This window comes from Elgaria multicarinata, chromosome 7 (assembly GCF_023053635.1).
Source record: "Elgaria multicarinata webbii isolate HBS135686 ecotype San Diego chromosome 7, rElgMul1.1.pri, whole genome shotgun sequence".
Taxonomy (NCBI): Eukaryota; Metazoa; Chordata; class Lepidosauria; order Squamata; family Anguidae; genus Elgaria; species Elgaria multicarinata.
In genome coordinates, this window is record NC_086177.1 from 78,281,455 (window position 1) to 78,416,044 (window position 134,590).

Genomic DNA, 134,590 nt, shown 5'->3' on the forward strand with positions numbered 1-134,590 from the left:
ATCTACACCTGCAGGCATTTCGGCATGGAAGAGGATGCTTCTGAATGTTCCCCACTTCTATGATTGGCACTCATGGGGCACATGACACTGATGTGTACCGCAATTTCAGGAGTGTTGTTGCCGCTTGCGCGTGTGGATTGGCAAAAGTGGGCGGTGCTTGGCAGATGTTGTGGCTACAGGACAGAGATTTTTTTAATGTCTCATGAGGCATGAGGCAGATGCGCAGCAACACATGGTAGAGATAGGAACTCTGTCAATTATGCGCTCATGCGCAGAGATATGGTTGTATTTTTTTAAAAAAAATTAAAAGCGCACACACACACACACACACACGGCAGTAAAACACACCAATACACATCCAAAATGTGTGGCAATGGCAGACAGGCCCACTCCCACACACCTCCGATACCCATGCACACACCTCTCACAGCTGATTGGATGTTTGCTGAGCCCGGAACTCACGGCAAACAGCAATGACCTCGCAAAGGGGGAGGGGCACACCACAAACGTTCTTCAGAATGGAAGCGATAGAGATGGAAAAGCCATGACAAAAGCAGTCAAGGATATTCCAGGAAAACGGAGAGGTGAAGCCGAGATCACTGCAGAAGCAGGTGAACGTCTTGTGCCCTGTTAGTGATGACTGCGATACAGTCCTGCAATAAATGGCTGGTGTAGACTCCTCCACTCTCCAACAAGTGGGAGGGACAAAAGAACGGTTGTTAGGAATTTTGGAAGGATGGGAGATGGAGAGGTGTCTTTGGCTAGACTGGAAATAGAGTACATTTCCAGTGCTCCCTTTACTACACACACACACACTCACAAAACACCCCTAAACTTTCCCCTGTATTGTATACGTTAAGCACTATCCCACTTTTCCAAACAGTTCTGATGACTGTTTAGAGAAGTGGGATAGTGCTTAACAATGCAATACAGATTCCGGCCCTAACAGTTAAAGCAGGGGAGGAAGACTTTAGGCTTAAATTTTAATAAACAATTATTAATGATCTACCACTATTTACCCACATTATGTTTCTGTTAGAAGTTTAACAGACGGGGAAATGCAAGATCAATCAATTAACAGTTGCATGTGCAGGGCACAAGTTCCTTGAAAAGCTCTAGAAATATTCACAGTACATGGGCTGTAGCCCTTCTCACATTTTCTTATGCATTGGGCAAAAGGCAGAATACAAATAAAGATCCTCATCATCATCATCATCATCATCATCATCATCATCATCATCATCCCATTGAGGACAGAGTGGGATCAAGTTCACTTCCTTGGTCCCAGGCTTCCTGGTTTTCATTGTTCCTTTGCCAACAAAACCTATTTGTGTACACATTCATGCATCCATTCAGGATTTTGCATTTTTCTGGGTTCCAATTCATGCATACAACTTGTACATGCCTAGGCACAGATCACAAAGGAACAATGAGTATGGGGTCAGGGGTTTGGACAGCAGGTATGGCTAGGGGTAGAGGCAGTGGGAATGATCCTACAGCACCGTGCATTACTTCCACCATGCATTCTTTTAAAAATAAGTGAAAATAGTGTCTTTGCATGTGAACTGCCTATAAAACAGATTAAATCAGAAGTATAAGACAGTTGGCACAGAAATAAAACATTTCCCTGCAGATTTGCACGGAGCAAGATACGCAAACCCACTAGCTCACATTTTGGACTTTGGACTTGTCAGACAAAATGACATCACTTACTTTAACGATATTGCAAATGCAGCTATATACATTTGCCATTAATTGGATGGGACACATCTGGTAATTTTGTATACTTCAGAGGCAGATCAATAGCACGGTAATGAATAGCAAATGATCGCGAAATCAGCAATCAGCATTCATTTTTGACATAGAAAATCAGAATTACCAATAGTGGCGCTATAAAACTCATGGCTGTTATTACCTTTCAGCAAAGAGTGTTCATATTGTCATGGTCCCAAAGAATGAGAGGTGTAAAGCAGGTAATGAGATACCTTTTATTGAAGTCACATCTGTTGGTTACAGCATGTGAGCTTTCTTAGCTTTAAAAGCTGCCTGATAGACCCCGCCTGACTTACTGATGTGCAACAAACCAGACTGATAACTGTCTTGGATCCACTGGCTCGTCTAGTTGAGCTAACACATTTCTGACACTCAGACCCAAGGGTGATATTTAAAACACACAATAGCAGGAATCAACTAACTAGTTTTATAATAATACCATAACCACAAAGCAGAGAAACCAAGTGGATTGAGGCTGATCTGGATTTAGCCCAGAGTTCTTCACCACAAAACCCAGAGCAAAACACATCTTAGAAGAAAAAAGGTGGTTCCCAAACACACACACACCCAAAAAAGGATATAAAAGCAGACCTACAAGAAAATAAACACAAAAGCAAAATGGTAAATGAATTGAGTCACTAATGGGAAATACAAATTAGAACATAACATTGGTCTATTGCTACTACATTTGTATTAGCTATAGGGCAGGGTGTCATTCATTTTATTCTCACAACAATCCTGTGTGGTAGTTTAGGAGTAGAGATGGTGACGGGACCAAGATCAGCCAGTAAATCTTCTAGCCAAGCAGGGAGTTGAACCCAGGGCCAGATCTACACCAAGCAGAATATAACACTTTGAAAGTGGTTTGAAGACGGTATATGGAATGTATCTTGAGCCCCAATAGTTGCTATAAGCTGTTATAATGCAGTAGTGTAGATCCTGCCCAGGACTCCATAATCCAAGTCTAACACTCTGTCCACTATTTCACTACAGTAGATTGTCTAGAAGGCCAAATAAGATTTACAGTGCAACCGTATACATGCCTACTAAAGAGTAAGCCCCACTAAATTCAAGTGAGACTTACACCCGAGTAAATGTGTACTGGATTGCAGCTTCAATCCATTTTCTTTCTTTCCGTCATCATTGGTGGAATTGGATTTTTTTTTTCTTAGCAGAATTTTGTTCTACTTGCTCTCTCTCTCTCTCTCTCTCTCTCTCTCTCTCTCTCTCTCTCTCTCATAGTTTACATTGTATAGAGTTCCTTTCTTCCCTACATCATCCAGCTGCTTGCTGTTCTTGAAGCGTCGTTCATGACATGCACCACTTGAGGGCAGTGAAGCTTAATTAAACTTTAATAACAAGAGGAGCTAAAAGGGACTAGGGATAATCGTACAGCAATAAAAGAAGTTAAAATAATTTTAATAATGATGTTTTTGACTAATTAGGTCAGAAGTTATGTGTACAAAGCCCCGAGGTTTCATGATACATTTGGCGGCCGGCTTCTACGCTCAGGAGAGAGTTAGTAGAGCTGTTGTAAGCCATGCCGTCCGTTGCTTACAAATTAGGTCCTGCAGAATCCAATCACTGGTAAAATAAAATGCAGTAATGGTAGTTTTTCATGATTCAGTGGACAAGGAGCCCATTATCAGCCACAGAATTTATTCCTTCCTCCCTGCTCTATGCTAAGTTGTAAAAAGCAGTACAAGCAGGAAAATAAGGAAACATCACATGAAAAATATTCTCCTCAAACCAAAACCACAAGTCTTGATGCTATTGAACAGAGCTGTGGTTTCCCTTTATGCCCAAAAGAAAAGGAGAGGGGGAATACAAAACAAACACATTTAATAAATATGTTTAATAAATACATGGCCTGCTCTGCATAAAATAAAAGGAACATTCTCTCTCTCTCTCTCTCTCTCCATTCGGGATATAAATGATTCCCTTTGCTGTCTCAGTTTTATAGGCTGGGCTCTAACATCAGCCGCATTATAATTGCGCACCAACGGTATTATTCTGGCAGGATGTACTATATAAATAAAAGATTACCAGTCAAGAGAGAACAAAAGGGCAGCTGGTTTTTATAATCCTGTTAAAATAATATTGTTAAAAATAATATTGCTATAATTCTCTACAAAAATACCACTCAAGAAAGGAGGGAAAGAAAATGGAAAAGGGAGTTTCTGGAATAAATGATGAACTGCCTTCATGCAAATCAGTCTAAATATGAGCTAGGGTCTGATGCTACCCTCTCCCAGCCTCTCCCAACTTGGTTACCCTCCCAAGGCATGGTGGGAATTGTAGTCCAACACATCCGGAGGGTACCAGGATGCAGACTCCTGCCCTATACTCAGGGCAACAGAGAGGAAAGACAATGACCTGCCAAGTGGTGGGGCAGGAAAACATGTGACTGGTTTTAGGCATCTGAGAAACCTCTTGGTAGAACTTCATTTTTAGTTCCCTTTCTTCTAGTAGTGGATTTCCATGGCAGATTTGTCTGTTGATCCAATTTTCAACCAGTTCAATTTGCATTACCATTCCATTAATACTTCCAGTTGCTTCACTTCATCTAAACACCCTGGGTATTTATGCACAGACATGCTTGTCTTACAGTCATACCCAGTGGAGTTTGGGTAGTGTTAAAACAGCATCAATGCTCACAGATCCATTCGAACCAATGGGAGTTTGTTGACTTCCAGTAGGCCATGGATTACACATTGTTTCTTTCTAAATATCACAACAAATTTCCATGGGGATGTTATTGGGCTGTTACACAGAAAGCTGCCTTATACTAGTCAGTAGGAGGGCCCCTTATGCATCACCAAAGAAAAGGAAATGCATTTCTAAAACAACAACAACAACAACAACAACAGGACAGAGGTTTGCATAACATTTTATTATGCTCAAATATATGTATGGATGCAAATGTAGAAATAGTGACTCTGATTTAAATAGAAATACAAGACATCTCCCCGTAGTGGAGCTGACTGTAACCAAGTGACCCATGTGCCTGCTGCTCAGTCTGGTGTCCAGGTGCTAAATGTTGACGGGCAACTTCTAGCCCCCTGCTGCTCTCCTTTCTTACAGTTCTTCACTTTAAACTGGACTTGGGCTGGACAGCCCTCAAACAGAGGATGCCTTTAAACAGAGGAATGACCCCTGATTGCCCTTCAAGGGGAGGACTGTCTTCTGTAAAGTACATGGCAGTCTTATGAGTCAGACCACTGGTCCACCTGTCTCAGTATTGTCTACACTGCCCAGCTGTGACTCTCCATGCTTCCAAACAGCCCTAAATGGGGATGCTGGGGATTGAACCCGGGACTTTTTGCATGCAAAGAATGTGCTCCATCACTGAAATAGAACACGTGCACACCTGCACAGATCCTTTAAATGCTTCATCTTTTTGTTTCTGTATACTAGAAACTAAACTGGGACAAAGAAAAAGGGCAATGTAGCATAGAAGATGACCGGGGTGGTGGTGAGACCGAGGGGGGGGGGGCAAGGGGATCAAAACAATGTATTTGTAACCAGATTCACCAATTTGCTGTTTCAAATAGAAGTTAGGGTGCCTACCTGCAAACAGGTGTGGGTGTGGGTGAGTTCCAGGTCCTGCTTGGATCCATGCAGGATTTAAGACAGGCACGGTGGCTTGCTGTAGCCAACGGTCAAGGTAAACCACAGTTTTTGTGATGTCTGTCCAGATACTGGGAGGACCATTGCAGGAAAGTGTTTACCTCTTCAATTAGGCCCTAACTTTCCCATGACACAACTCATAAGCAAAGTACATGCAAGGGATGTCTCCTGTGTTGAAATTGAATGGCACAAGCTGGTTCCAATATGTGCTGTGAAGTCTATCAGGAAAAGCAGCAGATGTAACCCACCCACCCACCCTAAATGCTATAGCAAACCTGGGCACTTTAAAATGTAATACCCCAGTTGTGACAGTAGCCAGCTACCTTGGCTCAAGCAGTAGTAGAAGTGAGAGTGAAAAAGGTCACCAATAAATAAATAAAAAAATCTCAGCATCAACATCTGGGAAACCATTGTTATTATCTACAACACTGCAGGAAAAATTCATTCCAGAGAATAATGTTTGGGTTCTTCTTTGCAATGAAACAAGTGATTACACTAAATTGTTTCCTAATATCATAGTCTTTGTGTAAATGAAATTCAATGCTAGAATGTCACCTATCTGGGAAAAATGACTGTATGTTAGAGAAGCACTAAGGCTGAATCATATTTCTTGTCAGATACTCAAAAGCATTTTTATGTTCTTATGGAATTATATTATATCCAAAAGAAAATAAATAGGCAATTTATGCTGGAGAAAGATCTTGAACAACACAGAGGGAGGGGGAAAAATCCCTGATGAGTTGCATTTGTATCTGCCTACATGTTCCCTTTCCTAACTCCACCCTACTGCCACAGACTCCCCACTGATAGGATGGTTTTTCAGGTCTAAGCACCTCTTGTTAGAAGATGCTGAGCGAGAGAACAAGGAAATAATATGTAACATGACTGAGAGAGGCAGTGTGGTACAATGGTTGGAATGTCAAATTTGGGTTGGTAAAACCTGGTTCAAATCCCCTTCGGCCATGGAACGCCTTGGGTATCCCTGGGCCAATCCCCGTCTCACAAACTAATGTACCTCAAAAAAGTACTGTGAGGATAAAGGGGGGGGGGAGAGAATGTTGTGCACTGACAAGATCCCCTGGTCCTGGTCCTCCTCTTCATTGCAACCTGCTTGTTCACTCTCCTCCCATTCTGGCCCAGATAATGGTGGCATTGTGAAGGAGGAGTAGAAGGAGCCATGGCCTCTTCACGCACTGCTCTCTGCCTGACAGGCAAGCAGGTGGAAGCAATGAATGATGAGGAAGAGAAACAGCAGTTTCTGCTAAGAAGCTCAACTCATTGAGTGGGAGTAGCACTGAGGGTGTCCTGCCCATGTGCCCTCCAAAAGCTGGAGCCAGCACTGTTTGAAATAAGAAGTAATTACACAGAGAATATGCAAATGGAGAGGGGCAGTGGTTTCCCCTTCATGAAACTAAAAGTGGTTGACACCGCTGCAGTGCGCTCCCCCATAAGGACCTCTGAAGAAGGAAGGGATGATGGGTGTGTTTTTGGGGGGAGCAATCCTACAGCACTCCCTAATCTGGGGTCCCCCCCAAGAAAAAATTGGAGCCTAACTTGAGAAGAATTACCACAGGCTACTGGAATAGTATGTGTTGATATTTTTGTCATTTGAGATTTTGAAGGACAAGTTGGCCAGTGGTCATGAATGGCCTCAGTCTAATCCAGAAATAGCTCTGCAAGGTTGAACTTTATGATCATTAAGGTTCCTTTCAGGCATAAACCTCAGAACAGAGTCTATTTCAGGATGCCTCCAGATGTTGTTGGTCTCCAATGCCTATCAACCCCAGCCAGCCTGGATGATGGCCAGGGATAATGGATTTGGGAGTTGAAGAACCTCTGGAGGGCCATGCGCCCCACCTCCCTGCTCTATTGTCTTATGTGCCTGCCACCCTGAATCCACGTCTATTAACAAGATGAGCTGTAAAAATTAATAATGGAAGCTTCTTGCTTTGCTGGATTTCATGAAGCACAGCTAAGTAAGCACTGAAGGTTCAAAAACAAAACTTTTTGCAAGAGAATCAGGGCAGAAGCACCTCATGCAGAAACGTCCTCTTTCCAAACTGGGATTTAAAATGCAATTTCTGTTTTGCTTCAATCAGCAAGCAATAAAATAGAATTACTGAATCCGCCAAAACAGATCAATGGCCTAACCTTATTTAATAAACTATGTGCGCTTTTAAAGTCCCAAACATCTACTGCAGCATACATGCACAACTTGCATTCCTAAATGTTAACAATCACCCAGGCCAATTGTGCAGATGATTTAGTCATTATGAATAAACATGGCTTTCTGATCCATTTTGAGTCAGTGAGATTAGGGTATGTTCAGACTCCTGCAGATCACTGAGAACCACGGGGAAATAGCATTCATATTTTCAAGTCTTGTACGTTCAACAAAAATCCATAATTAACTCCTCCCCCCGCCCCTGAAAAATGGGGAAAGGTCAAAAGGAGCTATATGATAGTAAAAACAAGTAGAAACAAGGACACTCCTCTGTTATAACCAGCACATGTGTATTTTTTTTTCTGAATAATTTTTTTCTGAGTTAAGGAGAGAAGGTATCGTTCCATTGTATAGTGTGTGCTTTGCACATATAAAGATAGAACTTCCTTCCATCTCAGGTTGCAAGGACAGGAAACATCTCTGCTGGAGAGCTTGGGCAGCTAGGCTGATCACTGTTTGATTCATTCCCATGATATACCTCTTTGTTGCTGCCACGAAACTTCCCCTGTACATAGAACCATAGAATAGTAGAGTTGGAAGGGAACTATAAGGCCATCGAGTCCAACCCCCTGCTCAATGCAGGAATCCACCCTAAAGCATCCCTGACAGATGGTTGTCCATCTGTTCTTGTTATGGTTTGAGTCTCATGCTACATCAGGAAAATAAGGACATTTCAGATGATGAGGATAACCCAAATCACATAAATATTTTCTGTGCCTCTGGCAGTCATCCTCATTTATTTATTTATTTGATTGGTACCCCCACCGTTTGACCAAAAATGGCACTCAAGCCAGCTTGCTATCACTGAAAAAAACATCAAGCAAATATATTAAGGGTGCAAGATTGTAAGCCCCTGAACTTGGAGACTTGTGATCATCCTATGCAGGCTGGGAGGAGCAGCGGAGGCCAGTGCTACCTGCGAGGGGGAGAGAGGTTGGAGTTCTGATTCCCAGCTCTGAGGTCGGAAGTGGGGAATCCGCACTATCTGATGGCCTCCCAGATGCTGTCTAGAAGCCACAGGATTGTCCCCTATAACACAATTAAAAAAACAATGTAAAACACAACAACAAAAGAGTAAAAACAGCTTTCAGCTCAACAGATCCCCTTGCAGGCCCTGCCGGCAGAAGGACAGTAGAGTTCCACAGCTAGGGAGCAACCACTGAGAAGGCCCTCTTTTGCATTGCCTTTGAAGATGACAGCCTCGAAAGGAGGGACTCTCCCGCAAATCTTAAGAACTGGGTGGCTCATAAGGGAGAAGGGGGTCTTTCAGGTGTTTCATGGAAGAGGGAAGCTCATGTGAACTGGTCATGTGATCAAATCATCTGTACATTATTGGTTTGGTGTGGGAGCTGACTATGGTAAATCAGTGTGATGTGGGCCTCAGTAAAGCATTGTTTGTATCTTATATAAGATTTGCCCCGACCCACAAAGTGTAACAGTAGTGGTCCCAACCTAGGTGGAAGAAACTGGCAGGGGGCTTTTGTCTTGTTTCAACCAAGCTCTGCCTTCATGTCACAAGTGGGAAACATGTGACCTTCCTACAACTCCCATCAGCCATCATTGTCAATGGTGAGGGGTTATGGGAGTTGGTGACCAAAACATCTAGAGGAAGTTTACCAACCCTGGACTCAATGGTTGATCATTTAATGCTCACTCAGATGGTGGCTTTTTAAGCTCTGAAGAAGAAATGCTGACCCAGGATATTCTTGAAGTAGGTGTGGTAAGTCAGCTGTGAGAAATGGCCAACCTGAGTAGGACTTACACCCATTCACATCAGTCAGCTCTGAGATTTTTCTTATCTTATCTCCCACATCCTAGAAATAAAATGCCACTACAGAATCATCTCCAAACTTTCTCCACCTCTTTTTTTGGGTGGTGCTGGTGGTGCTGGTGGTGATTGCCTTCTGTCTCCCCCACTCCCCACAATGCCCCAGAACAAAGCTAAGTATGGGTTGTGGTGGAGGATACAAAATATGGACGAAGATGCTAATAAATTGCTGCTGTTGTCACTTGCAGTGAAAATGCAAAATAAATAAATAAACCCTTAACAGATAAGGAAGAAACTTTGCTACAGCCATGCTAGTGGTGAATCCTACTATGAGAAACAATTGAGGAATTTCTACTTCTCCTGGAGAAATTCAGTGAAATTGTCCCCCGAATTTCTCTGCCCATGAATAGGATGGAGAATTTAGAGAGGCCATTTGTCCACAGTTCTATTTGTGTGTCTGGGGGTCTGCCTTCAACGCACCGCTTTGGCATGGTGCTGCCACTAAACTCCACGCTTTCGCTGCTGTGGGGTGGTAGCAGATAATCCCGATGAAGAAGGCAGTGTGGGATTTCCAGTGGTCATGCAGCTCACCAGGCCTGCCCCTTGCCCAGCTTCTGGCAGAGGTTGCCTTCCTCCCAAGAATGTCCCCTAACTTGACACTGGAGCGGGATCAGATGGCAGAAGAGGTGTAGTGACTTCGCTTCAATGGGAAAAATCAGGGTAAGTCCTGACTTTTTCAAATCACAGCTGCGTCTATTGGCCACACTGTGGCTGCAAATCGATGGCTGCATCATATAACCAACGCAGCCCTGATTTGCAGCCACTGCGGGGCAAAGATGATGTTCAGACAGCCCCCAGCAGTTGCATCTTGTTCTCATTTTTGCTATTTTGCATTTTTGCTTTTAAGATCTGGATCAGGGCCCCTGCAACTACTCTAGAGTAAAACAATTCACACACAAAAATACATAACTGCTAGACACATTTAAAGGAATGCCTATTTTGGTGCTTTGTTGTTGGCATTTGCTTCCTAAGCCCTGCTGTGCTAGAATGCCAAGTCTTAGGATCAGTTAGAAATATATTTTTCTCCAGTCCACCCAGCTTAGAGATAACCAAGAGAGAAAGTGACTGGCTGTTCCCCCAATCACATTGTGGTTGACTTCCTTGGTATGGAAATGTGTGGCTAACTTTGCATTTTGTTTTCTTTTCTCAACATTGTCTTATTGTTCTCTATCTATTTACTTCCAGCTATCAAATTCTAAAGAAAGAAAGAGACCATTTCCCTATAGGAATAAGGCTGGGGCTGCCATGAAGAGAATTATTCATAGCAGAGGTTTAGATTTCATCTACAGCTTTTTAAAAGCCCATCTGTAAAACAGCAACAGCAACCAACTCATAACATCGTTGCATGCTTATAACTTCCTTTCTTAATGAAGCCATTATTTGTAGCTACTCAGCATATTTGCCTTTTAAATATTGACATCAGGCTCTCCTCCATCCTTTCATAGATACCCATTTAGCCAGCTCAAAAGGCTCAGTTGATATAAATGTGTGGCCATTTCACCCCAAAGTTCTTTTCCAGCTTGGAATGCTTCCCTCTGTTCACGCACAGACCAGGAAATCAAATTTACTAGAAGTGTTCATTGTTAAACCTTGAGAAATGTAGTATATGTACTGAGGCCTAACATTACATAATGTAGGCTGACCATGTGGAAGGGAGGACAGGGCTCCTGTATCTTTAACAGTTTTAAAGAAAAGGAAACTTCAGCAGGTGTCATTTGTATGCATGCAGCACCTGGTGAAATTCCCTCTTCATCACAACAGTTAAAGCTGCAGGAGCGTTATACTGATGCTTGATTTTACTATGGTGTTTACTTTAGTTTTTTCTGCTATTTTAAAATTTCAATAGTTTATATTATATTTTATTTTTATGTTGTAAACCACCCAAAAGTTTTGGCTATGGGGCAGTCTATAAATGAAGATGATGATGATGAATTTTATGGTTCTAAAATTTGAGGATTCGGTAGTATAGAAATGTAATAAACAAACAAGAAAACTTCCCTGGAAAGGGAGGTCAAGCTGGCTCCTAACCCTCGACTTGACGACATCGGGAATGCAGTGCGGGGCAGGGCAGTACACCGTCACATTGACGCTCCTTCTGACCATCTATATCAGAAGGAGCACAGTTGCAGGCTTTCCAGGTGCCACAGCACCCGCCCACCTGAGCACACACACGGCAGGTCCAGGGTACCTGGGAGCATCCACACACCCTCTTCTAAGGTTAGGGTTGGTTTTTATTTTTTAAAAAAAATTGGATTGACTTGTTCTTTTTTTAAAAAAAAATGTAAATGCAAAGGATCACATTTACAGCTAAATGTGGGGGATAAGGGGGGAGAAATGGGGTGCTCCCTTCCTGGTAGAATATCCACACACACAAAAAAACTTTAATTTTAACTTTTTTTTCTTAACTAGGGTCCACAGAGGCCCGGTGCCTCACTCCAAGCTAAACAAGTCAGGGTAAGTGCCTGACATTTTTAGAGCGGAGCTTCGGGGCTTTGCCCCTGGATCGCTTCGGAGTAGCGGCTGCATCATGTAGATCACCTGCCACCACTCCGAAGCTACTGCGGGGGAAAGCACCCATCTAGACAAGCCCCTACTCTGTTATTCTTCCATTGGCAGGCAAAGACATTTTCCTTGATTTTAATTTAAGAGTTTCAATTGTGTTTTTAATCTGTTTTTATGTTTTAACCAAATTTCTGTCTTTATTTGAATTCTCCTGGGGCAAGCCACCTGTGGTGCTAATTTTGGCAGAGGGGTGGAAAATAAATCTAATAGATTAATAACTGTTGCAGACATTATGTCATGAGCATGCATGCGTGAACCAGCTTTAGGTTATGAAGCATCAATTGAGGAGTGATAAGATTTCAGCAATGGACATGAACAAGTATTTAGACTGTTCCTTTATTTAACTGGGAAAAGAAATGCTTCCAAAGAGCTCCCCAGATGATGATTTTTTAAAAAAAAGATCAAACCTTTTCAATGCATTTGGGTAGAATTTCGTTACACGGGTGACATTTTTTTGTGAACAAAGAGAAATTGCCTTCTTCCGCCATGAGAAAAACCAGCACAGCTATCTCAAAAAGATGACCTTTTTTAGTCAGGGAATACTGTTTTGGGGCCCACTGCTGTCATTAATTCCAAGGAACACCTTGATTGGTTTCTCTGCCCCCTTTCTATCAACTGCTTAGATGCAAGCATCTGCCTTCAGCAAGGGAAGTGAATCTAAAGACAATAAAATGCATACATTTTCCTTTGAATTGCAGGGTTAAAAACATTAGCGTAAATGGTGGCTGAAAATCTGAGATTAAAGCATGAATCTCATTCCAGTTCACTTGTGACTCTGAGTGGGGGGTGGAAATGAATTGAAGTCTCTAGACCACAGTGCCTTAATGCAATCATCCATACAGCAAATTACCTGGAATGATTAGATTGCTGAAGTGTACCCATGGGTCCCTACCCATTATGTATTGGGGTGCTGGAATCTCTGCTCTTTCAAAAGAGAAGCTAAAATTAGATGAGATATTACCATTCTGAAACAACCACTAGAAGCGGTGATCTATCTCCACCCCTGCTCTCATGCTCCTTTCCTTTCCTTTCTTTCTCTGATCCAACCCCAAATACAGCTCGGTGTCTGAAACCATTTTACTCATTCCTTGCACAGGAAAGAAAGTAAACACAGCTGTAAGATTTTAATGGCCTGAAGATAAGTGTACATATTTTTCTTGTTTTTGGTATCGCAGGCTGTTGACTGAATTTCAAAGTGAGCAATAAGAGCAGAACTGTGAGCAATTGTTCTGATGCAGGGTGCATATTAATACCCAGACACAGCATGCCAGTGGTGGAACGTTACTATTACCATCTTTCTGGGCAATAAAATCACCACAAATTGCTAAATTGTCTAAGAATTCTAGGGGGGCGGGGAAGAGAGAGAGAGAGAGAGAGAGAGAGAGAGAGAGAGAGAGAGAGAGAGAGAGAGAGAGAGAGAGAGAGAGGCTCCTGCCTTTTATATACCCCTTTCATAGTGCAATATCCTGCTTGGTGTAGATGAGGCCAAACTTCCCCTCCGTGCAGTCCTGATTAAAAAGCCTCCCCCGTTATCAAACTAACGAAAACGAACTGAAGTAATTCCCAAAATCAGTGCTTCTTAGTTGTTGTCATTCCTAACAACAGAGTGCTTCAGCTATTGGGCGATATAGACATGTAATAAACAAAAACAAACAAAACACATTTTGCGTCAGTTGTAGTTTGACCCTCAGTCTGACTGCCCAAATAATTATACATGCGAATGTTAAAGTTGGGTGATACATGGCCATCCTAAGCCCCACTGGCATACCAAGTGGCTTGGGCAATGCAGCAATAGCATTAGTATAATAGTGCAGGATAACTGCACAAGCCAGCCAGGCTGTTCAGCTTGCCATTTGCAATCCCATTGAACCGATTGAAACGTGCCGCATCAGGGAAGTAGGGGGTGTCCCAGCGTAGATGGCTCTATGCTGGCTACAGTGTACTTAACCCAGAGCATTTATTTATTTATTTATTACATTTTTATACCGCCCAATAGCCGAAGCTCTCTGGGCGGTTCACAAAAGCATATGGGTTAATTGTTCTGGTTCTGCCAACCCATACTGGCTAGGGAATGCTGGGAGTTGTAGGACTTTTTTCTGTCTGCACATGCATAGGATTGTGCTCTGAATGTGAAACATTTTATTTATCGTGTACAGAGCCGTTTAATTGGCCAAATGCTATACAAACGTCACTGCTTTCCCAGCAACCCAGCAAAGTAAACATTTTGATCATATTCATTTCATTTTACAGGTTGGGATTTGAGGCTCAGAGAGAGTAACATGCCCAAGGCCATAAAGTAAGACCATGGCAAAGGTGAAGGCTTGGATAGGATGGCTTCCATGAGAAATAAGAGCGCAGGGTTCCTGCCCTGACAATAGTTGGGCGGAAGGAGGGATTTTAGCATGTGCAGGTACTTGTGCAAGAAATTCCCTGTTCTACACAACTATTGTTCTGTGCATAAAGAAATTAGAGATGATGAAATACACTCCAAAAATCTCTAGAAAACAATAATAAATGTATGTGAGACTGTGGTTGAGTAACTTGGGGTAGGGATTTTGTACGTGAGAGAGCAACAGCTCTTGTGTTTTCCTAGAATCTTTATTCTCTGAAAATTAGGTCCAATTAAAATTGACTACTGTAGCTCTTTAGGTTTTGCCACCTATTGGCAGACAAGGAGGGCGTTCATCGACTGAGATTCTCTCCACTTCATCTACGTAATCCAACGTCCTTTCTATAATATTAATTTGGAGTCTTTGGTGGCTAGTCTGCAGATGGTCTCTGGTACCCTGGTCTTAAAAATATTATGTATCTGGTCCATGTTTGCCACCAGATAAGGGAAGGAAGCCAGGAGAAAATTATTCTTCCCTTATGAGAAGGTAGGGTTTGGTACATTGGGAGTTACTGCCACCTGCTGGAGAATTGAGCAAATTGCAAACTGTGACACTTCTTGTACTATCGAATCTATGGGAATTGATTTATACCTAGGCAGGATCTACACTGCTGCTTTAAAACAGTTTGTAACAGTAGTGACAACTGTTGGGGCCCAGGACACACTCCAGATAGAGTTTTTGAAGTGTCATATCCTGCTTGGTGTAGATCTGGGTGTGGCCTCCCTGACTTACAATTTGAGGCTGGGTCAGACATTAAGCCTACTTTGCACATTACGAAATTACTACATGGAAGTCATAGATAGAATTATAGAATAGTAGAGTTGGAAGCGGCCTGCAAGACCATTGAGTCCAAGCCCCTGTTCATTGCAGGAATCCACCTTAAAGCATCCCTGACAGATGGCTGTCCAGCTGCCTCTTGAAGGCCTCCAGTGTGGGAGAACCCACCACCTCCCTAGGTAATTGGTTCCATTGTCGTACTGCTCTAACAGCCAGGAAGTTTTTCCTGATGTCCAGCCGGAATCTGGCTTCCTGTAACTTGACCCAATTGTTCCATGTTCTGCTCTATGGGAAGATCAAGAAGAGATCTTATGCAATATTTTTACACATGTAAAATCACTATCTACAACTGTTAGGGTGGTAACATATTACAACCTAAATACTTGTTATGTGTTAATTCCTATAAAGAAATACCTCCCCCCTGTAACACCAAATGCAGTGTTGAATGTTAAGTCAATCACTAGACTTCAAAAGAAGAGCAGACTCTATCATGGATCCCCTGCCAATGCTTCAGGGATAAGAGGCTTTCGTTGAATAATGTCACCAAAGTTTGTAAATACCTCACTCATAATGCAAACCTGTCCAGCTCATAGGGTTCTACTGAATTATAAAATGAGCATCATGTCCCTTGTTTTTAATGTGACTGGGCGCTCACATTAAAACCAAGCCCAAGCACTTTCCTGCCTTGTGCCTTAAATAATATAATAGCATCCAAGTTGCCAGGACCCCTGGGACATGTGGTTTCCAGGGTACCTGACATTCATATTAAGGCACATTTCCCACAGTGCCTGGGTCATGACTGTTACAGCATTTGGAGAGACAAGGAGGGAGACAACAAGACTGCTGCTTTCAGGTAAGACAGAAGGAAAAGAAATGGCAGAGGCATACAAATTCTGCTGGTCTCCATGTGATGTCATAGGAAGCTCAGCACACTCTTCTAGGGTGGCCATATGGAAAGGAGGATAGGGCTCCTGTATCTTTAACAGTAGTATTGAAAGGGAATTTTGGCAGTGTCATTTGTATGCATGGTGAAATTCCCTCTTCATCACAACAGTTAAAGCTGCAGGAGCCCTGCCTTCTTTTGTATCTAGTCCTGCAGCTTTAACTGTTGTGATACAAATGACACCTGCTGAAAGTCCCTTTTCAATACCACTGTTAAAGATACAGGAGCCCTGTCCTCCTTTCCATATGGTCACCCTACGACTATTCCACATCACAATGCAGAATAAACATGGCATGGCTATGGAGGAATTAGATGCTCCCCGCCACCACCACCACACGTACATAGAATAATTTTTGGAAGTTTCCTTGGTATGAGGTCAACAGTGGTGCTGTCAGAGCAGGATTTTGAGGCAGAAAGCCTGGCAGGGTGGTCGTCATGTAAAGTGCTATCAGAGGACTGTCCTCTATTTGTAAGCACCTTCCTTTTGAAGGGCTGTGCAGTCCATGTCTGGATTAAATTTAAAGAACTGTAAAATGGGAGAATGCGGGCCTTAATATTGTCCATCAGCTGGTAGCCCCTAGACAGCAGATTGAGCAGGCAAAAGGTCACCTGGTCACCATCTTCTCCACTACGATGAGATGTATTGTATTTCAATTTTTGTTTACATTACTATTATTTCTAAATGTGCAGCTATAAATTAGCACATACATACCTGATGCAAATCCATGCCTTCTTTCACCCTCCTTTTGTGGTGTGTGTGTGCATTTCCTCTTCTTTTTTTGCAATGCCTAAGTGGCAGCCCTAAGTCCAGAGGCCGAGCAGGAGGGCTCCTAAATGCAGCAGGCCAGGTCCTGCCACATTTTGAAATACATTAAGGAAGGGCACAATCCTATCCAGATGACCATCAGCCAATCCTATCTGAACTGATGAGCATCCTATGCAGAGCAGGAGGAGCGTGGAGACAATCACTGCCTCTGTGCTTCTCTGGCCCTGCATTTTTGCTAGATGGGTGTTTTGCCCGTCTAGCTAGGGCTCTGCAGAGGGGGAGGGAAGGAGGCCAGGGAGGGCTGGCGATAGCTCATATCCCCACTTTCCAAGTCCCCTCCTCTCCCCTTCCCCTTTCTGTCCTCTTCGAAATTGCTTTTGTGAGCTCAGAGAGGCAGTCAATGCGGGGAGCTCAGATCCCTGGGTTGGAGTTCAGAGCAGGTCTCTAACTTCGGGTCCAGGAATCCAAGCTATCTTATGCTCCCCACCATTACCAATGCTGTCTAGGGGCCGTAGGATTGCTCTCTAATACACATCACCACTTAAGGAGGGGGGCCCTCTAAGGCTATTAGGTCAGAGTTCAAAATCACCAAACTACATTACTAGGGGCCAGAGATTTGGCATGCAGGGTTTTGTACATTTCTGAGATGTGTATGCTGCATTTATGGCTCTGCTTTGTTGCAGCACGCGCTAGTATGTTTGATACTCCTGTCGTTCCTTGTATTGGAAGATTTTCCAGATCTCAGTCGCTGTCTTTACTTTTCCCACTCCTGAACGCAAGACTGAGTCCTCAGTATGTATTTTACCTACACGGCGGTGCTGCTAGTGAGGAAGAATTGCTTTCCAAGTTGCCCTGTTGGTTTCTATTTAGATGTTTTTGGGTTGGGAGCTCATGCCAAGAATTAGATAAGAACACAGCCTGTACATCGTTTGTTTGGCTTTTTGGCAAAGGGCTTGTTTTGGCTCGAGTCAGTTCTTGATTCTGTATAGCTCGAGTTCAGCCTTCCAAATTTAAAGTTCACAGGGAAACCCTCAACGGGTGCACATCTGAATAGTTTCCTCTCAACTATTCCTTCCTCTTTGAGGAGGGAACTATCAGATTAGTGGGAATCTGATAATCACAGGAATTCACTGAATCACAGGAATTTATTGAATTAGTTCGCCGAACTGTAATATTTAGTATTCTGTAATTGCATCGCTATGTAGAATCTAAGATCTCTTGGCTCCATTGCTGTTTTAACAACTATAATATTTGAACCAAATGGACATTTTACAATGATTTTAAATCGAATAACATGGGATCAGAAAACTACAAAGGGCTAGATAAGGTTGTAGAAGATAAATATCAGTGACTATAACAGAAAGGATCAGGGTGTGTATGAATGTCTTTGTGCTGACTGCAGTCAGGGCTGCAAAACCTGCTTCCTGGGGATTGCACCCAAACATAAAGGCCTTGAGTTTGCTCCCCAAGGTTGCCCTGACTCTCCCATTGCTGCTGAACCCTGACCCCCACCCGCCAGTACTCCCTACTTCCTTCCCCAGAGATCCTCATACTGATCACTACTTTCTCTGCCACTGCTAACAACGCTGAACGAGGATTGATGGGGTGAGAGTGTGCGTACTTGTACATGTGCTTATGTGCGTATGTGCCTATGTTTTAGCATGCGCTCCTCAGCATTGAAGCCAGCATTACATGCGGCCCTCTAAGGGGATTTCCACCTGACGCAGTTTTCTAATGGTCACTGCCCTGCCCTCCCACCCAGGGAATTCACAGGGAATCCTCCTGTGTTCGCACCAGTGGCACGGTTGGACAGAATGAGTCAAACAGCTTCTTCTAAAACAATAATTTCACTGGGGGGGGGGGGCTGTCTTTACAGTGGCGCTTTGGCGCCCCGCGCCCACACTTGCTTTCCTTCCTGATATCTGCACGGGAAGGAACACAAGTGCAAACTTTCCCAGTTTTAAGAAGTAAAATACAGATACAGATAAAATAAAAAGAAATGAGGGGAGGGACGCAAGGAGAGGGGGCAGGGACTCGAGGCAAACCACCTCTCCTCTCCTCCCTCTGGCTGCCCATTCCTCACCCCTCATTGTTTTATTTTTATTATCTGTATCTGTGCAGATAATAATAAAAAAATAGAAGGTGGAGGAACGGCCCTGTTCCTCTCTCCCACCCACCCCCATTTTATTTTATTTTTTACTTTTTTTTACTTTTACAGGTGCAGGGCTGCCCATGGAAACCAATCAGGGGGTGCCATGGGCTCCGCTGCCGAAAAAGTCAGAGTACGCGCCTGACTTTTTTGGAGTGACGTTTCCAGGGTTTGCCCCCAAATGCGCAATGGCAGCTGTGTCATGTAGATGACATGCCACTACTGCAAAACTATCCTGGAGCAAACCCTTTGTGTAGACATGCCCCGGGTTGCTGCCATCTGCACTCAGGGTCAGGGACGACAACAGAACAACTTTGACTCAGTCGTTCTCTGAACAGTGGCATTCCTTTCTATGGCCCCTTTCCTTGCCTGCTGCCATGGTAAAACAATTGTACTTGGCAGACTCATGTGGCGAAATGTCAGAACTGCAGTGTGGAACATCCCGCATGCAGTGAAGCCTCTGGACTGGCCCTGCCCACACCAGCTGGCCATTAAGCCCTTCTGGACAGGAAAGACAATAAAATGCTTCCTGTCTGCGCTGGGACTTTGAGTGACAAGTATTTTGTATGGTGCTTGGCCCTGACTCCTTGGTTTGGTCCCTTGGCTCCTGGCTCACCTCTGAGAGCTGCATTGACAAGCAGGAAGTGAAAACAAGCCCTACAGCACTAGAAGATGTTTGTGGACACTACAGCATGGAGCATTTCCTGTTGTTTCTCCAAGGCATCTAGACCTGTTCATTGCCAGTGCTGTGTAGTGGGAGATCCAGCTTTTGTATCTGGTCAAGGGGCAGGGCTCCAGCAGCTTTCACTGTTGTGATGAAGAGGGATATTTCACCAGGTGCTGCATGTATACCAATGACTCCTGCTGAAATTCCCTTTTCTATACAACTGTTAAAAATACAGGAGCCTTGACCTCCTTTCCATATGGTCACCCTATTCTAGTATCCACTCAGCCATGAAGCTCTCTGGGTGACTTTGGACCAGTCTCTAGCCTTAGCTAGACCTCTTTTTTCTTAAAGGGATAGCAGCACACAAACGCTAGTGCGCAAAAGGTAAGTGATCTTTAAAAAATAATTACTTCCCCCACTCCTCCCACCCCACCCCCGATGGGCGCTGTGCTCCTGAGGAGCACTGTTCCCTATGTGCGGTTCCCGGCTCCTCATGAGGAATCGCGAGGAGCCAGGACAAACCGCGATGCCCGGGCTCAGCCCGAGACCGTGGAAAAAGCGGGCCTAAAGGGGAGGGTGATATCCTGGGGCAAGGGAGGGATCATCTCTCCCTGATCCCAGGATCCCATGTGTGTCATGTGAACACACAGGGGCGATCCCAGGGATCGCCCGGGGATAAAGCCCCATCTAGCTATGGCCTCTGACTCTCAGCCTGACTTACCTCACATGATTGTTGTGAAGATAATATCGAGAGGAGGTGGACTACATGAGCCCCCTTGGGCTCCTTGTGAGGGGAAAAAGGCAGGATATAAATGTCATAATTAAACATACAATAGAACATATAGTTAATTGTTAATTATAAAAAGGACAGCAAACATCTTCTCTACTCAGTTGCTTCTCCTTTCTATCTCCAACTGATGCATTGCCTCTGTTTTACTCCAGCTTCTGCTCCGAGTGACAGAAAAGGAATGGAGAAGTGGAAATGGCTGGGCTTCGGGCGCTTGATTAGAGGACCATCTGTAAAGGTTTTATTGGCCCTTTACCTGGAAGCAGAGAACTTTGAATGAAGCCATCAAGGTCCATACTGGGTGTGGGATTACATGAGAGGAAGGTGGGGCTGATGTTTGTGTGTATAATAAATCTCTCTGTATGTGAATTGAGTATATCAACCTGGTGTCCTCCAAACATTTTGGACTACAACTCTCGGGATTCCTGACCATTGGGCATGGTGGTTGGGTAATGAGAATTGAAGTCCAAAACACCTGGAGGACATCAGGTTGGTGAAGGCTGGTGAATTCTCTTTCTTGAATTGTGTGTTTATGTAAACTGAATGCTCTTCGACAAAGATTGTGACACTTCTGTGTTAAAGTACACAGAGTTCTTCCTAGTACACTGTTTGTACCTAATAACATAACTAGTGACTGTTCCCATTTTCACTCTGTAGGTGAAAAGAAGTGATGGAAGTAGGCCAGCCCACATAGTCATTTGGGATGGCAATGAAGAAATGTGGAATCCTTGATTTAGTTTCATAGGTTTATATATTTTCAAGGGGTCAGGATATGTAATCATTAGATTGGGCACTGGTGTATTTTGGAGTAGTAAAATATTCTGGTGGGCGATGTCTCTGCAGTGGGAAGTAGCCTCTACCAGCAATAGGATATAAAGGATGCAATCTTATGCATGTTTAGACAGAAAGAAGTCCTACATCTCCTAGCCTGCCTCAGCCTGCCATGGTGGCTGGGGCATGCTGGGATTTCTTGACATTTTCTGTTTAAACATGTATAGGATTGCACCCTAAACTAGATGTATCTTTGGACTAACTCAAGAAAAGTGTTCTTCACATTCTTATGATCCCCAGTTTACCACTGTGCCATTGCTTTACTTTGAAATCCAACACAATATTCCATGCCTTAGTATTTGATTACACATGAAACATTTATTTTAGTTTCAGCACAACAACAATTATACATGTTCTAAAACAGCACATTCAAGCTTAGCCAGTAAGAAAATCGCCTCATTGCAAAATAGCTTCTTGTGAACTAGTTTTTTTTTTAAAGAATCAAATATATTCAATGCATCCATTCTTGCATACAAAGAAGGCAGGCAACTTTAGGTTTAACATGTGAATCTCCCTCCCTCCCTCCCTCCCTCTCTCTTGCAAAACCAATTCCATTTATATTAATCTAGATGAAGTAATTTGCTGGAGGTAATTTTCACTGGAACCATTTGAGTAATCCTGCTTATTCTGAATGTTAACAGGTAAGTAAAAATCAGTTCTGGTGAATTTTATGGCTTCATAAAAAAGAAAAGGGGAAAAAAAGAGTCTTCTAAATAGACTTATTATTGCACATTATAAAAAAATTCGTTCAAACATGAGGGTGCACACAATCTCTACCTGGAGACTTCCCTCACTTAGCAGTTATCCAGCTTGAGGGACAAACTTAATAAAGGCAATTAAAGAGGGAAACGGCAGGGAAGCAGAGCACACCCGTCTGGTTACAATGGCATTCCTGCTGTTTGGACAACAGGAACACGGCAAACAAGGAGCAGTTCCATCAGGACAAGGAGCCTGCAAAAATAATGAGTTTTAAATTATCATAGAGACTGACAACAACCCTCTTCAAACAAAGGCCCCCCAAAAAAGAATATAGAAATTCAGCTATATAAGACAAGAAAGGAACATCTATAAACAAAACTGAAAGGCGGGGGGGGGTGCGAAATCAACCCTGGAAAAGTTATTATAGCATGGAGGCTGTTTGCTGCCTAGCTGTCAATGAAAATGTATTGCTACTCCATCGCCACCCACCCACCCCTTCAAAATTAAAATGCTCTGTCTGGGGACAGTTGTTGACTGATAAGGAGGGACTGCCTGGATTTCAGTGTGACATTATTTCCTTGCAATAGCACGAAGAAATTAATTTGGTTAAAGAAAAGGCACCGATGCAAAATTGAAATAGAATGAATTACAGGACGCTTTTCTTCTTGAAGCAGGAGGAGGTGGTTTTCTTTCCTCCCACCCTTACTTGTCCATTGTATCTTTACCTGCATTTTCCTTCTGATACTTAGACTGAAATGTGTGTTTTCCAGGGTGCTCCCTTCTGTTTTCAGATTCAAATAACGGAGAAGTAATGACTTGGGGAGGGGAGGGGATGCACATTAGAAGCAATACTCTATACATGTTTTGATTGAACATTTCACATTCGCTATCCTATTATGAAAGAGTTTTATACGTGTTGAGTGTATATCAGCCGATACAGTGTTGATATTCAAAGTTTGTATAAAAATGGACCAATAGACATGTCCTTTGCTGTCATTTGTGCATTAATGCCTAGGGATGTAATGGAACTGGATAGATAGATAGATAGATAGATAGATAGATAGATAGATAGATAGATAGATAAACACACACACACACACACACACACACACACACACACACACACATTTTACAATATAATGACATGGGACCTTTTGGCCACCTGGAATGAGAAAGCAAACGATAAAGAAAACAATTTATTTTATTACTTCTCATACAGGTCCTCACAAACCTAAATTTGGGTTATATCCCTCCTGCCAAGCAAGCAACATACGTTACATTTTTGTTTTATTTCACTGAAAGACAGCAACACTTGTTTGAAAGTTTCTTTTAATTAAATATTGCTGTAACATCACATTGGAACATGAATGTATTCCCAGAATCCCTGAATAAAGAATTAATTACACTGGCAAAATGAGCTAGATGTTGACTAGCTTATAATGCTTAGCAGTCCTCTAGATGAGAGCAATTCTATTCAATATGGTTAATTGCTCTGTTTTAAAATGAACCAACGCATACATATTGTGCACATCTAATAATGAACAAATAATGTGCAGTTTGCCCATTCAGGAACACAGCTGAGATAAATGGGGGCTGTGGTTTCCAATGGTCACTTCTTTGAAAAATTGTTGCTGTTATGCTATTACTGTGCACTTCATAATTATTATATCTTTATGTTTTTGTAACATTTTAATGAATGTCAGCTTTATTTTTATCATTTTGTTCCCATATCCCTCTTTGGTAGGTTATATTTTACAGATGGGAACTGAAGCCTGATTTTCCTGTTATTTCTGAAAAGGTAAGTCCATCATGAAGTCATTCACCATAATAATTTATTTATTTATTTATTTATTACATTTTTATACTGCCCATTAGCAGAGGCCCTCTGGGGAGTGCACAATTAAAACCATAAAATACAACAGTGTCAGATAAATTTAAAATATTAAAAGTTTAAAAACATGTATTTTTTTACAGTCACGATTTTTGTTCAGTTAATCAGGAAGTAATACAATAATCAAGTGTTGGGAGTGGGGGAGGAGGGAGGAGGAGAGGAATTTTACCAAAGGTTACAATGTACTAGATCTTGAAACTTGGGGCATGTCTAGACCAGTGTTTATGCTGATGCACAGGGGATCCCAGAAACAGTGAGGGATGATCACTCCATTTTCCCGTAATAACTGGGACCACTTGCAGCCCAAGGCTGCCTGTCCTGGCTTTGTCCCACCTCCTCATGAGTAAACGCGAGGAGGCGGAAACTGGACACAGCGCACGGGTGCTCCATGCCCATCAGGAATGAGGGTGGGAGTAGGGTGGGTGCGTTTTTTTTTAAAAAAAACACTTACTTTTTTGTTGGAGCGCACATATGCTCATCTTTTGGAAAAAAGAAAATGGCGAGACATTCCTTCTTCCTCCCGGGATATCGTGCTCACATGTGGACAAAGGGGAGGATCTTGAGAGCAGAATATTGCAAGGTCCTCCCCCTCCATCCCCTGGTCTAGACATGTCCTTGGTCACTCAACTCCAAAGCTAACATTGGGTGCTTCCACACTAACCACTCTCCTTGGGACTGACATATATTCTCTGACTTACTATGGAGAATCCAGATGACATCTTTGTCAAATCATTGTATCCTGGTGTTGTTTTTAATGTTGAGCTCTCCACTCACCAAAGCCCCTTGGAACAACAGGGTCCTTGCTAGGGTGGGTGGGCTTCCTTCCCCACACTGTCCAGATGTTTTTCAGCAACGCAGTTTCCCACCCCACCTCCCATGCAAATGTATTGAAAAAACTGTTACCAAATGTCCTCTCTGGACAGGTGTACAAGAATATATGTGTTCAGAGATAAGACCCATTAAGGGACCTTTTAACTGTAGCAATAGTGCATCATATAAGGAATAACCCAATGATTGATACACACATGAACACGGGTTTCTTAGAAAGATAGGGAGAATTTTATTAAGCATACAAGAATTTAAAAATGTACAATGATTTTTTAAGGAAAATCAGCTGGCAAAGGGATTGTTACAGAATTCTAAAATATTGGTGATCAGTTCATAGATTACATTAAAAATAAGCAGAATAGAACATTAAACACAAATGCAAAGTAAAGAGTGTGACGGTAGAGATGTCCGGATTTTGTGAAAACTGTTCCATCCATGTTTCATGGATTGTGCGGTGCCATTCATTCCACCATCCATTCACAGATGGATTCAAACTTTGTTTCTGTTATGCAGACAAATATGCAAATAATTCTGTGGGAAAGTACACAACTATTTACATAATTTAGGTTTGTTTGTAAGGTACATCTTACCTGCATTGCCCAAAGCCCTCTCTGTTTGGATCCATCACTGTTTGAGCCTCTGGAGGCACTCTGCAAATGGACTCTCTTAACTGGAACTTTGGATTGCTAAAGACTTGCCATGAAAATTACTGTGAGGCTTTTCATAGACTTGAACTCTTGTTTGCTGTGGGTTGTTTGTCTTTGTTTGTCATAAGCTCAGTGTACCAGCAGACTAGGTTTGTTCTGCGACTTTTGGACTTTCCTCTGCCTAGACTCAAGCAGTGTGGAGTTGCCAATGTGGAAGGTTTATACTGTTAGTTTTACCCTACCCAGTGCCTGTTTACCCTACCCTGTGCCTGTTTGCATTCTCTTCCCCTCCTTATTGTTTTATTATGATTTTATTACAATGTAAGCCTATGCGGCAGGGTCTTGCTATTTACTGTTTTACTCTGTACAGCACCATGTACATTGATGGTGCTATATAAATAATAATAATAATAATAATAATAATAATAATAATAATAATAAGGGGTGGCACTCCTTGCATCTGTGGGTTTACCCTTCCTTGATAAGGCTTGACCATGTAGCCTGGAGTTACCAACAAAAGATTCACACCTCTAAAAATTGGGAAATTCCGTGTCTGCAACTCAACCATGCCTGGGGGAGACCACCCTAGCACTGCAATATCCTTGCATATTGTAAATCCAATTACTGCCCACTCAAACAGGGGGCTCTGATTAAATGCTATGGGATTGGAATGGCTTTGTTGGATGAAGCTTTGCATACATGGCCTTTAGAAATGTGCTGCTACTGGTAAGATCTTTTGGCTCACTGTATTTTCCACCTCTGTGTGGCTGAGTTTCTTGAAGTGAAATGGCACTTTAAGGTTGTCAAATAGCCTGGGAGCTGGCTGTGCCTGCTGTGCTATCAAGCAGCTTGCTATTCACTGGCATAACAAAAATGTGGTGTGTGTCTTCTCTGTGTCAATTCATGTGTGTGTGTGAGAGAGAGAGAGGGGGGGGGGAACGGATGGACGGACACCCACAACATTTTGTGGCTGGCCCACCACATGGCAGCCATTATGTGAGTAGACATGCCTTCCCCCATAGCAGCCATTTTGTGTGCCATTTTCTTTAAAATGCCAGTGTGCTCTGAAAATGTTGGGAATGCCTGATTTAGTAGCTTACATAAATAATCTATACCTCCTAGTAGATTTCCTAGGTCTCAGTACTAGATTTTTGGCAGAAGTCTTACTCAGACCTTTGAGTAGAACTACTGAACACAAAATCTCGCACATACAAAGTACATACTCTGCTGCTGGCCTAAACTATGAAACATACAGACACACATTTATAATGTGATCCTAATGATGTTTGCTCAGGAGGATGTCTCATTAATTCCTAAGAATGTCTAGGATTGTAGCCAGATCCGAGTCATGTTACTTTTGTTTACACAGAGTTCAACTGGGCTTACTCCCAATTAAGTCAGCATAGGGTGCTGCCTTCATTTCATACAATAGAGCCAAAAGAAAAAAGAATCAATTTAAGTGCTTGCCTTTGACTTCAATAAGACAAGAATGTACTCATTTTCTTTTGGGCCAGGCCCATATTGAAGCTTGCAAGCTGAAATGAAATAGCTCTCAGTAAAAGGAACACTTTATGTATGTACCAGCTAACATATCAATCATCTAGCATGTCTCATGAATCAAATTCTTATATGGTAGAGAAGCAAAGCAGTTTCGGTTCTCTATATTTGGTTCAAACATCAACCTTTCCTTTCATTAGCTCCACCCAAAGCATAAGTTATCCCTGTCATGACCATTTCTTTGTAATAAAAAACAGAGCCAGTGAATTTACTTTGGTCAGGACATTTACTCTGTTATAAAAGCTAAAACCATCTCAAAACAAAACCAACAAATTCTGGAATATTTTCATGTATGCAAACAAAAGGGAAATTGGCAAGACTGCTAAGACTAGAGTAATTCTTGCCTCCTCCTTTCCTGTTTTATTTGAGATATCCATTTTGTACTAGGCTGAAATCCGATGCATACAGTAGTTACTTGGAAATAAGCACAGTGGGACTGACTTCTGAGTAAATGTGAATAGACAGCACTGTTAGCATAGTAAGAGCACAATATATCTGCATTCAGTTGAATGCTGGCTTTGGATCGGGAGCAATGGAAAGGCTCATTAAACTAGATTTACCTTTCCTACAACCAGCATGAGATACAATTTGCATGGGATGCCAATTTGCTGTTTCTTTAATGTATTTTCATCATTTAAAAAAAAAATTATTTGGTAATGTCAGATCATTTGGACAGATAGGGGCTGTTAGTGAAATTAGTTCACTTGAAATATCTATGCATCCTATTTAATTCTTCTAGGTAATTCTTGCCTGTCATTTTAAGTCTTTCCTAGTACTTGGCTCCGAAAACTCCACTTGGTCTGTGAAGATATCATACCAAGCAAGAAATAGCAAAATATATACTGTTTGTCCTCCAGTTGCTAAGAACATGACAGTGGTTCCCACCTTCTGCCCACCACGACTAAGTCCTCCTCCAGCATGTTCAAAAGTCTTAGTTCCTACTTGGCTCCTAATGCAATGAAGTAATCCAGGCACACCCGCTGATTGGTTTATCTAGAGTCCCAGAGAGGCTCTTGACAAGGTTGCACTGTACTGGACACCCATGGTGAGAAAACCAAGCCCCATCAGTGTCTTCTGCCCTCCCACTCTTTCTTTTGATATTAGGAAAAATACCTTCCCAAAACTAAAGTTTTAAAAAGAAATTATTCAAAGTTATAAATGAATTCGTCACTAGACACTTCCTATTTTTGCCATACATTTGATGAATTTACTTTCTTTGGAAGGTACAAGGAGCAGCCAGGTTTTTGTTTGTATTCCATACCATGTGGATCTCAAGCAAACATAACAGGGCACAGCCTGCCCTTGGGCGTGAGTGTCTCATTTAAGAGCTGTGGTGCACAGCTCTTTCCATAACTCCTAAAGAGCAATCCACGTAACCATGCTGCTCAGCTCCTGAAGACAAACTCCCCGAATACAATAGGAAGAACACCCCCTCTATCGTCTTGGTTAAAGAGTTTGGCTAGTGATGGGCAGACCAAACCCAAGTGAATTTGTTATTTCCTCAAGAAGCAATGAATTCATCTGGGTAATCTCGGATGACACCTTTCCTTTAATTCAAGAGCTCATTCTGAGTAAACGGGGGGGGGGGTTGTGTTGTGCAATATCAAACTGCATCTTGGGGGCTGTAGTTTGGAATTGTGTCATGTGTCACCATGTTACATATCCCTTCCTTGTTGGTTGTTTTCATATAGCCAACCAGCCTGCTCCATGGAGTACAGCCCTGTACTCCACCATGCCAACCAGCCTGCTCCATGGAGACCTCCCCCTTGGGTTCCCTTTCCAGTATCCCTCTCACAGACAGACTTCATGCCACTCAACAGCACCCACTAAAGTACAAAAAAAAAGGCCTATCACCAAAGGTTAAAATGACATCTTTAAGAAAGAAAAAGCTTCAACCAACCATCTCAGTTGGAAATAGTTTAGATGCAGCCTGCACACGCTGCGAACCTTACAATCAATTGTGAAATGAATAACAAATTTGTAAGATGGTGATCTAGCCTCACTACAAAGGTAAACATTCCAAATACATCCATTTCAACCAACAAACCAACTAATTATGAAATTCGGTGGCAACACTCATGTTGACATGCATCTGTCCAGGTATACATACATGAAAAACATGTGTAGACAAGGACACATAATAATAATAATTTATTTCTTACCTGTCTCTCCACTTGGATCGAGGCGGGGAACAACAGTGAATATAAAACACATTAAAAACTGATTAAAAACATAGTATACATGATTAAAACATCCTCAAAACATCTTAAAAACATTCTAAAATTTCACTGGATAGGCTTGCCAGAATAGATTAGTCTTTATTGCTTTTTTAAATGCTAAAAGACTGTCAAGTTGACGAATCTCCTCCGGCAGGCCATTCCACAGTCTGGGAGCAGCAGAAGAGAAGTCGAATTACGCAGTCGAGTTTCCTGTATTTGGGGAAATCACAGCACACCTGGAGTGCAATGGATGAGCCTCACCCTGTGAAAACCACCTTCGTGATCATGGTGTCTCCCCTGCCAGGTAAGTATAGTAACACCTTGATGATCATTTGTGCATCTAGATAAGCATCTATGTAGTGCTGTGCATGGTTTTCCACGGAAGATCTGTATTAGTGATGTTGTATTTCACCAATAAAGACAGAGTTGCTGACAATTCCTACAGCTTTCTCCCCACCCTCTCCACCTTTTTTTAGAGAATTGTTCTAAGCTACTATCTGCAAACTTTGGTCTCCACCTGAAATGCAGGGTGGCTGTAACCCAATATGGCGATGCTAAGAGTGGACTACGTTCCATTCCGTGACAGGGTTGTCATAAGTCTCTCAGACACATTCCTCCCCCTCCCAACCCACAATATGGGGATAATAACACTAGACAACAATTCAGGGACATCGTAAGCCACTTTCTCCCTGCCTTAGCTCATTACCCCATATAATACCGGCATAATATCATTCAGCCTAATCTCTCACCCATCTGTAACATGACGGCAATAAATACTGGACAATTTCTTTTTATCCTCCTAGCACAGGAAGCATTTTCACAGAGATTTTTTAAAACAACAACAAACATTTGCTTTTCCTGCATAACAATGCATGAGTATGAAAGAGTATAAAGTTCTGTCTTTGTTTCTACTTTTTGGTGCTGCTTCCAAATCACTGCAATAACAAATCCTTTGATTTCTCCATTGTTTCCCATGAAAAGCTGAAATTCACAGCATCAAAAAACAACAACAAAAAACAGGAAAGCTGAACTGCAGACAAAGGAACTGCCAGTAGAATACTTTCCTATGTCTGTCTCCTCACATGATGCATTTTGATATTCAGCCTTGAAGAACATGAACAATGTGAAATTGATATCTTAGCCTGCTCTGCCACCATGAGGCTAGACTCTAAAGTGCATAAGGATGTTCAGAGTATTTTTGTTGACTAATCCTGAATCTTTGACACATCTGTAAATGCGGTAAACAATGAAACATATGCAGAACAGATTTGGGGATCTGATACCCAAATAAGATTTCTCAGGGATTCCAGTCAGGGATATCATGGCCAACTGAGGCTTTTTTTCCTTCTTCACATTATAATAGTACTTTTCAATGTACTGAAGTGTTGAACTCCAAACTTTGTGTAACCTCACAAAATGCCTGTCAGTTTAGTGATACATGACACCCATCCTTAATTCTGTTTTTCTGTCCCAAAAACAAATCAACAACATGAATTAAAAATCAATGGATTCCATGGAAAGTTCTGTTTTTCACTCCCCCCCCAAAAAATTGTAATGTCTAATTCAAACAATGATTATATATACATGCATTTTAGACCAAAGTTGCAACTAAGTATGGGTTTTGTCATCTTAAAACTCCATTAACAAGTTGCAACCCTACACACGTCTACAAGTGCCAGTGAATTCAATGGGGCTTACTCCCAAGTAAATGGGTATAGGATTACAGACTGAGTCTACTTACTTGGAAGTAGCCCCCAGTGCCATCCAATAGATTTGCTGTCAAATAATTTGTGGCAGTTTTGTGACATTCACCCATTTCTTCATATTTTGGATGGAAAGAACTTGATGGGTTTTGTCTTTTTAATGAATACGGGAGAAACCGACAGGGACAGATTTGTCCATCCAGATCCAGGGCTTTGAGTTCTTAGCTCTTAAAAGTCAAGGTTTCTAGTCCCTGTGTATTCAGCAATGTTTGTGGTGCTGAACCAGGGTTGTCACTTCTGGTTTCTGACTGGCTCCTCATCTTTAACAGCTATATGGCAGGCAGATACAACATGGTACTCCCCATGCTGCAAATAGCTATGCCAATTGGATTTGGCTGGCATAGATGGGTGCGAATTTCAGTTAAGTTTTGGTGAGAATTTATCAAAATTCACACGTGTCTTCATATCTGGCATGGAGAAAAGTGTGTGTGTGTTTTAAATGGAATGCCAGGGAAAGTGAAACTGCTGGATTTATCCATCCCTAATCTGGAATGCTCAATTCATTTTCAAGGTGCTTACTCATCTCCAGGGGTCAGCCATTTTGGCTGGCCAAGTTAAAAGAGAGCAATTGCCAATTTCCCCACCCCCACCCAGCATCTCTTGACAGAAAGGCCAAGGGAACACATGTGTTGTTGGGCACCACTCCTAAAGCTGCATAGAATGCCTTCGTGCAGCAGCACTGAAAGTTTTCCCATCTGGTCTTTCCAGAGGGAAAGACTGTGTTGGGAGAAGTGTACACTGTTGCTGCCATTTCTTGAAGGTACAAAGGATTCCCTTCCTCTTCACCTCCCTTGTGCCAGAGCAGGGGCAAGCAGGGCTGGTGTAAAGGGTAGCCATGGTTGGGCTCCTGTCAAGGACCCATATTGAGCAAGAGGCCCACAGTCAAGAGCCCCCTGGGGTTTCTCCCCCTCTTGTTCACCTGCCTCTCACTCCTGTGCCAACAAAGATGGTGGTAAGAAGGAGGCGCCGTGATACCGCTGCCTATTTGCTTACTGGCTCCTTGCTTGTCAAACAAGCATGTGGTAGCAATTAGTGGGAAAAGGATGATGAGCAATAGCAGCTGGTGACGACAGCAGTGAGAAGGTAGTCTCTGGGGGAGGGGACCTATTGAAGTTGTCTTGTTGAAGAGTCCTCAAAAACTGGCATGGGGTGGGGGAAGGGTTGCCGATTAGATCCTCTGTGGCTTAAGCTCTTCAGGTACTTTCACCACACAACTGCCAAACAACCCCCAGCCTCTCTCTCAAATTTGGAACTGGGGAAAATGGCAGGACTTACCACACAATTGCTTGAATAATCCTGCCCACACTCCTTCAGCTTGTTGGGAGGATGGCTGGCACTCATCATACACTCACCCTGCCAAGTGTATTTGCTGAAGCCTGCCCATCTCTGAGGGACCGTATGCTCCCTTAGGAAACTTTCAGTTTATTAAGCCCTTCAACAGATGGTCTGCTCTGAGTATCCCCAAGTGAGGTTGGGGCATAACTGTGACAGGACCTTCTGAATGGTGGTATCCCATTTACAGAACTTCCTTCTGAAACTGACCCATCAAACATCTCTTTTACTGGTGGTTTGGCATCAGATAAAAACAATTTGATAAAACTCAGATTATTATTATTATTATTTTAAATTATCTGCTCACGCATTTATTTGCATTTGATTGAACTCTGGGAAATATCTAACTGTCATTCCACAAACACAAATAACATTGTGCTAGCTGAAACTAGTTCCTAACTATACACAAGAACAGAATCCAACAAAAGTTACATTTGTGCAAGTGGCTGTGTATTACGCTTGCATAATCCATTGTGCATGACACTTCAGCAACCAGCTGTTACTTCTTTTTCTTCTTTAGTTTTCTTTTTTAAAGGTCCTTATGTCTTGCTGCCTGATTTGAATGTATAGCCGTTTTTTAATGCTTTATGTGTGTATGTTCTGTGTTTTAAAATTTTAAATTTTGTATACTTGTTTTTATCTCAATTTTAGAATTTCTGTAAACCGCCCAGAGAGCTCTGGCTATGGGGGCGGTATATAAGTGTAATAAATAAATAAATAAATAAAAGGAAATGTTACATCTCTTGTCTATTTCAAATCAAGATGGTGCCAGGCATTTTTTTTTATCCCAGTCATTTTCATTTGTATAATCATAATTTATATTTTCTCCCTTTTATTAAGGTTGCCTGATGGTATTGTTTATTGTACTGTATTGTATGAGGTTTGTAAGAGGTTTTAAATAATATATCTACATGGTTCTATATACCATGTAGATAATGGAATCTGATTTGAGAAAGGGCAATATAGAGATGCAGACTGATGTAAAAATTGAACAGGATGGGCTTACAACTGAATATTTATGATATGGACCAGACAGTCTATCCCGAATTGTACCTGTCCAGATCTTAAGATCATCTACAGGAGCCCTTCTCCGTGAGCCCCTGCCAAAGGAAGTGAGTCAGGTGGCTACTAGGAGGAGGGTTTTCTCCGCTGTGGCACCCCGGTTGTGGAATGAGCTCCCCAGAGAGGTCCGCCTGGCGCCTACACTGTACTCTTTTCGTCACCAACTGAAGACCTTTTTATTCTCTCAGTATTTTAACACTTAATTTTAACTTAAATTTAAATTTTACTGTTCTAACTCTGTGTTTTAAACTTATATCAATTTTGCTGCATGGTTTTATCCTGGTTGTGCTTTTTATACCGTATTTTGTATTTGTGCTTTTAACCTGTTGGTTGTTTTATTATGGTTTTAATTTTTGTGAACCGCCCAAAGAGCTTCGGCTATTGGACGGTATAAAAATGTAATAAATAAATAAATAATTGTGCTGAAATGTGTAAGCAATAGCATGTAAATAAATAGCATCATAATTGCTTTCTTTAACATAGGGATGGGGTAGGGTTAGGGTTAGCAAATAAGCTGATAGGACTTACTGTTCCTACAAAGTGTGCACACTCCAATTCTGAATTAGAATTATTTTTTTAAATTCTCTTAGTTAAACCAGAATTCGGTAGGAGTGGAATGCAGGACAAGGTGAACCCACATAACAATAAAGAAAGTGAATGAGGGAAGTCTGCTCATCCCTAATCTTATTAAAGGTTGTCTATTAAGGAATGATATGCTACACCTAACCATCAGTAACCAACATTAAGTGTATCTCCATTTCTCAGCCCCTAAACTGAGGGAGGATTCTGTGGTCTTCCAGATGTTGCTGAACTTCAACTCCCATAATCTCTGACTATTAACCATCTGGCTAGAGCAGATTGTGGTTGAGTCTAACAACATCTGGAGGGCCAAAGATTCCCCAGTCCAGGATTTCAACCCATGTAATTGTCGTTTTGAACCCAATTGTTATTTTGCCTGCACTGTGTGGTTGATGTCAATGCCCTGAATGATGTAGGAGCTGAATCTCACAGGAAGTTTTTTGTATGAGGTGGACCTCATAAAGATCAAGAATATTAGAACCAGCTGCAAATAGGTAGTTTCACTGATACATTTAAAATTTCTCCAATGTATATAATTGCCACACCAGCCAAATCACTTCCCACTTAGTTCTGAAGTAATCTCTATCAGGATGAAGTGTAATTCATACATACATTTCATTTCTTGGTAATCACAACTAAAGGCATGGGTGGAAAATGTATGACAAGGACTGGATGGGAGTATGTGACCGTGCGTGTGTGTGTGTGTGGAGGGGGGACACTTCAGGTCCAGGTGCCAAATCTGGCACTCTTGGGGTCCAAATCTGGCCCTCCAAACTTATCTAGATGGTTACGCCACTTCCTGTAGTCCCAGCCCCTTTTCCCCCAACTACAAATTGTTTGGTAGTGTCCCAGTTTTTGTGAAGTCCCCCACCCAACTCTATAAGTTTGAAATGCCTCTCCTGAGGCTTAGTCCCTGGCAGTAAGAGCATTAGGCTACAATATGCTAACATTTTGGACCTTAACCCCTTTTGTCTTCACCTTTCCAAAACCAAATCTTTCACTACAGCACAGAGACCAGGTTTACAAAAGGTGATGAGGGGTATGTCAGCGGTACGTCAGTAGAGTAAGAGGAACAGCAAGTTGGGATACTGCCCAATATCATTATGTTACAGGATTGCCTTCAGTCATAGGTCATATTGCCATAGTCTATGTTCTCAAGGCAGAAGAAAAAGCAGCTCTGTATTTATGAATCAGAGCTACTGACTTTTTTATATATAAAATTTGAACATATCTTCTTGGCTACCACAGCAAACAGGGCTACCAGAAGATTCCCTCATCGGCATCTTGGCTGAGGTTGTAGATGAAGATACACCAGCCCGAAGAGGAGTTTCCTGGGACATTTACACCAGAAAGCCCACTCATGTGATCTACACCCATAGCAGAGAACCTGAATCTCTGTGCCTGGTGATGGACAGGCCCGCCAAACCGTCTAGCTGGCAAGTGGTACAGCTGTGAGAGCAGTACCACGTTTTTGTTCTGGTTGGGGTTGGTGGCAAATTTTACCATGATCAGTTCAAAGGAGCCAGGGGGCTTGTGACTGTTGAAGTTCAAAATGGCCTCTTCAGCTTCTGACCTTTTGTCAAACCGTATAAATGCAACCCCTCGTGACAAACCTGTAGTTTGGTCAACCAGCACACACGAGTTGATAATGAGTCCAAATCATGAAAACATGTCTTCGACATCTTTCTGAGTCATTGTCCGTGGCAGCCCACTAATGCACAAGTTTGCGTCTTTGATAACCTCAGAGCTTGGGCGGCCATATGACACCTTGATGGTTTTGGATCAAGCCATTGAGTGTATTTATTGCTCTTTCAGCATCTTTAGCAGTCACGTCGTTCACAAAGACGTATCCCAAGGTGTGTTCTGCAACTTTGTCTCAAATAAGCTTGGCAGATTCAACCTCCCCAATGCTGCTGAACAGGCTTCGCAACTCATCCTGGGTCATGTTCTGAGGAAGGTAGTTAACAATTAAGTTTGTCCTACCAATAGCATCCCAGCAGTTTTCAGCCCTGTGATCTTCATAACCATGAGACATTTTAATTAGAAAAGAAACCTTGCAAAACAGTGGTCCTAAGGAGCCGATTGCCGCCGCTCCGCCTGGGGCCTACCTCGCATTGTCAAACAGGGCTACCATATAAGTAATACAGTTGATTGTCAGCCAATAATTTTGCCACCAGATCATGAGGATTTTGATCAGTATATTGCTAAATAATATGTAACAGGATTCCCCCCCCTCCCCCAGGGTCCAGGTACAGGGGCAGAACAACAAATGATGTACTAGATCTTACAACCAAAAATATAGATCTACAGCCTCTCACTTCTATACCATATTTAATTTTAATTTTCTGTAGACGATGTTTCTGATCATAAAACCATTATATAACACACATACCCCCCATTTTAATGATAGCATTTCACCACATGAGGGCAGCCTTTGAACGTCTTCAAATAGGACACGTTCATTTTAAAGACCACTGGAAAAAACTAAATAAAATATTTCTGAAGGTATTTTGTTTTTATTTGTCAAGTTAATACGAGCGATTCAACATAAGAAAAATGGCCAAAATGACACTGAAATTCATACTGCAAAATTATCTTGACTTTAAGCCGTGGGAGTGGGGAGTACTTCCATTGACTGTTTAAGTCGGTATTTTGCTGTTGGTATCATGGTTATTTTGTAGTTCTTTTAAGTGTGTGTGTGTGTGTGTGTGTGTGTGTGCAAGCGTGCGTGCATGCCCATGGATGTGTTGGGTTGGATACAGATTTAATCATACCTAGGGTCAATCCAGTGAAATCGATGGAACTGCAGTCATTTTATAACAGAAGCCAAATTACTTAAAAGTAGGGGTGGCTGCCACAGGGAAATCCGGCCCTTTTGGGGCTCACCAGATTTCCCCTGAGCTCCTGGCTTAGCTTGCATTTGCGAACTGAGCCACAGGTTTCTCATGATATCCAGGAACTTTGTGTTTTTCTTCCCTGAAATCGCCATTTACACAAACTGCGGCTGCAAGGCCGTAATTTGTTTAATTTGTGCAAACTGCAGCTAAAATATGCTTATTTTGCACATTATGGCTGACATTTGCAAAATTAAGCAAATTATGGCCACAATTTGTGGAAATTAGACAAACAGAGGCTGCAATTTTGCATAAAAGACAATTTAAGGGGAGGGGACCCAAAAATCTGCAAGCTGACCTGACTTGGTAAAGATCAAGTCAGGCCAGTTCCCAGGTAAGTCAGAAAGCTTGACAAACTTCACCTCCCAGGTGGATTCCTCCAACATTCCTACTCATAAGTGAGATAAGTTCCCTTGTTATGCTGGCTTCTAAGGATGATTAGCTTTTATGTGAGAGAAAATGAATGTTGAATAATTGTTACTGAAATTTTAAAATGCAATGTTAACATAACTTAATGAAAATCAACCAGGCTTGCGATAAGGACATGGCATTGGGAGAAGGGAATGAAGGAGGCGAGAGGAGCAGATTGTGAGACAATTGCATTTGCCTTAACGAATGATACTTTGAACAAAACCTAGCCTTAATCCAAAGTAAGGTGGCCACCGTATGCTACTTCACAGAAGGTAGTCCTCAAATTGAATGGTTGTCAGAAGTTCTCTGTTTGAAGGTATCCTCTATTTGAAAAGTTAAAGTCTGGTTTAAAGAGAAAGAACTGGTTTAAAGAGAAAGAACAGCGCAATCTTTAGACAGAAAAAACTCATACAATTCCCAGCATTCCCCATGCTGGCTGGGGAATGCTGGGAGTTGTAGGACTTTTGTGGCTGAACATGCATAGGATTGCACCCTAAGAAAGGGAGACCAGGGGATGGGTTGAAGTTCTCCATCAACAGTTAGCATCTGGACAGCAGACTGACTGAGCAAACACACATAGGCCAACTAGAATGGTTCCAGATGATGGGTGCTTCCTAGCACTAACAGCCAGAAGGCACTGTGCAGCTATACTTAACAGATTTTCTACAGTAACAAAAAAGATGGAAGAAGCGCTGGGTAAACATGGGAGGGTTACAAGATGGGGATGTCATTGTCTGGAATTCCTGCAAAATTCTGTGAACGTGGTAGGGTGATAGTGCTATAAAAGCCTCCCCTGGAAGCACCCCCTGGTGACAATTTCCCCCATGTATTGTATTTCTATTTAAATTATAGTAATTGAAATTATTCTGTTATATTGAAATTATTCTGTTATGTTATACAATATAACAGAATCCATCCATACTTCGAAAGAACAACCTACACAAACCCCAGTGCTCCAATCACAGCAGACCCCTGAAGAGACCTCTCCTGCCTCCTTCCCTTTAGAATAGACAATACCTGTACTCCATTCTTTCTTTTCTAATTCTGCCTTTCTCTCTGTAGGGCACCAGAAGTGCACAACTTTTTCTGCCTTGAGGGCTGCATGTGCTCTGGGGCTGCACACATAAGGCCGTAAGAAGAGCCATGCTGGATCACACCAAGGCTCCATCTAGTCCAGCACTCTGTTCACACAGTGGACAACCAGCTGTTGACCAGGGACCCACAAGCAAGACATGGTGCAACAACACCCTCTCACCCATGTTCCCCATCAACAGGTGTATACGGCTTACTGCCTCTGATCCTGGAGGTAGCACATAGCCATCACAACTAGTAGCCAATGATACCTTCTCAAGGTATTTGTCCAGCCCCCTTTTAAAACCATCCAAATTGGTGGCCATCACCACCTCTTGTGGTAGTAAAATCCATGGTTTGACTATGTGCTGTGTGAAGAAATTCTTCCTTTTATCTTTCCTGAATTTCCCACCAATCAGCCTCGTGGAATAACCCTGGATTCGTTATCATGAAAGAGGGAGGAAAATGTCTCCCTAGCCACACACAGAGGCACACAGACATCCCAATGACCCTGATACGGATTGCTCTTTCGTTACAGCTAGTGGGGTGGTGGTGGTAAAGCCTGGTCTATATGAGCATCTCTGGGGGAGAGAATAGAGCATACAGGGGTTGGAGGGATTTGGGGCATCAGGGCTCCCACAGGATGCATAGGAAAAAGCCTTAGGGGTCTGAAGGTTATGCATCCCTGTTGTGGTCTTTCTGGCTTTAGAAAGTCAGGTCTATATCTGTGACTGATTAAGGCCCCTCATATTATTGGGTTTCTATCTCCCTCCTATTTCCTTATTAGGTATCAATCTCTCTATCCTCACCCTTCCAAAGTGTGTTCTCTCTCTCTCCACGCCTGTAGTTCTCTACGGAATAACCAAAATACCTGTTGGTCCCATTCAAATGTTGCAGAAATATAATTCTGTAATAAACTATAGATTTGGATATTTTTAATTTTTGCCTGTCTACTGCATTTTCCCCACCTGGGTACCTCTATTCCTCCTACACCACATCATGGCTTTTAGTTACAGATCCCTACACCTGTCGTCAGATACATGTGTGAGAGAAAGCTTATACATCTCTATATGAGGACATGCAGTAACAGTAAGCCTTCAAACAGTTCTCCATTGTCCAAAGTATTTTCCTCACATCTATTAGCCCTCACCATGAAGAACAGCTAATGAGTATCCATTTTGACCCAGCTGTTTGAATCCTCTTGATCTCAACCAGAGAATAAGGCTGTGAGACCAACAGCATCATAAAGTGAGTGGACATGTTGTAACAGCAACCCCTTTTATATTTCTAGAATACATGTCTCTGTCTTTCTGTGGTGAATTACCTCTAGGCTCTAGAATCTCCAAGATAGTCTTATCTATAAGTTTAAGACATTTAAGAAGAGCGCTGCTGACCGTACCGGGGCTGACCACACTACACAATCAGCCCAGGTGGTCCCTTGGGTCAGTAATATTTTTTATTTTGGGGGGAATGCCTTTGAGGCAGTGCTCATCCTGAGACTTTCCCCCAAAACCATCTGCAACTTTGCAAGTGATCCCAATACACCGCTCTTGAATTAGACAATGCAGCCATTTTCTGCCACAAAAACTTGGTCTAGCCCCATAGACCCTGTTTTTCTTTTTAAAAGATTAAAAAATTAAAACACATTCTTAAAGATATTATCAAATCCTTTTGTGAAACCGTCCTGTCAAATCTGCATGACACTAGTGGCCTTTTGCATCTAGGCTTTTATTTTCAAACCTCAATCCCCCGTTTTAATTAGGTTTGCCACAATGAACCAGTAACGCAAAACATATATTCTAGCACAAATCATTTATAGTGGTACACAGTGGAGCAACAAAGCTCCAGACAATACCAGGACTGTCTGGGCATTCATTATATTGTCAGTGTGCTAACAATAAACACATTGTGAAGAAAACAAGAGAGAAAAGAAATAGAGCCCAGAAATCTATTCTAAAGGAAATGCCTAAGCAACATGATATGGTTTCCGCATGGCCCTGCTAGACGCATGCAAGGCTAAACACATTATAAACTTGATCTGAAGGCAAGCAAGGATACTAGAAAGAAGAAAAGCCAGGTCCTAATTGTTTTTAGCTGCCCTATTATCTGCTTACTTTGTAAGCAGGCATTTTGGAAACCTGAAATTCCTAGCAGATCCTTGGGGTATCTTTGTTCTCAGGCAGGGGTGGGGAACCTCAGGCCCGGGAGCCAAATCTGGCTCTGGGGTTCCCAGAAAGCCCCACCCTCTTTCCCTCAAATATCTTTTTGGCAGTTTCTCGGCTTTTGTGCAGTTTTTGTACTGTTTTAAAAGGGTGAAATGCCCTCCTGAGGCTTAATTATTAGCAGTGTTTTAACCTCCAATATTCTCTCTCTCTCTCTCTCTCTCTCTCTCTCTCTGTGTGTGTGTGTGTGTGTGTGTGTGTGTGTGTATTTGGTTCCTTTGCCTTTGGTCCCTCCCACCACTGGAATGCAGCCCCTGAGAGCTTCTCCTAAACTGAATTTGGCCCTCAGCCTGAAAGAGGTTCCCCACCCCTGTTGTCAAGGGTCACGCCCAACCAGCTAGCCCTACACAAACTGTTTACATGTGGGGCAGTGTACAAATGTTGTAAATAAATAAAATCAAATAAGCCAGAAAACGTCAGGTGGTTATTAAAAAAGAAAAAGTACAGTAAACATACCCAACTGCAAAAGTGATTCTGTATTCAAAAAAGATTTATTATAGGAAGCACAACAGGAATACGTCAGGAAGTAAAATATTCCTAACTAGGGTAAGCGTGTGGTCGCAGAGCTGCTTTAAAATGTGGTGCGGCTTCAAGGGAATACAGCACCATGTACATTGATGGTGCTATATAAATTAATAAATAATAATAATAAGATAACCTTTTCCATCCCCGAAGCTAACAACATTACTGGATCCTGAAAACATAGTGTTGGAGGTGATCTCAAAGGTCATCTCATCCAACCCCCTTCCAATGTAGCATCCTTGAGGATTGGTCATCCAGCCTCCACTTAAAAACCTCTGACAAAGGAGAGACAACCCACTTTCCAAAGCAGTCTGCTCCATTGTTGGGACAGCTTGTATCATTGGGACAGGCTTCCTAATGTTGAGTCATAATCCCCATCCTTATCATTTGTAACTGTTAGTCAGGGTTTTACCCCCTGGAGCAGGGATGGGGAACCTCCAGCCTGGAGAGGCTCCTCATCCAGCCCACAGATCTTTGGGCTCCCTCCCCACTGACTGGAGACTAAAAGGGTTTAAGGAATCCCTCTGGTATCTGATCAGAAAGGGTGTTCCAGGCCTGGTGGATTTCAATGGAACTCATGATGCAAGTGTTCATTATATTTACTATTTATTTATTTATTTATTTATGCATTAATTAAATTATTAGGCACCTTTTAATACAGGGGTTTTACAATTCAGAATTGCAGATCAAAACAATCTGGAAGACACCAGTTTGGGGAAGGCAGAGCAAAAACAACAGGCAGCAAGCATCCTCCTGCAACTGTGGGATAGGCCAAATAATATTGATTCCTAGTGTCCTATCTTTGCCTTTGCCCAGGCAGGAAAAGGACTGTGCTTTTTAGGCAATTGTGGTGTTCCTTGGTTTCCCCCTCTCCTATTAGCTGTAGCACAACTAGGGGTTTGCAGAGCAGCAAAACTTGAGTTCACGAAGATTCTCTGAATTCCATCTCAAAAGTTGTTCTGACTCAGTTCTGTATCAGCTTGTGAACTGTTGTTGTTTTTTACGTGAAAATTCATGCATATTTTCATGCATATTTTCCTAAATGTAGGCATCAGTTGTATGCATCTTTGAAATGTGTCCGTTCTTCTCCCATTGATTAAAGCATGTTTGTGTGCATTTTTCAAACGTACCCATACTGTCAAACACATTTTGGTTGTTGTCCGCAAATGGCACTGCAAACTTGGAAATGTACAAACTACAGCTGTGCACCCCCTCCCCAAACTGATTCAGATCCTGATCTGGACCAGGTCAATCTGGACCTCCCCTGATCTGCTTTGGAACTGGATCCGAAGCGAGATCTGGAGGTCTGGATCGATATTCGGGCCCCATTTTGCGCCCCCCTTCCCCACTTACTTGCCTCTGCAGCGGACGGCGGAGGCAGGTAAGTGGGGACAAAATGGGGCCCGAATAAGCCCCCTAGCTGGCTCTGCCGTCGCCACCATACAGACCACAGCAGACAGCGGAGCCAGGTAAGCCCCCTCCCCCACACACTTACCTGACTCCTTCGTCCAATATGGTCCAGGTGGCAGCTTCGACTACGGCCCAGGCCTCAGGCCAGAAACAGGCCACGGCCTGCTTACAGCCTGAGGCCTGGGCCTCAGTTGAAGCTGTCACCTGGACTGCAACGTAGCCAGGTAAGCCCCCCTTTCCCTTACCTGGCTCTGCCGCTGTTGCTGTATGGACTGCGGTGGCAGCAGCAGCAGGTAAGCCCCCCTCCCCCCCACTTACCTGGCTCCGTCGCGGTCCGGGCGGTGGCTTCAACTGGGGCCCAGACCGCGACAAAGCCAGGTAAGGCCCCCTTCTCCCTGTCCCCTTACCTGGCTCCACCACTGTCGCCACACAGACTGCAGCGGAGGTGCCAGGTAAGCCCCCCTCCCCCCCTTACCTGGTTCCAGAGCTTTGGAACAGTCCAAATCACTTCAGACCGTTCCGATCTGCGCCGATCCAGACCTCCCCCGATCCGATCCGGAACCGGGCTTCGGAGGTCCAGACTGGCCCGCTCCGCTTTGGATCCGGGGATCCATAATGGAGCGGAGCACAGCCCTAGTACAAACTTCAAGCACGGATTGCATCTAAGTTCAATCCAGAAGGTGCAAAATGGATAAATCCTGATCAAAAACAAACTTCTCATACTTCCCTAAGCACAACTCTGGTGTGTTTTTACTCCGTCTGATGATGCTATCACTGATCATATATATTCCTGTGCAGGGCCCTTCTGCTTTCATAGGCATAATGTGTTAGAATTATCCAATACTACTGCTTAACTTTTCAAACCACACTTCTCCTTTTTGCAGCACATGCCCAAGCACATGGTTTGGGAATCACTGAGCTAAACTAAAAGTACTCTGAGACATTATGAAGAAGCAGAAAAAAGGGATGCACAAGTAATCTATACATCTACTTTTCATGCCTGAGGTGTACCATCTGAATGAGAAATGTATGCATCTCGTTCAGGGGAAGGTAAAATCAATGAAAGCAATTTCTATGAAAAGGTTGACAGCACTTATGGATGATGTATAGCAAAGTAAAGTAGTAGTGAAAATGTTAAGTAATATATATCCGCTGGAGGAAATATATGCATAGCTCAGCACTATAGGGAACACAATTAATCAAAAAGAGGTCTGTCCAGAGGCAAATGCCCACTAAAATTATATTTCCCCCTTTCAGCTTTTGCATACTCTCAGAAAGTTACAGGGTTAGTTCAGACTTATCTAGACAGTGGCTCAGTTCAGACAATATGTTTCTCTACACAGTGGGAAAACTCCACTCAACGGTTGAGCTTTTAGGAGGTACTCACAACACAACATATTCTAACTACACCTTTGTGTGACTGTGGTCTCCTGCAGAGTTGAGTAAAAGGCAACACGATGTTTGATTGACAGTTCCTCCACTCTCTCTCCGCCCCCAGTCCTCCTGATGGTATCCTAACAGCCATAGCTGGAAAAAACAAATTACAGCAGCTCTCCTAGAGAAGCACTTTCTCCTTTTTCCGCTCTTGCCGGGGAACTCTATAGCCAGTGGAAAAGTCAACTCAACTCAGCGGAAAACTCCACGGAACCGTCCACACAACACACAATACAATGCTTGCGCAGGAAGTCTGCTCTGCACAGCATGGACATTGTGTGCTGAGTGTTTTCTAAAAAAAAACACAACTCCACCATGGGATGGAGTTTTCTTTCCAGACAACACATTTCTCAACAGTGGTGTAAAATCTCCACTGTGGCATTCTAAAACCACCGTTGAGAAATGTGTTGTCTGAACTGAGCCAATGTCGGGCTGTCCTCAGAATCCTGAATGCTCCAACCAGTAAATCCTGTATGCTCTAACCAGTAAATAATAGGCTTAACTGCACAATCCTATGCTGGCTGGGGAATGTTGGGAGTTGTAGGACTTTTGTCTAACAGTGCATAGGATTGCACCCATAAGGCACTAAGGGTGCAATCCTATGGGCTGCATCCGCAATGATTGTAAGTCCCAGAACTCGGAGGCTTACAAAGATCCTATGCAGGGCAAGAGGAGCAGCAGGAGTGAGCAAGCAGTTCCTGGGTTGTTGTCATGATATGCAAATCTGGTACTCTGGGTTGTTTAGGGTTAAACAACCCAGAGTTTTAACCCAACAACAAAGCAAGGGTGCAGCCTTGGCTAACTATGGGTTATTTAACCCATAGTTAGTTGTGACATGCAAACCAAGGTTACTGTGTTAGTGAAGTAGCCAATAGCTGAAATGTGCATTGGATCTGGGTTTTCCAACAAATTTCTACCAATCAGTTACTAACCAGATATGAACTATTCCATTTGTGAAATGTGAGCAAAAGCATGAGACTCCTGAATATGAAAAGAACAGCCTGTTACTGGTTTCTGTATATGCTGTCCCCGACTCCACCCCATTTTGATTGAACAGCCTTTCCAGGCACAGCTGCAGCATGTAGCAGAGGAAATCCATAAACCCCTTTCAGCAGGAACTTTATTTTGTATATTGACCCAGTAATAATATTGACAATAAAAATTTGCATGTTTGTGGCACTTAAAATCTGACAAGGATTGTTCACAAAAGCAGAAGGTAGGAGGAAACTGTTTTCTGCCTGATCAGATATTGTCCACATAGCCCAGTATGATCCATTCTAGCCCTCCTCAACCTGTTGCCCTCCAGGTGTTTGTTTTGAACTACATTTCCCAGCATTCCTGACCAGCCTATTCTGGTTGGCAGTGACTCTCTCCAGCACATGTCTTTCACATCATTTACTACCAGATGGTTTTAACTGGAGATGTCAAGGACTGAACCTGGGACCTTCTGCATGAAAACTATGTCCTCTACCACTGTGCTATTTCTCCATCTCCATCACATCACCCAAAGAGTATATGAAAAAGTAGGGCACTACCTAATTTTGGTGGTTTGCTCATTCACTCTGAATGATTCCCACAAGCTGAATGCTTCCTGCTGTATTTACTAAGGGTGCAATCCTAGCTATGTTTAGACAAACAAAAATCCTACAACTGCCATCATTCCCTGGCCAGTGCTGGCTGGGGCATGCTGGGAGTTGTAGGACTTTTCTTCTGTCTAAACATAATAGGATTGCACCCTAAAACAGGGTTGAGAAACCTGAGGCCCTCCAGGTGTTGTTGGACTCAAACTCCCAGAAGCCCTAGCCAACCTGACAAGGGGTCAGGGATGCTAAGAGCTGTAGTCCAACATTTGGAGAGCTACAGGTTCCCCATCCCTGACCCTAGGCCTAAAGAGATAGGAAGTGCATAACAAATCCTGTCAAACTAATCTGATCTCATTCTTTGATCAAGTAACCTCCCTTGTGGACTGTGGGAATGCTGAGGACATAATATATCTTGACTTCAGCAAAGCTTTTGACAAAGTACCCCATGACATTCTGATCAGCGAACTAGCTAAAAATGGGCTAGATGTAACAACTATTAGGTGGATCCACAGTTGGCTACAGAATCGGACTCAAAGAGTGCTTATCAATGGTACCTTCTCAAACTGGGGTGAGGTAATGAGTGGGGTACCGCAGGGCTCAGTCCTGGGCCCAGTGCTCTTCAACATTTTTATTAATGACTTGGATGAGGAGGTGCAGGGAATGCTTATCAAATTTGCAGATGACACAAAATTGGGTGAGATAGCTAATACCCTGGAAGACAGAAGCAAACTTTAAAGTGATATTGATAGGCTGGAGCACTGGACTGAAAACAACAGAATGAAATTTAATAGAGATAAATGCCAAGTTCTCCACCTAGGAAAAAGAAACCAAATGCACAGTTACAAGATGGGGGATATGTGGCTCAGCAATACAAGCGAGAAGGGTTTTGGAATTGTTGTAGATCACAAGCTGAATATGAGGCAACAGTGTGATGTAGCTGCAAAAAAAGCAAATGCTATTTTGGGCTGCATTAATAGAAGTATAGCTTCCAAATCGCGCAAAGTACTGGTTCCCTTCTATTCGGCACTGGTTAGGCCTCATCTAGAGTATTGTGTCCAGTTCTGGACACCACACTTCATGAAGGAGGCAGACAAGCTAGAGGGGATTCAGAGGAGGGCAACAAGGGGTCTGGAAACAAAGCCCTATGAGGAGAGACTGAAAGGACTGGGCATGTTTAGCCTTGAGAAGAGAAGGCTGAGGGGAGATGATAGCATTGTTCAAATACTTGAAAGGTTGTCCCACAGAGGAGGGCCAGGATCTATTCTCGATCATCCCAGAGTGCAGGACACAGAATAATGGGCTCAAGCTACAGGAAGCGAGATTTCGGCTGGACATCAGGGGGGAAAATCCTGACTGTTAGAGCAGTACGGCAATGGAACCAGTTATCTAGGGAGGTTGTGGGTTCTCCCACACTAGAGGCAGCCGGAAAGCCATCTGTCAGGAATGCTTTAGGGTGGATTCCCTGCATTGAGCAAGGGGTTGGCCTCGATAGCTTTATAAGGCCCTTCCAACTCTCCTATTCTGTGATTCTATGTAGGTAAGCATTTTGCACAGGGAGAAAGAAGGTGAGCTTTTAAAGACACTAACACCCATTACATGCCCAATCCTTGCTGCTGAGTGAGAGGCTGAGCAATCATGTGGAGGCAAGAGCCCCTCTGTCGCCTCCACTCAGTTACCCTCTCTCTTTCTCTCTCTGGAGGATTTGGTTGACAGGGCAGAATCTCCACTTCTGTCTTACCTCAAAGAGGAATTAATAGCAAGTTAGAATATGAAGTTGCTCCTCCTTTCATGATCACTTCTGTATGCTGAACTGCCAAGATTCGGGTGTGGGGGAAGGAGAAAGGGCCAACCAAACAGTACTTTAGATTAGTGTCCAGCAACTACATCTTTTTCCCTCTAGAGTAGGTGTAAGAAGCCCAATCCAGATCTTAAAAGATCACACTGGGTCCTGATCTAGATTAGTCCTTCTGCTCCTACTCTAGAATAAAAATGAAAAAAGGAGGGGTGGATTCAGATTTAAAGTTATGTCTCCTTTCACACCAAGCAGGTAAAGGCAGCTGCTTAATTTCCTCTCTCTCTCTCTCTCGGCAGAACCATGGGCCCAATCTATTCTGATTTGCATCAATTGAGCTAGTTGGGCCCTATCCTCACCACTGGGAAGGAAAGCACAGGTGAGTGATTGGGGGGGGGGGGTGCTGCTCCTACAATCACCAGGCTCCTAAGCCAGGGGAGGGCTGAAGGTTTAGGACTTCCAACTCCCAGAAGGATCTGCAGCACGCTCAATGGTCAGGAACGCTGGGAGACATCTGGAAGTGCAAAACATCTAGAGATCTACTTTCTGCAACCCTGCTCCAAGCTGAACCACCCAGAGGGGCAGGGATGGGGAAAGCTAGCAGGACTGTGGGGCCAATTCTCCCTGCTATGGGCTCATCTATACCAAGCAGGATATTGCACTATGATAGTGGTATGAAAGCGGTATATAAAAGCGGTATGTGAACCGCCCAGAGAGCTTCGGCTATTGGGCGGTATAAAAATGTAATAAATAAATAAATAAATAAAAATAAAAGGCAGGAGCCACACTATTGACAACTGTTGGGGCCTATGACACATACCATATACTGCTTTCATACCATTTTCACAGTGTTATATCCTGCTTGGTGTAGATGTGTCATGGCCCCCAACAGTTGTCAGTACCACTATAAAGCAGTAGTGTGGCTCCTGTCTTTTATATATTGCTTTCATAGTGCAATATCCTGCTTGGTGTAGATGAGCCCCATGTTGCCCAGAAAGGGTGAGCAATTGAGAGGAAACAGAAGCCACCGCCACAGCTGCCTTCTCTTGCTTGCACTCTTTCCACCCCTACAGAAGCAGATCTCCCTCCCCACTGCTCTTTTCCATGTCGTCTGCTACAGGGCAAGGAAGACCAGAGGCTTCCTTTCCCTCACCAACTGGCGGCTTTTTCCTTCAAAAACCCAACGTGGACGTTCTTAAACGTTTGTGAACCGCCCAGAGAGCGTCAGCTACGGGGCGGAATAGAAATGTAATAAGTAAATACATTAAGCAGCCCTTTTCAAACGCGTGTTTAACGTCACGTCTAGTAAGGCCCCGAGAGAAGTTGAAAAGAAAAGCGTGGAAGAGCCCATTATACATCCAAAATCCGGGGTCGGAGCAAGAAGAGGCCGGGAATTTCCAAGCAGCCCCTCTTTCCAGAGAGAAAGCCCTTTTCACCAACGCGACTCGTCGGGGGAAAACATGGCGCTCCCCGGCCTCTTACAAGCGCGGGAAGAGCCTCCGTGGCCCGCGCAGCCCTTCCCGGGGGAGCACAAACCTGTTCGCCGCCGCCGCCCCCCTGCTCTTCCTCCTCCTCCCCGTGTGTAGGAGCGGAATGCGGTGATCCGGGGAGTTGGAGGAGGAGCAGCAGCAGGATGACTTCATGCAGCCGGAGCGCTGCGAATTTGGGATCAGCAGCTGCAGCTGGATGCTGGCGGGGTGAATGACAGTGGGGCCGTCGACACCCGGGCATTTGCCCAGCGCGCCCTCTCCCCCCACCCCACCCGCAGCGTCATTCTTAAAAACCGCCGGCGGGGCTTGCTGGGTCGGAGGGTAGGCGAACGGCAGAGGAGGCTCGGCCGCAGTGCGCGGGAGGCGTTGGCGTTGAATAGCTGGCCCTGGGGAAGGTGAGTGAGCAGCTTTGCAAGACGCCCGCCCCCCACCCCGTGCATCGCCCCTGTCCCGCCATTCAGCATTGGGTACAAGAAGGCAGCGGACTTCCCCGCCGGGAAGGAGAGCGGGAGGGGCAAGGACGCCGACGCAACACGTGCAAGAGCAGCGGGGTACGCGCGCGCGTGTGAATCGTGGATTCGCTCGCGGACGCGGGGCTGCTGCTGCGGCTGTGGTTTGCCGCTTCGATCGGGAGGGCTCCTCTGCTGGAATCCAAGCAGGGATCCCCGTCAGTCTCGCCCCCCCCCCTCGCCTCTCTCCCCTCGGTTCCTCCTTGGCTGTCGTAGGTGGCTGTAAGTTGATACTTGAAATGCAAGGGGGTCAGCGGGCAGAGCGTGTCTCTGCTCCCTTGTTCTTCCCAAGCCCTGGCTGCGCTGCTCAGAGATGCCTCGCCGCCCTCTCAAGGGACCGCGGTTGTTTTCTCGGCTTCCTAAAAATAGCCTAGAGTCAGAAGGGAGGGGAGGGGAGGGGAGGGGGGCTGCTTATCTCTTGCCTTCCTCATGAGAAGGCAAGCCTCTGATCAAGAGGAAGGTCAGTGTGACGGTGGCCTTTCTTCTTCTTCTTCTTCCTCCCCAGAACATCTTTGTGGTGGTGTTGCGTGTTCTTTAAACCCAGGGCCTCCATTGTGTTCTATGGTGCTCCGGCGTGATGGAATATAAGACAGACCCAAACTCCAACGTGGTTGACTAAGGGATGACGCTTAAAATATGGGACCTGTGACCATTCCACTTCAGTTTACTTAAAGGTAGGCTAAGTACTATTGGGGTCAGGTTAGGGGTTTTGAGGTGGGGGGAGATGCCTACTGTGCCTGGATCCTGTCTATACAGTACGGTTGTCCCACCCACCCTTCACCTGGCCTTTACCATTTCTGCTGCCACAATATTGAGAGTTGATTTTTCATGTGTGCTGCCATGTTTTGTTGTAGTACTTTCTGCACAAGGAGCCATTTTAGCATACTGCACCCTTGTGCACATGGTGCTAGTAGTTGAAAGAATGTCGGTAGCAACCACTAAGGCCCCTGGAAGTAGGTGATGGTGTGTGGGCGCTCTACATTCTAGGACTCTTTCTGGAAATGAATGGACAAATTTGGACCTGAGACCAATGGTGCAGTTGGGTAATTTTAGACTGTGGACTGAATGGTTGTATTTGGGGTGAAGGCTTTTAAGACAGTAATGTGTATTACTTCACTAACTCCAAAATGTGGTAAGCTATTCTTGCTGCATTTGGGGTCCCTCCTTCTCATTCTGGTGACTGGAACTTTGGCCTCAAAGATTTACCCTGATGACATTGCTGCCCTAGACAACAACTGGTCTAATTTCGGCCTATTTAGATCTTAGCTGAAGACATGCTTTTCTCTTCTGTTGTGTTATTAACCACCTATTTGCCTTTTTATTCAGTGTGGTTTAAAGGATAGATTTTGCTACTGTCTTCTTCTTAGTGTATGTTTATGGGGCCCTGATTCTAAAATGTGTTCTTCAACCCCAGAAGAGGTGCCAGGCAGCAGTTTCTATATTTTGCTGTTGGATGCCTTTAGTGTTTGAAGCATTTGGCTTAAAACCTGCAAACTGGTGGTTGTCTAGTAATCTTATCATTTCCCTCCAGTAATGGAAAATCCTTCCTGCCTGAAACATGGATTTTGTGCCAGAATGTGCAATGTGTTATGCCAATAGTCTGCTGAACATCGAGTAAGCTTCCTTTGTGTTTGTTAAAAGCGAATCACTGGGAATAAATAGTGGGCATTTGTTCTATTTAGGAAATGTGAAAAAGAGGGACGTGCTTACTGGGGGCCATTCCTAATTCTGCCCCCACACTCTGCTAATTCAGGTGATTAATAAAAGTTGCCTTTCATCACTGTTTTCAACCCCTCTTGTTCAAGAGTCAAAGTACTAAAGCCACTTAACCTTGTTTCGATTAAAATGGGCAGTAACGTGTATCACAGTGGTCCATACCCATAGAAATGGGCTCAAAATGTCTTATCTTCCTTTTGGTGCCACAAACATGCATTTTCTGAGCCCTGTATAGTAGCATTTGTAGAGTGTTTCAACTAGAAATCTTACTACAAAGGATTTTATTTTTCTTGTCATATGTCTCCATTTTCTGAACAAGTGAGAAGTTTTTTTAAAAAATTTTTTTAGAAAGGCTAGAACTGTGAGAATCTATATTTGACAGGCATGAATCTGGATTAAGTACCTAATTACCCACCGTTCTTGAATATGTACTGTGTCTCCATTATCAGAATGGTTAGATGATAGCCACAATATTTAGATAATCAAAATTTTGTTAGCACAGGAATTTTCCACAAGGGATTGCATTTAGAAAGGAGATAAGAATACATAATGAATTTGGTTGATGGTGAACTTGGGATAATTGTCACTCAAATTGCTGGAGGTTTACTGAGGAGTTTTACCACAAAGATAGACATCTACAAACCAAAGAATCACAGTGTGTAGGATTGCCAATTTTCTGAAAGAGAACCTGTGCTTATTATCCTTGCAGAAATCTCTGCAGCTTCATTGGTGAGATGAGGTTATTCCTAGAAAAAGAGAATGATCCTGTTCACACAACACTCTAAGCATTTGGTGTTAAACATTATGGCTTAGTGTATTGTGTAAACCATGACTTAGTGTGTTGTGTGAACCATTCCTAACTAGGGTGGCTACATAACCATGTTTTAAACATGCTCACTAACCATTTGCTGCAAAAGGGTTAGCGGCCTAACCATGGCTTAGCATGTGGTTTGATATTATCCTAAAAGTTTCAGTACCCAGTCAGTTATTAAAGTATGCTCAAATATTTTGTACTATAGAAACACATAAATTTTAAAAAGTGATAGATAAACCAAGATAACAGGGTAAAATTTAGAGAATGGGACTACAAAACATACTTTCATTGCTGAAGCACAAAAGGGATCATGAATATAACAACCAAGTGGGGCTATTTTATTCTTATAAGGGTGCAGTTCTATACAAGTTTGTTAGCATAACTGGCTGGGGCATGCTGGGAGTTGTTAGCCTTTTTTCAGACTAAACTTAAGGTGCATTCCTATGCACGTTATCTAACTTTAGACCCTTAGGAACACAATTAGTTTTATTAACTAACTTCAGTTCTTCACCTATTCAATGTGCTCATTTGTTGAAATTATTTTACTAAAATATGGAAACTCTACTGCCAAAGATGTAGTGATGGAGACTGCAATGGCTTGTGCATTCATTATCCAGTATACGGATAGTTTGTTTGGCCTAAGTCAACTTCAGGTGGTCATGTGGGTGAGCCATTGCTTGATAGTGTAATTTATGCTAGACTTCACCAACCTGGTACTCTCCAGGTGTGCTGGGTCGCAACTCCCATCTCCAACTAGCATGACCAATGGCTGTGATGATGGGAGTTGTAACCCAACTTGTCTGGAAGTCACTAAGTTGGAAAAGGCTGGGTTACACTTCTAAATCCAATAATAGTTTTGCCAGAGTGGAAATAGGAAGCTTTTCATTGGCTCCGTTCGGACAGCACAATAGTGATAGGTTAATAGTCAGCTTTGCAGTTGATTATCAAGGGGGTATTCCCCACATGACAAGGTTATAATAAATCATGGTGTGGATTAGGGCCAGTGTCAAGTTGATTATTAGTCAATGGTGTGTTTGATTGACTCATCCCCTGCCCTCTCCCCACCCCCCTAGTCCTCCCCTTGGTATCCCATCAACCACTGCAAGTTCTGCTGGCTGGACTAGAATGACAGCCGCCACTTTGGTCACTCTTGCCAGGAGACTTCGTAGTTGTTGAAAATAACTGTGTGTGATGAAATAGTCAACGGTGCCTGACAAACGATAACCAACAGTTGTTCACATAGACAACTTTGCACAGCATTGGTTATTAGTGTTGGTTATTTCAGCCAAATAACCATCAGTGAGGTGAAGAAGTCCCAACAGATGATACAATAACCAACCATTGACTATTTAACCCACAGTTGACTATTAAACTCACTGTTGGTTTTCGGGTTGTCCAAACCCAGACAATATGTGTCTTTATGCTATCTGTTGAATTTCCTACCTGTCATTTAACTCTTGTGGGCACAGAAGCCCTCCCAGACAAAAAGGTGGCCACTCCAGTTGTATGTTCATTGTGATTTGTTGGAGAGACTGTGCCAAATGTGGTTGTATAGCATTTGGCCACAAATAGTGCCTTTTTATGGCACTATGTTGTTGGTAGAGATTATTATTATTAATTATTAATTACATTTATATACTGCCCCATAGCTGAACTCTTTGAGTGGTTTACAAAGATTAAAACATAGAACATTGAAAACAAATATACAAAATTTAAAACCGTAAAAATAATAAAAAGAGATTATATATAATATCCATCTATTCTGGGTCAGTTAAAAACTCAACATATGCTGTTAAATGCCTGGGAGAAGAGAAAAGTCTTGACCTGGTGCTGGAAAGATAACAATGTTGGCGCCAGGCAAGCCTCGTTGGGGAGATAGTTCCATAATTGGGGGGGTCACCACTGAAAAGGCCCTTCCTTGTTGCCATCCTCTGAGCTTCCCTCAGAGTAGGAACCTAGAGGAAGAGCTTAGATGTTAAGCATAGTGTATGGGTAGGTTCATGTCAGTAGATGTGTTCCGTCAGATATTGTGGTCCCTTGAATTGGGCTCGGAAACGTACAGGCAACCAATACAAGTGGGCCAGAGTAGGTCTTAATGAGTTTGAACCTTCTGGTTCCAGTTATCAATTTGGCTGGTGCATTTTGCACAAGCTGCAGCTTCCAAACAGTCTTCAAAGGCAGCCCACGTAGAGCGTATTGCAGTAATCTAACTTGGAGGTTACCAGAGCATAGACAACTGAAGCCAAGTTATCCAATTCCAGATAGGAACGTAGCTGGGCCACCAGCCAAAGTTGGTAGAAGACACTCCATGCCACCGAAGCCACCTGAGCCTCAAGTGACAGAGATGGTACTTGGAGAACCCACAAGCTACGAACCTGCTCTTTCAGAGGGAGTGCAACCCCATCCAGAACAGGTTGCACACCCACCATCCAGTCAGATGAACCACCCACTAACAGCATCTCAGTCTTGTCTGGATTGAGTTACAGTTTATTAGCCCTCATCCAGTCCATTGTCATGGCCAACCTCACCTATTGAAGATGAAAAGGAGAAATAAAGTTGCATGTCATTAGCGTACTGATGACAACGCACTCCAAAACTCCAGATGACTTCACCCAAACAGCATGGGTTTTATATACAGCTGTTGTGTAGCTACCCTGTTTGAAATGCAGTGTAGTGGGGAGAGTGGCTAAGATTCATATGAATGAGGAGGAGGAATACACTGAGGTTTTAGTATATTTACTACTTTTTATTGTATTTACCATTTGCCTCTAAATTATTTCCATTGCTTGTTTGTAATGGAAGTGAGGGAGAAAAATACACAACCCAAAATGGTTATGTTGCTGATATACTAGCTAGCAATCAGCCTGGGGTGGCAGTCTTTAGTGGGAAAACTAGCAGAGGGGAAGGTTAAGTAGTCCACCCATCCACCCACTCAATGCAGGTCTTCTGCTTTAGATTGCAGCCTCTTCAACTGTGTTTTGTAAAAGAAACAGCAAAGGGCTTGGTGTCAAACTGTATGTGCCCAAGCGTTGTATGTAATTGGACCCTTATGCAGCAGGATGGGGAGTCTCTCTCTAAAAGTAAATGGAAGAATCCATTGGGGATATTAATATTTAAATTCTGAGCTGTCTAAAAATGCTTCTGTAACTTGGAATGCCTCAGAGGGTAGGGGTGTCTCTTTGAAGCAGATGTTAGTGTGGGAGGCAATTATAGACACTATAGAGAAGCTACTTCGCACAATCAGGAAGAGAAAGGAATGGAGGTGTTTGTGGGAGGACAAAGAGGCAAAGTCATCTTGCAGTGAAAGAAAGCAGCATTAATTAGTGCTGGAAGATAGCAATATAAGCCTTCAGCGACTACTGTATGTCTGCTTTTGTTAATGTTGAACCAAAAAGGCAGTCTGGCTCAGTAACACATCCTGGACAGAGGCTGTGGCCTTCGTTCTCTGCTTCCCTGTATTGTCATCAACTATCCACCTACGCTACTTCTTTCTCTCCCTTCCCCTGACCTGGCAAATTTTGTCATGTGAATCTAGCAGAAGGTTCCCCCTTCATTATCCCCTTCGTTTTTGGTCCAGAGAGGAGATGGGATTTGATCTAGGGGGTGATTCCCATTATGACTTGACTACTTCTGCCAATGTGGCCAACTGGAAAGGGCTTCAGACTAAGTTGTGCTTGTGGTTCAGGCATAAACCACAAAATTGTGGATGAACTTTGAGTGGCTGGCCTGAAAGATGGGGGATCCCAACACATTGAGCTGCTGCAGGATCCAGAGCTCCTTGCTTTCTTGCCTTTTAGAGTGGCCACGTGTCCTTCTTTTCAGAGGACAGTCCTCTCTTTGAAGTCATCCTCTCCTTGAAGAGTTGTCCAGTCAAAGTTGTGTTTAAAGCTGAAGAACCATAAGGAGGGAGAGGAGGAACCTTGAAGTTGCTCATCACCAGTGAGCAGTTGAACAGTAGACTTGGCAGGCACACAGGTCTTTGCCACTATGGTGAGATTTATTTTTTTATTAAATAATTTATTACATACCTATACTGCCCCATAGCCAAAGCTCTCTGGGTGGTTCACAAAAATTAAAACCTCAAGGTACAGCGCAAAACAATATAAAACAGAAAAGCTTAAAACTACAGTATAAAAGTACAGCCAGAGTAAAACCTAGCAGCAATGCAGAGATTTAAAATATAGATTTAAAACAGCAGAGCTAAAAGACTAGAATGCCAAAATGCTGGGAAAATAAGAAGGTCTTCATCTGGCGCCAAAAGGAGTGCAATGTAGTTACCAGGCACAACTCTAGGGAGCTGCACAGCTGGGGTGCCACAGCAGAAAAGACCCTCTTCCTGGTAGACATTGTACTTCTATTTTAATGGTAGTAATTTCTAAATTTCTATCTGTACATACAAAGTAATGTGTGGACATTTTATGCAAATCTGTGCCAACTTTTGTCTTCTGTTTTGGTGATGCGTAAGTGGCCATCCTATAATGCACTTGCATGTTGCGGCAGGGTCTTGCTATTTACTGTTTTACGCTGTACAGCACCATGTACATTGATGGTGCTATATAAATAAATAATAATAATAATAATTCACATACCGTAGAAACAGCTAAGAATATGAGCTGTGAATAAGAAGCCACTTGTTCAATCTTGTCTGCATCGTTGACTCAGGAGGTGTCCATAGGCAAGCCATTTTTCTGCTTTTTTTATGCAATGTGTGGATAATTGCTTTTTTATGCTGTATGGGGATAATACTACTGGTCTACCTTACAGATTGATGTAGTAGTTCCTAGTATAATGTATCTGTAGCACTTTGAACACTCTAAAGTGGTGAATAAGTGTTGAAATTATGTCACATTGAGTCCATCTTGCACTGAAAGCGAGCAAGACTAGAGCAATAGTTGTAGCAAATGCCTGTTGTAGTTCACTGGGTATAACTTTGGTGGATTTACAGCTACAGCAAGCTGGGGAAGTGGGGTGGGGAAGGGACGTTCCCCAGTCATAGTGCTGGCTCCCTCTGTCTGGCATGTGAATTGCTGGAAGTGATTTCCTAAATCTATTTGCAAGAGTTTTAGGTATTTTCTGCTCCCATTGCTGTATGTGAAGCAATAGTTCTGAACCCTAGGAGTTTTAGGTGTGGTTATCATCAGGGCTGTAAACTGCTAAGCACTCAGCAGTGCACGTTTATCATAACCACAACACTTATTATTCTTGCTCCCTCCCCCCACCTTGATTTAATGTACTTTTAACATTTTAATTTTTTGTATACTTATTGTATTTTTATGGTTTTAATTGTGCACTGCCCAGAGAGCCTCTGCTATTGGGCAGTATAAAAATGTAATAAATAAATAAAAACTACACAAGTACCAGTTATTATCTCTGCTGAATACTGCCCACTTGTTACTCTTAGGATACTTCATTTATACGGAATCCAGAATGTCAGAGGTATCTACTAATACATTACTTCCTGCCCCACCCACCCCAAGAACACACATATAATTTTGAACATACAGTACATTTTTAATTTAAACATCTATTGCAGTTTCTCTTTTACTATTCACCTGTTTTTTGATGTTTGTAACCTTAGCTACAGCTGTTCCTATGCTTTCTGGATAGCTAAAAAGGATAGTCTGAATAAGACCTCTCTCTCTCTCTCCTTCTCCCATGCTTTCCACATATTGTGTGCATTTTGTTTTGTTTTCTGCTGAGCAAAACACATTGCTGCAATGCCCTTCCTTTTTAATTTATTGTGTAGGATGGGGTAAGTAGGTGCTGATGCTGATACAGCATTTGTGCAATCAGTGGAGCTGTTTGTGTCTGCTAGTGAAACATTACTTTCTTTTCTCAACAATGGAGAGGGAGCCTGCACTGGAGTTCTCTTAATGGAGATAATAGTGTAATTCTATGCATGAATGCTCAGAAGTAAGTCCCAATGAATTCAGTGGGACTTTACATAAGAGAGAGCCCCATTGAGCTCAATGGAGTTTACATCTGAGTGATCACGTGTAGGATTGCAGTGTTAACTTTTTTGCATGCAGGTTTGTAGTAACTAGAGATCTGGCAGAGGGTAAACGAAGTGAGATTAAATCCAGGGAAGACAAGAAGTGCTGTTGATCCCTAGAAGGCCTAGTTTAGGGATTGGGGTTCAGCTTATTCAGGCTGCGCTCATGCGCCCCCTGAAAGATCATGTTCACTACTTGAGAGTGCTCCTTGATCAGATGCTCTCCTTGCATCTTCAGGTGTCAGCAGTGGGTGAGGAGTACCTTTACACAACTATATCTAGTGCACCATCTGCAGCCGTTTCTCAATCCAGTCTTGCAACAGTTATCCATGCCTTTGTTGCATCATGGCTAGACAGTTGCAATGTACTCTACATGGGGCTAGTCTTGAAGAGCATCCGGAAGTTTCAGCTGGTGCAAAATGTGGCAGTTAAGCTGCTAATGGGTACATGATATCATGATTGGAGGTCCCGCGGGCGTCTGCAGGTGGGAGTCTGACGGACTCCCCCGCGCCTGCCCTTCCAGACCCCACTAGCAAAATGGCAGCTCAGTAAGAGGACAGACTGTCTTGTGGCTTCGTTGGGTGCTCAGTGAGCAATCGAGAAGCTCAAGTGGTGCTGTGAGCAGAAGCAGGCGGCAGCTTGGCGAGTGACCGATGAAGCCAGGCATGGGTAAGTCCATTATCCCTAATTTTCCAAAACTGAAAAATCTGATTGCCAACCTTTAAAGCTCTAAGGGCAGAATCCTATTTATGTTTAGGCAGAAAAAATACTGGCTGAGCTCTAAACCTGAATAGGATTGCTCCCCAAAGGGCTTGGGGCCTGGCTGTCTGAGGGACTGCCAATCTCTGTACGAGCCTGCATGGCAGGAGATCAGTAAGACATCCTTCATCCTTTTGAAGACGTCCTTGCATTTTTGTTGGTCTTACAAGAAAGGACTTTCTCTTGCTCCAGAACTCTGGACTGAACTCACATTGGACTTGTGACTGGTCCTCACTCTTACGGAGGGGCCAGGGCACACCTTTTTGTTTGGCTTTTTAAATCATTGTGATGGTTTTTACTGTTTTATTATGTTTTATTTGACTACCTTTAAAGTTTTGAATATTTTATAAACCACTTCAGCATGGAATTACAATAATAAACAAATAAATAAAATAGAGTGGTGGTGAAAAGCTGGCTGAATGACTATAGCATTGTGATTATAATGCATATCAGTGATTAGGTTTATATTTGTTTAACTATATTTCTATGCCACCCAATATCCAAAGTTCTCTGGGCAGTTTACAAAAGATTAAAACTTTAAAAATACAATATAACTGGAACTACAATGAGTTTGGAGACCAATTTCAGATCGATAAATGTGGAATAGGCATTGCCCTGCATTTACAGGCTGGTTAGGACACAGGAGAAGCCTCTATAGCAGGGATGGGGAATTTGTGGCAGTCCAGATGTTTGACTGCAACTCCCATTATCCTTCACAATTGGCTATGCTGACAGGTTTAGGGCTAGAATCAGATGCAAAATTGCAGCTCAGGAGGTGACACCACTTATCCATGAGCCATACTCTGACTTGCATGCATTTGTATTTGAGTAACTGCAGATCAGGGTTTCTAACAGCCTAGTATAGAAGAGCAGAAGGACAATTGGGAGTTTCACCTCGCTGGTAAGCTTAGTCTCTGAGCCTGTCTAGCTAACTAAACTGATGGCAGGGCAAGGACAGGGATCATGAGACTGTATGTTCCCAGCCGCTCTCCCACAACCCATCATCCTACCACATTTCATGCAACATCCCCATCTCTCTGAGGTTGCTGTTGTAGACAGTGGATTTCTTTCCTTGATGACTGTGAAGGGTTGGAGCCAGGGAGGTGAAACAGTCTGATGTCAGTTTCCTGAGGGTTGTAGGGGTGTCTATTGCCTTTGGAGGCCAAATCCAATGCTCTTCCAGTAATTGTAGGATTGCTCTGTAAAACATATTAAATATAAATTATCTCTAAATAAAATTAACATTGGAAATGTGTTTAACACTTGCTGTTGGTCCATTGGGTTGAGAAGATGTAATTTCTTCTTGGAATAAACATGGCTCCCCCCCCCCCAATATGTAGAAATTTCAGGAGATGAAAACTTGCATCACAATGTATGGAATTTGAATCATAAAATCATAGAATAGTAGAGTTGGAAGGGGCCTATAAGGCCAATGAGTCCAACTCCCTGCTCAATGCAGGAATCCACCTTAAAGCATACAGTATCTGACAAATGGTGGTCCAGCTGCCTCTTGAATGCCTCTAGTGTGGGAGAGCCCACAACCTCCCCAGGGAACTGGTTCCATTGTCATACTGCTCTAACAGTCAGGAAGTTTTTTCTGATGTCCAGCTGGAATCTGGCTTCCTGTAACTTCAGCCCATTAGTCCATGTCCTGCACTCTTATTTATGTATTTATTTATTACATTTTTATACTGCCCAATAGCCAAAGCTCTCTGGGCGGTTCACAAAAATTAAAACCATCATAAAACAACCAACAGGTTAAAAGCACAAATACAAAATACAGTATAAAAAGCACAACCAGGATAAAACCACGCAGCAATATTGATATAAGATTAAAATACAGAGTTAAAACAGTAAAATTTAAATTTAAGTTAAAATTAAGTGTTAAAATACTGAGTGAATAAAAAGGTCTTCCGCTGGCGACGAAAGGAGTACAGTGTAGGCGCCAGGCGGACCTCTCTTAGGAGCTCATTCCACAACCGGGGTGCCACAGCAGAGAAAGCCCTCCTCCTAGTAGCCACCTGCCTCACTTCCTTCGGCAGGGGCTCATGGAGAAGGGCCCTTGTAGATGATCTTAAGGTCCGGGCAGGTACATATGGGAGGAGGCGTTCCTTCAAATAACCTGGCCCCAAACCATTTAGGGCTTTAAATGTCCTCCCTCTTTGCAGTCCTCCCTTCTCCATTCTGTCATGTATCTTATCTGTTCCTTCATGCTCCTCCATAACAATATAGAGTATCCTGGAGTATCCAAGGTGCCTTCATAACAATAGGGAGTAGTATCTGGGAATATCTTCTGGTGCTGTATTACAGATAACTGTGTGAATATCTGTAATGACAGTAGCCTAACATTGCATTCTGATGATTGGTAAATCTCCCAACTTTATTAATTTCTTAAATGAGCCATTCTGATGCTTGTCAGTCCAGGATTGGAGGGGGGCTTCACAAGAAGAAGGAAGATAGATAGTTGAGATATTGTAGTGATACTGTGGCAGGCGATGGAGGGAGAAGCAATCACTGAAAGCACAACCTCTTTTTTGCTAAGTCTTTTAAAGCTCCTGAGAGGTTAACATTTTTCATGTTGCAATTCAGTGCACATCAAAGGATATTTATTTCCTGCAATGAAATACTATAATGGTTTGCTGGGGAAGTAATCAGTAAAATTTCAAGAACTAATTTTAATTTATCTGGCCTGGTTGTTTTTTTAGGGGGCATTTCATGAGAGGGCATGTTGGATACGACAGAGTTATGTATGTACCATGGGAAGGATCCAATGGTGCACTACTAGTAGCAGTATTAAGATTGTGCTAGTGGAAACCAATACTTCCATAGTGTCAATAGCACTTACTAGTATGTATTTCATGGGAAATTCATTGCAATACCAAGTGCTGTTGACATTGCATAAGCATTGGTTTCTGATAGCACAACATTAATAGCTCTAACGGTATCTCACCATTGGATCCTTCGCCATTTCTACTGATGCTGTAACTACTGGTGGGAGTAGAATGGGAAGGTCATGTTGAGGTCTTCATGCTTATCCTTATCCTGTCTTTAATTGCCAACTAATGAATAATTTAGCCAACTCTATTAAAATTAACAAGAGAGATTATACCCAAAATTTTCTGCTGTTTGTGACTGCCACAAGTAATATTCTGATGACTGAATTCTGATTACTGAGCAGGTATAATTCCTAGGTTTCACACACACAGTATTTTATAGTTACTTGCTCTCATTCAGAGAAACCAGTCTTGAGTACTTAGTAGTATGATCAACAATAGTTGGCACTTAGTTTTATTAGCTTAACAGCATTTTTGGTCCATCTTATTCCACCCTAACATATCAACATGGTGAGGAACAAACCCTAGTTAATGTGGGCATACTGGATAATCATGATTGAATAAAGCTAGAGAGAGCAGCAGGAATGTGATCCTGCAGTCTTCTGCCTACCTGAATCATAGTTAGGAATGTACAAAGCTAGTCCAGTACTGTTGACATTGATTTGCACCGGCCCTCCTGGGTTTCAGACAGGAATTGTTCCAGCCCTACCTGAAGATGCTGGGGATTGAACCTGGGACCTTTTCCATGCAAAGAATGTGCTCTTCCAGTAAGCTAGCTCATGTCCCTAATCAAAGAAGCCAGCTAAGCCTAAGCATTTCTTCTGCACCGACTTGCATAAGTACTTGAATGGTTGTAAGTACTCGAAAGGTTGTCACACACAGGAGGGCCAGGATCTCTTCTCAATCATCCCAGAGTGCAGGTTACAGGAAGCCTCATGTTACAAGAAGCCAGATTCCGGCTGGACATCAGGAGAAACATCCTGACTGTAAGAGCAGTACGACAATGGAACCAATTGCCTACGGAGGTAGTGGGCTCTCTCACACTAGAGGCCTTCAAGATGCAGCAGGTATACCATCTGACAGGTATGCTTAAATGTGGATTCCTGCACTGAGCAGGGGGTTGGACTCAATGTCCTTATATCCCCCCTTCAACTCTACTACTCTATGATTCTAAGTTTTGTCTCTGCTCCAGCAGGGAAACCAGTGCAAAGAGACAGAATTGGAACATAGGAAGGTGCCTTATTCTGAATCAGTTCAGAATAAGTCCAGTAGTCCAGCTAGTCCAGTAGTCTAGTCCAGCTAGTCCAGTAGTTTCTACACTGACTTGCAGCAGCTATCCAAGGTTTCATGAAGCGTCTTTTCCTATCCCACCTGGAGATGTTGGGGACCCAACCTGGGACTTTTTGCAGACAAAGCATGTTCTCTAGCACTGAGCTACAGCTCCTCTCTTAATTTTTCAGCAGTGTTGCATCTGGACCAGCTGACAAAAATGGAAATCAGAGGCTGGAAAATAATGCTTTGGATTCTGTCCGAAAGGCTGCTTTGTGGCAAGTCTGGCCCTGATAACAGAATTCATCCTCTTATCCAGACGCATCCTCAAGACAAGCCTATGATGAGGATTTTTTTAAAGGATTTTTATAACCCAAGTATACCAATCTTCCAATTTACAAACCTGTTTATGCTATCAAGAAATTCTAAAATATCGGCAACTTTGCAGAAGCCATGCTGATTCATTCTCAGTAAGGCTTGTTCTACCACATGTGAAGTGTGCAACAAAATGATTAGATTGAGAACCTTGTGCTTTTTGTGTAGGGCTTTGTTGTGTTGCTGTTATTTTCCTCTTTCCAGCCTTGTCTTAGGGCAGTTGCCGAATGAGGGTGAATTTGTGGGCTAAAGCTTAGCAACAGTCAGACAGAAAATAGAGCAAGACTCATTAAATCATAAAAGAATTGGAGCATGTGAAAATTTCAGTCTCTCTCTCTCTCTCTCTCTCTCTTTCAAAAGTGTTTGAGAATACACACGGAGAAAATTGAAGTAACAACAAGGTTAAGCTCAGAATTTTAAGTAACCTCCCTTTGTAATTGTTTGTGCAGGCAAGTTCTAGCATTGGACGTGCTTAGATGGACAAATAGAATAACAGTAGAAAATTCCAACAAGAATGCAGTGATCTGGTATTCTGCCTCATGCTTCCCAATAACTTATCGGAAGAATTTTTTTTTCAAAAATAAAACCTGTTGTCAGTGTGGACATGTAGGATGCATAGGGGAGGGAAGTTGTCATATTGTTTCTGACACGTATGTACTCCATTGTAATGTCAACATTTTGTGGCATGATCAACTGTGTTCATTATTCTGTATCTTGAAGTGGTGTGGTAAGCAAAGCTGTGTAGAAGCAACAGGACACTAGAGTTATTTAGGAGTTGTTAGTGATGAATGCAAGAGGTGAGATGCCTCCTAACACTGAAATAGTGGCTGTATCAAACCTGCAACTTGGAAATACTACCTTGTCAGATGGAGTGGTGAGACTGCAGGCCCGCATTGTTGGGTCAGCTGAGACCAGCTGCAGTTTAGTTCCTCTCTCCCCAGAAGGGAAGGTACCCATGGTAACCATTTCATCTCCTCATTATGGCAATAATGTAAGCATGGGCAACAAAATCTGCTTATTTCCCGAATCTAACCACCCTTTTCTCTTCTTGTACAACATCTATTAAATTAGATCTATTAGATTGTGAGCCCGGAGTCAGGGCCAGTATGAGTTACTTTCTGTACAGTGCCTAGAAACTGTAGGTGTTTTATATAATGTTTTTATTGTTATTCTGTTATTCTTCTCGTATTGTTACTATTTAATAATTCAGGAAAAAAGAGTTGCTGCAATATGGGACATAGAAAAATAATGTCTGCTTAAACATTTTGGCAGTGAATCTCTACATTTTCTGGGTGTTCATTATTATTACTTCTTTGGCTATTTGGTGGCATAGAAATTTAATAAAAAATAATAAAGCACCTAAGATTTCTAGGTGTTGTACAAACATGAACCTTCACATGCCTCAGTTGCAGGCTTCATACCACCCTTGCTCCATATGTACAGCTTATGTACTAGCTAAGTCACTTCATCCTGTGGTCTTCTCATTTCCTTGCAATTTCAGCTCCAACCTTAGGTAAATGGACCCGTGGCTGTCAGGAACTTCTAATCCTAGTATCTCCTTTTCAGAGATAATTTATAGGTAACAAGGCCAGTTCTACTGTTAGACAGGGTGAGGTGGCCATCTCAGCCAGCATATGTTGGTTGTCATGAAGGGCAGCAAATTGTTAGTTACTTAATTTGTTGTTGTATTGTTATTGCCAGGGGATAGGGAGATGTGCTTTTGTGGGATTTTCTGCCTCATTTGCCAAGATAACTTGGCCAGCTTTAGGTACTATGCACCATGACTTGGGGGTAGTGGTGGGCATCATTTGCTGTTCTGCCTCAGGCAAAATGTCTTGTTCTAGCCCTGATTGGCAAGCCCACACCACCCACTTGCAAAAGACAGATGTATTGTTCACCTATGCTATTCTTTTTGAGTCACCCAGTGTACGCACATTAAGCTTGAGAAATGTACAAGCTCACCTATAGTTCAATGTAACTAGTAGTGAGCAGTTGACCACAGACACTAAAAACTATTTTCCATAAAAAATGCTGCTATTTATTTTTAATATATCATGAATGCTACCTGTTTTTTTAAAATATACTAGTGCATTTGATGGATCCATAGTAAGAAATGGTATGCTTCAAGTTTGATGAGCACCAGAAATTTGATGAGCAGCAGAAGTAGGTGTACAGAAAATGTACATTGCGCTTGTTAAACCAGTACACCTGGATCGTTTGCTTTCAGCATGGCTGTCCTCCTTCCCCTTTTGTCTGCACATGTCCAGACTCCAGTTTTCTCCAAAGTAGTCTGTCTCTGAAGCAAAGTTTTTCCCTGCTCCAAACATTCAGCCAGATATACATGAGTCCTCTATTTCCTCTCCCTGCCCCAGTTGAGGAAGTGTGTGGGTGTACCACAAAAATGAGCAGTTGGTACCCTCTGGTGCCCAATATGTCCCCTGTCTCAGAGTCCCCTTCCACTATGCTCCTCAGCCATTTTCTCTCCCTTGATGCACTTTGAGTTGTAATCCTATGCACTTGAAGGTCAAAGTACATACATTAAATACATAGTGTGCTGATGACCCTCTCTTTGTTTTTTACTCATGATTCAGTGCAGTGGGAGCCCAATCCATACTGGGACAGTTATCTGCTTTATACTAGAAAAACAGATTAGTCATATTCCTGGCAAGCCATAATGCATGGCTAATGGGCTGTATTTGTCTTGATGGGTCACAGATTCTGCAAGCCTAGGTTAGGTTCTTTGAAGAACGAGTGGACCACCTATAAGCTTCAGGCATCACTCCATTTAGAAATATTTTCATTGGAGGTCAGTGGCAATCATTTACCATCCAGTTTTCATATAGTAGAGGTTTATTCTTTTTATGTAACAGCTTTTGTCTTTTAAGATCCCCAAACACCTTTACAAGTGTTTCAGTTACAGCATTTTCACATCTGTGATGAAAGGCTTCAACTTTGTAACGATTTCCTACCTATCATATATTCTAGAAAACTGCAGAAATTATTGTCTTTGATCAGTGACATTAGTCTGTAGCTAAAGGAGTGATGAGGGCTTCCAAAAACTACTACATGATGTTGATCTTTAAGCAGAAATTTACCCTCTGGCACCACTGCTTGAACATGTGTTGGGTTTTATTAAACTGATAACCTAATATCTGCAGAGCCTGGCTGCCCTTGCCGTCCTAAGTGATGTGGGGAATGTGAGCCATTTTCACTGTTTACTGACTGATTCCCAGATTGATTTTAGTTGGCAATCCTAATTGATTTGAACTCTGCCTGTATTGGAGAAAGCCTCAAGCTGCTGGTCACTCCAGCCTTTTTGCAACCAGGGAAAATTGATGTAGTAATGAGTGGTGGGTTCCCTATTTTAAAGATGATGTGGCTTCTGACAAAATGTCCTCCCTTTGGCTGCAGGGTTTGCTTTTATTTACACACCATATAACAGAGGTTTCGTAGTGGCAAGGCCCTTCTGTTTTCATAAGCCCTTCTCTGAGGTTTTATGTAGCCACCCAAATTCTGCCAATGGTAATGGAAAGTTGGGCATTTAAGATGGGAGGAGGGTGGGGAAAGCAAAGAGATTTTAACTCCACGTATTGAACAGTAGTGATCCATTATGAGTCATTTGACTTAGTTTGTATTTGTAAGGAAGGGTGAAAGGTGTGCTGTCCATGGTTTGTTGCAAAAACCAGGGCATTGACCTGGATAAACAACCTTGCCCAGGATGTGAGTCTGCCTTGTGATCTTGTAGGCTAAATCCAGAGCAAGGGGAGCCACTAATACATTTGGCACTCACTTGAGTGGTGGAATTTGCCGAAAGGTGTGTGGATTGTCTGTATATTGCCTGTAGAGACCCTACTCCGTGTGTGTGTGCGTATGCATGCATGCGTATTGCTTTGTTTCATTGTTAAGATGAATTTCCTTAGCCTTCATCTCTCCTGATGCTAATCTAAAAGACAATTGGAGGTTGAAGCAGCAAGCTTATTTATGGCACTATGTACTCTTAAATGTTCTGTTCTGTTCCAGTTCAAATTAAAGAGGGACTTCTAAATAATGGTTCAGGTTTTGCTTGGTTTGTGGAGGGTGCAAGGCTTGATGCAGTTGTAGGTTCAGGTTTGGTTTGATTCTTTGTGTGATACATTAAAATAGACCTTGGGGAAGCTAGAAACATATTCCTGTCAGGTAACAGCAGCAGTGCATGTGTGTATGTTATAAAAGAAAGCAAAACAACAACAACAACGTCATATTTAGGATACATTCATACTTTGTCTTTAAACCAGGAATGAGCAATTTGTGGCCCTCCAATTGTTTTGGACTGCAACTCCCATCATCCCTCAGCCAGGACTGATGAAAGTTGTAGGACAAAACATTTGGAGGGCCATAAGTTGTCTTCCCTGGCTTTAAAGCAAGACAGTTTTATGTGTCTTATTTTATTATTGTTTCTCATGATATATTTAGACTTGAATTAAACCAAGTCTTGCTTCTCTAGCTATTTCAATTCAATTGTACTGGTAAAAACAGTATAAGTGACATTATTGAGTGGATGAATGTATTAAAATCAAGGGTTTTTGGTAACAAAAAGAATTTAACAATAGGAATTTTTTTAAAAGCAATATTATGAGCAAGTTATACATGAGGCGCTAAACATACAAACTAAACCCAGTTTACTTCAAATCCACACCAGTTAATCAGTTTTGTGAGGTTTGAAGGAAGTTTGAAATCCTTGTTCCAGCTAATTTAGAACTGAGGCCCTCTCAGAAACTAAGTCCTCTAATCTAAGGTGACAAGTCACCAGCCACCAGTAGCTTTTTGCAATCTGAGATAGCTATGCAGGACTAGATTATTTTTGGAGGCTTCAGCAATCCTCTACACTTGTGACTTTCCTAGGGTTGTCGGCTTTTTCACTAGCCTTGGCCCTGTATCTGTAAGAGAAGGCCAGCAGGCAGAAATTAAACAGACAATGTTTTTCCAGGCATAGAGATAAAGAGGAAAAAAGAAAATATTGTGAGCTTTTGAGATTCTGCTCATATGCTGTTAACTAATCTGTTTATGCATCACCAAATATGTATTCCCATTCCAGAATAAACAGAAAGGCAAATCTACATCCCAAGTGGATCAGGTTTAGCAACATGAGTAGTTAGGTGTCATACAAGACATCTTTGATTTCGTATTTAGCCTCAGTGCAGAACTTTGGAAAGGCCTAATCTTCAGTCTCAATGCCGTGTTTTAGAATTACGTATCACATATCTATTAGCATATGAGTCTAACCCCATTTGAAGGCCTGGCTTCTCCCTTCAGTCGTTCTGAGGGGCACAGTAAATGCACACTAAAAATATGGATATTTGAGGCTTGAACTCTTGGAGCCTCTTCCAACATGCTATTTAGTAGGGGTGTCAGGCCTCTTTCTTAATTCATAATTTCATAATTCAGTTTTAATTATGTCTTAATTCAGTTTTGGAGAAGTTGTCTGGGGCCACATTTCAGTGATGGGTATGGCTAACGGCAAAGAGAGCGGAGCCAAAATGCCTCCCCCAACCCCCAGCATTTTTTAGCTTAAAGCTCTTATTGCAAGTAACTTAGGAGAGGCATTCCAACTTTTTAGAATGGAGAAGAAATGTGCAAAAGCCATGAAACACCCCAAGCTATCAAGGGAAAGGGGGTGGGGCCATCTGTATAACCCTGGAGGGCCAGATTTGTAATCCAGGCAAGCTGGATTTGACCCATGGGCCTGTGGTTCAACACTCTTACTATAAAGAATGATTAATGGGAAGTTGAAGGAACTTGTGTGATGCAGGCAAGGTTTTAGAAGTATTCTAACTGCTTCATGCTCCCAGCTTCTCTTATCAGTAGGAAGTTCCAGGGACAATCTTCAACAGATCTGTTAACTTGTGAGGAGAGAACACAGGGACTCGAATCATATATGTATGTATGTATGTTTACAAATACACCAGTTGAGTTTGGGGAGCAGTTGGGCAGCCTAATGCACAGTGCTAGTCTTTTAAACTGAAACACTGTCTCCAGAAACAAATGTCGTGCAGCCTTTGGATCCACACAGGGTTCTTTTATCACAGCCCATTCCTAAATTCAAACTTGTTTCTCCTTCATTACCTGCCGAATTTCCGGCACTCTGCATTTGTGTGCTTTTTGTCATTTCCTTATTCATCACAAGTGGTCTTTCTTCTTAAAGGAGAGCAATTTGCTCCTGGATTTCCGAGAGGATGTAGTCTTGCCTTTCTCAACTTTCCAGATGTGTTGACTACAACTCCCATCATCCCCAGCCAGAATACCCAATGCCATGCTGCTGGAGTTGATGGGAGTTATAGTCCAACACATTGGGTTGAGGAAGGCTGCCTTGTCTAGCCAGAATAAACACAAAAATCAGAGTGGAGTGTGAGAGAGATCAGCTGATGCAGGCTGTAAGAAATTTGGTTGCTGTTTTCTGCACTTTGTACTACTGGGATTCAATTGGGGCCTTGCATGCACAGCCAGCCCCACTGGGCCCTGGTCCACAGGTGCCTAGCCCCACTGGTAGCGGTGTGCGTGCAGCCGTTACCCCTTGCAGTCATGATGTAGTGCTTCTTGAGGGCAGCCCTGAAACAAGTGAAAACAATCATGCCTGGAAGGGCACCAACCTGCCCCTTCCAGAAATGAGCATTTTCACTCATTTTAGGGCTTGCCCCTAGAAGCACTACATCGTGGCCATCTACAGATTGGGTCCAGCAGGGCTGTCCGTGCGTCCTAGGCCCCAAATCGATACTATCCACTCTTTGCAGTTTGTATTCTTATTAATGCCTCAATGTATAGGAGAGGTTTTGCATATTTGTCTCTGGCTTACACATTACTGATAAATTATAATGCATATTGTATTGTGTTGTAATAGCTGATTTTGCCTATTTTTTAATTTGAAATGTTATAATAGTATTAATAAAATGAAGTGTTTGGGTTGTTTGTTATTTTAATGATGTATTATTGTAATTGGCATATTGATATGCTTTTACGTTTTTGTATTTCCATGGTGTTAGCCATTTTGGACACTTTTTTGGAAAAGTAGCATATAGAAGATGATGACTGATTTCTATTGTTAATTTTTGATATCAATTCTTCCTCCTTTTTAAAAAAAAAACATGGCAGAGGAAAGAAATGCAGTGTGATCTTTATTGAATTATGAAGTGTTGGAGGTGTGTTTGTTTATTCAGTCCGAAATATTAACCAGCTATAAACTATATTCAATAAACAAAAAACCTACGGTCTACAAAACAACGTTAAAGGCTCTACAGTTTTCAACCAAACTCCAAAAAGCAGGGAAATTGGGAGTTAAGGCTCACAGGCCTATAACGCCACATCCTCCCTAAGGAGGCAGAAAGTGTCAGTGAAATTCTCATTCTCCCAAAGCAGATATAAACCATGAGGACAGAATGGAGAATAGGATATGCAGAGGTGACTGTGGGGTTGTGGAAAAATGATGACGAACAACTTAGGGCACTTACTTCTCTTTTTTTTTTTTAGAGCAGCCCTTCCCCAACCTGGTGCCCTCCAAAGGTGTTGGACTACAGCTCCCATCATTGCAAGTCAGTATGTCCCATGGTCAGGAAAGCTGGGACAGCAGGATAGGGAACGCTGTTCTATATCCTTACCAAATACAGGGGCTGCGCAATATTTTTTTTTCACACCATCTCGCATAGAGCAGCACGATTGATAACAGAAGGGGAACTATTTGTTGGAGATGTAGAACCAGAGCAAGGGCTGGCACTTTCAGTTTATGGTAAATACCCTGCCCTTCAAAGAACCAATGTTTTTTTCTTAAAATGTGTTCATACAAAATATACTGTTGACTCCCCACAATCCCTCCACAATACATCATCTCATCAGAGTGGCAGAGGAACAGAAAAGGATTAGTTTGGGTGTCTTGAACTCCTTTCAGATGAGATTAGTTTGCAATCCTACACCACTTGGGGGGAAGCCCTAGTAAACTCAGTGGCACTGGCTTCTGAGAAGACATGTATAGGATCCAAGTATAAACCATCCTACTCCAGCCTAGTACTCTCCAGATATGCCGCGCTGCAACTCCCATGTTATGGTGAGGACAAAAAAAACCCTAACCGTAACCCTAACCCTTAAAATAATCCTTCCTTATACATGAATCTATTAGGTGGTAGCTCTGCCTTTGATCTCACACTGCTGAACTCGTAAGAAAAATCCTCTGCAGTCACAGCATTCGCAGCATTCTTGATCACTGTCCATGCTGACAGAGACTTTTATGAGTTGAATGCCAAAACTTCTAGAGATCTACATTTTGCCTGCCCTTGCTCTAGAACAGCATTCCCTGATCAGTTTTCCCGAACCCCACAGTCCCCTATCCACATGTTTGAGAGTACAAGTCACAGCGTTCCTGTCCATGGGACATACTGACTTGCTATGATGGGAGTTGTAGTCCAACACCTTTGGAGGGCACCAGGTTGGGGAAGGGCTGCTCTAAACCACCCAGAGAGCTCCGGCTATTTGGCAGTATAGAAATGTAATTAATAAATAAATAAACAAAAAAAGATAAGTAGGTTGCCCTAAGTTGTTCGTCGTCATTTTTCAACAACCCCACAGTCACCTCTGCATATCCTATTCTCCATCCTGTCCTCATAGTTTATATCTGCTTTGGGAGAATGAGAATTTCACTGGCACTTTCTGCCTCCTTAGGGAGGATGTGGCGTTATAGGCCTGCGAGCCTTAACTCCCAATTTCCCTGCTTTTTGGAGTTTGGTTGAAAACTGTAGAGCCTTTAATGTTGTTTTGAAAACTGTAGGTTTTTTGTTTATTGAATTTCATGGCTTTGTGTAATGGATGACCACACAGGAAAGAAGCCATATAAATGTATAGGATGTGGGGAAAGCTTCAGCTGTAGTGGGACCTTGAGTAGACATCAAAGAACCCACACAGGGGAGAAAAAAAATATTTTAAAAATAATTTCCCAATTTACACAATTTAAAAAATTTAAATTATGACACTATAGTGTAATTATTTAAAAAATTACACTAAAATTTATAAATTTTACTATATTGACATTAAAGAATCCACTTAAACTAAGGATCAGAGTATCTAGCATTTTTCATGTAACTGCTTGATAACCCACATATCACATAACTTCCAGATGAAAGGCATCACCAAATGTTGCTTCCTTGCTTGTATTTTCTTGCTATGTCAGTAACTGGAGATCATTGTTAACAACACATTTAGGTATTTATTGCAGAGCTTTGGCTACGGGGCGGTATATCAATGTAATAAATAAATACACCCAGGCTATGGGGCGGTATATAAATGTAATTCCTTATGCCCCCCTTCCCTCAGCCTACACTACCTCACAGGGTCGTTGTGAGGATGAAATGAAGAGGAGGATGAAGAGGACTACATGCCCTGGACTACTGCAACTACTGAGGGGCATTGAATTCTATGATTCTGTGAATCTAAGTCTACAGCAACTGGAGGGTGCCAGGTTGTAGCAAAAACTAGGTCCCTTACCCATTTCTCTGGTGTGAAGTAATGTTTTGGGTATAAGATTCATGGATGTACATTTTAGAAAACGTTTTCCTTTCATACAAACATAAAGCAGCAGATTTAGCTTATAAGAAGCAGGTACACAGAGAAAGGAAAATATTTTCTATGTACAACCAAAACTATTCACCTTCCTTCACACAAGAATTTTTTTTAAAGAGACCTATATCTGTGTTCAAATTCAAAATACACACACACACACAAATATATATAAAAGAAAGCTTAAAATGTAGTTCAGCACCTTTTAACAAAACACACACTACCTGAAGAAGTTTAAACTCATGGCAGATAGGCTAGGGTTAACCTCCTCTCATTCCTAGTCTCAAAATATTTCTTTCCATAAAGTTTAAACTTTAAGAGGCTTGGGTGAGGAACTGCCACCCTAAAGGAAAGTTTGCCATATATTCTTTACTTTGAATTAAGAAGGATGCACCAGCACGTCAAACACACACACACACACACACACACACACACACACACACACACACACTTCTCCCTCCCTCTTCACAATCACAGACACACAACAAAGTCAATCAAACCCCTACCTGAGCCAGCCAGGTTTTCTTTTTCCTTGGAGGCCAGGGACGGGCCTCCCTCCAAGCAAGGCAGATAGTTTCTCTCTCCCTCCCTGGCCTCCACAGCACTGTGGGGAAGGAGAGGGCCCAGACAGGGCCTTGGCTTATCTGCAGAAGGAAATAGCTCCTAAATGAGCCAGGCGGCCATCTTATTTCCAACATTCCAATCTATTTGAGACAGGAGGGAGGGGGAGAGCGATGCTACTGAGCATGCTCCATTTAGGAGTTATGAGTCTGTATTCACTTTAATGGGGCAAAGAAATGTTCATTAAAAAACAATGGAAGAGAATTTTGAAAAAAGAAAAGCCATTCCACCAACTAGAAGGACAGGGGGACAAGATCCCACCACTGGTTTGAAGGGTAAGGGTCCCAATTCGGAGCTTTTAGTGAGCAAAAAAATCGTCGCCACCCGGAAATAGAAAAGACATTTTGAGCCAGAGAGGTTTTCCCCATTTTGGTACTTTGAACTGCCATCCTGCCCTCAATATTTCACAAATCTTCTTGAAATGCGCAGGGTATGTAAAACCAGCATTTCTTTCTGGCAGGTCTCCGTTTCAGAAAGATTGGTGAAACATTTTCCATTTTATGAACGTCAAAATGACCCACCCCCAATTTCGGCCTTAACATGGTGGAATGCTCTTTTCACTGATCGCCTATAACACAGGGAAACACTCCCGTGTTTCCCTGTAATATGAGCTAAAGGCACATGGTGCCACAGGCTTGCGGAAGCCAAGCAAATCTGAGACTTGCCAGCCGGGCTGGACTAAGGGGTAAGTGAGCTGGGTAGTCGCCAGAGCGCTAAGCCGAGGGTGGCACCAAGCTGAGCTAGGGTAGCCAAAAGTTAGTGTCTATAACCTTACTTCAGGGTTTTACAGGTTGGTTGGCTACTAACTACAAAATGATCTTCCTTCAGCATTAAAGGAAGATCATAAAGGTTAGCATTAAAGCAGGTTTCTTTTTCAATTTCCACTTTGATATCCTGTACCAATGTAAAAATCGATGGAACACAGCTTTACTTTGAGGCAATGTTACTGAGCACTTAGCACTTCAAATGCTGGTAACACTATAATCCCTTTATAAATAGTAATAAAATAAAACCATAAGCTGTAAGAGATCAGCTGGATACCTTTTTATTTATGACCTTTCTTTATTATTTTTAAAGATTAAAAATAATAGATCTTCTAAAATAAAGCATGCTTACCAAAAAATAGGAACTGCTACAAAACAGAAATATTGTAAGTAGAATCTTTGTTATTGTAAGTAAAATCTGTGTTGCATAGTGCTCAGAATGTGGCTTTTTGAAGTCTGGTTTATGCACAGTGGGTGAGAGATCAAGGTTTTGAGCAATGTCATTCTCCATGGATATCACACCTGCATCAAGCTCCATAGGTCCTCTGGGTAGCCCAGAGGGGGGAACCAAAGGCACTATTTATCCTAGGGCCAGCCCTGTTTTGTGAGTGGTTAGATGGGAGACCAGCTTGAGAACCTCAAGTTCCATCATAGAAGAAAAATGTGTATAAATGTAATAATATAAAATAAGTTACTCGCTTTCCCCCTTTTTATTGTGAATATCAACAAAACAGAAAATACATTATGAAAAAGAAAAGAAAAAATACACATTACATATATAGCAATATTGTCATTTTTCCATCATGTGTATGGAAAGACTAATACAAAAGTTTCAAGAAAAGCAGACCAAATATCCATGTATTTATCCACTTGCAAGTTGCGCCTATATAACACCTGTTCAAAAGTTAATGGTGTTATTAGGTCCTCAATCCATTACATTATAGGAGGTGAGCATTTGTCTTTCCAATGTGCTAATATAAGTCTTTTGGCTGTCATAAGGGCTCTGAAGATCTAACTTACTCACTTTTAACAATAATCTTCTCTGAAGCCCCATAGAAGTCATTCTATGAGTTGATAAATAGATGGCCACCAGGCAGAGGGCCTCCTTACTGGTGTCATTCTGGCATAGATTGTCCTCCCTAGAGAGATGCACCTGTCAACCTCTCTATGGTAATTTTGGCACCAGTTGAATTGTTTGTTATTTCAGGAATTTTTTATGTCCCAAATTGTTCTTTTATGATATTGTGTGTGTTTTTAATTGTATTGTAGGCTGTAAGATGCCCAGAGAACCATGTTATTGGTGTCTTTATACAAATATTGTAACTAAAGAACATAGTGTGCTATGAGTCATCACTTCCCTACAGGCTTAGATTCTGGGCAAAGAAGGACTATTTCCCCTGTGAAGATGCTCAGAAAGCAACCATCCTGTTCTTGGGTCATACAGTGTTGTTCATATCACAGCATATTTCCATTGTACATTGACCATCAATTTTTACCCAAAAGTAGATGTGCGATTTCTCTTACCGTTGCCCCCATTACCATCCCACACACCCCACAATATGGGGAACTATACCTACATGATGATGTACATATGATGAACTGCAATAGTATGAAGGGATTAAAGCGGGCGCATGCCTTTCAGCATGGTATGCTATCCAGCTATATCAAATGCCAATGAATTCAGCAATAGGATTTGCTGCCTTTTAAGAAGTTATATCTGTGTGGGCTTTTTGGTGGGCTTGTTTTCCTTTTCTGAATGGGTGCCACTTCAAACAAAGCTGCTCTTCAAGTAGTTCCATAGTGAGGAAGTGACATTCTCGCATATGTGCAAAGCAAGGTTCCATTCAGCTGTCAGTATTTTCCTTGGAAGAGAGGAACTTTTTCAGATGGATGCGTTTACTCCTATCGTTTTCTGATACAAGACAGAGAATGCCTAACACTTTCTTGTGGAAGGATACTCTATAAGTATATGGAATATATTGCTAGTCATTTATACTTATAGTTTTTTAATCTTTGCAGTCTGATCTTTCGCATGTTTACTCTGATGTTCCGCTGATTTCAATGGGACTCCCACCCAAGGATTGCAGCCTCTGGTTTGTTTGTATCTAAATGATATCGTATGGGCATCAGAATATAAATCAATTCAAGTTGGCCTAGTTTGGTAGTTCATGTGAATACTACAGACTATATTTGTGGAGATAATTTTGCTTAATCCCAAATTTGATCACGCAGTACTGTGAAAGCCCAGCAGTGGTTGAGGTTGGAAGCATTCTAGTGAAGAGAAACCATTGATTTTTCTTCAGCATTTGAACACTACAGTCTTGATTGCCCTAAAACAATTCAACCATAATTTTTCTCCATATACTAATGCATGCATTATGTGTGCTTTACCACTGAGCTATGGCCCTTCCTTGTATGATCGGCTGATGAGATGCTAGAAGGGACAAGTGGCAAGATGTAAATTCATTATAAATTAAGAGCATTTAGACATGGGGCATGTCTACACCAGGGGGGTTGACGGGGAGGATCTCACGATATGGTAATCTTGAGATCCTCCCCCTTAGTCTACACGCGGCGTGCAATGTCCTGAGAGGACAGAGGGCATCGCGGCCGCCATTTTGTTTGTTTTTTTGTTTTTAATTGAAGACGAGCGCAAGAGCACTCCATTGTAAAGGTAATTTTAAAACACCAACAAAACTAAAACCTCGCTCTCCCCCCACCCCACCCGATGGGCATGAAGCTCCTGAAGAGCTCCATGCCTGGTTCCTGGCTACTCACATTTACACACGAGGAGCCGGGAAGAAACTGGGATGGCTGCCTGCACATCCCGTGGTCTCGGGACGATCCTGAGACTGTGGGGAAAGCCAGGATTAAAGCCATCCCAGCTATCCTGGGGAAAGGGAGGTATCATCCGTCCCTGTCCCCGGGATCCCCTGTGCATCATGTGGAGGCACAGGGATGATCCCCGGGATATCACCAGGTCTAGACCATGCCCCCTAGTTCCAGCATGCAGACGTACTTCAAATACCTTCACCTTAATTTATGAAGTTCACTTGTGGCAATGGATACAGTTGTTTGTACTGCTGCTACTACAGCAGCATTTAGGTATAATTGCTAGGCACATTCTAAAGTATACCTCAAAGATCGAGCTCCTCCTTTCTACAACCAACAGAGCAGACTTGAGTGATTATCCCACTCAGTGGTTGTAGAAGGTGACAATCTGTGCTTCAGATCTTTGTCTGAAGATCTGCATTTATTGAAAGTGGCATGTTTGTCTCTCCTCTCTTCTGAATTCTTTGGGCTAAAGTAGCTATAAGTGTATAAATAGAATTGTCTTACCCAAATGGAACATATTCATACCCATAGTTCATTGTTAATTTGATTTCAGAACTAAAGTTATCATAATTGAGTTAATCAATAAAGGTGTGCGGGGTTAGAGCATATATGCCATCATGAGCTCCTTGGAGATTAAAAAAAAATACAATACATGAGGTAATAACTGGGTAATGTCAAGGAAATGTCAATAGCCCTTGGAGGAAACTAGATTTCTTAAGGGCTACCAGAGCCTTAAGTCCTGGTGTATTGTTAGACAGCATGTCATATCAGATGCCAGAGAAGGGCAAAGTATCTCTCTCCTTCACTTTCCCTATGGTTGCTTGCCACCACCACTCAGCTAAATGTGGTTAAAGGGGAGGGGTATAGGGGCTGGAGGCTGATACGTGGGAGAGGGACTGAAGAAGAAATCTTTGATTTGGATTAAGATCTGAGGCGAAGAAGAATATGGGACTTGAAATACGTACCTCATACTTGAGGTGGGTATTGTAAGCCATCTTCCCTTTCTCCCAGATAGATGTCCAAGTCCCAAAGTACTAGCTCAGCAACATTTTTATTTTTGGATGTTTTAATTTTTACATCGCTCCAGTAGCACTGAGAAATTGAAAATATTAACATCTGTAATTTGGACATGCTCTTGTTCACAGTAGAACATATACGCAGCAGCTCTTGACAGCACAACGTTTGTACAACTAATTATACTTTTCTATTTTCAAATAGGCTAGACTTCTTAGGTCATGTAATTGCTAATTGTTTGTGTATAATAATCAGAATAAGGAGTTGTAAACAAGAAATGTGGTACCGCTTAGACTATATCAGAGTACAAAACTGTATCCTGACATTCTAGCCAGTGATGCACAAATACATAGAGGCACAAATCTGCTTGTCTTCCAGAGAGCCTGCTTTTCTAAGTAAGGAACTGTTCTCTAGCTCAGTTCATTTAGAGTTCATTTGAGAGAGTTTTGAATGATTAAACACCCGAAACAGATCACACAAAATGTTTGGAAGGAGGATTCTTTAAGGCAGAACTACCTAAAGAAATATTTAATTTGGGAAGACAATTGGATGGCATTATTTAGCACATAAACATCTTATGTGAGAGATGGCCAGTACCCAGTATTTCCAGAAGAGCAGTTTCTGCTTCATGGGATATCTGGATACTGGCAAGAATGTGATTGTTCCTGAGAGTGAAGGAGGAAGCACTATCCCCATGGTTTCTAAGTAGGATACCAAAGGTTCGTTCAGAGCCAAAACATCAGTTTCTGCAGCCAGGGTCCAGGACTGGAGGAAAGGAAGTAATCAGCCTGGCTCTGTATGCTTTCCAGAGTTTCAACAGCTGCCTTAAATCTCTGCCGCCCCTTCCATCTAGCAGAATTTCCATCTTAATTGCCAGGGCTTTGTGGATAGCTGTCTAAAGAAGTCTCTCTGAAAGCACTTGGAAAAAAAGCAAAACAGGCTGATAGCACACTTGCTAAAAGAAGATTTTAAGGAAGATAGATCGAGCCTCAAGAGAAGAATGTGAAGAAACTAAGTATTCATTTACAACAAAAATGTTTTATTTGCTCTAGGCTGCATTACTTATTGCAATCCATTTTGAGCTTGTGAGAGGAGCATTCTAAAAAGAAATCAACTTCAGGTTGGTCAATTACAGAGCTGGGTAGCCGCCAATTTTGTGATGTATATACTTTAGCAACACGATAAATGCCCATCCACAGATGCCACTTTTGACAAACCATTACTGTGTGATAGGAAAATAAAGCTCTGTTTAAAATTGTCAGAGAAGCCAATTTTCTCAGTTTTAGCCATGCTGCAAGTATCCCAGAGAGAGGTGGGTTTTTTGCTCTATATTATATGCCAACATTTATAATTATCAACTCTGTAGAGGCTCATTTTTAAGACTTGTTTTTGCTCTGGTAACTGGTGCTAAGGGTCCCTAATAAAGCATTGCTTGGATCCCCACAAAACTATAATTCCCAGGTTTCCTGAGGATGGAGGATGCAGGATGCTATGAAATACAGATTTTATACCCATTTAACTAAGTTTGCAATGCAGATAAAACTGCAACATTTTGTTTCACATTGTGGTTTTTTTGTGAACTGCCCAGAGAACTTCGGCTATTTGGTGGTATAAACATGTAATAAATAAATAAGATGGAAAAGAGAAATTGTGTTAAGGAGGAGAGGAGAGAACCAGCCTTAATTTTTCTGTCTGTTTTTTTTTTTTTTTAGTGAAGCATATATTTTCAGGATGAGCTTTGTTGTGGTAAGAACTTTAATGATCCATGTAATAATGATGTCATAAAAGTATTCCTGCTGGAAACCTAGTAAAAAGGCACTTGTCTTAACGAGGCTACACAGTTGCATAGCAACAGAAGCAAGGAGCCTTAGGTACAGCTACTGAAAAAGCAACAATATGATAGAAACCTCAAAACTGCATTGTCTTTAGGTACAAAAAGACCAAATGAGAATGCGTAGGATGTAGATACATGGATAAATGAAAAAGAGGCATCTTCTTCTAATAATGGACTTCTTAAAAAAGAAAAGAAAAAAGGAAAAGCACCCCTGCAATCTTAATGTAGTCAAATTTTCAGGTGACAAAAACTTCTCTTTTGTCAGGTATTCCCTGTCTCCTCATTTGATCTGTGCATACACGTTACATTCCAGCGTTTCTTTATTGGAGTCTGTAGCAAGGGTAGACCTTCCCCCTTATGTGTTTGTCATCGTAGGGGGAACTAGTTGTTCAAAGTGAGCACAGCGTCATTAGGGAGGGGCCATAACTCAATGGTGCAGAAGATGTTTGGAAGGCAGAAGGTCCCAAGTTCAGTCCCTGACAACTCCAGTGCAAAGGTTCAGGTAGCTGCACTCCCAATTTCCACCAGCTCCAGCCACCATAGTCAGTGGTCAGGAATAATCAAAGCTCTATTTCAACAACATCTAGAGTATCTGGGCTAGATGGACAAACAGGACAGTGTGTGTGTGTGTTGGTCGGATGGACAGTCAGTCTGTCTTCTCCCTCTTTTGTAAGCCTTGTACATATACAGTGGAGGCCTATCACGTTTCTCCCTCTAAAGATTACAACTACCAATCATGGCACAGGGCTTTAATTTTCCTGATTTCTGTCATAAAGTATATCTCCTTACTGGTGTGGTAGAATTAGGAATGACAAAACTAGGGATGCAAATAAATAAGGGAGGAATCATTCCACTTCCAGTCCTGGAATGTAGGGAGATGTGGCATTGTTTAGCTTTGACACTCTTGCACATGAAAGGTTAACATTATGGAGCAATTCTAATTTATGAATAGCAGGGAAACCTTTTCTCCGGAGACAATGGGCAGAGAAAAGGGCTCTCACTCTCAATCAGTTGATAGGAAATAACGATGATTTTCTCCTATTAGTTAATTTGCAGGGCTAATAACTAATTACCAGCACTACCCGTTGACAGTGCTTCCAATTAAAACACACTCTGCCTGACAGACATGGTCCATCTGCCCTGAGTGCATCAGAAGCTCCAAATGATAGGAGGATTTGATTGAGGAGGATTAGGATCGACAAATCCACCATAATGATGTACAAGACCCTAATGGCATATGATAAAATGGACACATGAACAGTTAGGGAAGAGGGGAACATGGAACTGGAGTGTCAGATACATCCTGGACAATGGGAGCAGGCTTTACCTTCTGATCAATACATGTCTCCAGACTTAAAATTACATTTAATCTAGCAAAAGTTGATATTTTGCACATATTGCATCCCTCAGTGCCTATTGAAGGAAAATTTAATGACCTCAGACACATTACTGGTTCGTTTGATCTGGGCATGTCTAATGGTGGTCCCCTTTTGGTTAGGCTGGAAAGAAAAATACACCCCGTCCATTGGACAGAAAGTCTCACAACATTAGCAGCTTTTGAAAAAATGTAGTGTTATCAACAGCTTTGTTCTGACAAACATATGGTCACACATTTAGGACTATATGTGTAGGGGGAACCAGAGGAAAAAAGAAACCATAGTCTAACAAACTACTGTATTTGTGTATGTTGTCTTTTTTCTTTTTTAATAATTTTTAATATTTTTATTGTAAATTGATGTACTTTATTGATGTTATATTGATTTTGCTGTTACTATCTGTGTTATTAAAAACAGTCTGAATAAATAAGTATTAATACATACAGTGAACACCTATACTTTGAAATGACAGCGCAGAAGCAGCAAGGCACGATTCATAGGATCATTCTATGGTTTACCAGTTTTACAAATGCAGCCACATCTAATGGTGTTCCACTGTGAATCACATGCTTATCTTCCCTAGGAGTAATATCATCTTTGTGTTTTGAAGTTTTTTGTTTTGTTTTGTTTTTTAGTGAAGGGTAATTAATGACTTCTGGTTAAGAAGTCAGATTTGACTCTTCTATTGTTGCTGTAAACAGTAACACCATACGAGTCCCAGGGCTTGCCTTTAATTGAAGAATTGGAGCCCGGCTCATCTTTTGTTGCTTGAGTAGGACAGGGATATTCATATCAGTGGTGAGAAGAAGCATAAATTGGATAGGAGATATTGCTCAGTGCACAGTAAACATCCTTTGTTTATATTAAGATCCCAGATTCAGTTATTTTATTTAGCATTACTGGGAAGTCCTTCATATGATGCCCTGGAAAGATACTATAATCAGGCACACTAGTAGTGGGCAGATGGGAGATTGGGACCAATTGGTCAATCCCTCAGTGATTTGTAGTTGATTGGCAAGGGTTTCTGGCACCCAATTGTCTAATAACAGCAACAATTAAAAATATATTGTCTCTCTAAACTACATTGCTGAAAGAAAGAAAGAAAGAAAGAAAGAAAAAGCACTTAGAAACGCCAGGAGTGGGTTTTTTGTGGGGAAGGACTTGAGGGTAGCATTATTATTATTATTATTATTATTATTATTATTATTTCTAGACCACCCCAAAGCTGAAGCTCTGTGGGTGGTTTATAAAGAATAAAAACATTAAAAACAATATGAAACATTTACAAACATAATCACACTACAGACAGGATACACAGAGACAGCATATAAACACCATTGGATAAAAACAACTTTGAGCAATCAGCCAAAGTGTAAAATAAATCCAGGATCAAGCAAAACTCATCACATGCTGCCCAATGCCTGGGAAAAGAGAAAAAAATTAACCTGTTGCCAAAAAGATAGCAATGTTGGCACCAGGTGCGCCTTGTAGGGGAGATCATTCCATAATTGGGGGGCCACCATTGAGAAGGCCATCTCCCTCGTTATCTTCTGAGCCTCTCTCAGAATGGGCTCCTGGAGGGGGACTTTAGATGTTGAGCTTAGTGTATGAGTAGGTTCGTATCGGGAGAGGTGCTCCATCAGGTATTGCAGGAGTATGGCCTGAATCATGTAGTACCAGTCACACATTCCTGGGTTGAACATGTGTTCCTTAATTCTTAACATATATCTGTCCCACTGTATTTTGCCCCTGGCTCCGACTGGTGGAACTCAGGGTTCTAGTAAAAAAGCAAAGTAGATTTGTTGTTGCTAGTGTTGTGTTGCAAATAAAAAGATTTTTTAAAAAAAAGAAAAGCAGATGCAGTAAGCCCATTCCTAAGGTAGACAATACTGAGCTAGATGGTCTAATGGATATTGCAGCTCCTTAGGCAACATCCAGCATATCAGCAGCAATATGACCTGCATGTAATCACGAAACCTGAAGTGGCAAGCCAAGTTGGATGGCTGTGCAAATCCCAGCACCAACGAGGTGCCCTCTATGAAAATATTGTAAGAAAACATTTATCTAAAATGAGGTTCTCCCATGTCCCCCTTCTCTTTTGTGTTACTTTATTTCCCTCAAATGCTTTATTAGAGAATTCAGTAAATAGAAATGTTGTCGAGATGATTGCAGTGACGTTGGGCTTCATTGTCTTTTTAATTAAAAAAAGGAGCCATAAAGGTAAAATTGTATGGTTTATTTTATGCATAAGCAGTCACAAAGGTTCTTTAAAGTGTAATTTTAATGATGTTTATATTATTTTGCCTCATTTGTTCACTGCTCTGAAATCCAAATATTGTAAATAAATAAAATAAAAAATTATCATTAGAGTCCAATACAAATCGGTACAGGGCTGGCTCAATATATAGGATATAGCCAGTATGGTGTAGTGGTTAGAAAGTTAGACTGGTACTTTGAGATCCAGGTTCTAGTCCCTACTCAGCCATGAAGCTCACTGGGTGACTTTGGGTCAGTTATAGACTCTCAACCTAACCTACCTCACAAGGTAGTGTGAGGCTAAAATAGAAAAGAGGAAGACCATGTAAGCCATCTTAGGTGTCTTGCAAGTGATGGGGAGGGGCAGGATATAAATGTAGCAATAAATACATAAAATAGGATTGTATCCAATGGAGGCTTTACTGAAGGATCTCCTGCACTACCTCCCTCAAAAAGCTGTTCTTGAGGATTGGAAAGCCCTATGGAAGGTATTCAAGCTTGAAAGTGCACTGGGGATCAGTGAAAGTTTGATACCATGCCTTGGGCAAGGGCAAGTGGTGTCTGCTTGTGCAAAACAATTGGATAAAACCCACTGGCTGTGTTCAGGCAACATAATAATCAACGGTGGGGTAATAATCAACTCGGCAGTGGTTTATCTAGGGGGTACTCCCCACACAACATGGTAATGATCAGCTATGTTGTGGATTAGAATCAGCATTTTGACTATTAGTCCACGCTGAATTGACTCACTCATCTCCCTCCCCCCAATCCTCCCACTAGTATCCTATCATCCATTGCTGCCGAAAAACTATCCTGCCAGCTGGCGTAGAGTGGCAGCCACTGCTTTGAATTATCTTGTTTGCAACTCAGTGGCTGACAAAATAACCAACAGTGCCCACCACAGCACAATAACTAACTCTGCACAGTTCAAATAGCCAACTCTGCACAGTGTTGGTTCCTTGCATGGGTTATTCTGGCCAAATAACTAACCATTGGTTAAAAAAATCCCTCCACACAACACAATAACCTACGGTGGGTTAAATAACCAGCCGTCGACTATTTATCGTGTTGTATGAACCCAGTCATAGGCTGCGTTCAGACAACATGATTGTCAATGGTGGGGTAAAAATCAACTCAGCAGTTGTTTATCTAGGGGATATTCCCTACACAACATGATAATAAGTAACCGTGCTGTGGATTAGGATCAGTGTTGAGTTGACTATTAGTCCATGCTGAGTTGACGCACTCATTCCCCGCCCTCTCTTCCCTCTCAGTCCTCCCACTAGTATCCCATCAGCCATCGCTGCCAAAAATCTGCCAGCTGGACTAGAGCAGCAGCCACCGCTTTGACCGCTCTTGCCTTGTGACTGTGTGGCTGACAAAATAACCAACAGTGCCCTCCACCAATGGTGGTTCAAATAGCCAATTCTGCACAACATTGGTTATTTTGGCAAAATAACCAACCATTGGTTAAAAAACTTCCTCCACACAATGCAGTAACCCATGGTGGGTTAAATAACCAACCGTCAACTATTTAAACTACCATTGGTTATTATGTTCTCTGAACCCAGTCATAGTCTTTAGGTCTGAGTCACTGGTATGTATATACGTGAAAAGTGCTTGTCTCTCCCCCAACCCTTTAGCTTGTATTGGCATTTTAAGCCAGTGAGAAATAACAGCAATTTGAACACAACTGATTACATTCTATATCTTTGGTGATCTGTAGTCCTGCCATTCATGGGTTGAGTAAATGAAATGAAAGCTACAATGAATATTTCTTGGATGTCAGCAGTTTTTACATCTCATGAACAGGATTCTTCTATATAAGGTGCATTTATCTTTGTTAGTACCGTGACAGTTACGGTAAAGCTCATAGGGGTGTTTTTCAACCAGTCAGATAGATCATTTCAGCTAATTCTGCACTTTAAATAGAAGAAGCCCTAGACTCTAGATTTTCTTTTAAAGCACAGTGGGTTCTGAAACATTATTAGAGGATATAAAAGTATTGTGCAGACAGTATCCTGTACACATCCTCTGTTTTAATTTCTTTAATCTCTCATAAAAACTCTCTCTCTCTCTCTCTGTCTCTCTCTCTCTCTCTCTCTCTCTCTCTCTCTCACACACACACACACACACACACACACACACACACACACACCCCTACTCACACTCCTAGCTTATTTTGCCATTAGGCTCTATGTCTGTGCTGTTAGGAAATATATATTTAATACAACCTTTTGGTGGCATATTTAATACAACCTTTTGATGGCATATTTAATATAACCTTTTGATGGCATAATTTGGAAATGCTGGATTTAGGGACAATTTGGAGGTCCAAAGATTCTTTCAATTTCCAGTTCTCCTTATGTATATGGACTTGTAGTCCAGTACATACTTACCTGGGAGTAAGTCCCATTGAACACTGTAAGACTTAACTCTGAGTAAACATGCATAGGAATGTACTATGCAGTATGCAACTGTTGCCCTGCTGTTTTCCTTTTAAAAAATTCCATGGGAAGTTGCCTGATTAGTCACTTCAGGATACAATAATATGTTGCAGGAAAATTAATACAGTCATTTGAAAATATCTCTATATTGTTAATGCAGTAATGTGTGAAGCAGCTCTTCAGTCCCCTGTGTGTTCATCTTTGACTTTATATAAACATACAAAAGTGCTTTACGTTGCATCTGTCCATTGATCCAACTTGTGCCATATTGTCTAGAGAGACAGCAGCTCTCCAAGGGCATTGGATAATGTTTTTTTCAGCCCTGCTTTCTATTAATCATCTCTGCATTTCCCTAACTATTTAAAAAAAATATTGCTTATTTCTATCTCTCGTGGTGAAAACATGTTTGTAAGCATGCAGATGATCCTGTAAAAATTCTACTGCTCAGGATACGGAGATTCCAGATCTGTCTCTCACTCCTTAGGCAAATGAGTGATTTTTAAGTTTGTTGATGCTCTCCTTTACCCACCTCAACACTAATTTCTCCTGGTTCTCGTTCGCAAATGCCTTTATTTTTCTCAAACAAGAAAAATGTATGTTTTCAAACAGGAAAAATGTGTGCTTTTCCTCTATTGAGGAAATTATGAAAATGCTACTTCTTTGGGTGGGGGAAGTCCACTTATAAGTGAGCATTGTTCAAAAACAATGCATTTTGCAAAAGTGATGTACAAGCTTTCCCAAAAAAACTTGTTCAGAGTTACAAGCAGGCCATTTTTGGCTGTTTTTTCGAACAGCAACAAAATGCTCATACATGCCTAACTCATGGCAATTACTGTATCCTATTACAGTCGCTCCTAAGTGTCTGCTTCCTTCCAGTAGAGCTCAATGAGGCTCCCTGGTTTACTAGTAGCTGAGAACAATGAAACAAGCAAATGATGGCTAGAGCCATTGGTAGAGGGAAACTCACTACAAGTCTAACTTTCCCCAGATTAGAGAGTTGTGGTGGTGATAGTACCAAAGTCTTCCATTTCCGACACCATTTAATTTGCTCAGTGTTATCCAGCAGAGCTGTTCCATGTGGTGAAGGGGCTGATACAGCTTGGTCCTCAGAAAGGAATGTAAAATTGTTCAGAAGCCCGCTGAGACTTGTTTGTGAAGCATTTTACAGATAAAATTAGTCAGATGCACTCTGACTTAGAATCTAGTATATCCATAGCAATTCTGTAGTTTAGCAATAGCAATTTTGGAGTATACTAGAAATTTCATTTTTGTTTTGGAGAGCTTGGGGGACCATGCCAAAGGCAAAAAGAAGTGAGCCAAAAATACAACTGCATCTCTCCCCCACCCCAAGTATATTGGCTGATCCAGCATGGGACTTCTTATGTTCTTATCCCCCCCCCCCCCGCCGCCGCCGCCATTTTTCCTTGAGGCCTTCACATCTCTAGGTGTGCAGCCTGTTTTTGATGAGATTTTACTCCCCCTAAAAGATAAGGTCTGAAATTCAGGGGTGCTCCTTGTTAGATGTGCAGGTGAGAAGTGCCTATTTCCAGCTTCAGCTGATTCACCAACTACGACCTATTGTGATGAAGTTGGACCTTTCCATGGTCATTCATGCCCTAGTTACCTCCAGATTGGACTACTGTAATGCTCTCTACATGGCAGTGCCCTTGTAAAGTGTTTGGGAACTGCATCTGGTGCAAAATGCTACAGCGAGGGTGCTGACTCGAGCTAAACTTCTTGACCATGTTGTGCTTATTTTGCTTAGTCTTCACTGGTTGCCAGTTTGTTTCTGTGCTCATTTCTGTGCTGAAGTTAACATTTAAAGACTTAAATGTTTGGTACCTGAAGAAAAGCCTTTTTCTATATGTTTCTTCCTACAATTTCTGTTCATCATCAGAAGCATTAAACCAGCCCTTGACCCCATGAAGCACAGCAGATAGCTACTAGGAGTAGACCATTTTGTTTAGTGGCACCCGTGCTGTGGAATACTACGCCAAGTGAAATTCATCAGGGTCCAACACTCTATTGCTTCAGACAGCTGGATAAAAATAGCCAGTCAAAAAGGCTTTTGATTGAATGCTGTCCTGGTTTATTTTTATTTTGTTTACACTAACCCAGTTTTTTGTGCTGTTCCAAGAAAGTGTTCTTTGTTGTTTATATGTGTTTTATCATTGTTTTTAGGTAGCGAGGATGTGATATATGTTTCAAAACATTGTATTTTTTTAAATGTTTGTTAGCCACATTGGGTTGGATCCTATTTCCTAAATCTGATTCATGTGACTACTTAAAGTAATGCTTAATGTGTGTATTGTAACTGAAACCTGTATTTTATTTGACATGTACTTTGTTCACTGTGCTATATCTGGGGTATCTGACTTGGGATGTCAAGTTTCAGGCAGAGAAATTATCATAAACATACAATAACTGGCAGGCAGGGGGGAGTATGAGAAGCTTAGTTTCCTAAAAATTAGCTTGCCTAGCAAGTACCTGGATCATATTAGAGTGTTAAATTGTCTTTCCATGTCCTCGCTGGAGTTCACTTTATTGTTCTACTGGGATGTTCTCTGGAATAATTGGAGAACTGTTTCCTTAATGGTCCTGTTTGAAGCTTTCATTTTTTCATTTTCATTTTCCCTTTGAAGCAAACTTTTAGTTCTTTATTGCTGCTTTGAACGATGGCCCTGCTATAAGAATACCTACTGAACAGAAATACCAATATCTGAAAATGCATCTGTTTCCTTTTGCAAATGTCATAATATCTCAGCTGGGACCAGTAAGGCCAGACCGGACCAATTTGTAGTGTGTTATGTTACAGAAAGAATTGGTACACAGCATCCTGCTTAGCTATAGGGCAAATCCCTTCAGTTGCTATTACAATAATAATAATACAAAAGCAATGGTGATCTACATCAGGGGAGAGAGAGCAATGACTATTTTTTAAAAGGTTTTGATAAGAATTACAGGGACAGATTTTCTGGGGGAAATGGATCATAATGTGGTTATTGAATATGCTTGTCAGCTTTCAGGTCTTCAATGGTGAGTGTGAATATAGCCTTGAACCAACTGCAACAATTATTTATTTATTTATTTATTTATTTAGAATATTTATATACCGCTCCCCATTGAAAAATTTCAGAGTGATGTACAAGATAAAATGAAAATAAAAACAGAATAAAAACAGAATAAAAACAGAATAAAAGAAGCAAAAACAGAGATTCAAGGCTGCATATTAAGGAAAGGCTTCCTGGAATAAAGATGTTTTCAGGAGGTGCTGAAAGGAGTACAAGGTTGGAGCCTGCCTGACCTCCAGAGGCAGGGAGTTCCACAGGAGGGGAGCCACCACACTGAAGGCTCTTCCCCTGGTGGATTCCAATCGGAGGATGGATCTATGTGGAACCACCAGGAGCAGGCCCCTCGGATGACCTCAGTGACCGGGCAGGTTGGTAAGGGAGAAAGCGCTCTCTCAGGTATCCTGGTCCCAAGTTGTTTAGGGCTTTGTACACAAGTACAAGAACCTTAAACCTGGCCTGGTAGCGAATAGGCAGCCAGTGCAGTTCCCTCAGCAGAGGAGTTACATGCTGGAAAGGGGCAGCTCCAGACAACAGCCGAGCTGTAGTATTCTGCACTAGCTCCAGCTTCTGGAGCAGCTTCCAGAGCAGCCCCACATAGAGCGCGTTGCAGTAATCCAATCTTGAGGTTACCAATGCCTGTACCACCGTGGCCAAGCTATCCCTGTCCAGGAGAGGCCGTAGTTGGCGAACCAACCGAAGATAGTAAAAGGCACTCTGAGCCGTGGCATCTACTTGAGCCTCCAATAACAGAAATGGGTCTAAGAGTACCTCCAAACTACGAACCTGTACTTTCAGAGGCAGAGCAACCCCATCCAGAACAGGCAATGAGCCTGTCTCCCAGACTCGGGAACCACTCACCCACAGGGCTTCCGTCTTGCCAGAATTCAGTCTCAGTTTATTGGCCCTCATCCAGCCCATTACTGAGTCTAGGCACTGGTCCAGGACCTGCACAGCCTCACCTGATTCAGTTGTCACAGGGAGTTAGAGCTGCGTATTGATGGCATTTAGCTCCAAATCCCCTAATGACCGCTCCCAACGGCTTCATATAGATGTTAAATAACATTGGGGACAAGATGGTGCTCTGCGGCACTCCATAGCTCAATTGCCAAGGGGCTGAGGATTGGTCACCCAATGCTACTCTCTGAAAATGACCCCGTAGGTAGGACCGGAACCACTGTAACACAGTGCCTCCAATGCCCATCCCACGGATTCAATCCAGGAGAATACCATGGTCGTATCAAAAGCCGATGAGAGATCAAGCAGGATTAACAGGGTTGCATTCCTCCTGTCCCTCTCTCGATAAAGGTCATCCATCAGGGCGATCAAGTCTGATTCAGTCCTGTAACCAGATCGGAACCCAGACTGAATGGGTCTAGATAATCAGTATCCTCCAAGAGTGCCTGCAGTTGCTCCACCACAACCCTCTCAAGTACCTTCCCTAAAAAAGGGGTGTTTGCAACTGGGCAGTAGTTGCCTAATACCATTGGGTCCAGGGTGGGCTTCTTCAGGAGTGGTTGCACTACTGCCTCCTTAAGGACAGCAGGGACCACCCCTTCCTTGAGGAAAGCATTGATCGCCCCCTGGACCCACCCAGTCAAACCCCCTCGGCTTGCTTTTAAAAGCCAGGAGGGACAGGGATCGAGAGGGCAAGTGGTTGGTCACACTTCTGCAAGCAACTTGTCCACATCATCAAGCTGCAATAACTGGAACTGATCCCACAAAATTGGGCAGATGGTGGCATAGGACACCTCAACTGGAGCTGCACTAACAACAATGTCAAGCTCGCTGCAGAGAGAAGCGATCTTGTCCTCAAAGTGTGATGCAAAAAGCTCACAGCGGGTCCTCAACAGGGCCAGGGCCCCATTTGCTGGGGTGGATGTTAGCAGCCCCCAGACCACCCAGAAGAGCTCCGCTGGACGGCTACTCAAGGACGCAATGGAGGCAGCAAAATAAGCCTTCTTTGGTGCCCGCACTGCCATGCAATAGGCACGATTTTGCGCTCTACAGCATGCTCAGTCATCTTCGCTTTGAGTCTTGCACCATTTGCGCTCTAGCTGATGTCCAGCCTGTTTCATTGACCGCAACTCCTTAGTATACCAAGGAGCAGAGCGGGCTCTACAGGACTGGAGAGGGCACTCAGGTGCAATCAAGTCAATGGCCCTCCGCATCTCACCATTCCACAGTGAGGCTAGGGCCTCGGCTGGATCACCAGCTCTCTCCACTGGAAAATCCCCAAGACCATTCAGAAATCCATTGGATTCCATCAGTCTCCTGGGGCGGACCATCCGAATGGGTCCCTCACCCTTGCAGGAGGGTAGTAACGCCGTGAGTTCAAATCTCACCAGGAAATGGTCCAACCATAACAATGGAGTTACTTGGACCCCCCCTCCCAATCTTCAGACTACCCATCTCACGGCTTGGAGCAAAAACCAAATCAAGGGTATGCCCTGCTTCATGTGTTGGGCCAATGACAAACTGAGACAGCCCTATGGTTGTCATGGAGGCCATAAAGTCCTGAGCCGGAGCTCCAGAGACAGCCTCAGCATGAAAGTTGAAGTCGCCCAGAACCACCGTCCTGGGTTCCTCCAACACCACAGTCAAGACTGCCTCCACCAGCTCAGTCAGGGAGGATGCTGGGCAGCAGGGTGGGCGGTACACCAGCAGCATCCCCAATCTGTCTCTCTGGCCCAACACCAGGTGCAAACCCTCAAGGCCCGCTCCAAGATGGAGTGGTTTCCTGGTGATAGAGATGGAAGATCTATGAATCACGGTGACTCCCCCACCCCGTCCCTCCAATCTGTGTTGGTGCTGCACTGAGTACCCAGATGGGCAGAGCTGAGTCAGATCAACCCCACCCAGCTCACCCACCCAAGTCTCCGTAATGCACGCCAGGTCAGCCCTCTCATCCAGGATTAAATCATGATTGACCATGTTGGTTCTTTTTTTTAAAAAAAAAAAACACCCCATTTTAATTCTACATTTAAACATTGAAATAGAAGCTAGCTTGCAGGTACAATACTATGGTATGACCCTGTAGGTGTTTAGGGAAGTCCTCTATTTGTAGGTTTTTAGCAGACTGTTGAAGGCATCCTCTACTTCAATGATACAAAACCTCAGCCCAAGAGCCAAATCTGGCCTTCTGGGGTTCCCAATCCAGTCCTTCAGAGGTTTCCCAGAAGGCCACATGCCCCTACAACTGAGCACTACCCCTTTCCCCCAACCACCAATCGTTCTCTTCCACAGGCTGGAAAGGAACGTTCTTACATCAGAGGTGGGGAACCTCAGGCCCAGGGGCCAAATTTGCCCCACCCGGGGTCCCAGTCCAGCCTTCCAGGGTTCTCAAAATGACCCCATGCCTTTCCCCTGGCACTGATCATTTCGTGGTTTCCCGACATTTGTGCAGGTTTTTTTCCCCCATTCTGAAAGTTTGAGGCTTAGTTACAGGCAGTAAGTGCTTTAAGCTAAAATGTGCTGGTATTTTTGGTAGTTTGGTCCCAGTCCTTTTGTTTTCAGCCCTGCCCACCACTGGAATGCAGCCCCAGAGAGCTTCTCTGAAATTCAATTTGGGCCTCAGCCTGAAAGAGGTTCAACCGCTTCACTGCAAACCAAAGGCAGATTTAAATGACCATTAGCTTTCAAGCAGGCATTTAGATCCTCAGAGAGATTTAATTCACACATCACTTAGAATGCTGTTTGCCTACGTTTCCAGGCATTGATTTTTCATTTTTAAATGTGCAGTTATCTGTTCATTCTTTGGCATTTGGCATGTAGCATTTCTTTCTCGATTTCTTGCTGCCAGATGCTATGAAGAATCTGTTGTCACCAAGGAAAACAGCTCTCAGCAAGTGTTGTTGTAGTTCATCAGATGAAGCCCCAAGATAATGAGTAAACTCTTTCATATATACCCAACAGTAGTAGCTTGAATTGAATTGCAGCATGAAGCAATACTGAGGGGAAAGCTTTTTGGGGTGTGGGTGTGTTACCTAGAGCATAGTCTCTTGATTAGCAACATTGAACCCAGAAATTGGGAAACAGCCCATTCAGAAAGACAGTGATTTCGTGTGATTGTGTGCTCTCTGACAATATAAAGTGTGTCTTTGCATGACTTTTTATCACAAATTGCACTGGTTGTGGCCAAGCTGCCTTCCACAAGGTAATATCAGTAGTATTATCTCATTGGAAATTGTTAGGTTTGTGGTTCTATTTAGACATTCTTTCACACACCACAGTAATTTCTATCTATTGCTAATTGTTTCTGTAGTGCTTGATCATGTATACGCATCTGATGGTTTGCCCCCAGTGCTATAACTTTCAACATAAAATGGGTATCTATTTACTTAATAGCCTGTCACATGCGAAGAGCACAAGTTGGGTAAAATATTATAGAAATAGGTTAAACCAGATGCCATACACAGGAAGATGAAAAGAGTTGTGAATGTAAAAGCAGCTGTTGGGGTAAGATGATCCGCTTTGTTATTAAGAATTTTCACAGTAATAACTCCCCTTTTCCAGTCTTTTCAAATGCTGTTTCATTTCTTTTTAATTAAGAATTTAATTTCTGGAGATGAAATTTGGCTGTATTTTGAAGGACCATTTGAGTCCTACAAGTCCTGTTCGTCTTTGTGGCTCATTTTTTACCTAGCCTGGGAGGATGAGGCCCTGACTCATTGCAGGTGCTCCTGATACTGAAGGTGCCTAGAGAGTATCCAAGTGGGGTCTTGTTTAGGTTTTGTGGCTAGGGTAATGTTTAGCTTTAAATGAGAGGTATTATTTTCCCTGCTATTAAGATTATTAATTTGTTGGACCTTCGTATGAATTATTATTGGATTGTTTATTCTTAGAGTATATTTACTGTGAGTTAATTAGCCTAGTTGTCTGACTACTTAAAAAAATATGACTTGTAACTGTTAGTCAGTTACCTGGAAATGTTGTGTTTTATTTATTTATCTCTGATGTTGCTGCAAGTCGCTTTGACCATGGTTTTACCACGGAAAACCATACAAATAAATTGGCAATGACGACACAAAAGAATCAAAATTTCTAATCAAAGGTAGTTCTCTGTCTCCCTTCCCCTCCCCATTTTACATATTGGGACCATTCAAAAGACACCTTAAACGATGGCTTGAACCACAGTGGTTAAGCCAGAAAGCCAAGCTGTATTCAGAAGACAGCTTAAACCATGGCTTGAACCATGGTGAATAAGGCCCTTTTTGCTTTATTCACCATGGCTAAAGCCATAGTTTAAGGTGTCTTCTGAATGGGCCATCATAAAGTACAATCCTGGTTTTGCTGAACTCAGTAGAACTTTGTCAGGATTTCACCTGTAGGCCTTTTTCAGATTTTATTATTTATTTAAAACATTTGTATCCCGCCCTATATCACTAGGATCTCAGGGCAACAGATGTGGTTTAGCGTTCCTCTACTTCTACAGTGTGGACGCAAGGAGTTTGGAAATGTTTGCTTCTTTTTTATAGTAGCTGCAACTTGCCATAACATCCAAACCCAAAAAAAACTGTGGGTAATTATAACTATGGTTTGTTGAAGCACACCAACTTCATTACCCATGGCATGAATCTGGCTGTTTCAAGAAACCATATTTAAAATTAATCATGGCTTGTATGACACACTAAACTATGAATCTAAATGAAAGCAGACACTCCTGATCTCCTCACAGGCATGCTCCTGGGAAGTGTGCACCCAAGGCTCACTGTGGTTCATTCTTGTATTGCTTATAGGGTATATTGGCCTTCATCTTAGGGTATATTGGCCTTCATCTTACGATACCAGTCCTAATATAATGTACAATAAAAACAATAAAAGTATCAACTATATTATCAACAAAAGTATCAACGTGGCTTTTTAACAAAGCCTTTGATGGTTAAATTCACTAAGATGGCACATTGTTTTAACTTTTTATTGCTTTTAAATTATATATTGTTTTAACTTGGTTCATGGTTTAATTTGTTTTTAACTGTGCATATTTATTGTTTTATACTGTGTGCTTTTATCTGTACGCCACCCTGAGATCTTAATAATATAGGGTGGGATACAAATGTTTTAAATAAATAAATAAATAAACTATAGCAGCCTTTCCCAACCTGATGTCCTCCAGCTGCTTTGGACTACAGCTCCCAGAATTCCTGACCATTGGCCATGCTGGCTGGGGCTGATGACAGTTGAAGTCCAAAACATCTGGAGGGCACCAGGTTGGGGAAGGCTGAACTACAGCTATAAAATGCTGTAAATAATATAAAATAAGACAGCTCACATCAACCAGCTTAACAAATCAATTAAAAATGCCTGGGCAAACAAATAGGGTTTTGACTTGGTGCTAAAAAGAATATAGCATTGGTGCCAGTCGCACCTCCATGTCCAAATGCAGCCACAGTCTTTCCACAGACCAAGAGTGCATAGTAAAATGGCCACACATTATGATTCGGTTCTAAGGTCATATTTATGTCAGTGCAGATATGCTGGGCCCTCCAATCATTCAAATTTTAAAATGTGTAATGTGGATTGAGATGGCAGAAGTGAGCTGAGCTTACAAGCATGATTCACAGCACAATCCTGTATGTGTTTACTCAGATTCAATGGGGTTTCTTCCAGAACAATGGTTGTTGGAATGCAGCCCCAAAATGGTGAAGATACTGCAAGTCATTTTTTAAAACACCAAATGTTGAAAACCCCATGCATTTATAAATTATGCATTTTGCTGCACTTCAGTTGCATAATTAACATGTACACAGTCTAATGGATAGGGCTTTTAGAAAAGTCAGGGAGATACATTTATTGTTAATGGTTTCTTTTTCTTAGAGTGGAAAAGAGTTTTAAACTTTAGTTGTTCCAGATAAAATTTCATTTTATGGCTTTTTAAAGGGTTTAAGTTTCACTACAGCAGCCTTCCCCGATGTATCCTTCAGATATTTTGGATTTCAGTTTCCATCAGCCTCAGCCAAAATGGTCAATGATTGGGGATGATAGGACTTCTAGTCCAAAACATGGTGGGCACCAAGCTGGGGGAGGCTGCTCAATGGAGAATGTGGGGGAGACAGTGTAGTTCCCTGAAACATATTTTGGCATCTGGTCAGTCATCCGCACAGAGCTTCCTGTGCTATTACCTTGGCATTTCATGGAGGTATGAGCATATGTTCCAGGAAAAAAGAGACACAGGTGGTATAGGAGTACCCCACACCAAGCGTTTACTAGCCGAATTCATGGCTGATGCAAGATTGGAACCAGGAGCTCCTGCTGTTAACCCACTTCAGAATAAATCTGAAGTAGCCACTTGCCTTGTAGGTATAGATTTCCACTCTAACCTTTCTTTCCATCACCTTTGGGCATGAAGCTGAAATGTCTACAAAGCATGCAATCTCGAGGAGTGCCCCCAACCTAGCATGTACTTGTGAGGAGTTACGAGGAAGTTTAATTTACAGCTAGCGTGAAAAAGGCCAGAATATTTTAATTGACCCATGTGTGATAGTGTACTCGTTGTGGTTGCCTCGCAAACCCATTGCGAACAGCAGAGAAAGGTGCAATTTTTTGCGGGGCACGAGAACAGGCCTTCTAATAAGTGTCTGCGTTAACAGATTGCTGTAAGTCCTCTGCCTGGCAGGGAATAATTAGTGTGTAACTATGGCTTGATGCTGAATTAGCATCAAGAGCCCAGTTGTTATTTGTTTTTGAGGAGTGGCTCGCTGCAGCTGGTCATTTGCCCAATTACCCAGTGGCTTTGCACTTTGTCTTGGAAATCAGCAGTGGATAAAGGGATCAGGCAAACATAACTTCATCAGTGGACAAATATGAAATAATAAATCTTTACATATAAGGGGTCCAAGCATGAAATGCTGATGCAGGAAATGTTCTCCCTGGCAATCTGAAACTGAGCCCATTGCTCTTACTGCATCAACCCACTATTGTTTGACTTGCATCTCATTTATTTGTGAAACCTTTTCCCTTTTAGGGCTAGTTTTAATTGAACTCAATGATAATTGCTCAGTTGCTGTTCTATCTGCCTACAAGTGAGATACCTCTTATGCAACCCTTGAAAAATCTTCCCATTCCCTCATGATCCCTCCCCTCCACCACCACCTTCTGTTACTACCTTCTCCGCCAACTTGCACCTGTTATTTCCTTTCCCTGCCAAATTCTCTACAATAGATGTACGGCCTGTCACAAATGCGTTGTAGATATCTGGCAGCTTACGGCTGCCACTCAATCTCATCCTCCTTCCAGCTGACACTCTATGCCTCAACCTGTAGGCTGAGTAGACCAGAGGGCACAGGGTAGCCAAGTGCCCTACTTTACAGAGAGCCCTCTATTTGAAAGTGTCCTCTATTTGAAGGACTGCCTGGTCCATGTCCAGTTTAAAGATAGTGGGCCTGTTCAGACAGCATGCTAAGCCATGGTTAGGCCGCTAACCCTTTTGCAGCAAATGGTTAGTGAGTATGTTTACACCGTGGTTAGGAATGGTTCACACGACTTGCTAAGCCATAATGCTTAGCTCAAAGTGCATAACCACCGTGGCTTATCATGTGGTCTGAATAGGGTCAAAGAGTCATAAGAAAGAAGATCAGGGCCCTTGAAGTTGCCCATCAGCCGTTAGCACCTGGACAGCAGACTGAGCAGGCACACAGGTTACCTGGTCGCAGTCTTTTCCACTATATTTCTATTTAAACTGTAGTAATTATTTCCAAATTTATATTTCTACATATAAATTAGCATATGAGCTTCTGTGCAAATCTGTGACCTCTTATGTTGTCTTTTGGGGGGTGATGTTTAAGGGACTGCCCCAGGAGGCCACCTTCCCCTGCTACCTACTTCTAGGGATGGAATCCTGTGCAGGTAGCCAGACCAACTAGCTACATATTATTTCCCAGCTCGTGTAGCATATTGCATAGTTATAAATTAGCATAGATACATTTAATGCAAACGAGAGTCCTCTTTTGTCCTCCTTTTTTGGCAATGCATTTCCTGAACTTCCTGATCATGATGCTTAACTGGCTACCCTAAACCTGAAAGCTCCCTGGGTCTGGACACGCATCGTGCCGGGGGAGAGGTTTCCAAGGGCTTCCATGCCCTTCCTCCTGGTGTTTTGAATGTTTTTAGGATGTTTTTAAAGATGTTTTAATCATGTATGATATTTTTAATCAGTTTTTAATGGATATTTTATATCATGTCTTTATACTGTTTTATACTTTGAATGGTTTTAGTTTTTGTGAACTGCCCAGGGAGCTTCGGCTATTGGGCAGTATAAAAATGCAATAAATAATCTATTATTATTATTATTATTATTATTATTATTATTATTATTGTACATTGGAACAACACTGTATCCAACCCCCATGGCACTTTGGGGAGGGGAAAGATAATTACCTCTAAGCTGCCAAAGAGCTTTAGACAGCAGTAAAAAAAAGTAAAGCGGGAGGGAGAGAAAGAGAAAAGATGCATTGATTTGTTTCTAAGGTTCAGATCTTCTGAATATGACGATATTGGGCCTCACTGGTACCACATTTTTGCAGCCTGTTTACAATTCAGCCCTAGAATGAGGTCTGTCAGTTATGAGATGTAGGAGCCAGAGACAGCCTTTTGCAAATTTGAAGGCATTCTTGAGATAGCATTTCTTTATTTCGGGGAAGGAGAAGGGATTTAATACACTCATGAGCTCCATTTTAGATCCCGTTTGCAGTATTCAAGGTAGTGTGTCAGTGTTTGGGCTGATGTCCCTGTCACATGCCATTCCCAAATGTTCTTTCAGTCCAAACTACTATATGGATAGGTTGTTCAGAGACATTCAATATGGCTATATTTAGCCTGTATAAAATGTTGTACCTAATCCCCTTCCTCCTGCTTCTCAAATAACTGTTCAGTTGGCTCCAGGAAGGCTCATTTAGCTATTTGTCTCTTGGCTATGCTGAGAGTGAAGGAAAGGAGGACTTGGGGGATGGGTGCGCGCACACACACACACACAAATACGTCAAGAAGCTAAAAATAAACCAGGCCTTGTCAAGAGCAGGTTCCTCTCAAGAGAGTGCCACTGCTTCCATTGAAAGCAGAAGAGACATAGAGACTAAGAAAGCTGGAATGGTGAGAGACCTGAACCTCCATTTCAGATCTCATTCAGTGAAGAATTGGGGACTGGCTAAAGTCGATGTGGAGCTGCGCTTTAAAAAATGGTTTAGAAACTACAATTCGCGTACAATGTTCTGAGTGTCCATCGTTTGGGAATGGGGTGCTTCCTGATGGAGGCAGGGGTGTTGCTAGGCACTTAGAAGATCAGGGGCCCAGGCCTATATGCTACGAATCTCCATAAAATGTGCATGTTTTAATTTATATCTGTATATGTGAAATTAGAACTGAGTTTTTGTGAACTGCCCAGGGAGCTTCGGCTATTGGGCAGTATAAAAATGCAATAAATAATCTATTATTATTATTAAATTTTGCTAAAGGCAAAGCCAAAAAAGTTCTCATCCCAATCACCTCAAATAAAATAAATTCAGTTAATTTGCCCCCTGCCCCAGATTATCTGAAATCAGTAGTTCATCTTCAGTTACAATTAATTTGCAATCTCCCGCTATCCCTCCGCCCGCTCTGCTCCAGTCCCACCTCTGCCTTGCCTTTCTGGAGGCAAAACTACAATTGGCACCACTGGAAGTTTTTCCCCAATCTTAATGGCCATTCAGGGAAGATTTGGGAAGGGGGCCACTTCATGCAGGGAGGGGAGGGTTAACCGTTCCCAGTTGGGATCCCCCTGGAAATCCCCCTAGGCATGCCAATTAAGCTCGGGGGGGGGGGACGGGGGGGACTTCCATTTGGCACCAATGGAATACTGTTTATGAGCTTAATTCCCATGCAGGGGGTGGGGTGGGGGACAATGTTTCAAGCATATGGGGGGAGGACAGTTAACCCTTCCCTATCATTCCTAGTTTCCCTCTCCTGCCCTAAACAGTGGCAATGAATTGACTAGTAAAGTTGCATGGACAACTATGGCAGAGGATAATTACATGCTAGGTTAATGCAGTAATGTGGATTTATGGCCAGCGCCCTTTAAGTAAACTGCCTTGCTTTCCTGTTTGTACAGTTTTATGGGATACAGTGAGCCAGCATTTGGAAAGGCCATATGTTGCCAGCAATTTTGTTCTGAGCCAGAATGTTGAGGAGTAGCTCCCACATAAATTTAAGAACCTAAGAAGTGCCCTGCTGGATCAGCTCAGGTGTCCATCTAGTCCAGCATTCTGTTCACACAGTGAACAACCAGCCGTCAGCCAGACACCAACAAAGCAGGACGTGGTGCAACAGCTCCCTCCTGCCCATGTTCCCCAGCAACTGGTGCACACAGGCTTACTGCCTCGAATACTGGAGATATCACACAACCATCAGGGCTAGTAGCCATTGAGAGCTTTTGCCTCCAGGAATTTATCCAACCCCCTTTTTAAAGCCATCCAAACTGGTGGCCATCACTACATCCTGTGGTAGTGAGTTCCATAACTTAACTATGCACTGTGTGAAGAAGTACTTCCTTTTATTTGTCCTGAATTTCCCACCAGTCAGCTTCATGGGATGACCCTGGGTTCTAGTATTTGGAGAGAGGGAGAAAAATGTCTCCCTACCCACATTCTCCATACCATGCATAATTTTGTACAAAATTACAACATTTTGTAATTTAGCCTCCATTTTTACAAATTAAACAATCCCAGTTGTTGTAACCTTCCTTCAAAGGGGAGATGCTCCAGCCCCTTAATCATTTTAGTTGCCCTTTTCTGCACTTTTTCCAGCTCTACAATATCCTTTTTTAGGTGTGGTGATCAGAACTGTACACAGTATTCTAAGTGTGGTTGTACCATAGATTTGTATAAAGGCGGTATGATACTAGCTGTTTTATTCTCAATTCCTTTTCTTATGATACCTAACATGGAGTTAGCCTTCTTTACAGCAGCCATACACTGGGTTGACATTTTCATCGAGCTGTCCACCACAACCCCAAGATCTCTTTCTTGTTTGGTCACCACCAGCTCAGTTCCCATTAGGTTATACTTGAAGTTGGGGGGGGGGTTGGTTGGTTGCCCCAATATGTATCACCTTTCACTGAACCGCATCTGCCATTTGGATGGCCGCTCTCCAAGCTTGGAGTGATCCATTTGGAGCTCTTCACAATCCCTTAAATAATTTGGTGTCATTGGCAAACTTGGCCACTTCACTGCTCACTCCTAATTTTAGATCATTTATGAACAAGTTGAAAAGAATTTGTCTCAATACCGGTCCCTGTGGGACCCCAGTATTTACTTCCCTCCATCGGGAGAATTGACTTTCTGTTCTTTAACCAGTTACTGATCTATAAGAAGACCTCTCCTCTTATCCCATGACTGCTAAGTTTGTTCAGGAGTCTTTGGTGGGGAACTTTATCCAAAGCTTTTGGAAGTCCAAGGAAACAATGTCCACCGGATCACCCCTCTCCACATGTTTGTTGACACTCACAAAGAATTCTAGTAGATTAGTAAGACAGGACTTGCCTTTGCAGAAGCTGTGTTGATTCTTCTTCAGCAGGACATGCCCTTCTATATGCTTACTAATTTTGCCTTTAATAATGCTTTCAACCAATGTACCTGGAACAGATGTCAAGCTAACCAACCTGTAATTTCCCTGATCCCCCCCGGATCCCTTTTTAAAAATTGGTGTTACATTGGCCATCTTCCAGTCCTCTGGTACAGAGGCTGAGCTTAGGGACATGTTGCATATTTTTGTGAGGAGGCTCACAGTTTCATATTTGAGTTCTTTGAGAACTCTAGGATGGATATCTGGGCCTGGTGATTTATTTGCTTTTAATTCGTCAATACAGTTGAGAACTTCATCTTTTGTCACCACTATTTGCCTCAGTTCCTCAGCCTCCATTCCTGAAAACATCAGTTCAGGCACAGGCATCTGTCCTATATCCTCTGCAGTGAACACCAATGCAAAGAATTCATTCAGCTTCTCTGCAATCTTCCTGTCCTCCTTTAGTACTCAACTCCATTGTCACCCAACGGTCCAACTGCTTCCCTAGCTGGTTTCCTGCTTGTGATATACTTAAAGAATTCTTTATTGTTGGCCTTGATATTATTAGCGATGTGCTCTTCAAACTGCTTTTTTGCATCTCTTATTGTTTGCTTGCATTACCTTTGTGCAAGCTTGTGCTGCCTTTTATTTTCCTCACTTGAGCAAGACTTCCATTTTCTGAAAGAAGCCCTCTTTTCTACAATAGCTTCTTTGACACTGCTTGTTAACCATGCTGGTGGCCTCTTGGACTTGGTGCTGCCTTTCCTAACCTGTGGAATACATTTTAGTTGAGCTTCTATTATTGTGCTTTTGAGTAAGCTCCATGCATTTTGCAAGGATTTAACCCTCTTGATTCCCCCCTTTCAACTCTCTTTTCACCAGTTCCCTCATTTTAGAGAAGTTTCCTCTTTTGAAGTCTGTGTTAGACTTCCTGGGCGATTTCCCACTTAAGTATATATTGAATCTGATATTGTGGTCACTGTTACCGATTGGTTCAAAAATATTTACATCTCGTATTAGGTCCTGGGCAGCACCATTTAGGGTTAAGTCCAGTTAGGATAACCTTTACCCATATAATTGAAATCTTTTGCTAACACAGCAATACATTTAAACACAGTCAACGTGTTTATGTGTCTTTTATGTTAGAGTTCCAAAATTACTTCCAGACAGAGGGCTCCTTTCATTGCCAGTTAGAAGGCATTTTCCATGGTGAGAAAAAAGATAGAAAATGGTGAAAATACACGGGAGGCTTGCAAGTGAAAGACAACACTGTTTGAACTCCCCATAAAACTTTGTGAATGAGGCAGGGTAATGACACTTTAAAAGTCTTGTTTGAAAGCACTCTTAGTTCAAAAGCTGTGTGGACATTATATAGTTTAGGGCACAATCCTATCAATTCTACCTTCACTGCACAGAAGCTTCTAAGATTCCTACGCCCTATTGGGTGGAGGGGTGGAGTGGCAGAGGTGGTCTTCGACTCCTTGTCCTCTGTGTTTAGTGATTTTCACTAGTGGTGTTTCAAAGGGGGACCGAAGGAGGATGGAGAAAGTTCAGGATATCATAGCCTGTCCTCTCCAGTCTCTTCCTCTCCCTGTCCACCAAAATGTCCCCTTACCACGTCCTCCTAAGTTGCTTTTCCGACCTTGGCGAGGCCGCAGGCATAGTTCTCTCCATAAGGAGGCAATTTCCAGGGTCGGATCTCCAACTTCCCTTTCCAAGGTCAAAGCACTGTCTCTGACCTTAGAGGGGTTTACCAAGCAATCTTATGTTCCTGCGCACTCTCCCAGAGTCCATAGGATTGCTCTTTTAGACAGTAGCTGGTGGTGGACATAATTCTAAATGGCTGGAGACAGGAGTTTCCTGTTACTGTTCTGTTCTTGTTTAGGAAAGACGATAACATTCTTGTCTAGTTTCCTGACTGGTGTGCCCTCTAAGCCTTCCATGACATCAAGTGTGCACTTCCCTGTCAGTTGTGCAAATCAAGAGGCATTTGGCAGTTCTCATATTTGTCTTGTTACTGCATGCATTTCTAATAACCAGTAAACCGATTTTGCTTTCATTTGGTTTTTCTTAGGTATTGCTATGTGGATACTTGTTAGCAATGACTGATGTGGAATCTACATATGCAGATTTCATTGCTTCTGGAAGAACTGGGAGAAGGAATGCCCTTCATGATATCCTTGTGTCCTCCACAAGTGGGAATTCTAGTGAATTATCCCTGAAGTTATCCGAGCTTGATATAAACAAAACTGGTAAGTACTCAATATTTAGCAGTTATAGAAAATCATCACTCATTGAAAAAATGAGTTGACCTTTTGTGTTAACTATGGCCGTTTCTACACCTGCCTTTTCCCCCGGGATCACCCCTATGCATCCAAATGATACGCAGGGGATCCCAGGAGCAGGCAGGGACGATCCCTCCATTTGTCTGGGATAATCCCTAGGTGTAGAAAGGGCCCATTTATCTCTTTACCTGAATACTTCATATGTGTGCTTATGCATTATTGCCTGGTGAATTCATAACTCAGTGGTGGACAGATTCACAGAATATATATAATTGTCTTGGCTTCTTTGAATTAATGCAGGCCAGCACAATTTGTGATCCACCCACCAGGTACTTGACAGTCCTCTTGTTTTTGCAGACTTGGAGGTGAGTCAGTTGTGGGGTGTTATATGGCTGGCAAGTTTTGGTTGACATGGCAGATCACTAGAACAAGTATTGTCTTATCATTTAATATATTTGAAGGCAAGAGGTCCCATGGGGTCCTGGCTGCAAATCTCTTTCCCAGGATCTAGGATCTCTTCCACAGAGCCCTGAGTGTCCATTGGGGCCAATAGAAGGGTTTTTGTTTTCTCTTCAACGTCATTCCCATGCAGGGGGCAATTTTCAAAGGGGATTGCAGCTGGGAAGCAAAGGGGAAGCTCTCCACTCCCCACATGCTGCAACACACACATTCTCCCTTGCGTGGCAATTGAGCTTAGAAAAAAAGTTCCATTGGTTTGGGATGATATGGGTCAGGGTGCAAATTAATCAAAGAATTTCCTTTATTTGAAATTATTTGAAATTACTGTCTGGCTTTGCCTCATGTAAAAATTAATAAATCCTAGAAATTATTTTTAAATTTGCATGTGCAGATTTTACACAGAATGTTTACCTCCAGGCCTGGGCCCTGAATCTTTTAAGTGCCTGGCCACACCCCTGCTTCAAGGAGTCTAATTGATAAAACTCTTCCCAGCTGATATAAATGCAGTACCCCCATATCTCTATAGGGGGCATGAACTCCCTGATGTGGAAATCGTTTCATGGCAATTGTCAGGACCATCCAGCAGCCATTCCAGCAGGCTGTACAGTGGGAGAAGAGAGATGGGGAGCAGGGCCATTCCACCAGCCCTGCTGAAGATGCCCCTCACAAAGGCTCTTCCTCCCTCAACCAGCAGCAGCCATGATCTCCCTCATGAACACTCCTCTTTCCTCAGCTGTCACCATCAGAAGCCATTGTAGCAGGCTGCACAGAGAAAGATGAGTGGGAGTGCTTGGCTTTTTCTTTTTCTTTTTTGCTGAATGGCCTCTCTCATGAAGGCTCCCTGTGATTGTACGCCTGCAGGCAGGAACTGTCTTGTTTAATTGATGATATCTAAGCTGCTCTGGGAGCCTTTTTGGCCAAGGAGCAGCATAAAAATGCTTCAGATAAATAATAATAAATAGGGCCATCTGCTTAACAGATCAGTGGAGTTATTAAGCATATCGACCATCTGCCATGAAGCCAGTGTACCCCAGGAGATCCTATAGCAGAGTGGCCTTATAACAATGGTAGGCCCAGTAATCATTGTCTCTGTGAGCCCACTGGCTCCATGTGGATGGGGCTCTCCAGATGAGAAGGCATGTGGAGGCCAATAGGCCACCCTCTATTGGCTTTCCTTTATGCCTCTGAATGGTTTGTATACTCTTCCATACCAAAAAGGGGAAGAGCAATGGTAGGGATGAGACTGTATCTCCATATGTCTTAAGGGCAGGACCAGCCCTACCATGAAGCTGGATAAAGTAGTCACCTCAGGTGGTGGATACTGCAGGAGGGGGAGGGGGAGTTGTGTGTATGCCACATGGCCTGTTCTCAAGCTATCTTATACTGAGTCAGACTGTTGGTCCATCTTAGCCCAGTATTGTCAACACTGACTATCAGGGTCTCCCCAGGGTTTCACATAGGCGTTTTACCAGCCCTAATTGGAGATGCCGGGGATTGAGCCTGGGACCTTCTGCGTGCAAAGCAGGTGCGCCTTCTCTGAACCACAGTCCTTCACTTAAGCTAGTCTGCTGCCCTCAGGTGTGGTAGAGGATGCTGTCCCGTTACCAGTGTTGGAAGCAACATGAAATTGCCAGTCAGCTTCTCGAGGGCTGACTTGACAGCGAAGTATTTTGGAGCAGAAGAAGGGAATAGAAGAGAATATCCTTCCTTCAGTCTGCCACATACCCAGTGTGTGTGTGTGTGTGTGTGTGTGTGTGTGTGTGTGTGATTGTGTGAAAGAGTAACAATACCTATATAGAGCTATTACAAGTGATGCCCAGGAGCCAGAAAGTTTGTTTGGGAGGCAGTTGAATCAATTATATACTCTGAAAGTCATCTCTGGAATCAGCTTCCAGAGAAACCAACCGTTAAGTACCTGCAGATTGGATGGACTGAAGGCAACAGGATGTCTTCTTCCACTCACCCTTTATGGAAAATTTCCTTGGGTTCTGTTTGTCATATCATGACTGCCATCTTATTCATTCCTTAGATCAGTACTGAAAGAAGCTTAGGCATTGTTATTGTTGTTGTTGTCATTCATTTCTCCCATATTTACAATAATTCTAGCAGAACAATATGACACATGCATTTGAAGACAGCAACATGACTTGCACGTGTGAATGGGTCTGAAGTATAACATCGCAGAAGTTTTACATCTCCTCAAATGCAGTGCTTTCCAATGACATCAGATGTAGAAAAACATAGGGCCATCTTAAGAGTGGGGTGGTGGGGGTGAGCTAGGCAGCCACCTGGAGCAGCAAATTCTGGAGGCACCAAACAACCTCCTGAAGGTGGTGGTGCTTTGGCTCCTCCTCTGTGCCTCTCTGGGAAGCCCCATTGGCTGCTTTCCTGCTGCAACAAATGCCTTCGCAGAAAAGTAGCTGGGACAGCACTCCAGAGAATTCCCCCAAGCCAAATACTTTGGTTTGAGACACCGTTTCTCAAGGTGAACAAGGTATTCTGGGTGAGGTCGCCTTGGAGATCGCCTGTGCTTCCATTTCACAGGCGATCTCCAAGGCCATCACACCCAGAATCAAGGGGAAGGACCCCTCAAAGTGAGCGGTCCTCACTTTGAGGGAGGGGGAAGGAGGGTGGCTGTGGCTGGAGGGGGGAGGGAAGAGGAGGAGGAGGTGGAGCCACAGCAGTACGGGGGGTGGGGGGAGTCAGGAAAGAGGAGGGTGGTGGTGTTGGAAAATCACAGTCTGAACCAGTGACTAGCAGTAGTAGCAGCAGCTCTCAGTTTAGAACGCAGCAAAGACCAATGAGGCAAAGGATTCCTTGTCAGTTAAAAGCAAATCCTTTACAGACAGTTGTAATAATTTAGTTATGGCAGCACATATACAAATACTCACAGACGATCAATCAATAGAGCATACATCAAGTTGGGGTAAGATGAAGGAATAACAAACATGCAAAACACAGCTACTTATATAGGCAGACCTGTACAATGATGCAATCACTAATTGATTAATTACAGAAAATACCTTCCCCACAATAATTCAATAATTCAATAAGTGTCCAGCTGAAACGTTGACCTTTAAGTGATTATGTTCTGCTGACTCCTCACTTCTTCCAGGTCTCCAGATAATTGTAAAAACAGTGGAAAAATAAAAACCAGGATCCAATCCAGGATCCAACAGGTGGCTGCAGGGAGGGGTGGCTGTGAGGTAGGAGAGGAGGAGAGTGGCACAGGCTGCCCCCTGAAACACCAAAATACCTGGAGATGGGCCGGGGTATATATGACTATGGGATAAGTAACAGTATGTTTATATATCACTATTCTCTCTCACTCTCTTTTTTGAAAGAGGGAATATGTTTACTTCCTATACTTTATGTAATTACTACCTGCAACTGTTTTTATATCAGTAATCATTCCCCATTGATCACAAAGCCAGTTTTACTTCCCTCCCCCTGCTTCTGCTGTCAAAAGATTCCACATCTATCTGTCCGTTCTAAAAGGCAATTCATATATTATGGCAGCAGCCTAAGAACCATTTCTGTGTGACATCTTCTCAAGCTGCTGCCAGTAACATTTCCATCCAGGGTACTTGTGAGGACAATTGAGATCCAAAAAGACACAGTTCCTTGCCACGTAATCATTGCCAGCGTATTGGGGCATGTCTGGGGTCTTCCAAATCATTGCTACAATATTTCAGTGAACAGAGTGCCTTTAGAAGTTTGTATCTCATTTTCCTCCCAGTTTCAACTTTGTAATTTGGGCTAGTGTGCGGAGGTTAGTGAGTTGCCTTATGCCAAACTAAATGCTCTTATCCACTGGCCCTTTGATTCAGTGAAATTTACAAACCTCAATGGGATCAGTTTGGACACTCTTTCACTACAACTTATCTTCATTGTTTCTTGCAGAAGGGGAAGGAGATGCACAGAGAAATCCCACCGAACAAACTGGCGAACCCCAGGGTGAAGCAGCAAAACAAGAAAGCTGACGTTCCACTTTGACCGACAGCAGCAACTGTGGGAGGTTTTCCAACTTCAAGAGCCTGCTGGGAAAAACTTGTATCTTCTGAACAAAATAAATAAGAAAGAAAGAAAGAAAGAAATGGATGGGTCTCGTTACTCGAACCTGCACAACCCAGTCCTAAAAAGGGGAAAGCAAGCGGTAGCTGCAGACAGGACTTTCTCTACCTCTGTTAGCAATGGTTGAGACTTTGTTGCTGGTCTCGAGACTCTCTCGACAGATGGATCTCGTGACAAATGACCACTTGATGAAATGCCCGTAAGAGGTAGAGCAAACTAGATCTTGTAGCAAAAATGGCCTTCAGCTCACCAGAGGCTTGAATTGCATTGTATGACAATGGCTTCAGTGATCTTCAGAGGTTGTCTGGCTAGAGTGTTCACCTATTAAAAATCACCTGTAAAAGAAGCACTGTTTGTTTTTTTAAAGAACTCTGCTTCTGTGTTTTTCAGCTCTGTTACTTACAATGTTTTATATTGTACAATTTAGATGCACCACACTGCCCCTTCTCAAAACGCTTATGAAGGCAACTTCTGTGACTGTGAATTTTTTTCTACCACTTGTTTTGAAAGGGCTAGGGTTCCTGTCTTCTTCTTTTTGCATAGTGTGGTGGTGTGCATTCAATAGATTCTAAAGTCAACTGCTAAACTGATGAAATTGCTAACCTAATTATTCATCAGCGTTCTTTTCACGAGATGAACATACAATGTAACTAACGTATAGTCTGGCATGTCAGGTGTTTTCTCAGTACAGTTAGGTCACTTTGCTTGTAGTTGGTTGGAAATCCAAGATTCAAACAGAATATTTTGTAAGGTTTTTTTTTTTCCAATTTCTATTAGTGCTGAAGTTTTAAGAGTAAACTTATCAGTACAACTTAAAAGGAGAACTGTTGCATTGGGGGCAGGTGAAACCTAGAACCTCCCCTCCCAAAAGTTGGTAAATACCTGTTCCCTGAAATGAAGCATATATTTATTGTAGTGTTTAGAACTGGGGTTTTCTCACTTCCCAGTAGCCGAGGCTGGAGCAGAAAATGTGCATTGCTGTGGCAATCAAGTGGATGCCAATCACAGGCTTTTGTTTGTTTCCCTCAAGCCCTAATGTTTGTTTTTTCTTTATTAAGGAAGTGATTCATGTTTTCTTTTTGTTTCAAATGTCACGCACTTTTTTAAAAAAATGTTTGTAAACTTTACTAAAGGATTAGTGTAATTTTGCTTTCTAGTAAATTTGAACATTGGTTAATGAAATATCTTTATTGTTGTGGCCACGGCTGTTGTTTCTACAATATATACGTATTGTGGTTAGTTGTCACTTAGGATTTTTTTGGTGTGAGATGTGTAAACTCTCTGATCAGTATTGAGTTTAGTAATTAGTGGTAATAAATAACAAACCAGCAGAATGTTTATGGCTCATTAGCACAGTTTGCTCCCTCTGCATCTCTGGTTGTGTAGAAGCACCATTCTTTGATACTTCACTAGCTATCAGACACAGTCCACTTATGATCAAAGTTTGACTTTTGATGTGCACATCCTAATTAAAGATGAGGTTTCCATTCCGGTTACCTGCTTCACTTAGTTTTTGTCTTATGATGTGTTGCCTCTGCCATCACATTTGGATGCATAAAAATAACATCTAACCAGCCTTCCTCAATCTTGTGCCCTCCAGATGTTTTGGACTACAGCTTCCATCAGGCCCAGCCAGCAGACTAGTGATCAGGGATTATGGGACTTGCAGTCCAACAACATCTGGAGGACTACAGGTTGGGGAAATCTAATCTAACCTATTTAGACCAGGATCAAGAAAATAGTTGAATCTGATTGTCTGACTCACCAACTTGGTAACTTCTAAGACCATTCAGAGAAGAGCTGTACCTCCCATACATCTAAAGGCAGGGGTGGGCAGAACAGAGATCATGGTCTATTGGCCACTTTTTGGTAGAACACTCACTGCCTGCTAGTTGCTGAGATCCTTGCAAAGATTACTGGACTATGCACTTATTTTCTTAATTAAAAGTGGAGTTGAAGGTTCACTTAAAACAGATTAAGTATGCCAACTAATAAAGATATCCTAGGCATGCAGAATATGCTTGTTTATACATCTATAAACACATCCATAGACCACAGAGATTCAAGTTTTAAAAACAACCATGCAGGACTGAAGTCAGCCAAGGTATTAGAAATAACTGTAGGAGTAATATCAGATCAGAAAATGAAATGAGAGGTGACAAAAGGGAATTGGAAAGAAGTGAAGAAGGAACAGGTTTGGACTTAGAAGCTTCTGTTAAGTGCATTCATTTTATTAGAAATCATCCTCAATAAAAAAAATGCTTGTTTATTGTGTCCTGGCCAAATTCCTTCTAGGTGACTAGGCAGTTTCAAGACTATTAGTGCCTCAGTTTCTTGGAGAAGAGTAGCCTGCTTTCCTACCATATCTTTGCATATTTATTTATTTACAATATTTATATACCGCTCCCCATTCAAACTCCAGCAAAGGAGATCGTTACCTTGTTGTGGTGCTGGAGCTTGAGCACTTCAAGGATACCATGAGCTAAACCGTGAAGGGACACCCATGACGGGAAGGTCATGGAGAGAGGTCAGACTAAATACGATCCCTGGGGAAGGTAATGGCAACCCACCCCAGTATTCTTGCCATGAAAACTAAATGGATCAGTACAACCAGAGATATGTCGGTATACCATCGGAAGATAGGACCCCCAGGTCGGAAGATGGTCAAAATGCTACTGGGGAGGAACAGAGGATAAGTTCAACTAGCCCCAGACGTGATGACGCAGCTAGCTCAAAGCCGAAAGGACGGTGCTGGTGGTGAACGACGAATCCGATGTTCTAAAGGTCAACACACCATAGGAACCTGGAATGTAAGATCTATGAGCCAGGGCAAATTGGACGTGGTTATTGGTGAGATGTCAAGATTAAATATAGATATATTGGGTGTCAGTGAATTGAAATGGACCGGAATGGGCCACTTCGCATCAGATCAGCACCAGATCTACTACTGTGGACAAGAGGATCACAGAAGAAATGGAGTAGCCTTCATAATTAATAATAAAGTGGCTAAAGCAGTGCTTGGATACAATCCAAAAAACGATAGAATTATCTCAATTCGAATTCAGGGTAAGCCATTTAACATCACAGTGATCCAAATATATGCCCCAACCACAGATGCTGAAGAAGCAGAAGTAGATCAGTTCTATGAGGATCTGCAGCACCTACTGGATAATACACCAAAAAGAGATGTTATTTTCGTTACAGGAGACTGGAACGCTAAGGTGGGCAGTCAAATGACATCTGGAATTACAGGTAAGCATGGTCTAGGAGAACAAAATGAAGCGGGACATAGGCTGATAGAATTCTGCCAGGACAACTCACTGTGCATAACAAACACTCTCTTCCAACAACCGAAAAGACGGCTTTATACATGGACTTCACCAATGGCCGACACCGAAATCAGATTGACTACATCCTTTGCAGCCAAAGGTGGCGGACATCTATACAGACAGTAAAAACAAGACCTGGAGCTGACTGTAGTTCAGATCACGAACTTCTTATTGCACAATTTAGAATCAAACTAAAGAGAATAGGGAAGACCCACAGATCAGTTAGATATGAGCTCACTAATATTCCTAATGAATATGCAGTGGAAGTGAAGAATAGATTTAAGGGACTAGATTTAGTAGATAGGGTCCCAGAAGAACTATGGACAGAAGTTCGCAACATTGTCCAAGAGGTGGCAACAAAAAACATCCCAAAGAAAAAGAAAACCAAGAAGGCAAGATGGCTGTCTGCTGAGACACTGGAAGTAGCCCAAGAAAGAAGGAAAGCAAAAGGCAACAGTGATAGGGGGAGATATGCCCAATTAAATACAAAATTCCAGAGGTTAGCCAGAAGAGATAAGGAATTATTTTTAAACAAGCAATGTGCGGAAGTGGAAGAAGATAATAGAATAGGAAGGACAAGAGACCTCTTCCAGAAAATTAGAAACATCGGAGGTAAATTCCAGGCAAAAATGGGTATGATCAAAAACAAAGATGGCAAGGACCTAACAGAAACAGAAGAGATCAAGAAAAGGTGGCAAGAATATACGGAAAATCTGTATAGGAAGGATAATAATATCGGGGATAGCTCAGACAGTGTGGTCAGTGAGTTAGAGCCAGACATCCTGAAGAGTGAGGTTGAATGGGCCTTAAGAAGCATTGCTAATAACAAGGCCGCAGGAGACGACGGTATCCCAGCTGAACTGGTTAAAATATTGCAAGATGATGCTGTCAAGGTGATGCATGCCATATGCCAGCAAATTTGGAAAACACAAGAATGGCCATCAGACTGGAAAAAAATCAACTTATATCCCCATACCAAAAAAGGGAAACATTAAAGAATGTTCAAACTATCGTACAGTGGCACTCATTTCACATGCCAGCAAGGTAATGCTCATGATCCTGCAAGGTAGACTCCAGCAATTCATGGAGCGAGAATTGCCAGATGTACAAGCTGGGTTTAGAAAAGGCAGAGGAACTAGAGACCAAATTGCCAATATCCGCTGGATAATGGAGAAAGCCAGGGAGTTCCAGAAAAACATCTATTTCTGTTTTATTGACTATTCTAAAGCCTTTGACTGTGTGGATCATAACAAACTGTGGCAAGTTCTTGGTGGTATGGGGATACCAAGTCATCTTGTCTGCCTCTTGAGGAATCTGTATAACGAACAAGTAGCAACGGTAAGAACAGACCACGGAACAACGGACTGGTTTAAGATTGGGAAAGGAGTACGGCAGGGTTGTATACTCTCACCTTATCTATTCAACTTGTATGCAGAACACATCATGTGACGTGCTGGGCTTGACGAATCCAAGGCTGGAGTTAAAATTGCAGGAAGAAACATTAACAATCTCAGATATGCAGATAACACCACTTTGATGGCTGAAAGCGAGGAGGAGCTGAGGAGCCTTATGACAAAGGTGAAAGAAGAAAGTGCAAAAGCCGGGTTGCAGTTAAACCTCAAAAAACCAAGATTATGGCAACTAGCTTGATTGATAACTGGCAAATAGAGGGAGAAAACGTGGAGGCAGTGACAGACTTTGTATTTCTGGGCGCAAAGATGACTGCAGACGCTGACTGCAGCCAGGAAATCAGAAGACGTTTACTTCTTGGGAGGAGAGCAATGACAAATCTTGATAAAATAGTTAAGAGCAGAGACACCACACTGACAACAAAGGTCCGCATAGTTAAAGCAATGGTATTCCCCGTAGTAACCTATGGCTGCGAGAGCTGGACCGTAAGGAAAGCTGAGCGAAGGAAGATAGATGCTTTTGAACTGTGGTGTTGGAAGAAAATCCTGAGAGTGCCTTGGACTGCAAGAAGATCAAACCAGTCCATACTCCAGGAAATAAAGCCAGACTGCTCACTTGAGGGAATGGTATTAAAGGCAAAACTGAAGTACTTTGGCCACATAATGAGAAGACAGGATACCCTGGAGAAGAGGCTAATGCTAGGGAAAGTGGAAGGCAAAAGGAAGAGGGGCCGACCAAGGGCAAGATGGATGGATGATATTCTGGAGGTGACAGACTTGACCTTGGGGAAGCTGGGGGTGGCGACAGCCGACAGAAAGCTCTGGCGTGGGCTGGTCCATGAAGTCACGAAGAGTCGGAAACGACTGAACGAATAAACAACAACCCCCTTCAAAATTTCGGAGCAGTGTACAAGATAAAATTAGACAAAAACAGAATAAAACACCTTAAGATAGATTTTTAAAGAAGCAAAATGAAAAGTCAACCATGAGCCATGACTGGTCATTAAGGAAAGGCTTCCTGGAGGCGCCGAAAGGAATACAAAATTGGCGCCTGCCTAACCTCCAGAGGCAGGGAATGCCATAGGAGGCGGGCTACTACACTATGACAAGCTTTCAGGAAGCCATTAATGGCTTCGTCTCACCTTCTTCTCACCAACCTCCTTTCCAGCTGAATTTTTATTTTTTCTTAACTTGTTTTTTAAACAAAACAACTTCACTTTTTATACAGAGAAAGAGTTTCTTCCTGTTGTCTCTCCTTCCCAACTGATCAAAATCTGGAGGAAAGGTATCTCCACTCAAACCTTAAGGAAGTTGACCTATGGTTTATGGCTCTGATCTTGAGTTGGTGATCAGAACACAGAAGTGGATTGTGTGTTCCCAGACTAGTCTGAGTTGCTTCCATAAGCCGCATCTCTACCTTTTCTTTAAATAAAACAAAACAAACATGGTGGGGAGAGAAAAAGGAGGGTAGTGGAGAGCAGACAACCAGATACAAAGTATTATTACCCATTGGAGAAAATTTCAATGGATACAACTTTTTCCCCCTGTAGCTGCAAAAACAGCGGATGACATGTGAGTGCTGTGAACAGAGCATACATGGCAAAATTACAGCTCTCCATTTGTATGAGATTAAGGTTGAGACACAAAGTGGTTAGCAAGCCTTTTTTGTTGTTTATTCGTTCAGTCGTTTCCGACTCTTCGTGACTTCATGGACCAGCCCACGCCAGAGCTTTCTGTCGGCTGTCGCCACCCCCAGCTCCCCCAAGGTCAAGTCCGTCACCTCCAGAATATCATCCATCCACCTTGCCCTTGGTTGGCCCCTCTTCCTTTTGCCTTCCACTTTCCCTAGCATCAGCCTCTTCTCCAGGGTATCCTGTCTTCTCATTATGTGGCCAAAGTACTTCAGTTTTGCCTTTAATACCATTCCCTCAAGTGAGCAGTCTGGCTTTATTTCCTGGAGTATGGACTGGTTTGATCTTCTTGCAGTCCAAGGCACTCTCAGAATTTTCCTCCAACACCACAGTTCAAAAGCATCTATCTTCCTTCGCTCAGCTTTCCTTATGGTCCAGTTCTCGCAGCCATAGGTTACTACGGGGAATACCATTGCTTTAACTATGCGGACCTTTGTTGTCAGTATGGTGTCTCTGCTCTTAACTATTTTATCAAGATTTGTCATTGCTCTCCTCCCAAGAAGTAAACGTCTTCTGATTTCCTGGCTGCAGTCAGCGTCTGCAGTCATCTTTGCACCCAGAAATACAAAGTCTGTCACTGCCTCCACGTTTTCTCCCTCTATTTGCCAGTTATCGATCAAGCTGGTTGCCATAATCTTGGTTTTTTTGAAGTTTAACTGCAACCCAGCTTTTGCACTTTCTTCTTTCACCTTCGTCATAAGGCTCCTCAGCTCCTCCTCGCTTTCAGCCATCAAAGTGGTGTCATCTGCATATCTGAGATTGTTAATGTTTCTTCCTGCGATTTTAACTCCAGCCTTGGATTCGTCAAGCCCAGCACGTCGCATGATGTGTTCTGCATACAAGTTGAATAGGTAAGGTGAGAGTATACAACCCTGCCGTACTCCTTTCCCAATCTTAAACCAGTCCGTTGTTCCGTGGTCTGTTCTTACCGTTGCTACTTGTTTGTTATACAGATTCTTCAGGAGGCGGACAAGATGACTTGGTATCCCCATACCACCAAGAACTTGCCACAGTTTGTTATGATCCACACAGTCAAAGGCTTTAGAATAGTCAATAAAACAGAAATAGATGTTTTTCTGGAACTCCCTGGCTTTCTCCATTATCCATCGGATATTGGCAAGCCTTAAACAAATTTTAAAAATTGAGTGAATGTTCACTGTGGTTGCACTGTTACCCAGTTCCTGGATGCTTGCAGAATTTATAGCACTTCCACCCACCCATTCTGTTTGTTTTTAGATGCAAATTCCAAATAAAAAGGCAAGTGAAAACAAACAGATGGAGAAAAAGAAAATGTTTTAATACATTTTCCTTTTCTATTCCATGGATGCTAATTGATCCAACTGTCTTGATTGCACATACCGCTGCAGGGTAAGAGAGCAATAGACATACAAGGGGTGGGGGGGTCTTTCAGTTTTGTGAATATTCATCACGCAAAAGGGCTTCAACATCAGCTAGACACAGATAATAAGCCCACTACCTAGGATTAAATAGATTTTTAGTGCAATCCTCTACATGTCTACTCAGAAGAAAGTCCTATTCACTTCAATGGGAATTAGTCCCAAGTGAGTATGCTATTTCAGCCTTATGATGCAATCCTATGCACATTTATGCTGACATAGATCCCACTGTGTTCATTTGGGCTTATTAGGATATATAAAATATAACTTGCTCCTATAAAATGGCACATTGGATTGTACACTAAAGATGCAATATGCACACTTAGTTAGAAATCCTATGCACCATTCCTTAGAATGCATCCTAGCTTTTTATGTCATGTGTGTTATTACTAGACATCCTCAAGGAAGCATACAATAAAAAAGCTAAAAACAATTTTAGAAAACAGAAAGGATCGTAAAGCTGCAGACAATTTTTCACGGATTGCAGTTTCCATGCACAATTAAGTCATGGGCGGTCCAATCTAGCGATATTATAGGTGGGAGCAATTTTAAAGCTGTAGAATCTGTTTTGCAACATTTCCTCTACCTTTTCCCCTATCTCACAATTGTTCTCTTCCTACTCCTTCCCTTTCCTCACATGTATTTTGATGGAATTTGTGGACAGAAAATCAGTGGGGGCTTTTAAGACTATTTTCACAGTGTATCTACACAGCTGCTCAGCTGTGAATAACCATACAATGGTTATTTTAAATCTGCATTCCTCCGCAGCTGCAAAGGTGTGTATGCCACTGCCGGATTTAAAACAACAGCAACCCTGAAACAGCAGCATGACCTTCCACTTCTACAACTGTAGCAGTATACTCTGGCTTGTGGCATGTGCTCGTGCTGTAATCACACATGAGCCGGTGTGATGTAGTGGCTAAAGCGTTAGATTGGGAGTTGGGAGATCCGGGTTCTAGTCCCCACACGGCCATGGAAACCCACTGAGTGACTTTGAGGATAAAATGGGGAGGAGGAGGATTATGTATGCTGCCTTGGGTTCATTGGAGGAAAAAAGGCGAGATACAAATGCAATAATAAAATAAAAATAAAACAGATGTGACCTTTCAAACTCGTCCCACTTTTCCCGCAATTTCAACACTATTCACTGGTGAGTAACACTTGATTGCATTATTTACACCGTGGATAATGTATTCATTAATGTATGCCCAAAGGGCAGCCATAGTGTTGTGGGGGCAGGGGGGCGGAATATGAAAGGAGCTCTTATGTAGATCCTTTTCAGTAGGGGTGTGCACGGACCCCCCGCTCCGCTTCACTTGCAGATCCGCCATTTTTCGGAGCGGGTCGCTCCGCCCCGCCCCCGCTCCGCCCACTTCCGCTCCGCTCCGCTCGGAGCTCCGGATCCGGATCCGGAGCTCCGTTTTTGCCCCCCCATAGGGTTGCATTGAAAGCTAAAAAAGTAAACAACTTTTTTTCCGTTGAAGTTAGAAACCTCACGTTTGGCACCATGACACCTCATGGGCGTATACACACACACGCCAAGTTTCAAGGCAATCCCATCATCCCCTGATTTTTGGCGAATTTTTGAAAATCGGGCACCCCATTCACACCCCTTGGGATAGCTCCGTCAATTTGCATGTTAGAAACCTCAAACTCGGCACCAGGGCAGCTTATCCATGTGTCCACATGCACGCCAAGTTGCAAGCAAATCCCATCATCCCCTGATTTTTGGCGCGGCTCTACCCTCTAACGCACCTCCCATAACCCTAATTCACACCCCTTTAGATAGCTCCGTCAATTTGCACGTTAGAAACCTCAAACTCAGCACCATGATAGCTTATCCACGTGTCCACATGCACGCCAAGTTTCAAGGCAATCCCATCATCCCCTGATTTTTGGGGAATTTATGAAAATCGGGCACCCCATTCACACCCCTTGGGATAGCTCCGTCAATTTGCATGTTAGAAACCTCAAACTCGGCACCAGGGCAGCTTATCCATGTGTCCACATGCACGCCAAGTTGCAAGCAAATCCCATCATCCCCTGATTTTTGGCATGGCTTAACTCACCCCAAATTGTCCCATTCTACAACTACGTCAATTTGCACGTTAGAAACCTCAAACTCAGCACCATGATAGCTTATCCACGTGTCCACATGCACGCCAAGTTTCAAGGCAATCCCATCATCCCCTGATTTTTGGGGAATTTATGAAAATCGGGCACCCCATTCACACCCCTTGGGATAGCTCCGTCAATTTGCATGTTAGAAACCTCAAACTCGGCACCAGGGCAGCTTATCCATGTGTCCACATGCACGCCAAGTTGCAAGCAAATCCCATCATCCCCTGATTTTTGGCGCGGCTTAAACTTTTTAACTCACCCCAAATCAAGTCCCATTCTACAACTACGTCAATTTGCACGTTAGAAACCTATCCTTTGGTCCCATGACAGCTTACCCATGTGTCCCCATGGACACCAAGTTTCAAGGCAATCCCATCATCCCCTGATGTTAGGGGAACTTTTGAAATTTGAACACTCCAGTATGTCAGGGATTTAAAGTTGCAATTGCAGACAGCTCAATGGGGCCAGTTCCAAGGCAATCCCAACATGCCACGAGATAACCCTAAATCTTCTGGCACATTTGAAAAAGGGATTATTGAATTTGATAAAGTCTAAGTGAGCGCAGGAAGGACTTCTCCCCTTAGTCAAAGCAAGACACATACACCATCGCTGCAAGGCGGGAAGGGGAGAAGGGAGGGAAAGCAGGCAGGCAGCATGCATTGTAGTGCCGCAAGGATGGCTTGAGCACTAACGCATAGCAAACCAACCCATAAGTGGGCGCAAAGTGAGGCAAAGATGGCTGGTTGTTTCTTTCTAAGCCAGCAGTTACGCCTTGAGGGGCACAGAGGAGGACGACTGGGAGCAAGCGTGCCGGAGGGTGCTGGCCACGAACCGCAAAGCCCATCTCCCAGGCACCAGGCGGGCAGAGCAGGCGAGGAGTCAGTCCTGGCAGATGCCCCACCACAGCAGCACCCCGGGGGAGGCGGGCAGACAGGCAGGCAGGCATGGGTTGGCGGGCCCAGAAAAGCTGGTACCTTGCACAAGTAAGCCATAGATCTGTGGGGGAGTCAGTCCCAGCAGATCCAGCTACCTCACAAGGATGGCTCCCAGGCAGGCGGGCAGGCGCCTCCACTGTAGTGGCTGTGCTCAACTCGGCGGGCGCACTACAAGACGAGTTGAAGTGAGAGCTCACTTCTCAGGAAATGTAGTGGCTGTGCTACGGGAGATCGGTGGACTGCTGGAGCTTAGCTTTTTCTCTGAGGGGAAGTCCATGAGTTGAAGTGACAGCTTGCTTCTCAAAGACAGGGTTACAGCGGAAGAGGGGTGGGACGAGACCGGGGAGACAAGCTCGACCAGTGACTACTACTAATCCCCACATCCTGGAGGACCACAGCATCCCACACAAAGTGGCTGTGGTGAAGTCAATGGCTGTCATGAGTCGAAGTGAGTGCTGACTTCTCAGGAGGAAACTTAAACTGTCCCTAGTATGCACTAAGTGGCTGTGCTATGGGAGTTCGGTGGACTGTTGGAGTACCAGCCACAATTGGGGAAGTGAATGAGTTTCAGTGAAAGGTTGCTTCTCAAAATCAGCACACAGATCAAGGACTCCATTTGATCCCCGAGCTATCTAAAGGGTGACCCGTGGACTGCTGGAGTTTTCCTCCGGTTCCCGGTGGCTGGGATGGGTCTCGGCTTCTCAAAGCCATGGCACTGCTGCATATGCAGTGCAGCTTCTCGAAAGAGAGCTGTCCCACGGAAAAACGGTGCATTACTGGAGCTTAGCTTTTTCTCAAAGGGGAAGTCAATGAGTTGAAGTGAAAGGTTGCTTCGGAAGTCTATGGCTTTCATGAGTTTCAGTGACAGCTTGCTTCTCAAAGAGGGCGTTACAGCGGAAGAGGGGTGGGACGAGACCAGGGAGAGGAGCTCGACCAGCTGCTGCGACTAATCCTCACCCACATCCTGGAGGACCACAGCATCCGCAGTAGTGGCTGTGGTGAAGTCAATGGCTGTCATGAGTTGAAGTGAGTGCTCACTTCTCAGGAAAATTAAACTGTCCGTACACACTAAGTGGCTGTTCTATGGGCGATCGGTGGACACCTGGAGTACCACCCGCACATAGGGGAAGTCCATGAGTTGAAGTGACAGCTTGCTTCTCAAAGATAGGGTTACAGCGGAAGAGGGGTGGGACGAGACCGGGGAGAGAAGCTCGACCAGTGGCTACTACTAATCCCCACATCCTGGAGGACCACAGCATCCCACACAAAGTGGCTGTGGTGAAGTCAACGGCTGTCATGAGTCGAAGTGAGTGCTCACTTCTCAGGAGGAAACTTAAACTGTCCCTGTGCAGTCAGTGGTTGGGGAGAGAGGCACGGCCAGCTGTGCCTCCACCGTAGGGGCTGTGCTCAAGTGTCTGAACTTGGAGTCGAAGTGAGAGCTCAAAATTGCTCCATATGAGACTGGGGAGAGAAGCTCGACCAGCTTCTGCTACTAATCCTCACCCACATCCTGGTGGAACAAAGCATCCACCGAGAAGTGGCTGTGGTGAAGTCAATGGCTGTCATGAGTTGAAGTGAGTGCTGACTTCTCAGGAGGAAACTTAAACTGTCCCTACGCACTAAGTGGCTGTGCTATGGGCGATCGGTCGACTACTGGAGTACCACCCGCACATAGGGGAAGTCCATGAGTTGAAGTGACAGCTTGCTTCTCAAAGATAGGGTTACAGCGGAAGAGGGGTGGGACGAGACCGGGGAGAGAAGCTCGACCAGTGGCTACTACTAATCCCCACATCCTGGAGGACCACAGCATCCCACACAAAGTGGCTGTGGTGAAGTCAACGGCTGTCATGAGTCGAAGTGAGTGCTCACTTCTCAGGAGGAAACTTAAACTGTCCCTGTGCAGTCAGTGGTTGGGGAGAGAGGCACGGCCAGCTGTGCCTCCACCGTAGGGGCTGTGCTCAAGTGTCTGAACTTGGAGTCGAAGTGAGAGCTCAAAATTGCTCCATATGAGACCAGGGAGAGGAGCTCGACCAGCTGCTGCGACTAATCCTCACCCACATCCTGGAGGACCACAGCATCCGCAGTAGTGGCTGTGGTGAAGTCAATGGCTGTCATGAGTTGAAGTGAGTGCTCACTTCTCAGGAGGAAACTTAAACTGTCCCTATGCACTAAGTGGCTGTGCTATGGGAGTTCGGTGGACTACTGGAGTACCAGCCGCAATTGGGGAAGTGAATGAGTTTCAGTGAAAGGTTGCTTCTCAAAATCAGCACACTGATCGGGTCACCCAGAGGTCCACAGCCTCTACGTAGTGGCTGTGCTGAAGTCAATGACTTCCATGAGTTTAAGTGAAAGGTTGCTTCTCAAAGGCGAGGACTTGCCTGTTTCATTTTCGCAGCGAGACAGGCAGCTGCAGTAACACTCACAACCACACACACAAGGACAGCTTTTGCACAGAGGCTCATGAGTTCAAGTGACAGCTTACTTCTCAAAACCATACTTCGGGATCAGGGAGTACGTCTTCCACTCCCAGGGCACTCCAAAGGGCGACCCGTGGACTGCTGGACTTTACCTCCCTCAGTTGGGGAAGTGAATGATGAGTTTAAGTGAAAGCTTGCTTCTCAAAGACGGGTTACAGCAGAAGGGGAAGAGGAAGAGGATGAGACTGAGGAGAGAGAGGTTGCATCGGAAGTCTATGGCTTTCATGAGTTTCATGAGTTGAAGTGAGTGCTCACTTCTCAGGAAAATTAAACTGTCCGTACACACTAAGTGGCTGTTCTATGGGCGATCGGTCGACTGCTGGAGTACCTCCCACACATAGGGGAAGTCCATGAGTCGAAGTGAAAGCTCACTTCTCAGATAACTTGAATTGCGAGACTGGGGAGAGACGCTCGGCCAGCTGCTGCAACTAATCCTCCTCACCCACATCCTGGTGGAACAAAGCATCCACCGAGAAGTGGCTGTGGTGAAGTCAATGGCTGTCATGAGTCGAAGTGAAAGCTCACTTCTCAGGAGGAAACTTAAACTGTCCCTATGCACTAAGTGGCTGTGATATGGGCGTTCGGTGGACTGTTGGAGTACCAGCCGCAATTGGGGAAGTCCATGAGTTGAAGTGAGTGCTCACTTCTCAGGAAAATTAAACTGTCCGTACACACAAAGTGGCTGTGGTATGGGCGATCGGTGGACACCTGGAGTACCACCCGCACATAGGGGAAGTCCATGAGTTGAAGTGACAGCTTGCTTCTCAGGAGGAAACTTAAACTGTCCCTACGCACTAAGTGGCTGTGCTATGGGCGATCGGTCGACTACTGGAGTACCACCCGCACATAGGGGAAGTCCATGAGTTGAAGTGACAGCTTGCTTCTCAAAGACAGGGTTACAGCGGAAGAGGGGTGGGACGAGACCGGGGAGAGAAGCTCGACCAGCGACTGTTACTTATCCCCACATCCTGGAGGACCACAGCATCCACAGTAGTGGCTGTGGTGAAGTCAATGGCTGTCATGAGTTGAAGTGAGTGCTCACTTCTCAGGAGGAAACTTAAACTGTCCCTGTGCAGTCAGTGGTTGGGGAGAGAGGCACGGCCAGCTGTGCCTCCACCGTAGGGGCTGTGCTCAAGTGTCTGAACTTGAAGTCGAAGTGAGAGCTCAAAATTGCTCCATATGAGACTGGGGAGAGAAGCTCGACCAGCGACTGCTACTTATCCCCACATCCTGGAGGACCACAGCATCCGCAGTAGTGGCTGTGGTGAAGTCAATGGCTGTCATGAGTTGAAGTGAGTGCTCACTTCTCAGGAGGAAACTTAAACTGTCCCTGTGCAGTCAGTGGTTGGGGAGAGAGGCACGGCCAGCTGTGCCTCCACCGTAGGGGCTGTGCTCAAGTGTCTGAACTTGAAGTCGAAGTGAGAGCTCAAAATTGCTCCATATGAGACTGGGGAGAGAAGCTCGACCAGCGACTGCTACTTATCCCCACATCCTGGAGGACCACAGCATCCGCAGTAGTGGCTGTGGTGAAGTCAATGGCTGTCATGAGTTGAAGTGAGTGCTCACTTCTCAGGAGGAAACTTAAACTGTCCCTATGCACTAAGTGGCTGTGCTATGGGCGTTCGGTGGACTGTTGGAGTACCAGCCGCAATTGGGGAAGTGAATGAGTTTCAGTGAAAGGTTGCTTCTCAAAATCAGCACACAGATCAAGGACTCCATTTGATCCCCGAGCTATCTAAAGGGCGACCCGTGGACTGCTGGAGTGTAACCTCCCTCACCCTCAATTGGGGAAGTGAATGAGTTTCAGTGAAAGGTTGCTTCTCAAAATCAGCACACTGATGGAGTCACCCAGAGGTCCACAGCCTCTATGTAGTGGCTGTGCTGAAGTCAATGACTTCCGTGAGTTCAAGTGAAAGGTTGCTTCTCAAAGGCGAGGACTCGCCTGTTTGCTTCTCAAAAAACCATACTTCTGGATCAGGGAGTACGTCTTCCACTCCCAGGGCACTCCAAAGGGCGACCCGTGGACTGCTGGAGAGAGGCAGCCTGGCTAGTGGTGGTGGTGGTGCCAGGCATTGCCTTGCCCCCTGCTTGCACCTCACCTAAACGTGCAGTCAATCATGGACAAACGGTTGTAAACCGCCCAGAGAGCTTTGGCTGTGGGGCGGTATATAAATGTAATTAATTAAATAAATAAATAAATAAATAAATAAATAAATGGAGTCTTTTGGAACTGGGTGGAAAACTATCCGGATGAGTTGACTAAGCTGTACCGGACGCCACAGAAATGAAATGAACTCAAGTGCGGTGCTTTGCCCTCACAGTCAGTCACACACACGCACGGTGACAAACTCTGCCTAGTGCCTACAGAGAAAAAACCAGCCTGCCTGAACTGTAGTGTGCCTGCCAACCCAAGGAGGGGTGGAATTAAAGGGAGCCTGCCTGTCACTCCCACGAGGGCTTGAGGGTGGGGTATCCCAGCAGGGGGAGATTGCCCTTCAGAAAGACCAGCTGCTCCACCAAGTCCGGCTCCAAGCGAGAGCGGTGAGGGGTCACTATGTCGCCCGCCATAGAGAACACCCTCTCGCTTGGAACACTGGTGGGTGGGCAGCTGAGTCGATCCATGGCCACCCGCGCCAGGTCCGGCCAAATCTGAAAACGGGATGACCAGTAGGCCAGGGGGTCCATGGAGGAGTCCTCGATGGGCTCTGACAGGTAACGCTGCACGGTGGTTGCAGCGTCATCCTGGCTGGTGGCTGGGGAGGGTCTCTGCCCAAACACGGTGTGCAGAGCCTCTTCCCAATACCCCTCGCCTGTGCTGCTGCTGGGAGGGATGCAGGTGAGGCTGCTGCTGGTGCTGCTGGTGCTGCTGCGGGGAGGGGTGGCCTGCTCCTCTGCCTCACTCTGCCCCACCCTCTTGGCCCATGCCGCCCGCACTTCGCCCACCAGCGTTTCCACCCAGTGCTGCCTGCTATTTGGCCCACAAAGCCCATCCTTCACACGAGGGTCGCACATGGCTGCCAACATGTGGACCCTGTCGGTTTGGATGGGCTCCAGCCTCCGCGTCACGCCGTCCCTCAGCCTAGTCACCGCTTCGCGGACCTCGGGCTCGAAGCGCCTGCCGGTGACGGGATCCCTGTACTCCAGAAAGTCGCCCATCTGTTTCTGGAGATGCCTGCATACAGGGATCACCTGGCTGAGGAGGGCAGAGCTTTTGCTCAGGGTCTCGGTGGCGTTCAGGAACGGCTTGAGGACCGCCACCAGCTGGGACATGGCGTCCCACTGCTGCTTGCCCAGGTGGTGGACGCCCATGTCCCTGACCCTGAACAAGTCGTGGATGGCACGCTGTTGCTCCACCATCCGCTCCAGCATCAGGTAGGTGGAGTTCCAGCGTGTCACCACATCCTGCACTAGCCTGTGCTGCGGGAGATTCAACTCCTCCTGCTTCTCCCGCAGCAAGCGACTGCCCTTGACGCTGTGGTGGAAATGGCCTGCCACCTTTCTGCAGCTCTCCAGGAGGTTACGGATCCCGGACAGGGGACCGAGGTTGGGCTTGCTGCTGCCCATCCCAAGGCCATCCCTCACCACCAGGTTCAAGACGTGCGCGATGCAGCGGACGCCCTCGAATCCGCCGTCGCGCACCGCCTTCACCATGTTGGCTCCCCCGTCCGTGACCATGTAACCGCGGGTGACCTTCTGCCCAGCTAGCCACCCATCCACCATGCGGTTCATGGCCTCCGTAATCTCCCCTGCCGTGTGGGACTGGTCCATCACTTGCGTGTGGAGGAGGGCCCAGCAGTAGCCCTCCTTGCCAGTCCCTGTAGTGCTGGATCCTTCCTGCCCCACGGCTGCCCACCAGTGTGCCGTCAGGGACAGGTAAGCGTGCACTCCGCCCTCGCTGGACCAAATGTCCGAGGTGAAGTGCACCATCCGTGCCTCTGCCTGGCACAGACGACCCAGCACTAACTCCCTGCAGGAACGGTACAGGGAAGGCACCACCCGCCTGCTCAGGGTGGTGCGACACGGCAGCTTGTAGTATGGCACCACAAGCGCCATCAGCCTCTTGAAGCCTGCGTTGTCGACGAGGCTGAATGGCTGGTCGTCCAACGCCACCATCTCACCGATTGACGTGGTGATCTGGGAGGGCGTTGGAAAACGCCATCTTGTGGTTCCATACTTCCCCCACCCCATTTCCGGCAGGGTTGCCTGCCTAACCCTTGTGGGGATGGGAGATGGAGAGCTGAGACTGGAAGTGCCAGCAGCAGCAGCAGCAGCAGCAGCAGCAGCAGCCGCCGCCTTCGGCTTTCCCCTGGAACCAGTCGCCTTGCCCGCCTCTTTCCCCAGCAAGACCGACTGGTGCTGCCTCTTAAGATGCATCTTCATGCTGCTGGTTCCATAATGCCCTGTCGATGAACCCCTGCTTAGGCTGAGTTTGCAGTGGCGACAGACAGCAAAGCGGGGATCCGCTCCCAACTCAAAGTGGTCCCACACGATGCTTGTCTTTCGTTTCCGTGGTGACACCACCAATTGCCCGCCTGAGCTCTCTGGTGTTGCCACAGAAACAGGGGTGTGGGATGAGACTGGGGAGAGAGCCTCGGCCTGCTGCTGCTCCTCCTCAGCCCCCACATCCTGGAGGCCCACCGCCTCCTCCTCCTCCTCCCCCCCCTCCACTGTGCTGAGGACCTCGTCTAGGTCCATCATCGGGCTCGTGGGCTGAAAGGAGAATGAAGGAGTTGGGGATACTCCTCCTCCTCTAATGGCACTGCTGCCACGTGCCTCTTGCAAACGGGCACTTTTCCCATTCCCACCCTCAAAAAGAGAACGCCGGGCACAAGTTGCAGAAGAGAGTGGCTCTGCCTGCTGCTTGTCCTGCTTCTGTTTTGGAGCAGTCAGCCAAGGAGTTGCCCGTTTGAGTTTCACAGGAGGAGAGGAAGCCTGCTTACTGCTGGCAGACTGAGCCTTGCTGCTTTCAGCACGCCTGCTTCCTCTTTTCATGATGACTAACAAAATATTAATACTACTAATACTATGTATAAGGTACTACTAAGAATATGTATAAGAAGATATAATATGTTTAAATGTAGGGAAATGGGACAAGAACAATAAAATATACTACTACTAATATGTATGAGAATATACTAATATATATATATATATCTACTACTAAGAATATCTACAAGAATATAATAATATGTTTAAGAATATTACTAATAAATGTAGGGAAATGGGACAAGAAATGGGACAACCACTACTATAACAAGAACAAAATATGAATACTACTACTACTAATATGTATGAGAATGTATACTAATAGACTACTAAGACTATGTCAAAGAATATAATATAATATGTTTAAGAATAGGGAAATGGTGTGCGTATGCTTTCCCCAAAATGCTCAATCTGTGGCTGCCTGTTGAACTTGACAAAAGCAGCCCACTCCGTCGAAGTTACACAGAGAAGAAAAAGAGAATCCAATTTTTTTGGTATATTTGGTATATAGAAGATAGAAGGAAACACAATCAGGATTTAAGAGAGGGGAGGGGGGAAAAGAACCAACCACTACTATAATATGTATGAGAATGTATACTAATAGACTACTAAGACTATGTCAAAGAATATAATAATAATATGTTTAAGAATAGGGAAATGGTGTGCGTATGCTTTCCCCAAAATGCTCAATCTGTGGCTGCCTGTTGAACTTGACAAAAGCAGCCCACTCCGTCGAAGTTACACAGAGAAGAAAAAGAGAATCCAATTTTTTTGGTATATTTGGTATAGAAGATAGAAGGAAACACAATCAGGATTTAAGAGAGGGGAGGGGGGAAAAGAACCAACCACTACTATAAGAAGAACAAAATATGAATACTAATATAATATGTATGAGAATATATACTAATGGACTATGTGAAAGAATATAATAAAATATGTTTAAGAATATAAATGTAGGGAAATGGGACAAAAACTGTGTGTATGCTTTCAAAAGAAAGCTTTCACAAAAGCAGAACAGTCAGGCTTTAATACAGGGAAGGGGGGGGGGCAACCAACCCAACCAACCCAAACACACACTCCAAAATTCAAAAATAAAGTTTATATTAAATCAAAGTAAGGGGAAAACACAGGGCAAACTAAGCTACAAGTCAGAAAGAAGCAAACAAACACACACACACGCCAAACTAAACCTATCCTAATCTATCTCCAAAGTCCAAAGCAGGAGCACTAACTAACTAAGTGTTCCCTCCACGAACGCCAACCCACAAAGAGACACAAAACAGAAAGTTCTCAGGGTGGGTCTGCCTTAGTCCCCCCTCCAACGCTGGGATTGGAGGAGGATGCTTTCTGAGGAGATCAATTCTCATCAGGATTGGGAGTTGAATGTGCCTGTCATCGCTTCCAAAAAAATAAAAATAAAAAAATAAAAAAAACCCAAACCCCGATTTTTAAAAAAATATTGCACGTGAACCACAGCACGCAGAAAGTTGAGAGTGGTCTCAAAATGACCCCCATCCACGACTCTCTGTGCACAAGAATTTTCAGAACGATAGCTTAAACCCCCCCCCAGTTATCCCCGATTCTTTCCCTCAATGCAATCCTATGGGCGAAAAGCCGAAACGGAGCCCCGCGGTTGACCCTATTTTTAAAAAACTTCTAGCCCGCGACCCGTACGATGCAGAAAGTTGAGAGTGGTCTCAAAATGACCCCCATCCACGACTCTCTGTGCACAAGAATTTTCAGAACGATAGCTTAAACCCCCCCCCAGTTATCCCCGATTCTTTCCCTCAATGCAATCCTATGGGCGAAAAGCCGAAACGCAGTTTGAGCCCCGCGGTTGACCCGATTTTTAAAAAAATATTGCACGTGAACCACAGCACGCAGAGAGGTGAGAGTGGTCTCAAAATGACCCCCATCCACGACTCTCTGTGCACAAGAATTTCCAGAACGATAGCTTCAAAAACAACGTAGTTATGCGCGATTATTTGCCGCAATGCAATCCTATGGCGAAATGTTTTCAAGATGGCGACCGGAGCGCTCCGACTGAACTCGGAGCTCCGAAAAATGGTCGCTTCTCTTCGCCTTGCTTCTAGGGGGTCCGCGGTCCGCTCCTACTCCGCCTCTGGGTAAGGCGGAGCAGGCCAATCCGCTACTGCTTCTACGCTCCTAATCGGAGCGGAGCACATCCCTACTTTTCAGCAGATAAGAGTGAGATAAAAATATAAACACACGTCCAGGTTAGGTTAGGTTGGGATAGGTTTCTAATTTGGGAAGCCGCCTAACCTCCTTTCTTCTTTCCACCCATTTAGCAGTGCAGAGATGCTTCAGGGAACGTGCTTTTATGCGCTGGTTTTAAAAGGCAACATACAGCAAGAGCCAGCTTTCCTTGTTTACCTGCATTAAGTCCCATTTTGTTGTTTCATCATAATACACCATGTAAACAGCAGAAGACATTGACTACCAAACTCCCTAGAAGCCTCCCCGAGGTGGTTACAAGGCCCTGGGGGCTTTCTGACTTAATGACTATATTTATGCAAAGACAGACACTTCCAAATTAGAGTTTTATTTATAGATTAAATCTTATAAAAGATGTAATCTTTTATAAGCGTTTTCAATCTTTAGGGCCACACATATGTGCACACACATGCACACATACACAGAGGTGCACACACATGATACGACACGGATCATTCCTTCCTCGCTGCTAGCAGTGGTGCAGAAAGAGCAGTTTATATGAGGATCTCTGGAGGAGGGAATGGAGAGTATAGTTTGCTGGGAGTTTGGCTGTGGGGGAGGGAATTGGGGGGCGCACCAGAGCCCTCTAGGGGAGGCACAGGTGGGCACTCCTGCCTTGCTAGATCTACAGCTTGCTCTTGATATGTGTCACATCAATCCCTTTCCCATGGATCCTGTGTCCCCCACCCCCCGCTAATTTAAATTTGTTGAAACATGCAAAGTAATCACTCAATATCCTATCCCTGTTTGGAACTCTCAGCGAATTCCAATATTTAAAGGTAAACTCTCCTCACCACAAGGAAGAAATTGAGCAAGGCACTTGAATATTTCCACAGGTGTACTAATGTATAGAGCTGTGCAAGGAATACTTGAATAAAATATGTTGTTTCATTTGCCCTGTTAAAAGTTGTTTGAGTTGCTCCTCCTCCTTGCATTTAATCAATCTGTGAAGGATGCAGGATTGCATCAGCTGCCTCTATGTGGGTAGAATAGAAGAACAGGTCCTACAGGTGTAGTCTTGATGGAAGAGCCTGGTGTGTCCGTCGTTTCTAATCATGTTGGACACACATAAAGCCTGGTTTTTGTTCTGCTCAACTGGCAGAGGTTGGGACAATGGCCAGTGACCGATCAGGGACTGGGCCACCTAGTGCAATCCTGTTTCCCTCCACATGGTAATTGAATATAGGGCTGTGCAGGGAACCCCCAATTTGCCTTGGAGGCTGATCCGGAGCCCCTGAAGCAGCCCCAATCCGATTCCGGCCATCCGAGGCAAAATTCGAGCCCTCCGAGTTGACTGAGTTTTTTGGGTGCCAGCTGTGCAGCCAGCACCCAGAAAATTCTGGTGCTTCCCCCCTTCCCCACTTACCTGCGTCCGCCAGTGGCAGCTTGCATCCAGCGGCGTCCACTCCGACGACGCTGAAGCCCGGAAGTAGGCCACCTACTTCTGGGCTTTACCGTCGGCAGAGTGGATGCCACCGGATGCAAGCCAGCAGTGGCAGACCCAGGTAAGTGGGGGTGGGGGTTCTTACCCACCACCACCAGCTTTCTTCTGGCGGCTTCCGGTGCCACCACCAGAAATGAAAGGGAGTAGGCCACATGATAACTTAAAATTGTGCAGCCTACTCCCTTTCATTTCCAGCGGCGGCACCTGAAGCCACCAGAAGAAAGATGGCGGCAGTGACAACAGATAAGGAGACTGGTGGCGGGGGGCTCCAAAGCGCTGAGGCGGCCCGAAGCTTCAGAGCCAATTGGCTTCGGGCCGCCTCAGCCTTTGCCTGAACTGCCTCAGATCCAGTTCAGAACGGTCCAAACCACCCCGATCCACTTCGGATTAGGGGTTTGGATCCAAGGCGGTGCACAGCCCTAATTGAATACATATAGGGAAACATAAGAAACAAGCTCTTATTCAGGGTTTGTACACTGGCTGCTGCAAAATGGTCTACTGCCTTGCTTTAAGACTTCATCTGAAATACACAAACTATATTTTTTGGGGGGGGGGAATTGTGCGCATTTTACTACCGCAAGCCATTTTCCAATATATACTGGAGTGGTAAAATGCCCCACATCCTCAAATGTGTCTATTATTAGGAGTCAGAAGAAGTGTATTTTAAACTGAAATTATTCGAATAGTGTAAGGTAAAACTCTAGGCAAAACATTATTATCATCATCATCATCATCATCATCATCTTCATCATCATCTAACTTTTCTGGCAGTGTTTTTCTAACCGCATAGAAAATCTGTCTCTGGTGTGGTAAATGTTCCCTCAATGAAATCCCATGGGTTGTGCCAACCTATTGATAATAAAACAAAATAGGTTTGAGGAAAATTATGTGTAGAAAAAAAAATATATGACAGAATTTTAATATAAAAACTAATATTTAGTTTTATACCCTATGTACATAGTTGCAACACTGATTTCCAAATCAAAAAGGCTGTACACATTGTCTATGTCCCAAATGTGTTTCGAGTCGACCATCAGTGGGAAAAATATAAACAGTAATTACAGCCCTTGTTAAGACAATCTTTTCATGATGTTAAACTTCCGACATGGAACCAGTAAATGCTATCTATGCAAACTCTGTAATCCTCATCATGTGGTTGGTAGCTGAGAGCAAGAAAAGGGGACAAGAACATTCCCTCCTACATTCAAAGATGATTAGTTCCTTCCGTCTATAGCAGCTGTTTACTATACCACAAAGAAATAAACAGATCTGTTGTTTAGAAAAGTTTTTAGATACTGGCACCCTGGCCAACTCCTGCAAAATGCTTAGATGCTGTGCCTCCGCCCCCTACAAATATCCAGACTGCTTAAACCTGCTTTTTAAGACTAGTTTTCTTTGGGAAAACCTATGGGACATTTTTACACCCCATGATGCCTGTTGCATTTAGGCATTTTTTTTTAAAAAAAAACCATAGCAAAATCAGTAGATTCTGAGTATGTGCCCCATGTCACATACTCAGGGTTGGTTTGTTTGCTTGCTTGTTTTCCAGAAAGAAAACTGTAAGTGATAAGAAACTGAAATTTGAGAACATTATGTATGGTGACAAAATGCAATAATGTTATCATGTGGGACTATGTTGTATGTTTTCATCTGTATAAATTCTGCAATGTGAAGTACATATCCCTAGATGACTGGAGGAGGGTTTTAAAATAACCTAAAAATACGGTTTGAATTAACTACCTTTATTGTACTCTCCCAATACAAAATAGCAGTACATAAATATTAAGGGCCCAATCCTATGCCTATTTAAACAAAAGTCCCACAACCACCAGCGTTCTGCAGAAAGCATACTGGAAGTTGTAGTGTCCACCCCCACCCATCTAAACATGTATAGGATTGGGCCCTTAGCCTTCTCTTCCAGGAACACACACACACACACACACCGCACTTTCCTCTGACAGTCTGTAGTATTGCATCATTTAATAAGGGTTAAATCCTTCACACAGTTGTCACCTCCTGGAAAGCAAATGAGGCCTCAACTACTACTTGCATTATAAAGAGGGAGTCAGATAGCAAGCTCTTCTTATCACTGGTAAGCGTGGCACTGTGCTACAATTTTCCTTCATTATAAATGCCATTTTGACTTCTTCTTTAGCAAATCACATTTACCCCTGCTTTTCCTTTCAGTCCAGCACCCCCCACCAACAACCTGTGTCAGTGGCAAGTAATAATTGCCCCCAGCTGGCCAGATGTAGTCCCTACGCTGCCATACCTGTCCTCATGCTTGCAGCAAGAAGGGATCTACGTTTGTAGCCACTGTAGTCCTGCCGTGCATTTACGCAGGAAACAATCGTGTTATGGAGCTGCTTTATTCAGCTTTTTAGGCTTAACGAAGTCTCATGCCGGAACTTCTCTCATGTTGCCCTGTGCCAAACAATGCAGTGATGGCTCTTGCGCATGGTTCTATCTCAGCTCTAGCCCTATCACAGATGAAGCAGCTGTTTCAGGCAGCAGAGTCGGGATGCCATTAAAAGCAGCGATTTATTACGGTTTTTACTGTGGGAAATAGGAGGAAGAGAAGGGCAGTACTGGCCCCAGCCCCCCACAAATACAAACAGAAGGAAGCCTCAGGTCAGTGCTTCATAGCAGGGAGGAAGTTGGGTAGCTCCTCCCAGCCCATTCAGGATTGGACAGAGCAAACAGTCACCACCACCCCAACATGGAAAAGAGTATGCCGCCCACCCCATGCACACGCACACAGCAAAGCTCAACTCTGAAATTCAGAGCCCCTATTTCCTATGCAGTACTGCAGGGGCATTTAACCTCAAGCCCCTGTGGGCCAAATGCAGCCAGCCTGGGGGCCCAATCCAGCCCTTTGGGGCTCCCCAAATGGTCACATACCCTTCTCCATGTTACCAGGTGGTCCCCACCCACTCCTGGACACCAATGATTTGGTGGTTTCCCAGCTTTTGTGAAATTTCTTCCCCATTATAAAAGGTTGAAACTAGGGCTGTGCACGGGAAACCCCCCCCCCCCCAATCTGCTTCGTGGCCCGATCCGGAAAATCCAGATCGGGCCCGATCCTGTTCGCGCCACTCCACCTGTCTCCCTCCCCGCTCCGCAGAACAGAGCGAGATCCGGCTTCGCTGCCATTGCTACATGGACAGCGGCAGTGGCGCAAGATAAGCTACCCACCCCCCACCCCCTTACCTGTGTCTGTCGTCACGGGCTTCAATTGAGGCCCTAGCTTGAAGCCGGAAGAGGCCTCGGCCTCCACTTCCGGCTTCAACTGGAGCCTCAATTGAAGCCCGCGACGGACTCAGGTAAGCGTCCCTCCTCCCTGCTCCCTTACCTGGCTCCACCGCCGCCGCCACCACCACCGCCGCATGGATGATGGCGCCGGTGGCGCCAGGTAGGCCAGCCCCCCGCCCCCTTACCTGCGTCCATCACGGGCTTCAATTGAGGCCCTGGCTTGAAACTGGAAGAGGCCTCGGCCTTCACTTCCGCCTTCAACTGGGGCCTCAATTGAAGCCCGCGACAGACGCAGGTAAGCATGGATGGCGGCGCTGGCAGTGCCAGATGAGTCCCCCTGCCCCCCCACTTACCTGCAGGCAGAGCTCCGGATTGAGGCGATCCTCTTTGCCTCGATCCGCAGCCCCCCCCCGACTCTCTTCGCCTCTGCCTTTTCCAGAGGCAAATCAGGCCACCTTGCTCCTGCTTCTCTGAACCGAAGAGAAGCGGAGCACAGCCCTAGTTGAAACATCTCTCCTAAGGCTTAGTTACTGGCAGTAAGAGCTTAATGCTACAATGTGCTTAGGGCTGGCCCTATCATCGGGTATGGTGAAGCAGTCACCTCAGACAGTAGATGCTGGGAGGTGGCAGCAAGATGTTGAACAAGGGAGCTGTGCACCTCATGGCCTGCCGTATGTTCCCTGCTGCCTTCAGGTTCAATGGACGATGTTATTTCGGTGTTGAAGAAGCAGTCTAGTCAGCTTTTGTGCATGAAGTGCATTAGGGCGCCATCTTGTTCTTCGCCTCAGGCAGCAAAATGTCTTGGGCCAGCCCTGAATGTGCTGGTGGAGTTTTGCATTTTGGTCCCACCTCTTTTGCCTCTGGCTGAAAGAGGTTTTCTGCTGTAACTCATCCTGTAACGAATCCTACCCTGTTCAGCTGAGACAACCACCTATTTAGACCTGCTTGCACTTCCACTGTTGTTGAATTCTAGATTGTGAGCTCCTTGGGGCAGGTACAAAACAGAGTAGGTGATGCTAATGAACTCATCCCCACTTTCTCCTCACATGATTCTTATCACATGGAGGGGGGTGAACTTCTGTATAGGGACGTTGTTTAAAATTGCATTGTTGAAGGAAGCCATGGGGTTGGCCGTTCCTCTAGTCATCCTCTCTAACTGCGTCCTTCATCCACCAG

At 43.5% G+C, this 134,590-nt stretch overlaps 1 protein-coding gene and 1 pseudogene across 1 annotated transcript; one reads left to right on the forward strand and one right to left on the reverse strand.

The window, feature by feature from the left end:
* Positions 1-35,161: 35,161 nt before the first annotated feature.
* LOC134401949 (ELAV-like protein 1) lies at positions 35,162-35,953 on the reverse strand (annotated as a pseudogene).
* A 13,775-nt stretch (positions 35,954-49,728) lies between these two features.
* PKIA (cAMP-dependent protein kinase inhibitor alpha) lies at positions 49,729-108,879 on the forward strand. Its single transcript, XM_063130870.1, has 3 exons — positions 49,729-49,916; positions 103,395-103,572; positions 107,968-108,879. Exons 2-3 carry the CDS (start codon positions 103,422-103,424, stop codon positions 108,045-108,047), a joined length of 231 nt encoding a protein of 76 aa, XP_062986940.1. The 5' UTR covers positions 49,729-49,916; positions 103,395-103,421; the 3' UTR covers positions 108,048-108,879.
* The last annotated feature ends 25,711 nt before the right edge of the window (positions 108,880-134,590 follow it).

What these genes read in the sequence shown, in the direction of transcription:
- PKIA (XM_063130870.1), top strand. Translation starts at nt 103,422, where the DNA reads ATGACTGATGTGGAATCTACATATGCAGATTTCATTGCTTCTGGAAGA. An exon ending in GCTTGATATAAACAAAACTG is followed by an intron (nt 103,573 to 107,967) that starts GTAAGTACTCAA and finishes TGTTTCTTGCAG; the next exon opens with AAGGGGAAGGAGATGCACAG.